Raw genomic sequence first — 135960 nt, 5'->3', positions numbered from 1 at the left:
TCCAATTGCAGGTATTCAGGATCTCCAGAGATAATTGCAGCTATTGTAGACTGACTGTTTTCCAATGACTTCTGTGTTAAGAGCATGTAGAATAATGAAGAGCAGTACACACACTTCTTACTAATAAGTTTGTTTGCTGTAAGAACCATATCAGATCATGCTGTTAATAACAATTTGAATTTATTATGTCTAGTGTTTGCAAGGGAGGGTATTGGAGTAGTGATTCTTAATGTATGGAAGAAAAAATATTTATCATCCCTTGATTTCATATGCATTTTAAAATCTGTTCCCATTTTCTCACCTGCTGGGTGACAAACTATGATTTTTATACCTAGCCAATCCCACCCAAATACCCAAGTGTGTTAATCAGTGCTAACTAGACGGGGCTTTGTGGAAAAGCTAATGTGGAGTTTATTCAGTTTTCCAAATGGGAAAACTGAGTGGCACTGGTGTTGTGACATGCCTTAATGAAGTTTATGAAATAGATTGATGCCCCTGATTATGTTGTCAAGTTGAACTTACCAGATTTCTACATACGGAAGCTTAAGATATTTTGCAATAATCCCTCTCACCTTGTGACTGTCCCCAAAGAGCAGGCACCTGTTTGTTTATGTAGGCAGTGACTGTTAGCTTTTTGGGGCGTTTTCAGATAGTTTTCCTGTAGCTGTTGTATGTTGTTGGAAGTTCATTGGGTAACTTTGTATCACAAAATGACCAACATCATAGCTTGATTGATGAGAAATGCTTCCATCAGGTGACCTGAAGGTGTGCTTAAACACTTGTTGCTGCTGAGATATGCTGAACTGAATATTCCTCCAAAACATGAGATCTATTAAATGTGTAGAGAAGCCATTTTAATTGTTTCTTATCTAGACAATTTTTCTCGTGTATTAACATGTCAGCACTGCAATCACTGTTGTGGCTGCTGTTCATGAAGGCCAGCAGCCTTAATGTGCTAATATTTTGAGGTTTCTTTTACAGTTCAACTACAGCAAAATGTAAGTCAGCATGAAAAACGGGACATTGTTCTGACATCCACAGTGCTACACAGCTCTTTGAAGAGAACAATCTGGTGAATCCTAATTCACCTTCAAATTTAAATAGCCTTAATTGAGGAAAAAGGGATTAAGTAGAGAAGAGAAAATGGGGCACAGAGAAAAGGTCTGAGAGCTGCAAGTCAGCAGATGCTTCCTTTATTCGTAAGCACTGTGTGAATGTGCGCTTCCCTTGTGAGAATGTGTCTGCCTCTCGTTTTGGTGTTCAGGTTAGTGTATCAAACCAGAAAAATTGTAATAGGGGCACTACTCACCGCTGCTAAATTCATTTAGAGTGGATGAGGCTGGCTGGGTTTTGTGGTACAGCTGGAAAAGGGCTTGGTTACTATGTGGTTGTTAGCTCTGAAGTCAGTCAGCGCAGGTCAGACAGCCCCGGCTTCTTGCCCACTGAGAGGTTCTTCACACTCTTCCTTGAGAGTTGCCTCAAGAACTGCAACAGCAAGAACGTTTTGCTTGCAGATATTGCTTTAAAGTAAACAATCCTATTCTGTAACCCAGTTCTGCAGGCTGAGTGTCCTGGTTCTGTCCGCTCTGTCCTAACTGAAACCAGGACACTGAGAATGTCTTTGCAATTGTTCGTTTAGCTCTGGAGTGTCAGGCAAACACTTAGCTTTACTACTTAGTTGTTAGTACTTTATTGTACTCTGTCTATGGATTACAGAGTTGTAGAATGGTTTGGGTTGGAAGGAAGATGACCTTAAAGATCATCTAATTGCAACCTCCGCCCAGACCAGCTTGCCCAAAGCTCCATTCAGCCTGGCCTTGAACACTTCCAGGCATGGACTATCCCCAGCTTCTCTGGGCAGCCTGTTCCAGTGCCTTACCACCCTCTGAGTAAAGAATTTTTTCCTTATATCTAACCTAAACCTACCCTCTTTTAGTTTAAGCCATTCCCCCTTGTCCTATCTTTATACCCCCTGACAAAGAGTTCCTCCCCAGCTCTCCTGTAGCCCCCTTTAGGTACTGGTAGGACATGGTAGGGTTGATATTTGTGCAGTCAGACAAATCTGTTAAATCCCAGTACCTTTTACTGTGTAGGTGTAAAGGAAAAACCCGCTGAAGAAACCACAACAATGCTGCAAAATATTGTCTCCCTATTTGTATAGCATTTGAAAGCCCTTGTTCAAAAAAACAAAACAAAACAAAAACAAAAAACTTCTGCTTTGCAGGGAGATGTGCTGCTGCTGTAGGCAACATAGTATTTTCCGCTAAGGGAAGTGACTGCCTTGATCCCAAGAACTCTAGGCACTGTGCAGAAAGCACATTAATAGCAAGTATCAGATCACTTAATGATGCGAGTTTTGCTCCTGGCTCATTTGGTCTTGTTCAACAGCACAGTTTCTAAGTGAACGTGTCTTCACCATGCAGTTCAGTGGTCCTGAAGAAGCATCGTCCTGCTCTCTCACCCTAAGGCTGATTTGCACAGTTTGTGTAGGGATCTGTTCTGAACTATGAATGTTTTATTCTCTGCTCCCAGGCATTCATTCCTAGCATAGTGTAAAATGCCAGCCACAAATGCTGCTGTAATTTGAAAAACTGGATGCACAATATCTGCTACTCAGTGCAGGTCTGCACCAGCAACAAACTTCAGTCTGCTTCCCAGGCAGGTGTTAATACCCCACGATGGAAGGAGGCACTTCCCTTGCCGATACCTCGAGCAGGTGGAAGAGATCTTGTGTGTAGGTATTCATGTAGATCACGTGTTTCTCTTCTATATTTGAGTCTGGATGGAATAAGCATCCACGTGCAGCAGGTGGAAGATGAAGGAACTTCAGGCTCTGCAGAACGTTGAAGGGAAGATGCAGTTGCTACGTAGCTTTTACCCAGCGAAACTTTACAGCATGTTTGTCCCAGGGTTTGTTTTCATTGGAAGCAGAATTTGCCTGCCATTGTGGCTACAAATCATGAAATAATTTGTTTTGATGAAGCCTGTGTAAGATGTTTGATTTTTCCTTACATTCCACTACTAGCCTGTAACAGTTTTAATGGGAAGTGAGCTCAACATCTCACAGCTGATGGAAGCAGACACAGGTAATACAGAGCTCTTCAGAAAAGCACTTGGTCACCTAAGAAGCTTCTTCCTTTTCAATATGTAGTGCTTCTAAAAATAACAGCCTAGTTCTACGCCACTAGCAGCAGTGGGATTTATTCCCACCAAGCATGAGGGATAGGGGGAAAAGTAATTTGGTTTTCCTGTCCGCTGTTTTAAGTTCCCAGTGCATCTTTATAGCACAGTTCTTTTTTTTCTAGCTCCATAACGACAGCTTAAATCATAGCATGAAGAAAATGTCTGAAATAAATGTTTCCCATTAGCATTCCTTCTGATTCCTCCATGTTTGGAGGTTGCTCATGGGACAAAGAAAAGTCGCAATAGCAAACATTATCTTATGCTACAGTTGGAGAAAAGCCTTTCAGGATCTCGTTCTCAGTGAGACTGAGATCCAGATCCCTCTATTTCTCTCCTGTAGAACATGCTTGGGCAATTTTCCTGAACCTTTTGGTCTACACTTCAGCATGTTTCAAAAAACCATAGAGAGCCAAGCGACTGATGCTCAGAAGAAGAAATGGCTGCCTCTGGTCCATGGAGTCAAGATAGTTGGCACCTACGCCCAAACCGAAATGGGACATGGTTAGTTCCCTTCAGGGATCGCTGGGTAACCTCTTTTCTGTAACTCCAGTTTATAAACTGATAATGCTCCCTGCGTAAATCTGAAAGGGGAAAGGTAAAGTAACTTGGTTAACCACTGATGTCTCCAGCTTGATAGCTGGAGAGCAGTTCTGTCTCTCATCCTAAAACACAGGGTTAATTTTGGTCTTTTGCAGAATGCACCTCTTAGCTGTTCACTGACTTCATATCTGTTTGCCTTTGATTTAAGATGAGGAGGTTGTTATAAGCCCCGGGAGTCCGAATTTCAGTTGAACTAGTTGGAACGTGTCAGTCAACAGTACTGCGGATTTCATTTTTTGCCTGGATTGAGGCATGTGTTGCGGAGTTCTTAGTGCATGATCAGCCTGCGTAAACAAGTCAGGCCTACAGCTTCAGATGCAGTGTAACATGATGAGATTTGCGTTTTGTGCCCTTGAAAGTAAGGTATGCTTTGCCCCAAGCACTGTCCTTCCAGGTGCTACTCTACTGCAGCTGTCTAACTTCATGGAAGGGTCTCGGTTCCAAAGAAGGAAAAACATCTTACTCCTACTATCAAGGCAAACTACCTTCAGTTATTCATATGGAAGAATGTTTAATGGATAAGAACACAGAATTTTAGCCCAGAACCTGGAATTACAGTTCTTAAATACCAGTAAGAATTAACAGACCAAAGATGTCAGAACATGTGCTGGCATCTGAACCTGGAAAGCAGGATGTGTACAAGCCTGGACAACTGCTCAAGTTGGATGGTAATAGTCAAATTGGATGCCTGCTTGGTAGGTTACATTACTTGTGCTAGCTGAAATCTTCGTAGAATGTGCAACGGAGGAATTCCCATCGTCTGTTCTGCTTCAGAGAGATGGAGTTAGCGAACTGAACTCAACATGGGAAGCGGAGTCAAACGGCTGACAAAAATGCTTGCTAACCATGTTTGCTTTTTCACACCGCCTTCTTTAAATCAGGCACACGTCCGCACCAAAGTGATTTGGTTTACTTGCTGTTTCACATTAGATCATTGCACTTCCTTGCCTGGTGATGGTTGGGTTTGCTTGCAGCTCTTCTGTTTGGTGGTAAAATGTCTACTTTGACACTTAATAGAATTAATGCGATGATAACATAAAAAAGTGAATATACCTGCTGTGCTGAATAATGAAAGTACGATGGTTTGGCATTCTTGCTGTGAATGCCGGACACCTGTTCCATAAGTAAAGCTTCTGTAATAATTGTCACTGAGCTCTGCTTAATTTAAGCCTGATGTTTAGAAACTGGTGATGGGGGAAAGAGCCCTCTGAACTGAATCCCAGCCTGGATGGGTAGTTGGTCAAATTTTAACCTAGGGAGTACCTTCTGGTAGTCTGTAGTGGTTTTAACCTATTTCATAGTGAATGATTAAAAAAGAAAACAGAAGAAGGCATAAAACACTGGGCTGAAAGGGAAACACAAAGGAGAAATAAAAATACTATGTTGTTTCTACTTGGCTTGTAGCTATGGCTAGTAATTAAGGACTTCTTCTCAGTTTTTGTCTATCAGCTATGTGTATCTCACCAGCACTGAACTCACTTAAAATCTGGTATTCCTGATTAAAATAACCATTAGTCTTCAGTTGAGCCTGGTCACTGTTCAGTCAAAAAGCTTATAAAACATTGGTGCTGGGATTATTAGCTGGCTGATATTTTCAGGTGCCTACAAATAAACTGAAGAACGACACTTGTTAGAGGGCCACTTAGATCAATGTATGCCTAGAGGTAACATGAGTACATTGGTCCCACTCTGTGTGCCAGCTGAATTTGAGCTGAGCTCCAACAAATATTCTCTCAGTAATTCTTCCCACTTATTTAAATAATCCTATTAAAAACAAGCTACATTATTTGTTCACTTGGCATATTCGTGCTTTAGTCTTTGTGCAGAAGTATTATCAACAATCTATAGCCCAACTGTTATAATAGGGGATGCAAACTACTAAGCAGTGTTGTCAGCCTTGTGCAGTAGGGACTAATGCTGTTTGGGTTTTCCCTTATTTTTGGAAGTCAGTAAATAATACTTGCAAAAATAATCTCTATATATTTTGAGAAACTCCTTGAGTAAATGGGATAGTCTTGAGGCTGGAGAACACTGCAGGAGAACGGTTTGTTCATTTTTGTCTCCTCCAAGCTACAGCAGTGCTCTAAGAACTCAAAGCAATTAATAATTAAAAACATAATGAAGCATTTAGCCTTTCATAGCCGTATTCTTAGTAGACCACCTAGCAGTGGTGTTTGATAGAACATGGAGGAAGGTTAGTTCTAGTGAAACGTTCAGTTGGAGAGATCTTGTACTGATGATTGCCACATTGGAAAATGTTGGCTTTCTTGCCATGTTATGTTCACAACTTTGACACATGCAGAGCACTTTCCTTTTAAGAGAGCCTTTAAAAATAGCAGGAGTTGAAGGGAGGTGATGGCAGGAATTTTAGGAGGGGTATGTGGTATATACATCTAATCTTAACAACAATAACAAAAATAGTGGAGACGATTATTTTTTAAAGAATATTCCAGTGAAAATCTAGCTCATCCAGCTGGATGAACTGGGACTTCTGCCACATTTTGCTCCCGAACCATGAAAAAAGTGTGGACTTTGTTCGTACAGCCAAAGGCTCGCTACATCCAACCAGACCACATCTTCAACAAACTGCCATTCTGCCTCAGCCCCTCTTTTAACGCAGTGAGCTCTGGTTTACAAACCATAGTGAGGATATTGTCTTTGTTTTTCGGTGTGGATTAATCATTTTATCCATCATCAATTATTTATCAACAAAAATAGGTGAATATTGCAAATGCATTTTATATAGGATTAGGAGTAAATTAATTGCAGCATGCTTATTTCAGAGTAAGCATGTTTTTTGTTATTCAGATCTGAGGAAAGGAGAGTGCTCTGGCTTTCTAAAATACACCTGCTGAATTCTGATTTACACATGAATCTTTTTTTTTCTCTTTTTGTCTCTTCCTGAATCTCCACCATGAATCCTCTTGCTTGCTTCCCTCCCATAACATTGCCTTCACACTCCCATCCCATGGCACCTCTTCACAGCTTTGTTCATCGAGGACGGCCTGAACCTCTGGATCTTCATCTGGGCATGTTCCTCCCCACCCTTCTCACCCAGGCAACCCCAGAGCAGCAGGATCGCTTCTTCATGCCTGCCTGGAACCTGGAGATCATTGGCACCTATGCCCAGACTGAAATGGGCCATGGTACAGTACATTCACTAAATGCTATTTCTAAGAATGGTTTTGTGTGCAAAGGATTCCCCTGCCTGGGAAAAAGGGTGTGCGTTTATCCCGTGGTCTGTAAGTATGTGTTTATGGCTTTAGGGACAAGTGGACTGCTTCTGAAACTCCTAAGAGATTACAACACCACATGCTTTCTGACCTTTTTTCCCTGATGGTGGAAGAGTTTGTATTTTTGTGCAGACATGTACTGAGTGCTCCTCTCGTGCCATTCAAATTACTATAGATGATTTGTTAAAACACCACCTGCATATGGCTATGGTGTTGTCAATTTGATGACATCAGTTCATTTCTACACCTACCATTCTTTCCAGTGTGATTTCTGCTTTACTGTAACACTCACTGTGAAGACAAAAGGACAGAGCTTTAAGATACTGAAAGAGATGCCAAAAAAAGTAAGAACTGCTTGTCACCTTGGGACTGGCCTTGGATCAGAGAACATGTGGATGACTTGGTCTCAGTGTTCATGTTTTGTGGGAAGCGTTTTTCCTGGTTCCTTAGCTCACTCCCATGTGTTCTTATTAATTGGACCATGAAATCATTTTTTAGAGTATCTGTATTAAGTAGACTTTGATCTCTGTTGCTGTTCTTTGCTTTCAAGCTTTGAAATGGATTGTGATAACTCCAGCAGTATTGTGATTCAACACTTAATCCAAGTTTCAAAGGGAGGATATTATGCCTCGGGAAACTCTATTTTGATACCTGAGAGTTGCAGATAAGAAATATTTTCTAAAAATGAGCAGGATTCACCTTTGTGCTGAAGTGAAATACAGAGACTGTATGAAGCATAAAATAACTGCAAGTCTGTGGAGAATCTCTTGCATCTAGTGAGGTCTGAAGACCCTTTGCCAGCAGAGTAAGAGTTAAGCTGCCCATGGAAATCTACCGCTAAGCTCCATGCTTTGGAAACGTGGATGCATCGAGGTGATGTCTTTTCATGTTGAAATTCCCACGTAGAGTTGTTGGCTCCATCTTCTCTGTCCATTTAGACTATCATGAGTGTTTGCAGCTTGACTAGTTTAAACACGTAGGCATAGTGATTTTTCACTAATGCAAAGACACTGCCATTGCTGAGACAGGTTTGCATGAATCGCAGAGTGAAGGTTTCCAGAGTTCAAGGCAGAAGACAGACTGCCATATGCACGCCACTACTTACTGTTTTGGAGCAATGAATGATCTCGTTTGGGAGAATTTGCTCCATCAAGTGAGGAGATCCTAGGCCTGATGAAGGAATAAAGATATTACGAGTACTATTCATTCCATCTTTTGGCTGCAAAGTGCATGATTCTGTTTGCACTTAATCAGCAGTTTTAGCGAAAGCCAGGTGAGCATGGTTTTGTGGATCTCTTTATTGACAAAAGGCTTGTAATAGGAAAAAAATTGTCAGATCGGAGGTGCTTGGAAAGTAGTATTGGACCAATGAAACAGTAATGAGTTTGCAGATAATTGGCTTTAGGTTCCAGAATAAGGCCCGAGTCTCACTCATTCTTTATGAAGGATTAAATATCTACTAATTGTAGCCTAAAAGCAAAATTAGAATTTGTGCATTACTACTGGAGTTCAACTTTCCATTGTCCAATTCAGTCATTGTCTGTATTTTGTGACTGACTTTCTGCCAACACGGTGTGTTTGCTTGTTTTCAGGAACTCATCTCCGGGGTTTAGAAACTACAGCTACTTATGACCCTGCTACCCAGGAATTCATCCTCAACAGCCCCACTGTGACCTCCATTAAGTGGTGGCCAGGTGGACGTAAGTGTATCTATATAAATCTGGAAGATGCATATGAAAAACTCAAGGAGGTGCTGTCACGTGTCTTATATCTACAGAATGATGATTGAGGCTTGGTCCAGAGAGTCAGAGTTGCCTTTTGCACAAGTAGGAGACCTGTCAGAGCCTACCTAAACTTCTGATTATCTGTGTGCTCTGAATTATTTCCCTGAATCATTCACACTGTGTGGATTTGATGTAATTCATTATGTTCTATAAAAATCTTTATTGAAGCATCTGAGGCAGTCTGTAGACAGGACTCCCTTTGGCTTTCCTGTCGGGTTTGCCAGGGACTTGGTGTTGTACAACCAAGAGAATAATAACGTCCAGTTTCCATTGATTTAGGCAGCCTTGTTTGTCTAGCTGTAAAATTTGGATATTAATCAGTGTTGCAAATCTGTTTCTGTAACTTGGTGGGGTTAATGTATTTTGGATCCTGCTTCAAGGAAGGGCGTGTGTGTTAATAATATGTGTGCTGCTTATTTTTTTCTGACTACCACTCCTGCAGTTGGAAAGACCTCGAACCATGCCATTGTGCTGGCTCAGCTCTACACTCAGGGCCAGTGCAAAGGACTGCATGCCTTCATCGTTCCCATACGGCAGCTGGGCACCCATGAACCTCTGCCAGGTAAAAATTTGTTCTGGGGGCTTAGCGTTCATGGAAAACTTCAGATCTGTTTCTCTTCAGCTATATACAGCTGCATGTGTCTTGTTAATTAACATAGCGTATTTCACTAGCTGATTTGAGTGAGTAGATTGTAGGTCACAGGACTTAAAACTTCATGAGTCTTACTTACAAGTGAACTACTACTAAATAAGCTTTCACATCATGTTTTCAATGTGAAGATTAGTTGGGAATTTGATTCTGTCCAGCTAGGCATTCTGTGAGGCAGCACGTGCTTCTTCTGAAAGGGAAAAATACCTTCCATCATCCCCTAGCTAGAAGGGAGGTGAGCAATCCTTAGAGAAAACTCCCTCAGTCAGCATACAGTAGGATTTCATGTAAACTACGAAGGCCCCATGTTTTGGTGCTCTTCATTCCAATAAAGAATCTAAGCTCCTAGTTTGCTGTTACTCCTAGCAGTGATAGGACTTTCTAGAAAACTAAAGAATGGCTTTCTTGGAGAAGGCTTAAACCTCTTGTGCAGTGTTCCTTTTTCTTAATGCAAATGGCTTTGTGTGTGGCAGGTATTACAGTGGGTGACATCGGGCCAAAGTTTGGGTATGATGAAATGGATAATGGCTACCTGAAAATGGACAACTTCAGAATTCCTCGGGAAAACATGCTGATGAAATATGCCCAGGTAAAGCAATGAGTTTCAGCATATGCCTTTAAAAATGGTCACTTTAAATGTTCTCGTGTGGTTGAATAGTGCCGTAAACCCTGCATATTAATTACTCATCTGCATTCCCTGCTCGTGTGTGATAGCATTGCTACAGGGGAAGCTACAGCTGTCCGTTATCCCCAGTTGCTCTGTGAAATTTGCAGTCTGTCCTATTAATTGTATGGGAAGGGAGGACCTGTAATGACCGTTCAGGGGCTGATTCAGAAGGCTTCACCTCTAGCTGCTGCCCAAGGGCTGTAAATAAAGAACAAAAGTCACCCACCCAGCTGGCGAGGTCTCTATACTATTCTGGTCTTTTTTGGAGAAGTTTCTCATCCAAATACCATCAAGATTGTAGCTTGCTTTTAAGTACTACATGATGAATGTAGAGCTTGAGATGTGGATATGTAAAAAGGGAAGATACTATAAAAATCAACAGGCTGTTGTGTTTGTTTTTTTTGCAGGTTGAACCAGATGGCACCTATGTGAAACCAGTGAGTGACAAGCTAACCTATGGGACCATGGTGTTCATCCGATCCCTCATTGTAGGGGATTCTGCTCGCTCTCTGTCCCGGGCTTGTACCATTGCCATCCGCTACAGCGCAGTGAGACACCAGTCTGAGCTAAAGCCAGGGTAAGTGCACCAAAAGGAAAGAGCAGCTGAAGTGCTGAGGGGAAGTTCCTAACAGCTGGAGAGAAGAAGGACTGTGATTGATGTTACTTGCTTTGGCACTTGATAGAGTTTTATAAGAGTTTAACGTTGGAAATTAAGTTGTCTTTCATTATTGACTGCCAAACTGCCCTCCCCCTGCCAGAGACTGTCGTATGCTCTTGGATATTCTGGTTTGATATGAATGCATCTTTTACTGTCCAAGTGGAGAAGCTACTTAGAGTTGAATAGGACTTCAGTATGCCTGTGGCTGGCAAACTGCTACTAACTCTCAGGTGTTTTGCTCTAGGGAACCAGAACCCCAGATCTTGGATTATCAGACCCAACAGTACAAACTCTTTCCTCTCCTGGCAACAGCCTATGCTTTTCATTTCGTGGGAGCCTACATAAAAGACACCTATCGGCGTATCAGTGGAGACATCAATGCAGGGGATCTGAGTGAACTGCCAGAGGTACTATATCTTCTGGAAACCAGAGGGGTCTTCTGATTTTATGCAAAAATTGCTTTTAACATGAGAGCAAAGTCACAAGCCTTTTTGTGGTTTTCACTCTTGAGATGTCTTGTACTTTAGATCCAGTGCTCCCAAGTCCAGTATGTGCTTGTGACTCTTACTTTGTTTGCACTCTTCATTTAGCAGTGCTTCACAAAGAAATACGGAGTGATGCAAAGAAAGCAAGCTAATGTGTATATTTAAAAAAAAAAAAAAGGTATTTTCAGGAATGATGGCACGTCATTTGGGAGTGAAGTTGAGACTGGTCTTATGCCTGTGCTGTACCTTCTTGATTATTGTTCTTGATCTTGAGGTGAATAGAGGAGAACTGATGTGTTGATCAAAGGTGTCAGTACTATTTTGAGGAGATTAGAATTGTAAAGTGTTAGTTTTCAACTAGGGATTCTGTTTAAGAACCTAGTGTGACAAAAAGCAATTGAAAACAGTTGTCCACGTTATGTGTAGAAACAGAAAAGATGAGGTACTTAGATTAAGTCCTTACATGTACATAGGCTTTCACATAAGTAGTTTGGCTCAGGAAAGAGACCTTACAAGAAAAACAAGACCTAGTGGTAAGTGGGAGGGTGGTGTTGACTTTTTTTCTGGGAGTTGCAGTACTTGGTAGGTACATGTGCAAACTTAGAATGGAATATAAAGATGCTAACTTGCTCTGCTTTTGTCCATCAGCTCCATGCACTGACAGCAGGACTGAAGGCTTTCACTTCCTGGACTGCCAATGCTGGTATTGAGGAGTGTCGAATGGCCTGTGGTGGGCATGGCTATTCTCGTTGCAGTGGCATTCCTGACATCTACGTCACATTCACCCCATCCTGCACCTACGAGGGAGAAAACACAGTCATGATGCTGCAGACAGCTAGGTATGTTAGCTTCTGTCCATCAACTTCCTGGCCTTGGCATTATGGTCTTTGCACCTGAAGTGAAGAGCAAAAGAAGTATCCTCTGTTACCATGGAGCTCTGTTTTTGACAACAGCATACGCCTGCAACTGGTCTTTGACAGACTGCCTGACCCTAAGTAAAAGGACTTCTCTCCATTCAAACTAAGGAGTAAGAATTGCTATTTGTTGTTCTTATTTTCAGATTCCTTATCAAAAGCTACAACCAAGTTATTGCTGGTCAGCGGGTTTCTGGCATGGTGTCCTACCTTAATGATCTCTCCAGGCAACGCATTCAGCCACAGCACGTGGCTGCGAGGACCGTGAGTGTGCGCATTAATGATCCAACCAGCTTGGTAGAGGCCTACAAAGCACGGGCTGCCCGGTGAGTTCGTGCTTGTTAGGCTGAGCCAGACACTAATAAAATCGGGTGTGTTGGGAGGTGGTAGTGTTGTAGTGCCTGGTTAACGTGAGATTCTCAAGGTGTGGTTGGCAAAGCTTTGCTCTGCATGGCGCTTGCAAGAAGTAATGCACTTTACTAGCTTGGAATGGTGTCAAATGCTCTGAGGTTGCAAGAGGCTACATACAGGCAAACAATCCTGATTCTAAAGCCTATTGTGGGGAAGGTGTAAGAGTATAACAGATAACCTACGTGAGAGTAGGCATTCAGGCACCCCAGCAGTGTTGTCAAATGTCTTTTTATCCCCATGTAGTTGTGTTCTAGATGCAGCAGTGATGACAGGGGTTTTAGGGTCACAGCTGCTTGCTCCAGGCAATGGATTCAGGTGCCGCACACCGCCTCTGAGTTCTGATGTGTTAGACTTCAATTTATACAAATTTGGTGTATGTAGTCTTGATAATGTGTTATTGTATAACCCATTTTTCTTTTTCTGAGATAGGCTCGTAGAAGCTGCAGCAAAGAACTTGCAAGCTGAACTGAACCACAGAAAGAGCAAGGAGGATGCCTGGAACAGAACTTCTGTTGACCTCGTGCGAGCATCTGAGGTCAGTGACGTACCTGATAAAGAGGGGTGCTATAGGAGCTTGTAATCCCTTTGTGAGTCTGATTCATCTTCCTTTTGTATCTTGTAGGTACACTGCCACTACGTAATAGTGAAGCTTTTCACAGCAAAGCTGTCTGAGATCAGCAATGCAGCAGTCCGTGCTGTCATGACTGAATTATGTCTCCTGTACGCGCTGTATGGGATCAGTAAGAACGCAGGGGATTTCATGCAGGTTGGTGTATTTCTCCAACTCTATAAACCTCCTGAGCCAGAGTTCTCATTATGAGATGTTTTAAATGCAAAGCTGCATGACTGTCTAGGCCTAAGGTTTTGACTATCACTTGTGTAAGTCCAAGAGCAGTGTGATTATGGTGGAAGGCTCTTGTTATGTTTCCCTTGGGATCCACCAGAAGTAGAGTTGGGTGATAAATGATAATGTGGCATCTGTTTGGATTAATGTGTTCCAGTGGTTAATGGTGACCAGTATGTTAAAAAACAAGGAGATAATAAAGGAGATACAAGTGTAGGTTAGACATGCCTTGAGAGCTATATGCATTTGCAGATTAGTGCCCAAAAGGGGAAATCGTACTCCAGATAATAACCCATCCTTCAGTGAATGGGTTTAAATTGCCAGGCATTACCCTTTTTATTTTTTCAGATTGAGAATGTATTTGCAGCAATGTTTGTTTTTTTTTTTTTGTGTTCAGGCAGACATGATATGTTTTATCTTCTCATTTTCCTCTTTGCTGCCTACCAAAAACTTCTCAGAAACCAGGAAGAACTTAATACGAGTGTGCACATTCTTCAAGAATACTTGTTGCAGAGGCTAAAATAGATGCTCTTAAAAAAAAATTGTCTCCTGTTGAAATAGCTGGGCAATATTGTGACTATGCCATGCTAGGCATCTTCTCCTGCTTGTACCCTATGGCAGATTGACAGTTTGGTTACTTAGCACTTTGGGGCAGGGGGTCTTACAGACTACTGGATTTTTGGGTGAGGAAAGGCTGACCTATGTTAGACCATAGTGGAAGGGAAGGTTCTTGTGACTTACACACTCTTCTGATAATCTTTTTTTTTTTTTTTCCCAAGGCGGGTATTTTGACAGATGCCCAAATTACTCAAGTGAACCAGCGTGTGAAGGAGCTCTTGGCTATAATTCGTCCCAACGCGGTAGCACTGGTAGACTCCTTTGACTTTCACGACACTCATCTTGGATCTGTGCTTGGCCGGTATGATGGCAATGTCTACGAGAACATGTTTGAGTGGGCAAAGAAATCTCCCCTGAACAAAACAGAGGTAAAGAAGCCTTATTTCTTCCTCTTAGGTCATCTGTGTGCAGAGAAATAACTCAATTTAGGGTTGTTAATTTTGATCCAGTCAGTGATCTTAGCAGGTAATCGATAAAGGGGGAGGAGGGAGTTGAAGCCACTGGTGGTAGTGGAACAAAACTAGCAACCTGCTTCTGCTCCTCTGCTTTCAGCCTACTTTCTGTTATAGCTACTTTCCCACACATGCCTTACACACAATCTTGCAGGATACTTTTCACTTCCTCAGTTGGGGGAGGAAATTGTAGTCTACCTAGAGAAACAACTGGATAATCTCATTGAAGTTAAAAGCAACTATCACTTTATCTTAATTCTGTTTAATGATGGTAGCTGTGAAAGCCTACCTGTTTTCTATCAAATCTTCGACTGCCCTCAGGCAGTATTAATGACTGTAGAAGGAAACTGCTCCCAAGTAGTTCTTTGAAAGTGTCAGGTGCTGCATATCTGCCCTGAGGCTGTAGCTAAGCTAATAAAAGAAACTGAGCTGTGAAGTGTCTATGTTCCACCAGCCAAAACAAAATTCTAAATCCTGTCATGGTGGCCTTTTTTGCCTTTATTTGATCCAGACAGTCTGTACTCCTAGCACAGGCTGCCAGAGGTTGTGCAATTATAGTTAAATCCCACCAGAGCTTTCTTAATTTTTTGTGCTTCTGAAGTCAGTTGGTCTTAAGAGCTTCATTACCGTCTGCTTAGGAGATGTCTGCCAGCTTTCTTTTAATTAAAATGCTAAAAAAATTGTCCATGTGGTAATAAAACACCTTATGTTCTTTCATTTCATGCAAGAAAGGTAGTGGAGAAGCACTTGCTTGGTCTCATTCTCACCCTTTGTCATACAGACACTCAAATACAGGACTTAGTTGGCTGTTCTTGAGGCCTCTCATTCAGATTTTTTGCAAGATGTAGAGAACTAAAAGTGTTTCAAAATGCTGGCCTGATCTTGCTGTAACCATTGTCTTGCCCTCTTTGCAGGTTCACGAGTCTTTCCACAAACATCTGAAGCCGATGCAAGCCAAGCTGTGAAGCCTGCTGGTTTTTAAAATGCACAATTTTCCTGCCCTGAAAACTGGATGTTTGTGTCCTTTCTTCAGGCACCTGAATCAAATCTTTCAAATCCTGGTAGCTGTAGGACAGTGAATAATTGTAGCCTTTATTTCCACTTTTATAAATTGAGAAGGTGTTTGGGGAGAGTGTGTAAGGATTGATGCCTGGTTTTAAAGTGCAATTATAATGGTAAAATTAACCTTTTAAAATCTGGGAAAGCTTTATGGATTCATACAGGAATTGCTTTTGTGAAGCTGCTAACTAGAGAGAAGTTCCTGTCAACTGGAAAGGTAGCAGGATTTTACTACTAAGTAGTTAACAGCCCTCAGGCAATAGCTTCAAATGAGCAGTTACGTTTTCCCCCTTCCCCAAAAGCATCGATGTTTTGATATGTATGTTTTTAAGGTTAGCACCAACTCTCTCCTTGTTTAACAAATGTCTATGCTATCTAAAGCCTCCTGCATAGTTCTCTGTGCAGAAAGTCTGCATGTGGCATTACTTTCCTGATGCAGCTGGGAAGTAAATACCCATCCTTGTCTGGAGCTCTACTTCAGTCTTCTTTCCAGAAGACATCTTCATGTTTTCCAGTACATCCTTTCACTGCCCTGCAGAAACTCCCTTTATCTGTGTGCCATCTCTAACACTGTCACCTTACTCTTTGTTAATAGGAAGTAAAAGGAGAAAATAGTGATGCTGCTCTGAGAGCAAAATCAGTAGTAGTAACCAGCTGGGGGCTGATAATAGACATCCTGCCCTTCTTTTAACTGTTGATATTTTCATAGCACTATCTCAAAGCACTTTACAAATGTTAATTATGGTGGTTTGATGTGAAAGTCCACGTGTAGTGGTGGAAACTGCAAATTTGACATGGAAGGATGAAGCCAGTATTCGAGGGCAGAAATCAGTTGGCCGAGGTCCTTGGATCTTCAGATTGTTCCGGGATGTTCTGGTTTTTAAAGGCATTTTTCAAGAAAGCAACAATCCTAAGTGAAGTGTCCAGATTTTTTTCCCCACCAATGCATTTCCAAGGAGCTTTCTCTGATTTGCTTAATTTTTTTATATTGACTTGCGACTTGCACAGTACTGTTTGGATTAACAGATGATTTTGTTATTAACAGAACCTCCTGATGTCTGTCCAATGAAATCAGTGCAACTACAACTAAACACAATTACTGCTGTCTTTCAACACCAATAACTTTGTCCAGTGACAATAAAACCTTTCTTCAAGAGATAAGAGTAACTCTGAGATTAAAATGGTAAAAAGCTTCAGTATAAGCCTTTAGTTCTGAGGCAGCATCTGAGAAGCTGCTTCTTACAGCTTTGGTATCTGTTGGAGTCTCTAATTTTGGATCACTTATCATGGAGGAGTGTTTCCTGGTACTAACAATCATTAGACAGGATCTTTAGCTTCATACACAATAGCTCGACAGAAAGAAATGCTTAAATTTAAATGGTTAAAGAAAAAGAAAAAAGCAAACATGCCCTTTTCGGTGTCGAGTCAGGTTGAATGAAACCACTGTTGGTTAGGTTACCAAGGCAAATTGCTTTGATTTCCATCTGTTCAACAGAGCAGACTGCTGACCTGTGGAGGGATGATGAAGGAGGAGCAGGGAAAGGTTAAAGATATGTTAATGAGAACAGTACTAGCTAACAGTATGTACAAATATAATAAATTACAAAAAATGTGTTTTCAGACAAAACATCTTTGTTCTTTTTGCTCTTCTGTGTCGTCTTCCGTGAATCTCATTTAAAGTAACAAAGTAGAATGAAGTACTGAAAAGATGAGTTTTACAAAGAAATAATGTCTTGAACTTGCTGCTCTTAACTAGTTGCACAAAGAAAGGTAAGGCTTCATTTTTCCTGCCAAGTTTAGAATTTCTGCAAGAATTTACCTTAACTCTTGAATTTTCTCTTGGCTCTAGTCTGACCTTTCTGGTTTTGGAGAGTTCTAAGGCAGCTAGCAGCCTAGCAGCTATTCCTGCCTCTGGTGCTGCTCACGCTACAGAAAAAAATCTGGCAGAGATCAAAGCTGCATGACATTGGCTCGTGACTTGGATGTGACTGCTTATAGGCCAGAAAAAGCTAATCCCTGCCACTAACAAAAATTTGTGGTTGGCAGCAGAAACTTGAATTCATAAAAGCCCTTCCATTAAAATTTTTCCCCCTTACGTGTTTTGTGGGTGTTCTTTTTGGGTGGATAGTGACATAACCAGCAAATGCTGTATTTGCTATTGGTGAATATATCGTATCATTTTTGAGCTCACTGCTTTTTGGTGTTACTACCTGAAGATCACAGCCTGTTATGACTTACTGTCTGCTCGCCAAGAGAGAGCAGTTCAACTCTGTCAACAGGCCCTGCATCCTGGTTAGGACTTCTCCACCTTTTAACAAAATGTAGTGGCACCATGTCCAAAATTGAGACTTCTGCTCATGCTGAAGTGATTTCAGTGTCAGATGGTAACACTTGTAAGCTGTATGGTTCTTCTTGAAGAGTATTGAAACAAGCTGAGTATGGTTTTCAGTCTGATGTACTAGGTGTACTAAAAATACTGCCTTGGGTGAAGTCTGTAGAAGGAGCCCGTTTGCAGATGGACTGGCACCACATGTGAAAAACACAGGTAGATGGGTCTGTGGGGTGTAAGATCTCAAAGGCATTTCCCCAGGGTGTTTCTGGAAGCACAAACTTGAGCACAAATGTGTAACTTGAGCACAACTGAAGGAGGCTGGAGCAGCCTCAGGAGCAGGGCTGACTTTACTGGCCCTACCTTTGGTAAGAAATGAACTTTTAAAAAGAAAACAAACTTCTAATGCTACACATTAGTTGATTTTAGCAGTGCCAGCACACCTTGCTGCGCTGACTGCTGGGGTTAGAGCTGCTTAATGGATGCTCACTGCTGCTCCGTGGTCACTGCTTGTAGTTCAGCTAGCAAACTGTCTTAGGCTGCTAGGAGCAGCTCTAACGGAATAGAGCACTGCTAAAAAGGGGGATATTCACAGCTTCTCGTTGAATTCTGTGAATCCAGCCTGTATTTTCCTTCTGCTAAGCCTGAAGGCAGTGGCTGCCACTCTTAGGTGGTGTGAGGTCTGTGCTCTTGAAACAACCTCAAACAGCGCTGCCTGAGGCGATTCTCCAGCAACCCAGCCCCCTCCATCGGCCAGCTTCTAACTGGGGGGGGGTTGAACCGCTTCCTGAGCGCCTGGAAGGGGGACTGCAGGTAGGAGACTGTCCCTTTTCAGCAGCCAAGCGCTGGCAGGACCGCAGCGGGGCTGCAGATTTGCACCCTCCCTGCCCCATCGCGCTGCCTCCCGCCCCTCCAAGCGGGGGGGGGGGGTCCTCAACCGCCCTGCCCCGGATACTGGGGGCTACTGGGAGCTGCCGGGAGCTGCTGGGAGCTGTAGTTCGCTGCCTGAGCCCGGCGGAGACTTCGCTTCCCAGCGCCCCGTGAGGGGAAGGCCTGGACCGGGGCCTGCGGCCTCCCCCGGCCTGAGGCGGGCGGCGCGGGGCGGGCCCGGGGCTGGGGACGCTGAGGGGCGGGCGGGCAGCGGCTGCCCCGGCCCCGGGGGGCACGGAGGTGGCTGAGGGGGGTCCCCGTGTGAGACCTGCCGGCTCCCCTTGTCCCGCTCACGCTGTTTTTTCCGTTTTTTAATTGAACTCGCATTAAGCCTTGTTTTGCGTGGCTTCGAGAGGTCCGAGCAGCACAGGGGGTGTCTGGCAGGCTGTAGAGGGGACCCAGGCAGGAGAGGGAGGTCTGTTTAACTGAGACACAGCCAGCTGTGAACGCAAACCAAGAAATCTGCCTCTTGCTACAGATAGGAGGTTGGTGTGGAGGTGAGCAGTGGTGTTAGACCCCCTGCGAGGTGCAGCTTGGACGTATAACCAGACCTGTCACAGCAAGGGAAAGCAGAATTTCTGCCATGGTGAGTGTGGTACGGTACAACACAGGCCTGGGAAATCCGTATTCGATGCTCTGGCATCGCTGTGTGGAGGCAGAAGTGGTCCCAGGGACTAGAGGCTTCTGCCCAGCTTGTGTGCTCGCTGGGCTCTCTCAGAAGTTATAAATATCTGCAGTTCCCCAGCATTTCGTGTGCTGTTTCCCAAACAGCATGGGCAGGAGGAGGGCTTCGTTACTGCTTAAGGGGTTCTCTGGAGAACCTGCCAATGGCTTTAGTGTGTTTTGGGGAAAATCCAGGTCAGATCTGCTTCATTTTGTAACAAGGGAATTTGTCTTTCTCCATAGGCTACAAAATCCAAGAAAAGTTTAAGAGGTATGTACGCATTTGTGTTCTCCTTTCACTGTCTGTAGGTGCTTTGATCTGCTAGGAATACGTGGAACAGAGCAGATGGGGGACACTAGGATCAGGCAGCAGTCGTGGCTACTGAAATAACTTATGATCCATGCCTGAAGGCTACTGCTCAGGGTATTATACTCTTCCTGAACCAACGATGCTCACCTGCCTCTCAGATTGAGTGGATTGGTTTATTGTGATCATAAATTCCCTCTCTTGGAAACTTTCCCAGGTCCAGAGAACATAAGCATTTACTTTAGTTCTTCCCACAGCTGTTCCCCAAGGCCTTGTTTAGAGGCCTCCTGCAGCCTTGAATACTGTGATGCTTTTGAGTTGCCCAGAGGCTCACAGATTAAGTGCTGCTTGTGGCCAGTGACTAGCTGAATGGAAAGCAGCTGGTATGCTTGATATAGAAAAAATAGCATTTTGGGCTAACTGAAGCTAAATCATACATGTATAAAATATTGGACCGAGTCATGGTCCTGGCAGTTCCCTCTAGGCTGGCAAGGAGGGCCTGATGATGCTTGAAATCAAGCCTTTATTCTGGGGGATTTCAGAAGAGCAAGCCTACTGAAATAGGGAGCTTTTCTACACCTGCTTGGTGAGCCCACCTGCCTCAGCTCCTGTAATTTGTCTCATTCTAGGCTCCATCGATGACGTGTTGGGTGACCTCCTGGGATACGATGGTAAAGTGCATCTTCTCTGCAGGTGGAAGGGTGGCATCCTCATCCTGTTCCTTCCTGGGAACAGGAGGTGGTGGTGCAGGAGCCACTGCTCTCCAAGGGAGCTCCAGTTGTGAGGGGGGATGAAGCAGGGAGCAGAGCTGAGTGCAGCTTCCCAGAGGCCATTGAACAGGGTTGGACATCGGCTTGGGGAGCGCAGAGTGAAGCATATCCATTTCAAAGCCTCTTGTCCCATTAGGAAACAGCAATTTCCCCTTTGGAGTGCCTGTGTCTGTCACCCTAATCTCTCCCTGTCTTATTTCCAGACGAAGTCCCTGTTAAATCTGCTAAATCTTCCCAGCCAGCCATTGTCAGCAGTGGGAGAGCCCGGGGCACCAGCTTGCAGGCCAGCAAGAAGTGAGTACCTTCCAAACACAGCCTCTCCCATTTGCAGAGCTCTCTGCACTCCCCACGTCCTTCTGACCTGCCCTGTCCTTGTCTCCTCTGCCTCACTCCCTGCCCCAGTAGCAATTACATGAGAAGGAGTTATCTGTGATGGCTTTGAGAGCTGGGAACGCAGAGCCTGAAGCTTTCCAGCAAGAGCTGAGTACCCCCAGGCCTGTAAATATCTATTACAGCAGTTTTTTGCTTAAACATAGCAGTCCCAGCACTACTACTTCATTCCTAGTGCTGTTTTTAGCCTTTTTCCCCAGCTCACATGTGCTGCTAACCCCTAGGCTTGTGTCACAGGTCCTTTCTGGAGGATGATTTCTTCAGCAAACTCCCTGCAGAGGATGTGGAAGCTGCAGAGGTGAGCCCCAGATTTTGAGAGACTGGGTATCCTGAGAGCTGGAGGTGAGCTGGGCTGAATTTGGCCCTAGCATTGCTCCGTCCAAGTCAGCAGTGGGATATCAGGGAGGAACCTTGAAGTTTGGCTGAAGAGGTGACCCCTCTGCAGGGTGGGGAAGATGGGGCAGGGGAGTGGGTGGATGATGAGCTTACAGATACCCTGGATGAGGTGAACCCTAACCCAAAGCAACGTTCCTGACATTTCTCCCAGGGACAGCAGGATGTGAGCAAAGGACTCAAGGCACAGGGGGTTTCCAGTAAGGAATGCACCAGGAGGAATTAAGCATGTTTTCTCATAAAATGAGGAGAACCAGGGTTCTGAGTGCTGGAGCACTTTACCCAGGTCTCTGGTAGATGCAGATGATGGGGGTCCTGAACACCAGGCTGTTTCTTCTGGGGTGAGGAGTTTCTGAAGCCTGTCTGTCTGATCTCTCCCCTCTGTGGCATGCAGGGATCCAGTGTCTCCGATGCAGACCCACAAGCTGTGCTGCAAACCCTGAAGGTAAGTGCACAAGTACCCATCAAAGTACCCATCATCTCAGCCCCACGTGTCACAGCCTCCAGCACCAGCTGTCCTGCTCATTTCCCTGAGGCACGGTCCTTGTGATGGCCTGGCAATCACTCACCCGGCTGCCATTCTCACCCTGTTGCTTTCCAGGACATGGATGACATGGAAGCTGATCTCCTGGGAATATCAAAACCCAGTTCTGGGCCAGGGAAGGCAGCCACAAAAGGCCCTGGGAAATGTGACTCCTCGGAAGGAGCAGTAAAAACTTCAGGGAAGGTGCCAGCTCCTGAGAAAGGTATAAAGGGAAGCTCTGCTCTTCTTTTCACACCCTGATTGCAAATAAATAAGGGGTATTTAGATGCTAGATAGTGAATAAAAAGTTTATTTGTTCCCCAAATTCCTTTCTTCTGGTTCCTTTTGGGGCTGTCACAGACAGAGCATTACTCTGTCTGTGTGTTGTCCCTTGGGAGATCCCTGTCCCAGCCTCTTGTCGTGCTGTGATAACATCACTACACCAGCAGTGACGACAGCCATGCTGCAGCTGCCTGCCAAAGGCTCCCTGTGGAGTGGCTCCCTGGTGTCTTGCAAAGTGTTTCTGGTGGGATCTGCTTGATCAGCCTGGAAGGAGAGCCAGAGGGGTTGCATTTAAGATACACCGGTCCTCAAACTGTCCTCTTTCCAAGGCACTTTTCTTCTTTTCTGCAAGGAGACTCCTCTAGAGATGTTCCCGCCCCACAGGGTCACAGGGCCACTGTCTGTCACAACATGTGCTTTTAGGGGGCTGCTGCAAGAAGTGACCTTCAGCTGGGATAGGGCAGGGGCACCTGTATCTGCACTGCCCTGAGTGAGCTGTGGTCTCTCTTTCTAGGAGAGGCTGCACCTGTGACGGAAAAGAAGCCACTCTCATCCCCACCTGCTTCCCGACCGTATAAGAAATTTAACTTTGAAGGTAGGATCTCGCTTCACTTCACCTCACAGGTGCCTGGCGACAACTGAGAACCCTGTCCTTGCCTTTTGCCCATAGCTGGCCTCTGCTGTAAAGTGGAGGCTTGGCTGATTAATGAGATACAGAGCCCTTCACTCCTATGATTCTGCTGCAGATCTAATTCTGCAAAAGTGACTAGAGGAAAAAAAAAAAATACAGTGCTAGTCTCTGCTGCTGGAGTTCCCATCTGTACGGTGGGAACGAGAGCACTTTTAGGCCTTCTCCAGGACTGGAAAGTGATTCCTGAGGGCATCTCTTTGCAATTGTGTTTTCCTGTGTGCTTTGCTGTTTAGTGACTGTCTGTTACACTCAGACACCCTTGTATCAGAGAGGGATTCCATCCAGCTTCCAAAAGATGAGGCTGGAGAAGAGGTTTCCTGGTACAGATGAGATCTGATTGTCCAAGTCAGATCTTGGTTAAAACACAGTTAAAATCACTAAGCCCAGTGGGCTTTAGGTGAAGCTGATGGGAGGGCTTTCTTCTCCTTTTTTTCTTTGCCTCAACAGTGTCCGAGTGTTCAAGCACCCGCAGCTTGGGTTATTTTCTTCTAGGAGAAAGAAAACATGGAAAAAATGAACAGAAATAGAGTCACTGAATGTTTAAAATTCAGGGATACTCTTATCATATCCCTGCAGAATCTGCAGTTGTGGCTTTGGGCAAAACTGGTCTCTTGTCCCATGTGCTCCTGGTGGGGTTAGTGCATGGCTTGATGCAGAATTGTTCTTCTAAGTAGCAATGAGTTTGTTATTTTTTGTTTGTTTCCTTTTGCTGTTATTACTCTCCTTTCCTGACCCTACGGGGTAATTCCCAGATTTAGACGATCCTTTAGCTGGGCTGTTATCTGATGAGGAGCAGGATGCTCCCAAGAAACCAGCTCCAAGAGGCTGTGAAAGTGTCCCTGAGAAAAAAACAGAACCGAGCAAAGACAAAGGTAAGTAGGCATGCTCAACACATCCTTTTTGTATCCAAATCAGCAACCTGGACTGGTTTGTGTGAGGTCCAAACTGATAAAATTGAAGGCCACCTAGTCCCATCTGGTGTTAACCAGCATGGTCAGTTATAGAGCAGCTTTGTGGTGGGGTTAGTTGTAGTACAGCTCACCGAGGGCTTGATATTTCCAGTGTGCCATAGGTTACAGCACTGGCCTTTCCTTTCTGGGAACAGAGGTTCAGATCTTACACACGGCCTCATTCAACCTGTGTCGTGCCTTGCCAACTGAGAACAAGTTTACTGGGTCAGAGTTGAGGTGGCTGTGAGCACTGCCACCCAAGCCAAAGCCTGTTCAGGGCACCTCTGGGTTGGATCCAGGCGTACGGTGGCTGTGTTTAGTTGTCATCCCTCTTGTTCCTGCAGTAGGGATGTTAATGGATCTGATAGTCCCCTAGAATCCCTCTGCACCCCAATAAATCTGCTCTCATTTCCTGTATTTTCCATGTTTTTGTTTTTTTAAACCCTGATCAAACTTTCTTCTGTCTGTGATCCCACCCCCAGAGCCACCCCCACCCCAGACACCCCTTCACACGGCAGCCCCGGTGCGGAGGAGGGAGGAGCTCACGTTTGAAGATGATGGTGATGACCTGATGGATGCGCTGGGATTTGGTAACAGCCCAAAAGGAGACCAGAAGCAGGGAAAGAAGGCAGAAGAGTAAGGAGACATTCGTGGGCAATGAAAATACAGTGGGAGTAAAGCTGGGGACAGCTTGGATGTGAGATGGTGCCTCCACGCTCAGTGGCAGCTGCTGAAAGGCGGGTGGGGAATGCTGCAGCACTTCAAAGCTTCTGCCCTTGGGTCCCAGAACGGAGCAGGAGCAGCCTCATTTCAGACAAGAGTCAGGACGCCCTGGCAAGGTTGTGTATTCTGGAATGGCCCTGCCTCTTGAAGAAACCCATCTGCTGCTCTGTCCTTAACAGGGAGGAGGTGCGTCCAGCCCGCTCCAAGCTGGATGAGTTACTGGGAAGAGGCTCCGTCGCCAAAATCCTGGAGCGGCCGGGCACGGGAGAGAGCAAGGAGTTCAAACTGGATAAGAAGTACCAAAAGCAGGCAGGTGAGCACAGCCAGGGATGCTGGGATGGTCCAAAGAGGTGATGGTGTTGGCTCGGGATAGCAAGATGGATTTCTAATGCCCTTGCAGGGCAAGCACCCTTTTTGCAGTGGTGAGTAGGGTTACTAATGAGCTTTCTGTCAGCCCCACGGGGAAGGTGGCTAATGTAAAATGTTAATGTGGCCTGGAGGCAGACTGAGAGCGTTTGCACAGTTGCTGCAGCTCAGGTGATGATTGGTAATCTACTGAGTAACTCAGTCACGTTTGGGTGTGGGCTGATTCCTAATAAAGATCCTTTTCCCAGCCGCAGTGGGAAGCGTGCTGCTCGCAGGTTTCTGGGGAGGATGTTTCCAGCGGTGTTTTCCCAGAGGCAGCGATCCCAGTGGGAATTGCAGGGGAGGAGGAGGAGGTGGGCTGGTGTCTTTGCAGCTGGCTGCTCCTCTGGGCACTGACTCAAGCCTGCTTGTCTGAACAGAGAAGGAAGAGGGCTGGGACGAGGAGGAATTTCTCTTTGGAGCCTACCAGCCCACGGTGGCCTCCACGCCCGAGGGCCGGCCGTCAAGGAGGCAGTCTGTGAGGTATTGTGCTCCAGGTGCTTCTGTAGCTCCAACTCCCAGCCATGTGGGCAGGGTCCCCTTGCAGGCAGGCATGCAGCTCCATCTCCTTACGGCAGGTTTTCAGCTGAGAACCTCAGTGAACCGAAACCGGACTCACGCTCCAAAGCTCCTGCAGCCAGCCCCGTGCGGGCCAGCAGGGCTGGGGGTGACTGGCTGGGCCTGAAGGATGAGGATTTTATGGATTCGGAGCCACCATCTCCAGCTAAGGCCAGTCCTGTGCTGAGCTCCCGCCAGCTCCCGGCCACGGAGGGAGAAGCCCCTAAACCCACCTGTGGGGAAGAGGAGAACTGGCTGAGTGCTGCTTTGTCTCGCAAGAAAGCCCAAGTGCAGGCAAAGGCCCAGGAGAGAAGTGCTGCACCCCTGGAGACCCCAAGCAAAAAAACAGACCCCCACCCTCCCTCCAGGTAAGGGCATGATCAGCGTCTCCTGTTTGTTCCATGCGTTGCTGCTCCAGCAGGACCTCAGAAAGCCTTGGCTTGGATTTAAGGAATTAATTTTAAGCACTTTCTCATCTCAGGTTGGGGTAATAACGCAAGGTCCCAGTGATCCAGGCCGCAGCCTATCCCATCTCTGGGCCCTTCTTTTTCCAGATGCAGCCAAGATTTCACGTGCTGCCCTGGGTTCTTTGGAGCTGCCCTGGATCAGCGCATCCCCAGGGCCCACCCTGTGCTCCTTGTTCCTCCCTTCACTCCTCTTAGTTCCAGGCAAACCACCTCCTCCAGTTGGGGTTTTGCATGGATTTAGACTTGTGCCATTCAAGTGGGACACCGAGGCACTGTGCAGACAAACAGATGTGTTCTGGGCAGGGATGTGCTGCCCAGGGGAAGCGGTTGGATGTGGTGAGGAGGAATACAGATGATAGAGATTTCGGGGCATCTTTGCTCTACCTGCCACCAAAAGGCTGAATCCTGCCACAGCTGGGTGGGGCGGAGGCCTTCACCTGTGAAGCACTGGGGAAAAGGATCTTGGTTTTCATAATCTGCTCGGTTCTGCCACATATGATGCTTTTTGCTTGCAGCCAGCCAACCACCACCGCAGGAGCACCCCCACCAACGCAGGCAGCTGCCCTGCAGGACAAGGCAGCGAGCACAGACAGCTCTGGGTGAGGCTTCCTTCGCATTTCGGGCATCCTGAGAGAGGTGGCCTGCAGAAAGCAGCCAAGGGAGATGGGGGAAAGGGGAGAGGCGGTGGCCAGCAGTGGTCAGTTTGGTCTGAGTCCCCTGTAACAGGGAGGGAAGGCAGCTCTGAAGGACCTTTGGCTGGTTATTTGCTCACAGTGGAACAGCCAAGCTTTAAACTTCAAAAAATAACACCCGTGCACTTTTTCCCCGAGCTGTGACACTGCTGTGCATCATTCCCACGTGTCTGTGTCCATGCAGGCACCCGGTCCCGTGGCTCAGCACTGCAACACAAGCTTCAGCTCACCCGTCAGAGCCTGCAAAGGGAGATTCCACAGGAGATGCCAGCGCCAACGGTGTGTTTCACGTGGTGGCTCAGTTTGGGCAGCAGCCGGATCCAATTTGGGCTGGCTCTGTCCCCAGGGTCAGCTGCTGGAGCAGAGCAGGACCCTTCTCTGCCTGAGAGACTTGGACCCTCATCCTTCTGGAAGGGGATGGATTCCATTGCCGTGTCCAAAAGATGATTTTTTTATCCTTTCAGGCCCTGCAGCAGCATCCCCAGCACCGCAGGAGGTGCTGGGCCCTGCCCCACTTCCTCAGGTGGGTCTGGTGAGACCATACCTAGAGGTGCAGCACCCAAACTCTGCCCCCAGCAAGGAAGAGCCTCGTGTGCTCGTGTCTGGGTGGGGGCTGCTACATTTACCTGGGGAGAGGAGACCCAGAACACCAACGGGTTTGGGCTGGAGAAGGGTAGAAGAGGAATCATTGGGGATGGATTCACCCCAGAGCCAGGCTTTACCTCCCTGACAGCATCCGTGTGTCTCTGCAGGTTCCCACCCCCAGGGCACCCCTTCAGGCTGCCCCACAGCTGCAGGTGAGGCCAGGTTCTTTCCCTCGGGAACTGATGGCCACACTGCAAAGCTCCTGATCCTAAGGGTCGGTTCTCTCTCTGTCTCCACAGGCTGAGTTCCCAGCCCAAGGCCCCCTGCACGAGAGGAGGCCAGGAGCTCCAGCAGCGCAGGTCTATCAGGATGTGACGGGCTGTCAGGCAACACTGCTCAGCGCCCAGGCCCGTGTGGTGGAGCTGGAGAGCCAGGTGAGCCCCATTGCCTCACCTGGGGGGCACAAATCAAAAAAAATAGTGGTCCTTGGGGGAGCACAAATAACCCCGTGGGAGGAGAGGAGCCGGATCTGCTCCAAATGGCATCGGGATGGCAGGGGAGAGGGGAGAAACCTCCCAGTCCGGGGATGCCTTCAGCTGCCAGGTGGTGCTTTGGGAACTCTGTACCCAGGGCAGCACCAGGACCTTCTCCCCTGGGTGCCCCCCAGGTCCGGATGCTGGAGCTGGAGCGGACGCAGCACAAAATGTTGCTGGAGAGTCTCAAGCAGCGGCACCAGGAGGACCTGGATCTCCTTGAGAGAGCACACAGGTACCGGGCTCTCGCCCACAGCTGTCCCCCGTGTTGTGACCTTGTCTATAGCTCTGTCCTCTTTCCTTGCTGTGGGAGGGCTGGGCTGCTTCCCAAATCTGTCCCGAGGTGGGCAAGCACAGAGCCACATCAGTTTTGGCCAGGTGGGGACCCGCAGGTGAGCCAAGGTGAGGGTCTGCACTCACCAGCCCTGTCCTGTGGGTGACAGGAGGGACCAGTCCCACTGCCAGCATGTCCCCAGCCAGCGCACCTCACTGGCTGGGAGTGGGAGAGTTCAGGGCTCAGACCAGAGCAAGCAAAGTGCCCCGTGCCTCAGTTTCCCTGCACGCAGTGACACCAATCCGCTCACTAAATCCCCACGTGCGCTTCGGGTGGAGAGCACCAGGTAACGCCACGAGAGCAGCATTTCTTCCTCACCCTGACCCCCGTCTGGGTGTCCGGGCAGGAGCCAGATGAAGGTGGTGGAGGAGACTTACGGGCAGCGAGAGGAGAGGCTGCGGCGGGAGAAGGAGCAGCTGGCAGCTCAGCTGCTGTCGCAGAGCCAGGACGCAGAGCGGGCCCGGGCAGAGCTGGTGGCACAGCACCAGCAGCGTGTGGCCACGCTGGAGCAGCAGAGTGCACGGGAGCTGGAGCGGCTGCGAGAGCTGCAGAGGTGAGCGTGGCGCGCACACGGTGCTAGTCCAGTCTTCCTCTGTCTGGGGAATGGTTTGGGGACACAGTGAAAGGGAAAATCTGGCTCCAGAAGCGCTGGGTTGGGGGCAGCTTGGTGGCCTTGGGAATGGGATTTGCTTCATGGATGGGCAGAGGGAGATCTGGCAGTAGGTATCATTTCAGAGTGAAAAGCAGTGTATTTTGAAAGGAGAATCTAGCATTTTGTCTTCCCCAAACCCGTTTTATTCAGGTCCCTAAGTCACTGTTGTCTACACAGTTTATGAGAGAACAGTTTTCAGCAAAGTAACCCGCGACCCCCAGATGTAGCCCATCCCAGCTGTGCCCACCACAGGGAGCAGCAGTTTGCAGCAGCCCCTCACGGGCTCCTTCCTCCGTGCCCTGCAGGTCGTCTGTCCAGGAGATGCGCAAAGACCACGAAGAGCAGCTCCAGCGGCTGAAGCGGCTGAAAGACCAGGAGATCGACGCGGTGACCAGCGCCACTTCGCACACCAGGTACCGATCCCCGCTGTCACAGCCCCCCGCCGAGCCCTGGCCGCTCAGTTCCCTGCCCTACAGCCACAAAAGCCCTTCTCCACCGGGGTGCCATGAAGCGTGTCCCACAGGCGCTCCTCTCCGCAGGTCTCTGAACGGTGTCATTGAGCAGATGGAGAAGTTCTCCAGCGACCTGCATAACCTCTCGCACAAGGTGGAGGCCACGCACCACACCACCTCCCAGGAGCTGGCCATGGGGGCGCGGCAGCGGGACGAGCAGCTCAGGGGTAGGGCTGCCCTTCTCCTGGGCTGAAACGGCTGCGGGGTCCCCCCAGAAAATGGGGAGTGTTGTCCTGACTCAGCCAGAGGGTGGGAGCCCCGGCTGGCAAAGCTCTGCCTGCCTTGGCCGTTGGACACCTCAGCTCACAGCGCTGCTGCTGCCTGTCCTGCTGCCTGTCCGCAGTGCTCCAGGACAGGCTGTCGCAGCAGCAGAGGGACATGGAGGAGGAGCGGAGCCGACTCCAGGAGGTGATCGCCAAAATGGAGGCCAGGCTGAGCGAGCAGACTCGGCTGCTGGAGCAGGTGAGCGCGTGTCGTGCCCTCTGGGTACGGGGAGGATGGAGGATGCCTCTCCCGTTGGAGACCCTTGGTTTTGGAGCCTGTGAGTGGCACCTGTCTCTCCCCTGTGCCTGGACCAGGAGCGGTGGAGGGCGACAGCAGAGCAATCCAAGGTGGAATCGCTGCAGCACTCGCTGGAGGAGCAGCGGCGAGTGATGACCCAGCAGCTCTCCATGGAGCGAGCGGAGCTGGAGAGGGCGAAGGTGAGATGGGGCAGGCATCTCCGGGTGTTTTTCACATCTCACGAGTCTGCCTGGGGCTGCACCGTGGTGTGGTGGATGAAAGAGACGGGTGCTTGGCTGAAGCACCCCTCCACCTCCTCCATCCCACTCTCGGTCTCGCAGTGAATCTCAGTCAGAACAACGGCCTGGCATGTGGATACGAGGGGCCAGAGCTCTGTGCAGGGTTCACACCGAGCACCCTGGATTGGACCAGCCTGTAGATATTACATGGAATTTATCTGCAGGGATGGGTTAAAGGAGAAAATCCTGTGGCTGGGGGACTTAGTGCTGTCTCTCTGCCTCTTCTGATGCTCTCCAGAGCGCTTTGCTGGAGGAGCAGAAGTCGGTGATGCAGAAGTGCTCAGAGGAGCGCCGGAAGCTGGCAGTGGAGTGGGCCGAATTCCACACCCAGCAGCAGCTGAGCAAGGAGCGGATGGAGCGCGATATAGACCGAGCCCTGCAGATGGACTCCCAGAGAGAGGGCACCATCATGAGCCTGGCCAAGGTACGGCCCCAGAGCCCCTTCCCGTGGCACCCAGCGCTGCCTGGCAGGCAGCTGGGCTCCCCCACGGGGTCACGGGGAAAGGTTCAGAGCTTGCTTCTCGTGTTTAGGATGGAGGGGATGGAGGCATCCCACTGGGTCTGGTGGTGAGAATCGGGCTCTTCCAGGGGCAGCTCTTGCCAGCTGGTTGTAGGTGTCAATGCAGATTGACATTGGTCCCATCTGCCTCTCCCCTTTGCCTGGGAGGACTTTGGGGCAGCCAGACCAGGCTCCTCTGCTGTAAGATCCAAGTCGGGTGAGAGGAGGCAGCTGTGATGGGTTAAGCCAAGCCTCACCGTGCCATGGGGATGCGTCCAGAGCCAGTTCTGCTCCCTCCTGGGGCTGTTCAGAGGGGATGCGCAGGGTGTGCCAGAGCTGTGTTTCTAATGGCTACCACTGCGGTGGTAAATAACCATGGAGCTGGATAATTCTCCTGCTGACAAACTGACATGCCTTGAGCGTGTTTTAGGGTGTGCGACATGGTGAGGGGCTCCTTCCTTTCCAGGGAAGGAGTGTGTGTGTGTGTACACAATCCCAGCTCCTTGGTCCCCATGGGTGGATGGATGAGGGCACTGTTTGGCGTTGCTCTGCACCCCAGGCCTGGTGCACACAAGTTGTTTAACAGGGGCAGATCTCTCCTGTCATTCAGAAAGACAGGGAAAAAGTGTCCAGGACAGGTCTGGTAACACATCGGTTGCCCCCACGCCCATCCCAGGAGCAGGCAGAGCTGAAGATACGGGGCCGTGAGCTGAAGGCCAGGGAGGAGCAGCTGGCGAGGGACAGGGAGCTGCTGGACGAGGCCTGGCACGAGCTGAGGCTGGAGAAGGAGAAGGTGAAAGGGGCTGCGCTGCGCATCCGGCAGCGGGAGGAGGAGATCAAAAGCATGAACAAGGTCAGTGGAGCCCCTGAGCTGCATTGCACAGCTGCACACGGGCTGGCAGCAAAGCTGGGGCATCACACCCCTCCTGAGGCCGTGCATCCTACTCCTGTCCTGGGAGGGGAATGAGGGGATGCCCAAAGCAAGGAGCCCTGTCCCCATCCTCTGTTCTTTGCAGCTCTCATCCCAGAAGTACGAGGAAGGGGAGCAAGCCCTGCGGGAGGCGTGCAGGCTGGAATCCGAGCACCAGACCCGGCTGCAGCTCATGCAGCAGCACCTGGAGCAGCTGAAGCAGCAGGAACAGCAGCTGCAGCAGGTAACTCCTCATCACCTTCCCTTTTCGGACTGGGGCTGCCATCCCCAGGGCCTGAACCTTGCCACCGACCTCTCTCCTTTTCTCCTGGGGCTGGGGCAGGAGCGGCTGAGCATGGCTCACCAGAGGAGGCAGCTCGAGCAGCTGCGCGAGGAGCTGCCCAGCAACCCCACGCTGCTGCTGCCCACAGACCAGGACCTCGGTGCCCCCACCAAGGGCCTCTCCGGCGTGCTGAGTAAGGCTGACGGGAGGGGCAGCTGCGCTTTTATTTCACATCTCGGGAGTCTTGGGGTGCTCCTGGGGGCTGTTTAGCTCCCCTTCATTTGAACATCAGATCAGGTTTGGTGTTGCCCCCCCGTATCCTCTGAAGGAGCTCAGTTGAGCTCTGTGAGCCAGGGCAATGCCAAGAGGGAGCAGAAGGGGTCGGGAAGGGAGAGGCGGGTGGGCTAAAGCCCATTTGTGCTCAGAGATTGAGGACGACTCCACTACGGGGACATTCAGGCAGCAAAAAAGGGATGCTTCATTGCCTCCATTTGTCTTTCTCTAATGGCAATGGGGCTGCACCCTCGGGCTCTCATTGCAGGCTTTCCACCTCCTGCTCAGACATTCCCCGGGCACAGGAGTGCAGGCACAGTCGGCCCCGCGGAGCTCTACGCCAAACTGCTGCTGCTGAAGCACAGGGCCCAGCAGGTGAGCGGGCTGGAAGGGGCTTCAAGCCAGCTGGCAGGGAGCAGGGCTGGGTGACGCCACAGGACGAGTGGCTCTAAAATCATCGCTGGGCTGGGCTGGGAGGGCTCATAGAAGCCGTGGGCACCCAGAGGAGCGATCCCAGAAGTGGATCCTTGCTTCTTGTTTCGCGTTCCTCCATAGCACCCCTGGCTCGGCGGTGTTTCTCCCTTCACCCCATCCCTGCCGGCTCTCCCACACTGTGGTTTTGTGATGTCCTCCCCTCCTGCCAGCCCCCTGCCAGCTCCTGAGCCTTGCCCCTCTCTCCTCAGGACCGTGATTTCCTGGAGGACGAGCAGTTCTTCCTGCAGACCCTGACGAAAGCACCCTACAACACGTCGCCTCTGTCAGCCTGAGGAGCTGGCTGCATCCCCTCAGCACGCTGCTGAGGGCAGAAAGGGGGGGGCGAGAGAACAAACAATAAATAACACCCGTTTGGGGACATAACGCTGAATTTAATAACAAATTGTTTATGAGCAGAGCCTGAAGCCCTTTCCCACAGCGGGGCAGAGGTCTCCAGCCCTCAGGGTTTTTACTTTTTTGGCTAACGTGAGCTGGGGGAGGGCGGGGGCGATCTGTGGGGCTGGAATCCGGGGGGTGAGGGGGACCCCCAAGGCTGAGGGGAGGTGAAATATTTGGGGTTAGGCACTGCGCGGGGCAGCCCCGTTGCCATGGCAACAGAGGGGGCCTTCGGCGCAGGGTCCCGCGCGGCGCAGCCGTGGTTGCCATGGCAACGGGGCCCTTCCGCTGAGGGCGGCGCGCATCATGGCGGCGCCCTTGCTGAGCGCGGCCCTGCGGGGAGCCCGGGCCTTCGGCACCGCCGGTGAGATGGGGACGGGGACGGGGCTGGGGGCGGCCTCGAGGCCCGGGGTCCCTGGGGGGGACCGTGGGGAGGCCCGGGGGAAGCAGGTCCGGGAGGCGGGGGGGGCAGCGTGCGGCCTGCTCCGAGCCCGGGGCCTCCCTGTGGCCCCTCGGGCCTCCTGCAGCCCTTCCCCTGCAGCCCTTCTCCTGCAGCCCTTCCCCTGAAGCTCTCCCCTTTTCCAGCTGCTCTCTGCAGGCGGGCGGCCCCGCTGGGCCCGATGCCGAACGAGGAGATCGATGTCGGCAAATTGGAGGCGCTGGAGAAATACCGCAGCTTCACCCGGTACTTCAGGCAGGCCGAGAAGGAGGGCAGGAAGGCCCGGTGGTGGAAGACGTACCGGCAGTACGCCAGCCCCGAGCCAGGTACTCGCGGGAAGGGCTCTGTGGCTGAAGGTTGGGGGCGCTGCCTGTTGTTGGGGCCGTGGGTTGGCCCCAAACCCTGGTCTGTAATGATGTGATGAAATGGTTTGGTACGAGGCTGGCCCTTTTGCAGAGCGTGGATATTTTCAGGGAGACAGATAACCGTTTTCTAGAAGGAGAGAGGCTGGACAGAACCTGCCAAAACAGGCAGGATAGATAAGGGATTTCCAGAAACCTCTACAGTATCCAAGAAATAAGACCAGGAAACAGCCCTTTAAACCATATGCAGCAAGTAATGTAGTTGGATTGGTCTGCTGAGGACCCCAGACTTGCTCACCAGGTGGCAAACTCCCGGATCTGGGCATGCAAGGAGCTGGGCAGGGAAGTGTGGAGGTGCAGAGGGAAGACAGAGAGGTGGCAGAATCAAGTGACTGATGGCTGCAGTTTTGTGTCTCTTTCTTCCACTTTCTAAGCATATTGTAGAGCACTTTTTGGGGCGGGTGTTCGGATTTTATACATAAATGTTTTTTTCACCCCTCTTTAAAGAGCCGAAGACTGACATCAGCCTGCCGCGTGGGAAGCTGTTGAAAGTGAAGGAACGTCAGGAAAGAAAAAAGATCCTGAAGCAGAACCACCAAAACGCCGAGATGGAAAGAGCAGCACGGCTCCGGACTGGTCTGTGCCCTGCTGCTCCCCGCCCCAGCTGCTCCCTCTCCCAGCAGCTCCTGCAGTTTTCTCTCTCCCCACAGCACTCATCCCCCTCGACGAGGTCAGAGCAGAGTGGGAGAAGACCAGCGGCCCGTTCCACAAGCAGCGCCTGGCAGAGTATTATGGGATATTCCGTGACTTGTTCCAGAAGGGCACCTTCACCCCCTGGGTTAGCCTGAGAGTGGAGTACAGCCAGGAGGACGAGCACCTCGTGCCGGTGTACTACGGGAACATGGTGACTCCAACAGAGGTGTGTGAGCAACCCTGGCCCCGTGGGGAGCCTGTTTCTTTCTGCCAGGTGCTGCTGGTTGGCATTGTCCATTCTGGGGGGTTCTTTTATGAGGGTATTTCTTCTGGGGTGAAGGAAATAAGGTTTTTGGGTGGGATAAGGACAGAAGTGTGCGATGAGATCAGTCTATCGGCAGGCTGACAGCTCTTAACACTCCTGGGGCTGTCCGGATGGAGCTGGGTTACTCTGACATGACCGTGCCCATGACAAATTCACATTCTCTGGGTTAGAAATCTTGACTTGATTTTAATGGAACCTGCTGTTCAAATGATTTCCATTGTCTTTACGTTTAGGCTTCCAATCCCCCTGAAGTGTCATACGAGGCAGAAAAAGGCTCCCTCTGGACTTTGTTGCTCACAAATCCAGGTGAGTGCAAGGCTCTTAGAAACGTGTTTAAATTGGGTGGTAGCACTCTGCTTTTGCTTAGCTCCTGTTTCTTTTGGCTGTGCAGTCAGAGACGACGTGACAGCTGCTAAGCAGGGGCTGTCCCCTAAGCTCCAGGTGCAGAAAACCACTTCAAAGACTGGAAAGGAATTAGAATTTCCTTACTTTGGGGGACTACACTCTCAAAGAAACCACATGAGTTCTGTTTTCTGAGTATTTCTGTGCCCTTCTGTCAAATGTGAGACAAGAAATAGATGTTGGCAGAACATTGCCTGCACAGGAGGGTTTGTAGCCTCCCCACATCTAGCAGTTGAGAGATGGGACAGTGATGCAACAGGACTTTTGTCATGGTATGGAGCAGGCAGTTCCCTGACTCCACTCATTTGTTTACCCCCAAACTCTCCTCTTCCTTGGCAGCCTGGCGAGGGAGGTAGGTTAGCTGGCACGGGGAAACCAGGGCACAGTGAAGTGAAGCAACCAACCCAACGTCACCCGAGGTGTCCTTTTTGTGAGGATCCGGGCGTTCTCACTTTGGGGTTGATGCAGACGTGGAGTTGTCACTGAGGTGTCTGTGTGTGTGTGTTTGCAGATGGGCATCTGAGAGAGACTGACGCGGAGTACCTCCACTGGCTGGTGTGAGTACAGACAGCAGAGCCGCTTCTTGCAGTTTGGGATTGTTTCTGTGGTCCTCGACTTTCCCTGATGCTCCTGCCGTTAGCTTCTGTAACCCTCTGTTCTGGGTCCTGCTGAAAATGCAGTAGTTGCAGATGTTGCTGCTGCTCGGCATTGAGATCACTGGGTGTGATTTTTTCTTCAGTGGAATCAGCCCCTACTGTCTGTTCGCTTGTCAAACACCAGTGTGGAGCTGAGGGTGACCTGTAACCCTGGATGAAACTGCGGGTCGTAAAGGAGGGGAATGACTGGGTATTTAATGAAATAAATGTGTTTGTGTCCAGGACAAACATCCCAGGCAACGACATCAAGGCGGGCAAGGAGATCTGCCACTACTTGCCCCCCTTTCCTGCCATGGGAACTGGCTACCATCGCTTTGTCTTCCTCCTCTTCAAGCAAGAACGCCCCATAGATTTCAGCGAGGACGTTCGGCCGACGCCGTGGTAATTCAGGCTTCCACTGGGCAGTTTCTCTCTTCCTTTGGCCGAGCTGTTATCGCTTGTTATGACCTCGTGCTTAGTGCTGCTGTAGCAGAGCAATTCCTCCCAGTCTGTGGGGTTGTTCCGAGCTGCTTTGATTTTGTGTGTCACCTGAAGCCCCAATCTCAGCCCTGCAAGCACCACGGGGTCCTGTTGCTTTAAACCAGGCTGTTAAGAAAGCAACTCGCCCTGCCTAGGGCAGAGGTTTATGCAGAGCTGGAGAAGCTCAGAAATTTTCCTTTAGTGATTGCCTTTTGTACATTTATTGTATAGACTCTGGGATGATGTGGGGAAGTTGCTGCCTAGCAGGGTGCCGCAGGAAGCAAGCTTCACCTCACCTCTCGTGCTCGTGTCTCGTTCCAGCCACAGCCTCAAGATGCGAACCTTCAGCACGTTCGACTTCTACAGAAAGCACGAGGACAGCATGACCCCAGCGGGGCTGGCGTTCTTCCAGTGCCAGTGGGACAGCTCCGTGACCTGGGTCTTCCACCAGCTTCTCAGTAAGAAATGCAGCGTGGGGGAGTGCTGCACGGGGCTGCTCAGGGGCCGGGCTGTGCCCCGTACATCACGCACGCCATCGGTGAATGAGCTCTCGCTGTAAGCTCTTGCTTGGTTCTGGCTGTCAGAGCTCCCTTACCTGGTTCTTACTGAGCCATCTTCCTCCACACTAACAGCAGGCTGAGGGAACAGCCTCTACGAGGCCGTTTGGAACGAGCATTTTAAAATAACAGCAAGAAGAGCCTTCACTGGGGCTTGCTTGAGCAGCCCTGGTCTCAGATCTTGTTGGGGGAAGGCCTGGGGTTTGAAGCTGAGGCATTTTGTGTGTTCCCTTTGCAGATATGAGAGAGCCCGTGTTCGAGTTTGTGCGGCCGCCCGTTTACCATCCTCCACAGGTCAAGTTCCCGCGCCACCAGCCTCTGAGGTACCTGGACAGGTACCGGGACACCACGGAGCCCACCTACGGCATTTACTAGCCGCCTCCTGGCCCCGGTGCCCGCTGCAACGCAGGCCCAGCAGGTGGGGCTGCTGCCTTCCCTGCCTTCACACCCTTCTGTGGACCGGAGAAGTCTGCACCTCTAGAGGGAGACAACAAAATCCCGCTCCCTTGGCTGTTCCACTTTGCTGGCAGCGCTGGGAAGCGTGCAGCTGAGGGCAACAGGCAGTCGGTGCTGGCAGCCACATGGGAAAAAGGCTATTTAAGAGCACGATGAAAATAAATCCAGGCTGCAGCCTTGCTACTGGTTCTGTAGCAGAGCTGATGAGGAGCAGAGGCAGAGCAGAGTCCCCCAGAACTGCCCTGCCTGGCTTCTCTGGAAGGATCACGGTTCTCCTTTTGCCTGTTTATGAAAAACCAGGCTAGGCCAACCTGCACCTCCTTCCCTTATTGGTGCTGGGCTTCAGGACTGTGCCAGCTTTTATTTCAGCAGTCCTGTGAAAGAGATGAGTCTGATTAAACACGCGCGGAGCGACGGTGGTGGCGCTGTCCTGTCTTTTTTGGGAAGAGCTCAGTGTGTCAGCCAGCTGCTGGGGAGCTCGGCGGGGCGCAGCAGGGAGGCGCAGCCCTTCCCTTCCCCTGGCCCGGATCTCCTTCCCCTCTCGGGTGCTGTGGGGAGGGAGGAGCGCAACACGCAGGTGGTAAACGTACACGGGAGACATTTGGGAAGATAATCTCTCCTAACAGCTACTCAGGCGGGGGGACCTCAGTCTCCTTCCCCTCAAACAGCCAGCCCACACCAGCTGTGGATAAATGATTAAAGGCAGAGCTGGCAGGGCTGGGGCAGACGTGGTGGCCTGGCACCCTGCCCGTGCTGTACCCCAGCTGCAGACACTGCTTTCTGCTCTGCTTGCTTTTTTCTTTCTTTTTTCCTCTGCTTTCTTTATGCTTTTTTTTTCTGCTTTTCTAGGAGTTGGACCCAATGATGCTTATGGGTCCCTTCCAACTTGGGATATTCTGTTATTCTATGACTGTAGAATAACGCCCTTAGTACAACCCCATTCTCATGTTTTAAATAACCCCACCCAAAAATCAGCGTGTTCCTGCCATTGCAGCTGCCTGTTCCCAGCTCCCAGTAAGTTTATCTGACGTCCCCCTCTTCCTAAACCCCCCCCCAGCAAGCCAAAGAGCTTGTGCAGCAGCGCCCACCTCCTGCCATTGCTCAGGACTGGGTCCTGAAGGGTTTTGGGGTCCGGTTTAAGCGGGGGTGGATGAGCTGGTGGGGTGCAACTGGAAAGCTGGTCTCACGCAGTCCCAGGCAGAAAAAGGTCACGTTGTGCTCCTCTCTCAGTTTTTAACACTTGTCCAGAACTTGATGCAGCCAAAATCAATGTTTTGGAAGCTGCTGCTTGCCTTGGCTGAAGGGGTGCTGTGGGGTGCAGCAAATTGTGACAGACCCCGAGGCCCTGCAGCCTGGGGAGGTGACTCTGAGCTTCCCCCCCGCTACGGAAGGGGCTCTGCCCTGCTGCCGGCAACATCCCTGGCTGCAGCAGGTGAATGCAAAGCCAGGACGTATGCAGAGGTTGCAAAACCTGCAGGTTAAGGCCGACCTGCCCGTGTTTTGCAGGCTGGGAGTGTGCACACAGTGATAAGACACCTGCAAGGGTGAGTAGATAAGGCTGGGACTGGAAGGCTGTAAAAGCTCCTGGCGTTTACTTGTGAAACAGCTGGAAGACACAAAGTGGAAGCATGTGGTGCATGGCAGCGCAGCCGCCTCCAGGCAGCAGACCCCAGCAGCTGTCCGAGCAGGGGCTGATTGCCTGGATGAAATCTCTGTTGTGTTTTGGGGTGCAGACCTGCCAGCCCGCACCCAGGTGGCAAAAGGAGCAGGCCAGGAGTGTCCGGCCCTAAGGAGGGTCGCAGGCGGTGCTGCAGGCGGTGGCACAAGCCGACAGGAGCTGGATGAGATGGAAAGCTGCGAGGCTGGGCTGTGGCGCTGGCTGGCTGCTGGGCTGTGGCACAGCCCTCGTCACCGCAGAGGGAGGGGACAAGGGGCTGCAGCAGCCATGAGGCTGCCGGCGGGGCTGTGCCGAGGTCTCACTGTCAGCCACGACTCCTGCGTTGCTCGGGGACCGGGCTCTGGCAGAGCTGAGGATGCCAGGAAGCTCCTTCCAAAAAAAAAAAGAGTGAAATTAAATACAGAGGAATGTGTATCCATGGGAACACGCTTGCTTCAGATGCTGTTAGCCTCTCTCATGTGTCTCCCCACGCTGTCACCGTGGCACTTTCTCCTCCTGCAGCGCCCTGCTGCTCCCAGGGGGGCACAGGGCAGAGCCCGCGTGGCCGAGGGGCGAGCGGCCACCCACTGGGTGTCCCTTTAAGGGTGCACCTGGCTCGGAGCCCTGACCCGCCTCTGAGCTCGGCGTCACCCAGCTCTTCCTCCTTCCCCAGCGGGGTTTCTGTTTCTCCAGCTTCTTTCCCTCGCTGCCCCGATCCCAGGCACGAGATGGCTTTGTCCATCTCGCCCAAGCTGGAGGAGAAGCTGGTGTGCTCCATCTGCCTGGAGCTCTTCAAGGTGCCCATCACCTTGCCCTGCGGCCACAACTTCTGCAAGCGCTGCATCAGCGACCACCAGAGCAAACAGGAGCAGGCGGCCGCCGGGGCCAAGCAGAGCTACTCGTGCCCCGAGTGCCGCCAGAGCTGCGCGCCGCAGCTGGAGCTGAAGAAGAACGTCACCCTGAGCAAAGTGCTGGAGCTGGTGCAGGGGAGCAAGACGGGGGTGAAGCGGTGCGAGGTGACCCCCGGCGGGCTGTGCCCGCGGCACGGGAAATCGCTGGAGCTGTACTGCGAGGACGAGCAGCGGTGCATCTGCTGCGTCTGCATCATGCAGCAGTGCCAGCGGCACCGGTGGGCGCTCTTCGAGGAGGTGCACTCCAGGAAGCAGGTGGGAAATTGGGGTGGTGGGAGGCGAGCGGGGTGCGTGGTGCAGCACCCCCTGCTGCTGACCCCAAAGCCAGGGCTGTGATGTATCAAAGTGCACTGAGCTGTGCCCGGTCTCTGCTGAACTGCCACGGGCCCTGGAGATGCCACCGGCACCCAGCGGCTCCCCCAGATGCCGGGGGCTGTTGGAGCAGCAGAGAGCTGGGTGAATCCAGCAGCATGGGTTAAATAAATATCATTGCAATATTTGTGATCCCCCTCCCCGATCTAGAGGAAACAGCCCTAAAGACACAAAACAAAGCAAAGCCACTTTGTGCCCCTGGACGCAGCCTCTCCCCTTCCCTCGTCCTGCCCCCTGAGCCTTGTCCTGGAGGCTCCGGGGGGCAAAGCGAGCAGCAACGCACTCTGCCACGGGGTGTTGGTGCTCCCCTCCGCAGGCCCTCCTGGAAAAGTCTGTGAAAGAAGCCCAGGAGGAGTCGGAGAAGATCGAGCGGGCGCTGCAGGAGCTGGAGGAGCGAACGCAGAGCATCAAGGTGACGCCGTGACCACCTCGGCGTTGGAGCCACAGGTGGGAGTGCGCTGGGTCTCACCGGTCTTCCTTGCCAGGACTCCTCTGAGGAGCTCAGATCGGTGATCCTGAGCAAATTCACCCACCTGGAGAAAAGCCTGCAGGCTTTCCAGTGCCAGATGGTGGCCAAAGTCGAGCAAGAACTGTCAGCAGCGCTGAGGCGCGTGGAGGAGGATTCCAACACCCTAAAGGGGCACCTGGACACCCTGAGGCAGCACCAGGAGCAGGCACGGGACCTGCTGGTCTCCACCACAGACCACAGGACCTTCCTCGAGGTACCGTCCCGCTCCTTGCCCCGTAACGCTGGCCGTAGACGTTCTGGGGGCACTCAGCGGGGAGACGCGCGGTGTCTGCGGGCAGGTTTGGGAGCTGCTGCTCCTCCCCAGGCTGGTGCTCGGGTGTCTGTGTGTCCGTCCGCAGGAATTCCCCCTGCTCCCGGCCTGGGAGAGCCTGGCGGTGCCGCCCCCGGTGCAGTTCGACGCGGCCGGCGTGGTGGAGCCCCTCAGCGAGATCCTTGCCGGCATCTCCCGGCTCCTGCTGGAGGATTTGCCCGGCGCCATGGCCCCCAAATCCCCCGACCCCATTGTCCCAGGTAAGCTCTCTGCTTGCGGGGCCATCCCACAGGGCTCCACGTCACCCGGGGCAGTGTCACCGTGCTGCTTTCCAGCAGATGGGCATCAAGGGGACAGGAGGGGCTGGGGGGCTCCCCTGTGTGTCCCCTCCTTGCTGGCAGCACACGTGCCGCCTCTCAGGCCTGGACACGATGGATTTCCTCCCCCTCCTCGCATCCAAGGGACGAGTTTTTGGGTGGTGTCACTCAGTGTGCCTGTCCCTGTCCCCCACAGGCCCGGTGCAGCCCAAGGGGACAGAGATGAAGGCGGTGACCCCTCTCCCCAAGTGCCAGATCCGAGCTGAGTTTCTGAAGGGTGAGGAGCACGGGGGGGGATGTTGTGGGGCTGGGAAGGGGCTCGTTAGGGGGACAGCAGCACCAGGACGGACTTTCCCATAAAAATGGGGGCTGCCAGTGCCTGGCATTGGGTCAGTCACTGTAGATCATGCCCTAGATCCCAAGGCCCCCATGCCCAGCTGCATCCTTCCCTTCCCCTCCCTGGGCTGATGCCACTCTGATTCCTTAGGGACCTGTTCCTAAATGCTCCTTCTCCCATCTCCTTGATGGAAAAAAAGGAGGGATGGGGTATTTAGGGCTCTTTGCTCAGGTCACACTCTTCCCAGGAAGGCAATCGGTGCGCACGGGACCTATAAGGATTCCTTCCATCAAGTCCCACAGACTGTTCTCAGCGTTATTAATAGCCAAAAGCAAACAAACAGAAAAACTTAGTTATGAGCAGCAGACCTAAGCCCAGAACAGGCAGCTGGGCCAGGTTGCTGTGGGGTGCTGGGGCTGCCACGTGCCAGGAGGAGTTACCTGATGAGAGTAACTCCCTGCAGTTCCATGTTTGCTCATCATCCACCTGGTTCCCTACCTCCACCCACACGATATTTTACTCTTCAAATCGAGCACCTCTCCTCCAAAATTACCCCTGAGCCGCTGCACGCTCGCTAGGTGCTGCTGGCTTTGTGTTTTCCCCCCGGGGGCTGTGCAAAGCGCAGCGTCCTTGTGCCCCCCCAACTATTTCTGGGCTCTGGTTCGGCTCCTCATAGCTGGGGAGCGGGCAGGTATCGCCCCCACCTCCCTCCTCTTCTCCTCCGAGCCAGCTGCGCGTTGTTCCCCTCTATTTTTGGGGCAGCCCTACATAGCTTAAACCGCTCCAGCTGGCGCGAGCCTGGAGCCATTAAGGTGGGACCGAGCATTCCGGCCCCACGGGCCCCGTTTCTCTCCCCAGACCACCGCAACCTCACCTTCGATCCCGACACGGCCAACAAGTACCTGGAGCTGTCCAAGGGCCAGCGGCGAGCCAGGCACGGCACCGGCACCGCGGGCGGGTGGCAGGAGCGGAGCAGCCCCTTCGAGCCCTGGCAGGTGCTGTGCGAGCAGGGCTACGGGCAGGGCTGCCACTACTGGGAGGTGACCATCTCCAGCCACTCCGTCATCCTGGGGGCCACGTACCGCGGCCTCTCCCGGCGGCAGCCCCCGGGCCACAAGTTCAGCATCGGGCTGGACGGGGGCTCGTGGGGGCTGCAGGTGCGGGAGGACGGCTACCTGGCCTGGCACAAGGGCCGGGAGGAGAAAATCCAGGAGAGGCTTTATACCCAGCTGGGGGTCCGCCTGGATTACGGCCGGGGGCTGCTTTCGTTCTACGGGCTCGGGGAGGAGACGCGGCTCATCCACTGCTTCCACGCCGTCTTCACCGAGCCGCTCTACCCCGTCTTCTGGCTCTGCGAGGGCCGTGCCGTCACGCTGGGCCGCAGGGATCAACCCCAAGCACCATCTTTGGGGCAGGATGGGGTGCAGTGACTTTAATGAGAGGCCGGGCATCCCCATCAGCCCTGATTTGCATATGCAAATAGCACAACGGTGACACGTCACAGGGAGAAGATGTGCTGGTAAGGGTGATGCCCTTGCAGCGGAATCAAGGCCCCACTTGCTGTGCGGGGGTGCAAGGCCGTGATTCTCTTCCTCTCATCCTGGAAAAAAAAAAAAAAACAAGCCTGGAGGAGATTTGGGGTGGGCCCCAGGTGCTGCAGGCAGGCTGGAGCAGGTCCCCAGCCCTCCTATGTCCCTTGGCAGAGCCACTTTTGGGGGCACCACACTGCAGCTGCTCTTTGTAAGATGCCGCTTTCCCAATAAAGGGCTGGTTTTCTACCGGTTTGACCTCGATGCTGGTGGGAGATGTGAGACCAAGAGGCCGGGGCAGGGCTGAGCTGGGCGTCCCTGCTCCCACATCCTGACGGGGCCAGCAGCAGGAAGCAGCCCCTTGGAGGCGGCAGCAGCAGCAGCAGGTGCTTTATTTATGGCAGCGCTGTGATAAGGAAGCCTGCCCTCCTGCAGCTCTGCCCCAAGGCTGATCCAGCGTAAAAGAAAACCCCAAGCTTTGAAGCTTTCCCAAGGGTGAGAGCGCAGCTCCGGTGTTTCCCCAGGGCTGCTGGTGAGGAGTGACTGGGTGAAACTGGGCACCGGGTTCAGAGGCACTGGGGCTGTGCGTGGCGAGGAGCCAGCTCGCCGTGGTTCCTGCGGGGAGAAGGGGCCTGGAGGAGGAATCGCTGCCTTCGGGGGCAGACGGGGCTCGGCTCTCTGCGCTCCCTCCTTCCCCCTGCACCTCCCGGCCCTGTCCTTGGGTGAGCTGGTGTGGACCTGGGAGCTTATCCAAGATGAAAAACAGCCTCTGCGGGGGTCACCCTGTGTCTAGTGGGCAGCTCCGCAGACTGAAAGCACTTTGCTGCCTCCCTGTCCCATCCCTATCCCCATCCCAAACCCATCCCCGTCCCATTCCCACCCCTATTCCCTTCCCTATCCCTGTCCAAACCCCATTCCCATCCCACCCCATCCCCACCACCTCCCTCCCAGCTCCTCAGTGTCCCAGAGGACCAGGCCCCCGGCTGCCCTTCCCCATCCCCGGACACGGACTCGGGGACGCGACCTCTGCCCGAGGGGGGCTCCCGGTGCCCCCCTCCCGGCCCCGGGGTGCGCAGCAGCGCCCGGAGGAGCCGAGAGCGGCGGGGGCCGGGGCTCCCCGACGGCGGGCAGGAGGCGGAGCGGGCGGGCGGAGCTCGGTTCCCTCCCTCCCTCCCGCCCCACAGCCGCCGTTGGGGCCGCGGGGGCGAGCAGGGATGGAGGCCACCGCCGGGAGCAGCCGGGCGGTCCCCTCCGCCGCCACCTCGGCGGCGTTGAGGCTAGCGCTGGCCGTGCCGGGTTTGCCCGACGGTCCTTTCGGTTGCCCCATCTGCTTGGATATCCTGAAGGATCCGGTGACGGTGCCGTGCGGGCACAATTTCTGCCAGGGTTGCTTGGGGAAGCTCCGGGGGAGGACGGGCCCCCCCGACGGCGGGGCGGCGGCGGGCGGGGCGGCGGCTGCTCGCTGCCCGCTGTGCCAGGAGCCCTTCCCGGCGGCTCTGCGGCTCCGCAAGAACCGAGCCCTGTGCGAGGTCCTCCCGCTGCTGGGGGCTGCCGGCCCCGCGTCCCCCCCCGTCGAGGCGAGCCCAAACCCGAGCCCACCCGGTGCCGGCTCCCCCCCTCACACCGCCCCCAGCCCGCCGATGGCGCCGGGAGCCGAGGAGGAGCAGCCGGAGAGGGGAGAGGAGAAAGAGGAGAAGAAAGAGGAAGAGGAGGACGAGGAGGAAGGGGAGGAGGGGGTTTTGTGCGACGTGTGCCCCGAGGGGGCTCGGGCGGCGGCGGCTCGCTCGTGCCTGGTGTGCCTGGCGTCCTTCTGCGGGGCTCACCTGGAGCCCCACCGCCGGTCCCCGGCTTTCCGAGCCCACCGCCTGGTCGCTCCCCTCCGGAGGCTGGAGGAAGGGCTGTGCCCCCGCCACCTGCAGCCCTTCGACGGCTTCTGCCGAGCCGAGCAAACCTGCGTGTGCCCCCGCTGCCGCGCCCACGAGCACCGAGCCCACGACGTGGTGCCCCTCGAGCGGGAGCGGGAGCTCAAGGAGGTGCGTGGGGGGATGCGGGGGGATGTGGGGGGGCCTGGGGGGATGTAACGGGGCGAGGGTGGGCGCTGGGTGCACGGCGAGGGGTGGGTGGTGGTGCTGTGGGTGCGGCGGGGATGGAATCGCGGCGGGGTGCCATGCATGGGGTGGGCCTTGAACCCTGTTCCCACCTCGTCCCGGTGTGGGGTGCGTGCCGGCGGGGTGCCCCGTGGGATGTGGGGTGGGCTGACCGATCCCGTTGTCCCTTTGGGTTTGGGGATGGGGGACGCTGGCACGTGGGATCTCCCCAGCCCCGCCGCCCCGATGGGGTGCCCGCCCTCTCCGTCTCGTTCCCACAGCTCCGTCAAGGAGGTTTTTCCCCGCGCGCTGGCTCCCTGCCCGGCCTCAGCTCCCGCTCCATGAGCCCTTTGTGCTGCGCCTTTTGGCAGCGGGGTTTTTTTTCCGTCACTCCCATTCCCAGATGCGGCTGAGTCACCTCCCAGATTCGCACCCACAAACACCCCCGGGGCTCCCAGCATGAGGCCTGGGCACAGGGCGATGGAGCTGGCGGCGTGGTGGCATCAGGGACCTCAGGGACCTCGGGGGGTTTGCTCATCCCAGGTGTGAACTTGGGATGGAGACACTCAGTGGCAGCCCCGAGCCAGCTCCTGCTCCTTCGTGGGCTCTTGGGGCTGCGGGGAAACCCTTCTGATTAGTCATAGGGGCCTTAAAATAGAAAGCACGCATGATCCCAGCTCCTCGGAGCTGCTGGACCAAGACGGGCGCTGCTCAGCGTCACCTCTGCCACCGCTGTCTGCGGGGTGGGAATGGGGGACAGGGAGAGCGTCTGCCCTGGCTCTCCAGGCGTGAACGCTGCAGGGGCCAAGCTCTGGGGGAGAACAGACCCAGCAAAGGGTGCGATGCTCTGCTGGCACCCAAGGGACCTGTCCCCGTGATGGGTAACGGGCTGGTGCTAACAATAGCCCGCCAGGAAATGCCGTGTTCGGACGGTGCTTCCTTTGCAGCAAAACAGCACCCTGTGCTCCCGAGCTGTTTTGCTTTCCTTTTATAAGAAATTTCCAGGGGCCAGGGTGCTCCATGGCTGCCTCTTGGTTTCTGCACCCGTCCCAAGTGGCTTTTTCCAGCCTTGGCCGTGCAGCTTATTGGTGCTCACTGCAATCACTGCCTGGGAACGAGCGCAATTTTGCTTTCGAATCCCTGGTTTGTTGTTTCAAGCTGAGAGGGCAGCAGGGAGCATGGAGGTGGGCACTGCGTTTTGCAGCCCAGTTGACAGTTTTGCTAGAAGTAATCAAGTGAGAAGAGAGACTTGCAGGTTGGATGGGTTTAGAAGGTTCCAGAAGGAGGAAATGGGGAAAATAACTCATGATCTCCTTGCACCCTTCACCTGATGCCCAAAAGCGAAGTCATGTGGGCTGCGGATTGGCAGGGTTTATTGCTGGGCTCTGAGCAGGGCACAGAGCTCAGCGCTCACCCTTTGTGCCCGCAGGCCCAGCAAGCCAAATTCCTCAGCAATGTGGAGAACGAGCTGGAGGAGCTGGCCGTCACCATCACGCAGACCAAGAAGATGGTGGAGCTCATTAAGGTGACCACGATGGCCCCGCTCCGTTAGCAGGGGGCCGGGGGGCTCCCCTCCCGCTCCCTGTGACACCAACCCCTCTCTCCCCGTGCTCAGGGTGTCGCCATGAAGGAGAAGGAGCGGGTGGAGAAGCTCTTTGCAGAAGCCTCTGAGGTCCTGGCGACCTTCCAGAAGGAGGTGGCCGGCTTCATCGAGGACGGGGAGCGCTCCATGCTGGGGGAGGTCGAGCTCGACCTCCGCTGGAAGGAGGAGAGGCGAGCCAAGCTGGCCCAGTGCAAGCAAAACCTGCAGAACGTCCCCAGCAAGGACACCGTCTACTTCCTCCAGGTGCCTGGGTGGGGATGGTGGTGAGGGGAAGGAGCTGAAGATGCTGTCTGTTGGTTTTGGTTTCGTTTCATGTGGAGCTGGGTGCTGGCAGCCCCGAGATGGGAGGCTGCAGGGTCTCCTCCCTGTTTGCAGCATCCTGCCGCTGCAGGAGCGGGCTGCCAAAGCTTTTTCCTCCACCACCTCCCTCCTTCTCCAGGCCTCAGGAGAAGCTGATGTGTTGGCCAGGCTCAGTACCCAGGTGTGGGGTCGCAGAGGCAGAGGTTGGGGTGCCCCACTGCCCCATCCTGCACCCACCCTGGCCAGGAGAGACCTTTTGGGGAGGAGACGGGCACAGTTGGAGCCCAGCTTTGAAAGGGAGCGAAGAGAAGGCTCCAGGAACACGTGGCCAGGCTCTCCTCCCTTCTGCAAGCCTGATTTCGGGCCAAGTCCTGCGAGCTGCCAGTTCCCAAATCCTCTGGGGCAGGGTGGGGTTGCGGAACAAGAGGCAACTTCGGCGCGTTTGAAACCTCCTGAAATTCTGTCTTTTTGGCTCAGGAGTTTCAAGCCTTAAAAATAGCCATGGAAGACAACCTCTCCCCGGCTCCGAGCTTCCAGAACGAGCTCAACTTCACCAAGTGCACCCAGGCCGTGTGCGCCGTGAAGGACATGCTGTCGGCGGTCTGCAAAAAGCAGTGGAAAGGCTTGCAGGGGAAAGGCGTCGACGGGCTGAATTTGCAGGAGACGGAGGAAGGTTTGTGCCCGCCCGGCCCCTCTGCCCATGGGTGCTGTGCAGGGCACCCAAACGTGTGCCTTCCCCGCGTGGCCGGGAGATGCCTGCGGGCTCGGGGGCTCCTGGAAGCGCTGGCCCCTCTCTCAGGCCTGGTTGCACAATCGCTGCCTGTGCTAACGCCTCCTCCTTGAGGTTTTATGAATTTTTCCACGGAGACCAGAGACTTGAGAGGCAACAAACAGCCTGGGAGTTAGGCAGGGCCCTGCGGGAGGGGGCAAGTGGCCAAAGAGGCCTCCCGTGAAAGGGGACCGTTTCTTCTGGGACAGGAGATCCCCTCATCGGGCGGGCTGTGGTCTCCCAGGGCTGCCAGGGGTGGGAAACCACGGTGGCTGGAGGTTTGGGACTCTCCCTGGCTGTGCTCCCGTTCGGGCTGAGCTCCCTCCTGTCCCTCGTTTTCCTGTGGGAATCGCAGCCGGTTCCTTGCCCCCCTGCCTGTCCCCCTGGGGTGGCAAAAGTGGCCTCTGTCCTTTCCTGCGTCTGATCCCGCAGGGAGAGTTGGAGACACGGCCACAGCTCGGGGTGACGCTTCAGTAACACCCTTGGCGGTGGCAGCAGCACTTTTACTGGTGGCAAACCCCTTCCATCCCTTTTATTTCTTCGCAGCAGTGACCGAGTCACGGTTTCCAGACAAGCCGAACAATCCCGCCTGCCTGGAGAGCCGGGATTACTTCCTGAAATGTAAGCGGCGGCCTTTTGCTTTGACACTTGTTGCCATGGCCCATCTCCCCTCGCTCCTCTCCCCGCCAGCTCCATCCCGCTCACCGGGCAGGCGCTGGCCCTGCTGCCATGCACCAGAGGAAATATTGCTCAGTTAACGGGGAAGTCTCCTCGCTTTCCTGACAACGGCCCTAATCCGTTTAGGTGATTTTTTTTCCCCTGGCGGTTCTGCCAGAGCAGCTGCCAGGGGGGCTGTAGGCGTGTAATTTCGGCTGCCTTCCAGCCCTGGGTGAATTGGATCCTCGGTTAAATTAGATCGGGGTTTTGTGCCTCTGCCTCGTTGGCCACAGGGCAGCGGTGGGCACGGAGGGGCGATTTGGGGCTGTGCAAGGAGTTGTGGTGAGGCAGGGAAGGTTTGGTGGAAGGAGCACGTGGGAGAGGCGTGTGAATTGAGGAAGCTGGGGGCAAAGGGGCCGCAGCCCAGGGCTGCTCTGCTGGGGCGTTGGGTGAGCGGGTCACAGCGGGGCGAGGAAGAGGAAGGTCTGGAAGAGGGCAGGAAATCAGAGAGCCTTGCTGGGGGCAGGTGAGGAAGGGAGGCAAAGCTCTCCTGTGCTCTCCGTGGTTGCCCGAAGCCTGCTGTCATGTGGGATGTTCCAATCACCAGTCTGTCAGGTGGATTCTTGGATGTCTGATAACATGGTTGGGCTCGTTTTGCAGCCTGTCTGCTCTCTCCTCTGCCCAGTAAGCTGTATTCACCCTGGGCATGGGAATGCCACAGTTTTGAGCCCCTTATCCTCACCAGCTGAAATCAGCCATGGGATTTAAAACCAAGAGGACAGGGTGATGGCTTAAGGGTGCTGCAGAAAATGAGCTGCTTGGGGTCGGAAAGGAGCAGGGGAATTGCTGAACGCTGGAGCAGAGGATCAGAGCAGGGAGGGCTGGGGGGATTTTCTCCCTCGTCATCCTTGTGTCTTCTTCCTGCCCTGCACAGTTGCCTTCATCATTGACCTGGACAGCGACACGGCCGACAAATTCATCCAGCTCTTTGGCACCAAAGGAGCCAAGAGGGTGCTTAGCGCCATCCCTTACCCAGAGAGCCCAATCCGCTTCATCAACTGCGAGCAAGTGCTGGGTGTGAACCTCATGAACCGGGGCAACTACTACTGGGAGGTGGAGATCATCGACGGCTGGGTGAGCATCGGTGTCGTCACCGAGGACTTCAACACCCGCGAAGCCTACAACCGCTGCCGCCTGGGGCGCAACGAGAAGTCCTGCTGCCTGCAGTGGAACGGACAGAACTACGTGGCCTGGTTTTGTGGCTTTGAGTCTGTCATCCAGCAGCCATTTTTCCACACGATCGGGGTCTTCCTGGAGTATTCGGAGAAGGCTCTGACCTTCTACGGAGTCAAGGACTCCAAGATGACGTGCCTGCGGCAGCTCAAGTACACCCCTTTGGGGAAGACTCAGGTAAACCCCTTCCAGAACAAGATCAACTACTACTTCTCCTCTCTGTTCTCGTTAAAGCTGAAGCCGGCCTTCTTCCTGGAGAGCGTTGATGCCCACCTGCAGATTGGGCCACTGAAGAAGGATTGCGTTTCGGTGCTCAAGCGCCGGTAACTTCCCCGAGGGACGGGAAAGCCCAGGAGGGTCTCTCCTGCAGCAGGCCACCGGCATCGCTTCCCTCTGTGTCCAGGGTTGTGGTGGTCCTCTCTCGCCACAGCACCTTGCTCAGAAGTGCCACTACATCGCAGAATCGAGCCACCTCAGTTGGGAAACACCTTCAAGATCTCCAAGTGGAACCGTCAGCCTGAGTTCCATCACCAGGCCGTGTCGGGGTGCCGGGCTGCCCGCTCCCTCTCCTCCCTACTTGCTCACGCCACCCAGCGATTCGTGTGGATCCCTGCTTTGTGCCTTGTGTGTCTCCGCCACTTTTCCTAGCGTGGGCTCAGCACTGCCTGCACGCTGCTTCCTGAAGTGCCTTTGCAGCAGCAAGCCCGGCGTGGATGGGGCGAAGCCCAAAGCCTCTCCCCGCGGGGCTCGACACCCATCAGTGCCACAAATGGGAAGCACAGATCTCTGCCTTCCCCCGGCTTTGGGATGCTGTGGAAAAGCCGCGGTCCCGCATGTGCTGGAGCGCCCGGGCTGTTCCCCACCACGGCCAAACATCCCGGCTGGGAAAGGAGAGGAATGCCAGCACAGGTCCTGCCTTGAGAAACAAAAGGAGCAGCCCAGATCAGTTTTGAGGATGTGTTTTCAGTAAATGCATTCTTGGGGAACTGCTTTCAGAAGCCTTACAGTCAAATTTCCCCTCCCTTTTTTGAGGACCCTGCTATTTTAGGGGAGTTTAACACTGTTGAACTCCCAATTCTTCAAGTACCCTGGGCACACTTGAGCTGTAAATGTACCCCGTAGCTTAGAGAGCTTTTCAAGTCACAAAGAGGTGCTGTGAGTATTCCCAGGGGCAAACAGTGTGTCTTAGGGAGAGCTGTGAGAGAGTGCATCAATAAAAGGTAAAGTTAGTTATTAAGTGGCGCTTTAAACTCTGGGAATAAGTAACAATTAACAAAAACTACTCTCAAGACAGTGTCCCTTCTGGGAAAGGTGGAAACTTCAGGCTGAGAGGCAAAATGCCCATTCGTGTGTCCTAAAGGAGCTTTTCCAGCTCTGCCCTGAAGACGTTACAGAGGCGGCACAGTGCGGCTCCTGTCTCAGCCCGCCCTGCCTTCCTCCAAGTTTATTTTTTCTGGGATTAGTTGGCTACCTACCTCCTGAAGCTTGCTTTACAGAATCGTAATGCTGTGTAATATATACCTACAGAGAAAATATACTGGGCCAGATTCTTTGCTGGCGTGAATGAGTCAGTGATGACACACCAATAGTCAACAGGGATGGAAAATGTCCCACTTAGCTAAATATACAATAAATACATATATATGTATTCCCCAAAGGATAAGCTGGAAATGATAGTGGTATATTCAAAGGGAGACAGGGAAAAAAAGTGAACACGGGGGGAAAAAAAAGGCAGCCACAAAGCCAAGAGGTTTAAAAGTTCTAGCCACGTTTACCTAACCAGTGAGGCTTGAAGAGCTCCTTTACCCATGCTGCCAGCTCCCGCTGGCATGGGCAGAGGTCCCGGCAAACAGCCACTGCTGTCAGCTCTCAGATTTCTGGGCTGAGGGCTCTGAATGCAGCCTCCCCATCCCCAGGGCAGGGCTGGAGCACTGGTGCGCAGAGGGGACCGCTGGGATGTGCCCGAAACTGCTCCTTCTCCGCTCCTCCTGAAATGCTGCAGGCGGTGGGAAGTGGGGTGTAGGGCTTCCCGTGAATGAAGGGAATTTCCCCGATTTCCCCTTCTCAGGATGAAATTGTCACAGCCAGCGGGAATGGGGCCCCCATGGGAATTCACTCCTCATGTCCTGAGCTCCTACCTCGAAAACGCTTTGTTGTGCTCGTGCCAGTTTCCCTCCTGCAAAACAGCCTTTGCACGAGGTGTCAGCGGTGACACAGCGCAGGCATCGGTGCTGTTTTGTTAGAAGCGGAGAGCATTTCATGTCAGAAATGCCTTGCCAGATAAGAAGGCTGGAGACGTGCGGTAACCTGTGCTTGGTGATGTGCTAGGAGGAAGAGGAAGGTAACCTTGATCTGTGCTGCACGCCTGCGGGAAGAGATCTCGCATATGGGCTGATGTCTTGGCTCAGGCTGGGCCCCAAATGTCATTTATTCAGGCAGAACTCCCACCATTTGCAGCGAGGAGTTTTGCCAGAGTAAATACAGTGGATCTGGGCCTTTGCCCCATTTCGTTTGGCCGTGGGCGGATTGATGGCTCCCTGGGGGAACGGCGCGCTTCAGCCACGATCCCTCCCTTCCCTGTGTTGCCCAACGCAAAGACGTGAGCCTCTGCTCCTTGAAGGTTTGAGATGGCTTGCAGGGATCCAACACTTTTCCCTTTCCATCCCTGCAGCCACAGGAGGACGCATCCGGAGCCTAGGCTCTGCTTCTGCTGGTGCCACTGCTGTCTGCGGCGGGGGCGAGTCGCTTAATTCTTGTCTGCCTCCATAGCTGGGGTGCTGACGTGCAGCTTTCCAGAGGGTTTGGAGAGCTCCTGTAGATGCAGTGTGTTTGGAAAGTGTTATCAAACCCTCTCCTTCCTGCTGCTGTTTTTTATCCTAGTTGGAAGTGCTATAAATCCTGATGGTTTAGGGCATAAAGCAAATTCTGACCGATTTAAGATGGGGGCTATCCCTCCAGGGTGTTGGACCAGAGTTTGCTTTGTGTTGCCAATAATTTGGGGTGTAAACTGGAATGATTAGGAAATGTGCACTATACCAGCCTTGGATTTCTGATTTTTTTTCGCTGTAAATGAAAGGATAAACACAGCATGTGGTGAGTTTAGATAGATAGCACTTTGCAATTTAAACAGCCTTTCCATGCTCCCTTGAGTTATTTTTGCTGTCACAGAGTGTTCCTCTTTTTAATTAGGATTTTTAAATATACAGTTACTGTAGTGTCTTTTACAGTGTGTGAAGAAACTGTAACAGAATAATATAATGTTGGTGGAGACTATGATTTGCCATTAAATGTTACACAAACATAGCTCTGGGTTGTCTCTCCTTTAAATACCAAACCACTGAAGTTGTCCTATTATCCCCTGTTTATATTTTCCGTGTCCTGTACATCTGGCATCAAATCGCAGCGATTTTATTTTCCAAGAGTGTCTGAGGGGTTTGTGCCAAATACACATTTTTATTGCTGGAGTACAAAAGGAGCGGAAGAATCCTGGAATCCAACAGCAATATTGTCAGTTCTGGGCAGTTCAAAACAATGGATGTCTCAATTCCCTCCTTGCTTCTTTTATACCCCTGTCCTCGACTTAGAAATAACAATGTTGAAAGAAACAGGTTAGGCGTTTTTTTCCTTAGTGTTTTCATCTGGGTATAAATTTCCAAGGTTTTCCATGTAACAAGGAGGTTCAGAGTTTCCCATGCATGCCAGCACTTTTTTTTTAAAATGAAGGCTGAGTTTCTTAATAGCAAATGTCAGCTGGAGCTATGAGAAGAACATCACTGAGCAAGTATTAGTTCATGAGAGGTGGCAGTGCTTCAGCTGGGAGCTGTGGTGGAAGCTGCGTGAATGTCTGCTACTGACTTTAATAGGAGAGGAATTGAGGCTGTTTGTTATAACCATTTCTTAAAAGGGAAACTTACAACTTATTGAAAAAGCGGATATGAAAAGCACAGACTTGTGCTTTTCTTGCCAGGAACTGTGCAGATTGTGTCACTGCATTTATTCTAATCTGACTTCCATTGTGTGGTGTTTCTCATTTTTCCCCTACCCCAGTTGATTCCCAGGCACTCAGAAAGAGCTGGAGGGGGCTGGGCTGTAAGCACTGCAGGGAAAAGCTCAAATCCATGTAAAAAGATAAAATTTTGGATAGTATATGTTCTTAATGTATATTTGTGCATTATAATATGAGGAGCCCTTTTAATGAAATTATGCAATCATATTTTTTATTATTATTGTTATTATTTTTTAAGAGCTAACTCCTGCTCAGCTGGAGCAGCAGATAATACCCAGCCTAAAGCTATGCTAACACCACGGATATTTTCCTGTACCCAGATTTCTGCCAGGCAGACAGGGTGCTGTCTTGTAGGGTGACTGTTCAGTCCTTCCAGAGTACCCTGTGCAAATATAAGGGGGTAATTTTAGGAACCCAAAGCATGGTTTGGATCCAATATTGGACAAAAGTCTGTTTGCAGGTGTATGAAATCAAGCGTGAATTAAAAGAATGATGGAAACCAAGCAAGCCTATTTGCTATTAAAGGGACTAAGCCTCACTTTAGGAATAGTACCACTAGATTTGTGCGATTTTTATTCTGAACACCTGAATTCTGCCCTGACCAACCAGTGAAAGTCCAATTTTGTCTCTGTTTCTTTTACTTATGGGCTTTTCCCTGGGAGAGGCTTCCAAAGACCATTAAAATCGCTTGTGGTTGCATGGTTTTTGTACAAAAAAAAAAAAAAAAGAACTTGCGTGCAAAACTGGATAGCCTGCTAGGAAAAGCATTTCAGCCACTAGTGGGCTGGCCCGGAAACGTCTTCCAAAAAAAAAAGACGTGCAAACCACAAGAAAATACAAGCGGATTTGAAAGCTGTCAGGGTGCTGGGCAAACTCCCCTTGCTTTCTCTGTGAGCGGTGTGGCATGGACTAAAATAGGAAGCTGGGAAAACTGCTGCCAAATGAGACAGGCTCCAAATAACTTAAATAATTTTATTATATATGGTCAGAGGGCCGTGTAATCAGATGATTAATGGGTTTGTAAACATGTTTAGGAGGTCTCCTGAAAAGGAGACCAGCTCTTTGGATTATCCCTACTGTTATGTCTAGAAAACAGAAAATTTAATACAATCTCAGCAGCTGGCTGTGGCTCAGTAAATTAACGCTGGCTGTTAATTGCAGAGGGCTGCCCAGCTCCTCGGGGATGGTGAGGCTGTGACGGGTGGGCCCCAGGGGGTTTTGTGGGGGAGGATGGAGGTGGTGAGTGAAGCTGCGGAATGCGATTCTGGGCAGAAGAGGGGTGGGAGCACCCCTCACAGCGCTCAGTAACCGGGCCGGGAGCCACGACCCCCAAGTCAGATTTTTTATTTTTTTATTTATTTATTGGAGGGGTGGGGGGTGAAACATGGCGCCGGGGGGGCGGGAGACTACAACTCCCATCACGCCCCGCGCGCGGCGGAGACCCACCCCACCGACATCGCCGCGCATGCGCAAAGCGAGCCGGAGGCTGCGAAGCGGCGGCGGCGTTCGGCTGCGGCCATGGCGCTGAACAGGAACCACTCGGAGGGCGGCGGCGTCATCATCAACAACAGCGAGAGGTGAGGGGGCCCCCTCACGGCCCCGGGGGGCGGCCATGGCCCCCTTCCTCCCCCCTCCCCTCGGGGGGTCCGGTGGGGACGGGACGGGACGGGAGGGGAGGGGGCGAGAGGGGCGGGGCCAGAGGGGTCACGTGGTGCCGGGGGGGGGCTCGCGCACCCCCCGCCATTTTGTGTATGGGGCGGGGGGGGGGTTAACCCTTTCGGTGCCGGGCTGGTGCGTGGAGGGGGGGGGCTGGATAAAAGGGGGGGGGCAGCCCCGGTGGTGGCGCCCCCCCGGTATCTGAAGGCCAGGGAGGGGACGCGGCTCCTCCCAACCCCCTTCTTGTGCCTGAGGTGCCCAGGCCGTGGCTTTGGACCTTCCTCAGCCTCGTTGCATAACCCAGGCTGAGCAGCGCCTGCCTCAGCGGCCCCTGCTCTGGGGTGGTGGTGGGGTGCCAGGACGTAATAAGTAATAAATAAATAAATGTGGTGGGGCGCCAGAACATAATAAATAAATAAATCAATAAATATATAAATAAATAAATGTGCTTACCTTGAGGTCTGGGTCAGTTTGACTGGCTGGGTGCGCTGCCTGGCTGTGCCCGTGTGCTGAGGAAGGAGCCCAGGGCTGGGAGCAAGCAGCCAGCGCTGCTGAAGTTGCTGCAGCCAACAATAACGACAAAAAGTGCCAGCAGAACGATTTGTGTCTGCTCAGCACTGACCTGAAGTCACACCCAGCTGTGGCAGGTCCCTAAGCTGTGTGCATTTTGCACTTCTGCCTCAACTGTAACACCGTGTCTCTTCTCCTGTCTTGTTCACAGTGTTTTGATGACCTATGACCACGTAGAAATCACCTTCAGTGATATCGAACCCATGCCAGATGCCTTCAAAGGGACCAAGAAAGGGAGTGTTTTCTTGACTCCCTACAGAGTAAGTAGTAAAAGGCTTTATCTTGCATGAGGAGATAAATGTTCTTCATGGTTCTGTATTTAAATGCTCTCCACGCATGAAAGTCAGGATAATCTACTACTCCTTGAAGTATGGCTCATCCTCTCCCTCTGGGGAGCATTATGAATACATTGCGTGTCCTGTCTATTCGTCAAAAGATAATAAATCTGATTACTTCTTGTACAAGCAGCTGTTTAGTCCATTAGGCAGCTTCAGAATTGGAAATTAGCAGTGGTCTGGAAATGCTGAATGCAACAGTTCAGCTACTAAATCATAGCTGTGCGGAGCAGCAAGTTCTCTAGAAATTGGGAGGAGTATTATCTTAGCAAGTGTAATCTTTCTGGATGGCTTTATTGCCTTGAGGCTTCAGTTTACCCTTGTGACTGTTCCGTGTAGCTTAGGGCTTGCAGAAATGACAAGGATCTTTAAGTGTGGGAAGCAGCTTCAGTCCATCGAGAAGTCTCTTCAGATAATAAATTGGGGCTGCGTTTCCTGTTTGCTTTAAACACCCTTTGTAATGTTACTTTCTTTTTTTAGGTTATCTTTGTATCGAAGGGAAAGGATGCTATGCAGTCTTTTGGGATGGCCTTTTATTTGTTGAAAGATTGTGAAATTAAGCAACCCGTCTTTGGAGCAAATTATATCAAGGGTACAGTGAAAGCAGAGGCGGGAGGTATGTATGGTACTGATACGCAGTTAAACTAAGATACAGGATGTATAATTTTTAGTGAAATAACTATGTAGTGTAACCCAAACTTGTATACTGACCACATGGGTTCTTACAGTACTGCTAAAATGCGTTTTTCTCTTTGAAACCAGCAGCTAAAAATATTCCCCTTGTCTGCTGTCTGCACAGTGACAATGAACAGATCTGTTCTGGAACTGATCTCATTCTTGCCCTCTGTACAAAATCCTGAGTTCAGTCAACCAAGTGATCTCACTGAGTAAACATCAGAGCAGAGAGCAGGCTGCGATGGCAAAACAGAGGATGTCATTTAGCTTTGGTCACTTGGGCTTATTTCTTAGTTCTGTGTCCAGATCCCATGGCAAACAGGCCTGATCCTTTCTGGATCTATGTGGGTTTTGAGGTGCCGATCTCCAGAGCACTGCTCTCCGTCGTTTCCTGTGAAATTCAAGGAAAAGCGTGTTACTGCTGTAGTGCATCTTGGAAGTAAAATGCCACGTGCTTGGAAAAGAATCAACTATCTTGACGTAAGGGAATCTTCAAGTGGCAGTTTCAAACTTTCATATTATGTTCAATTGGAAGATTCTGGTAGACTTTTTCTCAGTTTTTTTTTTAATCACTCTCTTGTACTTCTGCTTTTTACCAAGGTGTAGATCAGTAAACTCTTTTTCATCCCCAGCCTGATTTATTCTATTAGCTGTGTCACTGCAATCACAGCGCAGTGCTTAGGAGACTTCAGTCTATTACCCTGAAATCAGCATTACAGCTTCTGTACGGGAGCACAACGGGACCGTCCAGCGTGAGAGAAAGGCTGAGCAGTAAGGACAAACACTGTAAACTGTGTGAAAGGCAAACTGCTTCAGCTAAAATCTCTGCGAGTTTTCCCCAGAGGCTGTCTCCTTTAATGAGGATGTTGCTTTAACAGCCACGAGAGTCTGGTTTAGCTCAAAAGGTTCTTTAATCTACACGTCCCTGTTTCAGCACTGACACAGCTACTGCTTTGAGGCATTGTTGGGACCGTGGGCTGTGCATGTTTTTCTTTTTTAGCCTGTAATATGAGATGTTGGTAATTTATTTTTTTAATTATCCTGACTTGATATATTTCCTATGGACTTAATGGATTTACATGGTCCATGTTTTTCATTAAGCTCTTTGCTTCACTGGGCACTCGAACTCCCAAACTAATTTATAGCTGACAGTTAGGTGTAGTTGCAAAAGCCTTCTAGCAAACAGGATTAACAAAATCCCTGTCTTCTGCACTAATCTTATACAAAGCTAGAGTAAATCCAGCACTTCTGATAGCTTGGTCTGTTGGCAGCCAGTATGATAACAGGCACAACTTCAGAAAGCTATTGAACGTCTTCCCCCATTGATGCTTTTTTTCAGGTGTCTCTTGACCTGAAAATATCATCCCGTGTGAAATTTTCTGGTAATAGGGTAATTCTGTTGCTTTATCTGCAGTTTCCTCTTGGATATTTGGGATAAGCTCTTTAAAGAATTACGTACAGGACATCTGTAGATAAAGCACAGAAGCTAAATAGCACCAAAATGGCTTCTCCTTAATTGTGAATTCTGTCTTTCCTCCCTGCAGGTGGCTGGGAAGGATCTGCCACGTTCAAGATGACTTTTTCAGCTGGGGGCGCTATCGAGTTTGGACAGCGTATGCTGCAAGTGGCATCCCAAGGTACGGGAGCCTGGTGGTGTCTGCCACTTAGTTTTGTGGTTTTGGGAGGCCTTGCCTTAATCTTACAGCAGTGGCAGTTTTAATTCGGAACAGGTTGGATTCCAGTCCGTGTGTCAGGCTGTATCTTCAACTTACTTGCTTTGAAAAAAGCTTTTTTTTTTTCACGTGCAACTAGCAGTGTTTTTATAGGATTGGAGCTTATTTTATTTATTTATTTATTTTTCAGATGAGGACTCTTAGTTTGTTGTAGTTCTTGGTCTGTACGTTATGCAGGTTTGATGTTCTGTTGGGGTGAATTTATCTTTACTTCTTTAGCCTCCAGAGGTGAAGTGCCCAATGGAGCTTATGGCTATTCCTATATGCCCAACGGATCCTATGCTTTTGCACCACCTGCAGCTAATGGGGGCTATCCATACCCACCACCTCCTCCTGGTAAGTCTGAGGGTTGAGAATGGGGATTATTCTAGTTAGCAAAAGTTTGAATAAGTAAAAAAGGGTAAGAAATACTAATTTGACATTATCTCTGACATTGGATCTGATGCCTTGTGCAACTTCTTTCTCAGTGTATTTGCCTGTGGCTGGTTTTGGCTGTGTGCTGTGACCCACCCAAAGGAGTTAAGCCTTTTGCTGTGTTATCTCCTTTTCTGACAGAGTTTTATCCTCCCCCTCCTGTTGGGGGTGCAGATATGGGTTACATGCAGCTTCCCCCTCCGCCGTACCCGGGGCCCATGGAACCCCCCACCAGCGGTCCTGATCTGCCTTCCACTCCTGCAGGTAAGAGTTGTGAGGTGAATGAGCTCACAGCTGCTTTATAACGTCCCTAGCACTGGTGTTGGGGAGAAGTGGGCAGACATTCTCTGGCACTGCTTCTTGACAACAGCTGTGCAAAAATGTATAAGGAGTCATTGTGTAAAAGGCTGAGGCTGTTGAGCATCAATGTTACTGCTCAGAAAAGTCATGTAGCTTTGTTACCCTCATTGGGCTTTCATGTCTTACCTCTCGGGGAACTCAGAGTCAACTTAGAAGCTCTACTTAAGTTATAATTGTTCAGGAGAGAGGGGGGGGGCTTAGGGAGCTCCACTAATCTTCAGCCTTGTATATCCAGCTCAGTGTGGAGGCCAGCCTGGTTCTCACCAATGCCATCAGCAGATAGTTTGCAATTGGCTTTATTTTCGTTGTGACAAGAAAAAGCAAACAAACAAACAAAAAAAAACCCCACCCAACACTTGTGATTCTGTTGTGGTAATCTTGCTCTGTTAGGTGAATAAAAAGAAATTGATGTTGCAATTGATGTTGATGTTTCTTGCCTGTGTTAGTTAGCAAATATGCCTTTGCTGATACCTGCTCCCTGTTCTCCCATTTCCCTCTAACCTGCTTGCTTTTGCTTAAACAATTTGGAACTGAGGAACAGATCATGGAAAGGAGCTGGGGAAAAGTCAGTCTTGTTTTTATTCATTTTGGATTTATCAAAATGATTTGGAACATGATTTTGAACAGTCTGCATGTGGGAAAAAATGAGAAATTAGCTTTTGTGGCTGGACAGAACCATAGATTTCTCATAGATAAGGACACTTATCTGAGTAAGCTTAACTGGTCTCTGGTTTGAATAAATAACCCATCATCATTGAACTATTATTTGGAAGATGGCACGGATCCAGATGGGCATACAGGACTTTTATATTCCGCAGAAATAAAGGATCTGGATTGTCTTCATAAATTACCTCCTACTAAGTAAATCCTCTGAGTTGCTATAAACTTGTGCTGATTTTTGTTTTGTATTTCCACTCCCGAGAAGGATGGTTGGTTGACTGCCTTTTTAAGGGTTATGGTCTGTATTCAGGCAAAACAGCTGTTAGTGTTTATATGTGGGCTAACAAGCAACTTCCAGGTGACATTTCCAAACTAAGTCTTGGTCTGTTTCGCCTCTCTTTTGACAGTCCTGTGGCAACTGAATCTGCTATTTGGAAGAGTTAATGCTTGGTTGTTGTGTTTATGTTGCAGCTATTTTGGAAATTGAGGGTTTCTAAGATAGTGCTTAGTAACAGTTAATGGCCAAGACTGTGGAGTTTTGATTATAAAATTTCTTTGAATGTCACCAAATCTGTAACTTCTATTTCCGTGACAGCTGAAGCGAAAGCTGCTGAAGCTGCTGCCAGTGCTTACTACAACCCAGTCAACCCACATAACGTCTATATGCCCACGGTAAGTTCCTCTCATTTTTTTTTATCAGCTTGAGTGTTTGCTGTCTGCAAAACTAGTCCACGTTTCCATCAAGGAAACTGGTCTATGCTAAAATCAAGTTTTGGGAAGGGTTTTCTGCTCATGAGAGAGTCACAATCATGTACAAGTAGCAAAGGTTCCAAAGTACCATGTTGTGTTAGCAGTTCTTTTTCTCAGTGACACAACAAAGTTTGTCTGAATCGATTGCTTTGTTTTGTTTCCCTTAGCTATGAATTGATGTTCTTTTATTGTCTTTACTTCAGGACCAGCCACCCCCTCCTCCGTACTTCCCACCAGAGGATAAGAAAAACCAATAAGCTACCACAGAACTTCTCCGCGACTCATCGCTTTCTTACTTCCCATTTTGGCTGAATCTTGGGGCATGGTCCATAACACTGAGGAGTAGAGCCTTACCTCAAGGCACATGGCTTTCCTGGACTTTAGTGGTAGATATGTGCAGAGCAAGGGGAGAGAATTCAACAGCCTTGGTACCTCGTAGAGCTCTGAGGGTTTGCCGTCCTACCACAGTATTCCCTTCTCCCTGTGCACGCCATCACTAGAACTGGAGGTTGTCTTTGTGATAGTTTCCTTTGTCTGTTTTTTTTCATCCTTAAATTGTACCTCTTTAGAGTAAGCACCTGCTCCAGACTCATAATTAATAAGCTCATAACGTAGGAACAAGGTTGTTGAGGGGTCTTGACTTTACCAAGACTATCTCTGGACACAGGGATGTCTCTGGGTATCCCTCTCAACCCAGAGAGTCACGTCCAACTTTTCCCTCCCCTACCAAGCAAAGGGCTTCAAAAGGAACCTTTGGAATCTCAGAGGAAATAGATATCTATTAAATTTAGCAGATATCTATTAAACTTATTTTCAAATAAGTTGTTCCTAACCATCATGACAAATAATCCGATAACCCTCCAAGTTTTCCTGCTGTGCACTATGGTGATGCTGACAAGTTTCCTTTTTTTTTCTTTTAGGAAAACATACTGCCTGTGGCTGATTAGTAGCATCTAACTAGTTACAGATCATATGGGAACACTAATTTTCTGTTGTCTCTTTTTTCCAGTTAGATATGTGGGCTTGAGATCACTAAGTCCTGGGTATTGTCTTTATAGTCATTAATGCACTTTTTTTTTTTTTTCCTCTGCTGTAACACAAGTTACACCTTTTGGCCAGTGAAGCATCTTAATCCTGTGGTTTAACTGGTGAATTAATAGGTAATAGGGAGAAAATAGTTGCTTCTGCCCTGGAAGCACTTGAGAGAATATGCAAAAAGGTGGAATAAGTTGTTGGGTATAACTGAGCAGTTGAATGTTGTTTAATGCTGTTAGTGTTCCTGGATCAGCTGTGAATTCACTTCTCAGTAACTGGAATGTCAGCTCCCTGGACTGAGGGTTCAAGCATTTTCCTTCCGTGACGTTGATTCTTTGATCTCATTAGCAATGACTGTAGTGCTCAGAACCTCTGCAGGACTGGGCAGTAACCAGGTTGTGAAACTGTGTTGTACAAAGCTTTGCACAAATCAGATTTTACTGACTTCTGACAGCGTCTGTGAGAGAGAGAAGATCCGTCCCAGCAAGTGTGAAGAAAGATCATGTGCTAGGGAAGTGCTGAGACTTACTGCATGCAGCCTGCTTGGAGAGAAAAACGGTCCACCTCTTGTTTTCTTTTCATTTGAGTCTAGGTGATTAATGGAATTGCTACTCTCTGTGCACTGACTTTTCTAGAATTGCTACTGCAGTGATGTAAAGAAATGGTTATTTTAAAAAATATATATTTATTTTGAAGATGTTTGATTAATATATTAATGTGAAATGACTTTTGAATGCAGATTTGTTTTGCTGAGACTGTGAAGTAAAGAGAAATCAGCTCAAAAATTAGTGTGTGTCTCAATTTGTGTGTCTCAGTGGGCAAAGTTGGCAGTGACTTAGTAGCTTTGGATGGGGGCAGAGGGAATTTAAACAGCAAAATTGCTTGGCACAGGGGGATTTTCTTCTTGCATTGGCTTGTCATTGGTGGCATTAGTCACTTGACTTCTCTTGAATTGGGCTTACTTTGTGAAATGATAATCAGGTGTTAAATCTTTACAAATGCCCATTTCCTGGATCCTGTTGTAAATTGGTGACGCAGCTGCTCAACATTTTACCAAGATTGTTGTTTTTTCCAGACTAGTTGTCCTGGTAATCCTTTGCAATCTATTGCTGAAAGTAGTTGTTGAGGAGCAAAGAGTTAGGAGACAGCAAAAAATTAGTGCCTCTAAAATCTGTCTCTAATTACCAGACAACAATCCCTGATTTTATCTTTTTTTTTTTTCTTTTTTTTTCTTTTTTTTTTTCTTCTTCTTTTTTTTTTTTTTTTTTTTAATAGTGTTCTGAGATGTCTGGACAGCTGTCTTCAGCTAGGTCTGAACTCTCTAAGGTGGTGTGGTTCTACCCAGTAGCTCTTCCTGGAAAACCAGGAGCCAAACTTTGCGTGGCTTTGTTCTTTTTCTGAGCTGTAAGGAGCCACCTCAAAGTTCTGGCCCAGCTGGTGTGGACATCTTCCAAATTCTGCTCTTCTACATCATATTTGTCCTCCCACATAACTGTTTTACTGAGTTTTAACTGTTTTAGGCTGGCCCATCTACTTGGGATTGTTTTCCGTAGCAAGAGGTGGGCGGAGAAGGAAAGCACTAAGACAGATATTAAGACAGATGTTACAGCCCAGGGAGAATGCAATAAATCCTGTTTTGGGAATTAAATTACTTCAATTCTAGATTTCTTGAATGATTATCAGTCCTACTGTAAGACACTGCAGGAAGCTGCTGCTGTAGTTCTGTCAAACCACTCTGTACTCTAGGACTCCTACTCTGTTTCAAAACATCTGTGTCCCACTTACTCTCTGCTCCCAGACAGATATTCCTAGAAAACCGTTTGTACAAAGCTTCCAGGTCTCTAGCCCAGTACCACTTACAGTACAGCTCTCATGCAAGCAATCAGCACAAACACGAGTTGCTTTATTTGTTTAATTATTTTTAGTTTCCTTCCACAACCAAGTCTGCTTGAGAGAAGAAACATTTAGCTACTTGTTTGGATGAGAACTTGGCTCCATGGCTCCAACAGAGTCTTTTCCATCAGGGCAGGCAAGTGGTAAGATCTGCAGGGAGACCACGATGTTTGCTGCCTTAAAAAATAAATAAATGGGTGGGTGGGTCAGGCTAGAAGAAATAAAGTATTTGTCTCGTTAATGTGACATTAGTGAGCTAAGTCAGTGGCTTGTCAGTGAATGCTAGACCTCAGCATAGTCTGTGGGGAGGAGAGAAGGAGCAAGTCAAAAATGAGATTGATCGTGGTTTTCTTGGTACATTTGGAGCAAGATGGTGAGGATTGAAGCAAGTTTTGGTGATGCTGAAGCTGTGGGGGCCAAAAGGCCAGGCTAGTCACGCAGTACAGCTCGTGCTGGTGTTAAGTTGAGCAACGCTGCACGATTTAGGAGGGCGCAGGTTTTGGACAGCTAGATGCTGGTGAGAATCTGTGCCTTGCTCATAAAAACCTGAAAACCCAGATTTGTCTTGGGTAATCAGCACTTGCTGGTAGCTCCCTGATGGGAAGAGTGAGCAGTGCTCGGCTTTGTAAAGGGCTTAGAGGGGGTTCAAGGATCACTTGGTCCCGCTGCCCATGTACAGGGCCAGATTTTAAGTACTAAAGTAGAAAAGTTGTACTGAAAGTTGTCTTCTGCTCTGGAAGTGGAGATGGGAGTAGGGCAGGAGGAAGTGTACATGAGGATGTCTCCAGATCTAATCTGTGCTTGAGTGATTCATCAGTTATGTGGCAGAAACACTGGCCTATGAAAGCTAAATCCAAGCCATTAAATCCTAACGTTTGGCTGGTACTATGCCCTTGAACAGACAGGCAGGGCAGAGGGAACAGTTAGTGTTAGTAAATCTTTTGGCATAGGCAGTACGTATACAATTGTCTTCTGGATGTGATGTTGGCTTCTTTGAGAAGTCGCTCACGTGCCCTTTGGGCCTGCTTCCCCTCCCCGAGTATGGGGCTATTTCCCTCCTTCGCTGTGGTGTGGTGAAACTGGGTATTTCTAAAGTGCCTGGAGATCTTGTGCAAAGCTCTGTTACTGCAGGAACTGCAGGTGCTGGTTGCAGATGTCCTGCTGCAGGATCTGAAAGCCTTGCTGAAACCCCTGGGGGCTGGTGAAGGGCTTTGCCCTGGACGGATGGGGCTTGCACCTGCTTGCTCAGGAAGGCCTCCAGCCAAAGGAGAGAGCAGGCCCTCCTCAGCTGGTTATCATTATTTTTCATGATTTCCCTTCTAGCTGGGGAAACGGACAGCAGCTAGGCCAGCTTTGCCCGTGCCTGCCACGTGTCCCTTTGGGGACTGCCGCGATTGCCCACCATTTCCCATCAGCAGACGGTCAAACTGCAGTTCAGCCGTGCGAGGATGTCCTGATTTATGATTTTGCAGCGCCGTCCGCCTCCGTGAGCACAGCTGAAGGAGGCGTGGGGTGAACTTGGGACCGAGCTGGTCCTGGAGCAGCCGCTGCCAGGAGCGCAGCCAGCCCTTGCTGGTGAGCTGCTGGGGGGGCTCCTGTGGTACCCCTGCGGGCACCCCCGGGGCAGCAGCTGGCAATGGCTCGTGTCAGCTGTAAATAACACCCAGCTGGGCACAGAAGTCAGGTTCTGCTAACACAAGCCACAATAAAAGAGGTGCTTTCAAGCCTTACGAGCAAACCTGAGTGACAAATGTGGGGTTTTGCGGGTTGGCTTGAAATGCCAGGACAAAGCGAGGCGGGGACCTTCATTTTAGGCAAGGGTTTTTCTCCGCAGTCACACTTGCCTTTATTACTCACCCGTCTGCTCCCCGGGGTGAGTCAGCTCAGAGAGCTGCCTGCCATCATGGGACCCAACTGGAAACCGGTATTTCAGCACCCTCCTTGCTCAAGGGCCGCCGGGGAGAGGCCACAGGGGGCCGGGAAGGAGCCACAAAACTGTGAGAGCCTGGACTGCTGCATACACGTGGACTGGGAAAACCTCTGCTGCATCCTCCTGGCTGCTGTTGGGTGACGGATTTCTGACACAGGTGGGTACCGGAGCAAAAGGTACGGGTTCGGACCACGCTTCTTGGAGCTGGGCTGGGAGCTCAGCAAATCCTGTCCATCGACATTTTTCCTTGCCCTTGCTGGAGCCTCGTCTCTCCTGCCTGGCTCTGTACTTTGCTCTGCAAGGGCTGGGTCCTGCCTGGGAAGCGGTCGCTCTCCCCGTGGCACGCAGCAGCTGCCATAAAGCTGGGTGTTTTGGCTCGTCTGCTCGGGATCTGCAGGCAAGGGGGTCAGCCCTGCGATCCCTGCCTTTTGTCCCACATTTTGTCTGTGGGGGCTCAGGGCAGCTTTGTCAGAGGAGCTTTAGCATGCGTTGGAGGGCTCTGAGCAGTGAGGCTGGTCGCTGATGCTGCATGCATGCTCCAGGCCAGGCATGAATGCGCTCAATGCGCTCTGTGCTGGCGTGCCTGGACCCTGGTGTCAGCCCCAAATTCTCACAAGCATCCCCCCGAGGCTCGAGTATGCATCGCTCCTGCTGCTCTGAGCCCAGTGCTGTGAGCTGGCAGGCTGAGTGGCCTTGAAATCTCTGTCCCCCATTTGCTGGCCCTGCAGAGAGCAGCCGCTGCCCTGGGCTCGCTGCCACGGTGCGGAGAGGAGAAATCCAGGGGCTGAAACTGATCTGAGCGCGCTGGCAGAGCCAAGGTGCGGGGCTGCAGCACTCCCTGCTCCCTCTGCAGCAGGCAGAAGACGGTGTCATAGCTGTGTTTGCTCCGGAGGGGCTGGGGATGGTGACATCTGGTCAGTGCCCAGCAGCACAGAGCCCCCCTGGGCTGGGGGCCAGCTGCTTTGTGGAACCGGAGTCATCCTCACCTGCACCTGTGGTGCAGCAGGCACCTCATGCTCCAAACCCTCCTGTCCTGCTCCAAACCCTCCTGTCCTGCTCCAGGGAAATGCAGATTTCGCAGCTGCACTGCCCCAAGGGGGTGGTTGGAAGTCCCCAAGGCACTTCCCAGAAGGTTTGCCTTTTTTTTTTTTTTTTTTTTTTTTTTTTTTTTTTTTTCCAGGGGTTTGCCTTGACATCCCTCTGAAATGGGATTCCCCCCAACCATCCACCACTGTTTTTTCCTAGGGCAGCACTCCAGCTCCTCAGGAGAACCTTTGGGAAGAAAGGATGTGGGTTTAGGGGCAGAAATAACTGAAAGGCCCCACACTAGGCAAGCAGGGGGACTGGCTGACATCCATCAGGGTATGAATGAAACCACTGGTCCCAGGGCAGGCAGCGTTGGGGGGCTTGGGGTAGAAAGTCCTGGGGGAGGAGCAGGAGCCTCCCTGGTGTCATTTTGAAAGTGCCTTCCGCCACTGTGCCCTGCTCTCCTCCGCCTCGGGCTTCTGCTGTACGGCTTGCCAAACTGTAGCAGGCACAGCCTGGTTTTGCACAGTCATTGGAGCCGGTGTTTAAAAGGAGAAGTGAGGGAGGGACATGTTGAAATCAATTTTTTTGACCATTTGCCCATTTCCAGCCGAGAGCTTGAGATAAGGGTGAGGACAGGCGGCGTCTCCGGGATTATCAAGCCAAGAGGTAGGAAGATAAACTGCTATTGATGCCTGTGGAGGGTCTCCTTTTATAGCTGGTTTTCATTTAGAGGAAAGATAAACTTTAAAAAGTGCAAGGCTGCTTGCTCTATAGTGGCCTATTTTCTCTGGATACCCCAGAGCAGCAGCTACAACCCTATGCATGAACGAACCGTGGACTTGATTTATACCGGGGCAGCCTGCAGCCCCATAGGAATATAGCCCTAAAAAGTGTTTTCCTTTAGGATGAGTTGCTTTTAAAGGGAATGGAGAGGTTTGCTCTGTTTTGTGCTGATACATGGTGTGTGGGAGGGAGGGCTGTTCTGGGGAACCCAGACCTGGTCCCTTTGGAAAACCACGTCCTTTGGCAGCACGGGGGGCAATGTGGGGAGTTTTGCAAGGTCCTGCTAATTTGGGGCATGGAGTTAATTGGGATTGTCTGTAGTGAGTAGAAACCTGTGCTACTTCTGGGAGCTGCTTTTTAGGGCTTTTCTGTGGTGTTTCCAGGATGAGGAATAGTTTGAGGTGCAAATACAGTGAGCCGTGAACTCTGGTGTTTTCTGGAGCAGGTGCTTGCTGGTGAAACCTGGGGGAAAAAAAGGGCATTTGTTGTTATTGAAACACGATCCCCAAAGAGCTCTCCTTTCGCATTGCACAAAGAGGCCCCAAACCCCGTGCAATCCCTGTCCTGTGCCTGTGGGACCTGTTTTATCCCGGGCATTTCTGGTGACAATTTTTTAACCGAACCTGCCACACTGAAGCTGGATTTTGCTCTCTAAAATCTGCAAAACCACAACACAGGCTTCTGGCTGAGGACTGGCTGTCTGATGCTCAGCACCGTTTGCAGTCAACTGTATTTCTTCACCCTTAGAAGGGGAAGGCAGGTGGATGGGAGGCTCAACTAAACTTTCACCAGTTGTTCTCTGGGTGCTGGGGGAGGCACCGGGTGTTTCTTTGCCCCTTGTTGCTTTCTGCTGGCAAGGAGCAGCAGAAGGTGTGAGCAGCTCGGGGGGAGCCGGCGCGCCGTGTCTGCCTCCTGCCTTTATCTCTGTGGTTGCTCTCTGCTATGCCAGATTTTGCTTTTGCAATCAAAGCCGAGAGCAATCGTTTTGAAGAGGCACGGTGCACTTCACGTCTCCGCTTTCCTCTGACGACACCGGGCAGTGGAGCAAGGTGCTGATGGCCCAGGTCGAGGCACAGCACATGCGCCTGGCGGGGCAGAGCTCAGCACCTTGTCCCCACCACCAGCAGGGCAGGAGACGCCTTTCAACTGCTTGCCTAAGGTGAAGCAAACACTAAGCCGAAATTCCTGCAGGCTGGAAAGGTCCGAGATGAGGATGGGGGGGCTGGGAGAGCCCCGAGCACCCCTGCATTAGGGTGAGGTGGAGGCAAAGTGGTGCTGAGCCCAGCCCTGTGCCCCAGCGCTGCACAGGAGCCCTCCTGAAATGGGGGAGCAGCAGCTTCTCTCGAGGCTCAGGGGTCGAGGCCATTTGGTGGGGATGGGCTGCAGCTGCTCAGGGTCTCGCTGTCTCTGCCTAGAGCTTTGCATCCCTCTGCCCGTGGGAATTTGCAGGAGGGACAGAGCGAGCACTGGGCAAGTGCCGTGCAGCCCTGACGTCTGCTCCGTGACAGCTACGCCGAGCAGACACCTGAGCATCCCATCAACTGGCTTCTTCCATCTCCTTTCTCCATCTCCCTATCCCCCAGCTTCAAGGACCTCCTTTTGCCATCACATCCTGCAGGTTTGGGGGGCGAAGGGCAGTTGGGGTCCCTCCTAAAGCAGCTACGGGGGCGCAGTGTGCCTGTATTAAGGGAACAGCTGATTGCCATCGGGGGGCTGCCTGCCTCCCCCCTCCCGCAGCCCCAGGTTGACTCAGCGTGCCGGGGACACCCCCACACCGCCGGCGTCATCACCTCACACCACTATTACGGGGACAAACGTCTCGGCACAGTTTCCACCGTTGTGGTTTCCTGCTTGGACCCAACCGAAATCCCTGCCAGGGGACGCGGCACCTCCATCCCCAGCATTGCCACCCGCTGCCCCAGCCCGGGCTGGCCTGAAGCACCTCGTGTAAGGCCCCCAGGAGGATCTGGGGGCCAGAAATTGGAGGTGGTGGGAAGCTGCCTTCCCCCCTCCCCGTGCTGCTGCGCTGCCAGCCCCTGTCCCACCGATAGGCATCTCTGGGGAGGGCGCTGCTGGTGGGTGCTGATAGGAACCCGTCAGCATGCCTCGCAATCAGATAAAGTGTTTACAGGAACAGAAGCTGACAGTAAAACACCAGTTTCCTGCTGCTCGTTTTTCCCCCGGTGACCAGCCAGGGGAGGGGAGGAAGGCTGCGTGTCCCCTCCCGGCAGGGACAGCCCCGCAGCCGTCCCCGGGCGTGCAGTAACTGCATCAGTTCTCAGCACGGGTTTCCTCGAGGCCTTTTGGGTGCCACAGGGGGGTTCTTGCAGACCCCCTCCAGCCCCCAGATGACTTCTGCTTTCTCTAGGGTCCCCCATCCGTCCTTAAGGGGCGCGAGGGCACGCTGGGTCCCAAATACCCACACTGCAACCCAGATCCTCCACGCACGTCACCACCCTCTCCGCCACCACCACCTTCTGCCTTCAGGATTACTTTTTCCCCCCCAAAAAAAGTAAACTTTATCTCATTAACAACTACCGGCTTTGGACGTGACACCCCTCTCCCACCCCACCTGCACCCCAAGCACCCCACGGGGCTGGGGGGCGCCTGCGTGGCCCCACTCCCCTCGCAGGAGGCCCGCGCGCCGTTTCCGTTCGCTCAAATGGCCGCGGGGAGATAAGGGCTGTGGTTTCCTCCGAGCATGTGAGCGAGGGGAAGGGAGGCCCCGCTGCACAGCCTGCCTTGCCCCCGCTGAGCTTCGCCCCGGGATGGAGGCTGCTGGCGAGGCCCCCGCGGGGACCCTCCCCGGGGAGGAGGAGAGCCCCGAGGTAGGTGCCCGCTTCGCCTCCCCAGGGGCTGGGGGCTGCACCTGGGGCTCGGTGGCCCCAGAAGTGCTGGGATTGGGGGTCGGGGGGCCTGCAGGACCTCAGGGTGCAGGGTTGGGGCCGGGGGTGGACACGGGGAAGGTGCTCGGGGTGTGGGGGGGGAATTGGGGTGAGTGTGCGGCCAGGCTTGGGCTGGTGCTGACGTTGATGCTGATGCCAAGCAAGAAATGGGGGTGGGAGCTCGGGGGGGCACATCCTGCCGCAAACCTGCACGGGCACCCGAGCCCTGTGCTGGTGCAGAAGGGTCCTTCAGCAGTCTCCCAGCTCCCTCCCATCTGCAGAGCCCCCAAAAGCCCTGCTTTTCACCCAAACACCCCAAGAGACTTCCTCCACGGCAGCCGGGCAGGCTGCATCCCCGCAGATGTCCCCAGGAAATGGGACTGGGGCTCTGCCAAAGCCAAAGGAGCCTCCGGGGGGGGGTGCCTGGTGCTGCTGGGTGCCTGCAACACGATGCTGAGGAGCTGTGCTGGGGGTTGAATGCCCCCGAGGGACTCGTCCTCCCTCCATCCCTGCAGAAAAGCTGCCCCACGGCGTCGCTGCCACCGCGCACAGGCTGGGGGTGCTGGCAGCTGTGTCCGGGCCTGGATTTAAGCAACGCGTCTGGATTTCAGCTGGGGTCTTGGCACGGGGATTAGCAGCCGCGAACACGTTGCAGGGGCTTGGCTTTATCTCACAGAGTCCTGTGCTCGTGTGGGCGAGCACAAAGGAGCCACCGGGGCAGCCTGCCCTGATTTCAGTGGGGAGCTGCAAAGCCCCAACCCCACAAAGCAGCAGTAAGCCCTTTGCCCCCCTCCCATGCTGCCCTGATGCTGGTGGCAAGGCTCCAACCTTGACCAGGGGGTGTTTGGAGACCACAACCCCCAGGACAGGGCTGAAGCAGCTCCAGGGTTAAACCTGCTGCGGGTGGAGGAGCTGAACCCAGCCCAGATGGCTGGGGGATTACGGCAGCCCCAGATTTGCCATAAGCAAATGGTGACGTTCCAGTGGCTGTATTTTTTTTTCCTTTCTATTAGGAGGATCCCAAGGTCATTTCAGGACCTGGGCTGACCTGGGGGTGGGGTTCATCCCTTCCTACCAGCCCCCATCATCCCAACCCTGATGAGCCGGGTCTGTGCTTGGCACAGAAAGGACCAAGCGCATTTCAAAGATGTCCAAAAAACAAGGCTAGGATGAATTATTTTTTGGGGTGGTGGTGTGGTGCTGTCATCCCATTGTGCTCCCAAGGGTCCCAGACACCCGGAGCTGCCACGGCTGGCACATGACACCCACTGCAGTCACCCAGCCCGTGGTGGCACAGTCACCGTGGCTAGACAAGGATGGGCGCAGGGAACAAATTGCTCAGCTGTGGCTGTGGCCAAATCCAGCCCAAACACAGGCCTGGCCCAGGGAGGACCCGGCACACATGGGCACAGGCTGGGAGCTCTGGGTGTGGGGGCACTGGGAGCAGAGGCGGTTTAATTCCCCTGCCAGACCTTGCAGAGCCCTGCTTGGTGCGGGCTGGCTGGGGTGTGATGCCTGGCGCAGGGGGCAGCAGGGTCAGGACGTGCCCCATTGCCTGGCTTGGTTTTCATTCCCTTGTCTTTTGTAAAACAAATACCACTGCTGGTCATCTGGCGAGTGGGACACGGGGTCTTCACGCCAGCAGAGAGCAGTTCAGCATCACGTTTCTTTTCCTGCCTGACAGCCCCCTGCCTTCTGCTGGCTCCTTGCCCACGGCTGCCCTGGGCAGCTCAGCTGCCATTTCTTGCCACCCCTCAACCTGTAGGGCTTGGGGAAACCCCAGTGCCCCCATTGATGGGCGATGGGGATCTGGTTTCGGGCTTCATGCTGCACCTTGGCCATGGGGCTAAATGGCACCTTGGGGACAAGCCCACCCCGTCCCCAGTTCCCTGCAGTTTCCTCCTAAACCCTCTCCGTGTCTCCAGCCCTGACGGGAAACCTCTCTGATTCTCTCCTTTCTCCAGATGGACCTGTCCCACCGCTTCTCCAAGCAGGAGGTACGAGTGTGGCCCTGGCGTGGGCTCCCTTGGGGACATCGGAGGGGGCCACCGAGGTGCAGGGGGGGATGCAGAGCCTCCCCAAGGACATCGCCTTTGGGTGCCGGAGCGAGCGCACCCAGCTGCTGGCACCCCATGGATGTGCTGGGGAGGAGGGCGAGCGGGGTGCTGGGTTGGGGTGGGGGGGACACATGGGGTGCCCGGGGTGGTGGCGAGGGGTCAGTGCTGTCCCCACAGCTGGCCCTACTGTACGAGGAGGTGCTCTACACCATCCGGCACCGCATGGGCAAGCCCGAGCCCCACCACGTGGCGGACGCCCAGGAGCTCTACGCCTACGTGCAGAAGGTGGGTGCAGCCCGCTGGGACCCCCAGTCCCATCCTGTCCCCCCCGTGCTGTGCAGTCGCCCCTAAAGGACACCCCTAAAGGCACGGCAGCGGCATCCAGCCATGGGGCTGGGAGCAGGGCTTTGTCTTGGGCTTGGGGCGCTCAGCCCGAGGCTCTCCCAAATTTCAGCCGTTCCCCAGCCCTCCCGCTGCTCCTCACCTCCTGGCTGCCGGGGCACAGCGGGAAGTCCCTGGCTGCTGTCCAGCCCCCAGGAACAGGGCCACATCCGTCAGCGGCCCTAATATTTATAACAGGCTTTCGGCATGGACGCGGAGGAGCACAGGGCCAACATGCAGCGGGTCAAGGAGCTGGAGGTAGGGAGAAGGATGGGATCCCGGCTCGGGGTCGGTGCCTGGTCCCCCTATTCGGGTTTGGGGTGCTCTGTGGGCATTTCTTGTGACAAGGGGAAGGTGGTGGCAGGGTCCTGCTCGAGCCCTGAACTTCCTCACGGGGTTGGGTCCCCAGGACCCTCCTTCACCCCCTGGTGCGCACCCAGGCCGGAGCAGATCTTTGTGGCTGCTTTTCCCCTAGGTTGAGCAATCTTTGCTTTCTTTCAGAGCCCAATTTTTTGCCTGAAAGCAACCGTGAAGGAAGCCAAGGGGATTTTGGGGAAAGACGTCAGCGGTAAGTGGAGCTGGGAGGGGGTGGCTTAGCCCAAAAGGGGGCGGCTGCTGCTCGCACGGGGCTTGCACTGCCGGGCCCTTGCAGGCTTCAGCGACCCGTACTGCCTGCTGGGCATCGAGGCCAAGAGCCAGGAGCCGGCCCACCCCGACAGCAAGAAGCGGCTGAAGGCAGTGGTCAAGGACCTCATCCCCGAAGACCAGATCCATCGCACACAAGTCATAAGCCAGACGCTCAACCCGGTGTGGGACGAGACGTTTATCCTGTAATCTGCCACCCCTCCATCCCATCGCTTCACGGGGGCTGCGGGGTGGCGGCTGGTTAACCTGCCTTGGGGGGGGGATTTGGGGGCTCTGTGGGGTGATGCCTGTGGGGTCTTGCTGTGCTTCTGGTCTGACCCGGCCAGCAGGTGCAGGGAGTTTGGTGGGGTTGGCCAAAATCAGTCTCTTAGGGCACTGATTTCCCAGGCTGCATGGTGTGTGAGTGTGTGTGTGTGGAGTTCTCCATCATCTCCATCTCCATCTCCACCTCCATCTCCATCTCATCTCCCTCGTGGCCGTTGTCCTGCCCCCTTGCTGCTGGTCCCGTGGTGCTGCTGGCGTGACGCCTTCTGCTTGTGCCTTGCAGGGAGTTCGAGGACATGGAAACGGCCAGCTTCCACCTGGACATGTGGTGAGCCCAGCCAGGCAGAGTCCTGCTCCTGGCACTGGAGGCTGGGAGGGTCACTGGGTTGGTCCTGGGATCTGCACCCTTTGCAAAGCCCCAAAAACTGCTGGGGCCCCGTTTCTGCCTTGTTTTCAGCTGCAAGCAGTCACTGACAGTGCTGCACAGGGCAGGGAGCCCAGGCTGGCTTTGCACAGCCCAGACTCATTGCCCAAGGCAAAAAGCAGCTGAGGACCGAGCCTTGATTTAATTTATGGCAACAAGCCACGTGCTTGTGGATCTGGGGCATCTGGGGCAGACAGCTGCTTTTTGGGGGTGTCCTCAGCCCCCAACACCCTCACCCCCACCTCCACCGTCACTGCGGTGCCCTGAAACGCGCTGCACTCGTTTGATTTCCCCCCTTTGCCCTCACCGTGGGCTTTGCCACCCCCAGGGACTCGGACGTGGTGGAGTCGGTGCGGCACAAGCTGGGCGAGCTGACGGACCTCCACGGCCTCAAGCGGTGGGTGCTGCCCCCCCGGCACTGCCGTGTGGGGCTGTCAGTGGCTCCTCTGCCTCCTGGGTTCAACAACTGCCCCTGGGGGAAGGGAGAGAGGGAAGGAGGGAGGGAGGGAGGGCAGCAGCTCCCTGCTGGCCCCACGTTGCCCCGCTTTGCCCACACCACGGCTGGTGCCGGCCGTGGGAACCTCTTCATGCTCCTTGTACCTGCTTTTCAGGATCTTTAAGGATGCTCGGAAAGACAAAGGGCAGGACGATTTCCTGGGGAACGTGGTCCTGCGCCTGAAGGTGAGAGACGTGACCTGGATGCGGGTGAAGCCTGGGGGGGGGCCGGGCAGGACCCCAGCCCCGTGGCAGCGTGGGCTGAGCCGGGCTCCCAGAACTACAGGGCGATGCCACATCCCCCAGCTTGGTGCTGGGCACCCTGGCCAGTCCCACATGCTTACCCAGTGGTTATATGGCTTTTTAAAAGTCAGCTGCTATAGATGTGCACTGCAGCACCTTCCTGCCCCGTTACTGCCGTGGGAACACTCCCTCACCCCTTGCCTCTGTGCACGCAGGACCTGCACTGCTGGGACGACCAGTGGTACCAGCTGGAGCCGCGGACAGAAACGTATCCCAACCGGGGCCAGTGTCACCTGCAGTTCCTGCTGACCCACAAGAGGGTAGGAGGCAGGGAGCAGGGGGTCCCCTTCCATCTCCTGGCAGGACGGGGCATCCCCAGCTGCCCGTCCCCTGGGCTCCATCTCCGTGCCCCAGGACCAGGGGTGCTGGCAGGCTTTGGAAACCCATCGCAGCCCTCCCCTGGGCTCTGTGCGTACCTGCACCCCTGGGCTGGGTTCTCTGCCTCCATGCATTTTGGGTTCTTGCTTTCCCCCATCCGACCACCTCCCTGCACGTTTGGGCAGCTGCAGGTTGCTGCCCACCCGGCTGGCATGCGTTGTCCTTTTCCAGAGGGCCACCACGAGCAGCAGGACGCAGCCCAGCTACACCGTCCATCGGCACCTCCTGCAGCAGCTGGTGTCCTACGAGATCCTGCAGCACCAGGTGCCGTGGAGAAGCAGCAGGGACGGGGTGGGGGCTTCCTTTGGTGCCCGTCACGTTGCCACAGGCTCTGCTCCGTGCCTGGTGCCTGTGGCCCCGTGAACACACGTGGCCCTGGTGCCCGTCCCCGTCCCCACTCAGCCCAGCCCGCTGCAGGGCACCTCACCCCCTGTGCTCCCAGCAGGCCGGCAGCATTGCCTGGGACGGGGAGCTGAGCCGGCACGCCAGCACCGTGCTGTACCTGCACGCCACGCAGAAGGACCTCTCTGACTTCCACCAGGTCATGGCGTGAGTACCCCCTCCTCGAGCTGGGAGAAGCCCTCGGCTTCCCCATTCTGGCCGTAGCCTTGGGGAGCCCCGCACCATTCCCTCGGGGCTCAGCCGGGCCTCTCCCTCCTCCCCAGGCAGTGGCTGGCGTACAGCAAGCTCTACCAGAGCCTGGAGTTCAACAGCAACTGCCTGCTCCACCAGATCACCAGCATCGAGTACCAGTGGGTGCAGGAGCGCCTGAGGCCAGAGCAGGTGGGACACCGAGGAGATGTGCCCTGAGCACCCACCCCGAGCCTCCTCTTGCAGCTCCCAGCCACGATTCCCTCCTCGTGCTGCAGCAAGGGCAGGGGCTTGTAGGGTGCAGGGGTGCCCTGAGACCTCAGGGATGGGCTGCAAGGCTTTCCTGGTGGGCAGCCAGCCACAGGGACCAGGACAAATTAGGGAAGCCCTTCCCTTGGGGGATTTGTTCCCCAGCTCTGCGGAGGAGCCCTCACCCTTTTGCACTGATCTCGCCCTCCTCCATCGCTGTGATCACATCAGTCCCAACACCAGCAAAAAATGGGATCTGACCCAGTTCCCACTGGCTTCTCCCAGCCTTCTTTTCCAGGGCATCCCAGCACCCTGCTGAGACTCTTAATTATTCATGCGTAGCGATGTGGTTTAATTGCAAATAAGTTAAGCTCGTGTGGTTAAGCTCAGCTCAGCCCCTCCAGGAAGAAATTCCTGGGCACACGAGAAGGTTTCTCCACCCCTGAAGAAGATCAAGAGCCACAGAACCCCTGCCAAATGGCACCGTGGTGCCACCACCAAGGACAACAGCGCGTCCCCTTCCTTCTCCCCAGAAAGCAGAGCTGGCCGAGTCCTTCCAGTCCTTGCTGACCTACGGGGTGTCCCTCATCCGGAGGTACCGCATCATCTTCCCCCTCTCTGTCGCGAGGTCCACGGAGAGGCTGCAGTCCCTGCTGCGGTGAGTGCAGCGCCGGTGTGGGCGGCGCGCGGGGTCGTAGTGCTTGGCCACCAGCATGGACAAGGCTGGAAGCTGGAGGAGAAGCCCGTGAGAGCCCTTTTTGCCCCCATTCCCTCCCCGCCCCGCCTTTCCAGGCTGCTGGACACCTAACTGCTGTGACACTTCTCCTGTCTGGCCCCTCGCCCAGGGCTCCCCGTGGGGGATGTTGTTGGGAGGAGAAGGTCTGTTTGGGTAGGGTCTCCTGGGGGAGAGGCGCTGGTTCAGAGGGGCCGGTGCTGGGTCTCACCGATGCTTCTTGCTTCGCAGGGTCCTGGTCCAGATGTGCAAGATGAAAGCTTTCCGGGAGCTGTGCACGCTCAGCCCTGACCTCCCCAAAATGGTTTCCGAGGCGCTCAAGGTAGCGGCACCCAGGGGGGGTTCTTGCCCTCCTAACCCCAGATGGGTGGCACCCTGCAGCACCCCTTCCCGTCTCCAACCCCTGCCCAATGCCCACACCTCTCCTACAAAGCCACCCGGACTGTCCTGGGGGGAAAACCACCCACATTTCTTCTGCTCGGTGGCCCAAGCCTCTGGTTCCCACCACAAGGAGCTGGGTCCTGCCCAGGGGAATGGGATGGTGGAGGGGATGGCAGAGCTGGCTCCATCCTTGGCTTCTCACACCAGGGCTCCTCTCTTGCAGTCAGGCACGACGGAGTGGTTTCACATGAAGAAGCAGCACCTCAAGCCCATGGTGAAGGCGAGTCCCCATCTCGGCCTCTCTGCCAAGGAATGAAGCAATTTCCTGGGCAGGGGTGTGAGGGAGGCTGAGGGGTGGGATGATGAGACCTGAGAGGAGGCTTTTGCAGTTTTTTGAGCTGTCAAGGTATTTGGGTCTCCAGCAGGTGCTTGTTTCACGGTGTTTTAAGCTGGAGACCCAAATGCTGCCAGCTTAAAGCCCCATGACCCATGTTACCTGCAGGCTTAAGGCCTTGGTGGGATGGGCAGGAGCAGGAGGTGGTCCCCTGCCCGGCCACGCAAGCACAGGGGGACAAAGGATGACAACTTGTTGGTGCTCCTGATGTGGTTGTAATGCTAGCCTGCTACTCCACAAGAGCAAATCATAGAAATAAATCGGTTCTGGATGTTGTCTCAATATCGCTGAGCATCCAAAACAAGCTGTTCCCTCTTTCGCAGAGCATGGAGGAGAACGGCAAAGCCTTGGCCAAACTGCTCCTGGAGGTGATAGCAGATCTCCAGCAGTGCCAGAAAACCTGGAATAAGTTCTTCATCAGGTAGGCCTTGAAGCTTGGCATCCACCTTCCCCGGGACCAAGAGCAACAAGGCACGCTGATGCTTTGTTCCTTGGTCTTCGGGCTCCACAGCACCTACGAAAGGAGAAACCCAGAGGCCCCATCTCTGCCTCGTGGAACTCTCCTCTCCTAGGGCACGGGCTGGGAGCCTTTGCTGGGCTGGGTTTGCCGGGCTGCGGCTGGCAGGCTCCTGACTCCCTGTTTCTCTCTCGCAGCACCCTGAAGCTGAATCTCTTCTCCATCGCCTACGTGGAGCTGGAGAGCCTGGTGAGCGAGCCTGGGCTGCCCTGCACTCCTGGGACTGAGGGCTGAACCAGGCTGAGATTTTGAGCCACCCTCACCCCATGCCTCCAGAAAGCCCGTACCAGAGCCAGCCCTCCTGGCTGCCCCCCAAAAACACCTCTGCCCCACAGCCGTCCCTTCTTCCCTTTATCCCTGCCAGGTTGCAGAGCATGTCCAGGAGCAGCTGCACGAGGTGGACAGCAGCATGTCCAAGCCCACGGCCGAGAGCCTCTTCCAGCTCTACCTGAACCTGCAGGAGCTCTATCGGATGAAGGACTTCCTCCCAGAGAGGTACCGAACCCAAAAGGGGAGATGCTGGGGGGTGGGGAGGATGGAGCAGTAAATCCAGAAGACTGCCAAACCCTTCCCTCTCACCTCCACCGCTAATTCCGCCCTGGCAGACCAGGCTGTTGGTGGCTGGTGTCGATGTGAGCATCACCAGGAGGGTTTCAGGCCCATTTCTGGGTGGGATTGATGGGGACCTCACCTCCAAGCAGAGGTTTTTCCTTAGCATGTGCCTCCCTGGGGCAGTTTTTTTGCGTGTGACGTGGTAGCCCTGTGCCATCACAGTGCACTGGGAGAAGCTGGTGTCTTCATCCACAGGGACGGGCCTTTGGCCCTGAGCGATTTCCACCAGTGGTTCAAGGAAGCCGTGCCCCAGTGGCTGCAGAAAGCCTACACCATCGCGCTGGAGAGGGCGCAGAGAGCCGTGCAGATGGACCAGGTAACCCGGGGGGGAGAACAACTCCCTGCAGCCCCCGGGGACTCACCAAATCCCTCACACAATCCCACCGAGGTCTTTTCCCCTCCTCTTACTTACCCCTCCTCGGTCCTCACCCCTCAGATGGGGTATAGGAAGGAGCTGATGAGGAGCCAGAAAGCCCTAAAACATAGGAGCAGCTTTCCTGTCTGGGACGGCTCCTTCCCATACAAGCTAAGTTGTGTTTGCTGTCTCTGCCCCGCCAGTTGACGCCCTTTGGGGAGCACAACAAGCACAGCACCTCCACCGTCGACCTGTCCACCTGCTATGCCCAGATCGTGAAGACCTGGCAGCAGCTCAATTGGCCGGACCCCGAGGAAGCCTTCATGATCATGGTGAAGCTCGTGGAGGTTCGTACACCCGGGCCTGGATGGCAGAAGCTGACCCGACAGGCACCAGCAGCAGTTTTCTCTTCCGCTCTTGGAGCTGGGTGCTGATGGATAGGGCCAGTGTCCCATGCCAGCGTGGTGAGGGACCCCAGCCCTGTGGTGCTCTCCCATTTTGGTCTCGTTTGCTCCTTCTCCACCCTGCAGGACATGTGCAAAATCGCCCTGATGTACTGCCGGCTCATCAAGGCCAGGGCTGAGGCTCTGTCGCTGAGCGAGCAGAACGAGGGTGAAGCGGCCAACAGGGTTGGTATCGGGGCAGGACCCACAGCTCGGGAGGGGGTGGCAGCCTGGGGCTGGGTTTTTATGGGGATCTGCTGGCCCCCATAGCTGTAATCTTGGAAAATTGGGAGGGAAATGGTGTGGGCAGGGGAAACGGGATGGGATGGGATGGGATGGGGTGGGATGGGATGGGATGGGATGGGATGGGACAGAGGGGATAGGATAGACGGGATGGGATGGGATGGGATGGGATGGGATGGGATGGGATGGGATGGGATGGAGGGGATGGGGTAGGGTGGAATAAGGTGAGAATGGGGATGAGGGTGAGTGAGGGTGGGGTTGGGCAGTGGGGTGCCCTGAAGCAGACCCTCCTCCCCAGCTCTGCATCGTGGTGAACAACATCAAGCAGCTGCGGCTGCTCATCCTGAAGCTGCCATCGCAGCTGGACTGGGCCCAGCTGGAGCGGCGCACGGGGGCCGTCATCGACCCGCAGCAGATCCAGCACACCCTGCACCACCAGCTCGACAGCACCGTGTCCTGCCTGGACCACGAGGTCCAGGACGTGGTGCAAGCCCTGGCCACCAAGGTGACTGCCTGACCCCAGCAGGGAGGTTCAACCCAAGGGGATGGCAATAAGGTGTTAAGGGGAGAAGGGGGAGGTGAAACATCCAGAACAGGGAGGCTCGTGGAGGGATGTTGGTGTGGGATGGGGGAGCAGGATGTGTGCTGGAAGCTGCTGTGGGGCTTCTTGGGGAAAAAAGCCCCAAATGTCCACGAGACCCAGAAAAGGGGATGCTGGTGCAAAGCCCCAGTGCCTCCATGTTTTTCTCCCTGGCAGCTGGAAGCGGGCATCGCCAGACACATCCAGGAGCTCTCAGCCTCCAACGACACCCGGGAGCCTGAGGATGTAAGCTTCTGGCCCGGCCCCTCCTGCTGTGGGATGGAGCCCTCCAGACCCCCCCCCTCTCCCAGCCGTACCCTGCTGGATGCGCCCCCCGCACCCTCCCCAATGCCCCTCTCCTCTCGCTGCAGTCCATCATCCCCCTCATGAAGTTCCTGGAGTCGGAGCTGCAGTATCTCAACGAGCATCTGGTCCAGGAGAACTTCAAAAGGTGACCGGGGCCGTGCCAGGGTGGAGGCCAGCAGCATTCCCCTGGCAGGAACATCCCCCACGGGGCTCGGGGTCACCCCACCTTGGGGCTGGGGGCTTTGCCTAGTGGGGTGAGCCAGTTCCCTGCATCAGCTCTGGATATACCCCAGGTCCCCCTGCTCACAGCCCCTCTCCCTCGCCCTCGCAGCCTCCTTGCTCTCCTCTGGCATCACACCTTGGCCGTGCTGACTGCAGCTGCGGGGCCGCAGACGTCCTCGACCCAGCGCTACAAGAAGCTGCAATGTGCCCTGAAGGTACTGGGGACACGGGGGGTACCGGAGTCCCCTGGGTGTGTGCCTGGGGGCCAGCTAACAGCGTCCTCCTCCCCAGAGCCTGGAGCTGTGCTTCCACGCCGAGGGCTGCGGGCTGCCCCTGGAGACCCTGCACAGCGCAGCCTTCGTGGTATGGGTGCTGGGGAGTGGGGGGGAGTGGGATTTTCTGAGGGTGTGAGAGCCGGGGGGGGGGGCAGCATCCCCAGGCTGCAGACGTGTCCTGGTGCCTGACCGCCCCCTTTCATCCTCCCCGCAGTCTCTGGAGAGCCACCTGGCCCTCTGCTCCAGCACCAGCCGCAAGCTGATCCAGAAATACTTCAGCAACAGGATCCAGGAGCAGGTGGGAGTCAGGATGCGGCGCCCAGCCCCTTCCCGAGCCCCCCTCCTTGCTGATGGACAGCACCAGAGCAGCGTTTCCCCACCATGGGCTCCCCCAATCCTGGGGCTTTGGGAGTGGGTTTGCCCCGGCGCTGGGGTTTAGTGCATCCCCGAGGATGTCCCTCGACCCCCCAGTACCCCATAACGCGTGCTCGGCTCCTGATATGATGCTGCACCTTGCAGCTGGATGCCAGCTCGGAGAAGTACGGGGCCGTGACCATCAAGGCTCTGTACCGGCCCTCGGAGCAGAAACTGCGCGTGGAGGTGCTCAACGCCGTCAACCTCATCCCGCTGGACTCCAACGGTGAGCGTGTGGGCTGGGGCGACCCTCTGCCCCGTCTGTGGGCCCTGATATGACCCAGGGCTCCATCTTGGTTTGCTTTTGCACCCCATGAGGTGGATTGAGGAGGAAGGGGGTTATTCTGTGGGTCTGGGGGTGCTGGAAGCAGAAGCCAGCAGCCAGGGCTGGCAGCGTTTTGCCTCTATGTAAAGCACACCTCACACACACAAAAAAACTGCTTGGGGGGATACGGGACAGTCCCTTGGGTTGGCTGTCATTTGGGGAAGTCTCCAGGAGAGGTCACCCCTATTTTGAGCCTCCCAATGGCTCCTTCATGCATGGCCCAGTAGGGGATGCTCCAGCTGCCTCCCAGGACCATGGGCTGGGCTGGCTGCTCTGGATGATGCCCTGAACCCCCCCCCAGCTACCCCAGCAGGAGGGGGCTGATGTCTGCACCCCACCAGGCTCCAGTGACCCCTTCGTCCAGCTCACCCTGGAGCCCCGGCACGAGTTCCCCGAGGTGGTGGCCCGGACCACCCAGTGCAAGAGGAACGAGCTGCACCCGCTCTTCGACGAAGCCTTCGACTTGTATGTAGGGTTTGGTGCCCACCAGCCCCCACATCCCCATCCCAGCAGCCCTGCCCCATGGAACTGGGTCCTGTGGTGGGATTTCACCTCCTGCCCCCCTCGGGAGAGCCTGGGGGGGCTCCCACAGGGAGGGTGAGCGCAGTGGGGAGGGTCGGCTTCCCACCGAGCATCACCCCGCAGAATCCCATTCAGTGTCTTAAAAGGGAATTTTGGGTCCAAGGGGATGGGGTGAGACGGCCCCACGTGTCCCACCACCTCCCCCCAGCTTGATCCCCCCTGAGAAATGCCGTCAGGAGGGGGCCTGCCTGCTGCTGACCGTCTTCGACTACGACACGTTGGGGGCCAACGACCTGGAGGGAGAAGCTTTCTTCTCACTCCGCCACGTGCCCGGGCTGGATGCCGACGAGGACCAGGCAGACATGGGATGGGTGCCCCAGACCCGTCTCTCGCTCACCCACCCCAAACCCAGCGGTATGGGGCACCACAGCCCGCCCCGGCCCTGCTGAGTCCCCGCAGGCCTCTCCCCTCATGTCTGTCCCCTCCTGTGCCGCAGGGGACGAGATCCTCCGGCTGCTGGAGTCCAGGAAGGGGGACAAGGAGGCCCAGGCCTTCGTCAAGCTCCGCAAGCAACGAGCCAAGCAGTCCAAGGAGACGGCGTGAGGGAGGCAGAGGTCCCAAAATGAGGGGGTCCAGAAGGAGACCTCAGGAGTTTTGACAGTGCCGGAGCCACCTGCGGGGGCTGTGGGGACCGCAGTGGGGTCCCTGAGCCGCCACCAGCTCCCAGCACCCGGCTCACCCCAAGCAGTGCCCCCCATGGGGCTCAGGAGGGTGGGCACACAGTGGTTTTTTTTTTTGGGGGGGGGTCTCCTTTGCAGATTAGCAACACTACACGGGGCTGTGGAAGTGTGTGGCTGTCCCTGCCGTCCCCCTCAGCTTGTCACCACCGGCCGTGTCCCCAGCCCTCTGCAAAACCACGTCAGGGCAGTGGGGTTTGTTTGGGGTGGGGCGACCCATGGCCAGACCTGCCCTTTTTTTTTATTATTCTTTTTTTTTTTTTTTCTCATGGATAAGCCTTTTAAATTAAAAGCAACAAAACCGGTGTGTTGGCTGAGTGTTTGGGGTGCTGGGAGGGGGGGACACAACCACAGGCAGCGAGACAAGGCCGTATGGAGGGGGCAATAACAGCAGCGCTGCCCTGGCCGGCCCCGAGGGAGGCTTCCTCTTTGCCGTGCTGGCAGGGAACCAGGCAAAGCACTGGGTTACGGGGCCGTTACACAGCTCGGGGTTTACACCCAGGTGTAAATCCGCCTGCTCGCAAGGCTCTTGCCACCCAGCAGTGCTCACAGCTCGGCTCTGGGTGGCGGCCCAAGGCCTGACCAGACGCACGTAAAGCCCAGGTCTGGCTTCCTTGTGGCAAAACGCTTTTAGGGTGGCAGTGCGTGGTGGGTGGATGAGGAAATGAGGCCCCCCCAGCAGATGTGTGTGTCCTTGGGGGCTGCACAGGCTGAGCTGGGCCAGGCAGGGGCACGGGTTGCAGCAGCAGCACAGCACCGCCTGCTCCATGGCTGCCACAGCCCTGTGCAGCCAGCCAGGCTTTTTATTTTATTTTATTTTATTTTATTTTATTTTATTTTATTTTATTTTATTTTATTTATTTTATTTTATTTTATTTTATTAATTTTTACTTCATATGTTTTAAAAAATATGTGTGGTTCTTTTGCGTGGGTTTATATTTTACCTCCAACCATACCAACCTCACGGTGCTTCCTGGAGCTGAAGGAACCTGGGCAGCAAGAAAGGGCACCAGAGCCCCAGGAGCCAAACTAAGCAGCAATTTGGGCTGCCAAAACACTAAAAACATTGTCCTTGCCAGGCACCTGCACCCTTCTGGCTCCAGCACACGAGAGGCAGAGGTGGCAGCTCCATGTGGGGTGCCCAGGTGTAGCAGCTACAATTCCCAGCTGGTTGCTATTTTATTTTTTTTTTTAAGCTTGTTTTAGCTGCAATTATACTAATTATAAACCTGGAGCTCCCACCATGTGGTCTCTGCATGCAGCCCCTGCCCAGCAAGGGGGTGGCCGAGCTCCAGCCCCGAGGGTCCCCAGGGAGCATCACCCTCGGCTGCTGCCTCCACGGGCTGCACAGGCGATTGAGGTCAAGCTCGATGGGAGTGGAAAAAAAACCTCCCTTGGTATGGACGTGACATGGCAAGGTTTAGCCAAGCCTGCAGCAGCAGGGATTAAGATGCTGCTCGCTCACGAGGAAGCCATTTGGTTGCTTTATTCTCGTCTCGGTCCCCACTTTGGGCTTTTGCAGCTCTGCAGAGAAGTGAGAGGTGGGAGAAGAGCAGCGAGGCTGGGCGGGAGCAGGATGCAGAGGAGAGGGGTGCCTGCTTGTGCAGGAGGTGCTGTTCCCCGCTCCCATTTCTGCTCGGGGACAGAGGAAAACCCACGCCTGTGTTTTGCAGCCCATTTGGTGGTGGCACCTGCTAGCAGCCAGCCTCATGCACTAAAGCAAGGACTGAGCTACGTGAGGCTGCAGCTTTGAGCGTGGTTTACCTTGTTTTGTACCTATTTAAATTTTTTTTTTTTTACAGACATGTTGTGCTGGGCTTGACCCGGGCTGACCTGTTGCTGTAACAGCGATGTGCCCAGTGAGTGGGTGGCAGGGGCTACCCTGTGGTTCCAGCATTTTTTGCTAATACCCAAAGTGATTTTAGCTTAATTTTTGCAAGAAATGGTGTCATGTACAGAGAAGGACCAGCAAACCTTAGGCAGTCTGAGTGTAACTCACCCCGTGGAGTGCCGAGAGACAAGCCTAACGCATCGAAACGTACGGGCTGAGGCACACAAAGCCAGCTCCCAGCAAATCCAAGGCTGAGGAGGAAGAAAACCCCATTGCTGCCATCCTCTTCCTCCTCCTGGCACAGACAGCTCACTGCCACACGAGAGGGAAGGGGGCAGGCACTCACATCTCCCGATTTTCCTGCACTACTAATAGATTTTAATATACACTGGATGATTTGGGTTACTGCTGTGACTGAACCAACAGGAAGCGGTCAGTACATCTTTAAATAAAAGCTCATTTTTGGAAGCTTGTGGAAGGCACGTTCGTTTGGTTGCCAATACACAAAATTCCACTTGCAGCAGTCGCCCAGGCGCGCAGAGCTCACCTCTGCCTGGCCTGGCTCCCGCAGGAAGCATTCAGAGCCAATTTCTTGCCCAGGCCATGAATTTGGATGACAAAATGCTCGTGGATGTGTGGATCCGCCATTCCCCGAGGAGTCTCTGCCCCACTTAACCAAGTGCACCTTTACCACAAAGTGCACCACGCCCCCAAAAAAGGGGCTTGAGCCAGAAGGGAGCAGGGCAAGAAATTGTTCTCGGTAGCGTACAAGGGAGCAGGACAAACTGGCCACGGAGATATCTTGTATTTGTTGTTCTGAGGGCTCCCCAGCTTTCTCCACTCCTTCCCCAGCCCCAAAGATGGGGACGGGCTGCACACACACGCGGGCACGCATGCGCGCACACACACCCACACACAGCTTTATTGGTTTGTTTTTTTTTTCTTTTTCTTAGCAAAAAAATAAAAATTTATTGTCCTCTAAAAAAAAAAAAAAATCCATCCTGCCCTTGGAAACTGTGACACAGATTGAGTTCTTTTCAGCCCCACATGCAAATTCATTCTGCCAAGAAAAGAGTCTAAACCAGGTTTCCGACAGCCAAAACACATATTTACAGAGTACGAGAGAACGACAGCTGAAATCACAGTTCTATACATGGAATCAACAACACGTTTTACACACCACCGATCACCATTCTGCCAACTTCTACACGGACTTGGGGCGCTTCTGCCCAGTGCCCTTCCTCCCGGGGAAAGCGAGGAAGAGACTGGGCAAGAATTGCCACGAGAAATACTGCAGTGTGTATTATTATTTTTTTTTTTTAAACTCATACTGTACTTATTTTGTTTTAACATTGGAAGCTACGGAGTGGGGAAGCCCCAGAAATCTCTCCGACGCAGTCACTAGTTTGCAGGAATACTTCACCTTTAAAATACTAGGTTTTACATCAGTAACATCTACATTGCTGTTGGCCATCACTCCAGGGATTATTATAAATCTGGAGGAAAACACTGGTAATATTTTTCCTTCTTAGATGGGGGGGAAAGGGGAGAGAGAGGATTCGGAGGCTGGTGGAACAGCAATGAATTACTGAGTCCATTCAGCATTAAAGGCTTCCTCACACGGTAAGGAATTCTCTTCATTGTCTCAGCTGCACAAGCCTTGCAAGTGGCTCAGGTTCAGCTTCAGAGATGTATGGAAAGGATAAAACCCTTCGGTATGGGAACAGCTGCAGTGGCTGCCTTCTGGGGAAGGCGAATTAAGGGAAAGGAGCTCCAGCTCTGAGACCTGCCCCAGGCCCACCAGTGCCAGCGGCACCGGGCTACGGCATCGAAGGCTGGGTGGGACCTGAAAGCGGTCCTGGTAGCCCAAAGTGATGCTCACCAACGTTCTTCAGCTCTTGGCTATCCTCTACAGCTAGCTCCTTGCTTTTGGTAGCCATCTACCCAGGATTTTGTTGTCTCAAGCCATCTGCTTCTATATTGTTTCTCTATAATAAAGTAAAAGCGTATTGACCTTTAGGATACTGCAGTTTCACAAGCCAGTTAAAGACTCCCTTTCCCCAGCTCTCAGCCGAGAAGTGTCCGACCTGCACAGTTAGTCACCGACGTCAATTGTGAGGCTCCCAAAAACGCGGGGAGAAAAACATCATTGCCCAGCGAGGAGCCTGTGACAGGGCAGGATGCGGCCGCGCTCAGGGCTGCTCGGGGGCAGCCAGCTGGGGGGGGGGCTCAGCGAGAAGCCTCGGGGACCACTTGGGGACCACCACTTCGCTTCGAGGCGTGACAGCCAAAAAAAATACAAAGTCACCTTGGTTCTGATGTATTACTGCGTGTCCTGTAACTGGGAGTTCCTGCTTCAGAAAGAAGCTCGACAGTACGTTACACGGGCTGTACATATTAGCACCAGGTTTATTTTTTTACAAGTCTCTTTTTTACACCGCGCAGAAGCTGACCACAGACTCTTGAAGCCTTGAAGGCAGTGCTGCGATTGTGGTTAATCCTGCCTGCCTGGGGCCGGCGGTAACAACTGCTGGAGTGGGTGAGAAGCACTGCCTTCCCCCCCCCCTGCTCTCACCTCGCTCAGGTATGAAATGTTGGCCCCCCAAAATAGTCACAAAATACACAACGATGAAGTTCTCTTTCCCAGCTGCTGCCTAAGAAAGTAATTCACATTTCAGATACTTCTTGATTTGGAAAGCAGCAAACAAATTGATAGAAACCTAAATTGAAGAGGTGTTTCTTGAAGCACCAGAGGAAAGAGAAACAGCCTACGGGCTTGTGCTAAGAGTGCTGAGACAGGCTGGGGCGGTGGCGAGGGAAGGGGACGCGAGGTCCTGGGGCTAGTGCTAACTCCTTGTCACTGCTCTGCCACGAGCACAGCGTGGCAACAGAAAGTTAAAATTTAAGGGCCACAACTAGGGAAATTTTGAATTCTTTGGTCCTTCAGGATAAGTTTTAAAACAGAGTAACTGTTTTACTGAAAAGGAAAAAAAAATAAAAATGCTTTCTCTGGTCTGGAATGGTTCTCGTAGCCCTCTGGGTCCCCCCAGAAATGAGGGGCAAGTGTCTCGTCCCCCTGGACCCTACAGACGTGCATCACGCTGTGACTGGCAGTCACACTGCGACAGAGCTGCAAACAGAGGACAAGCTTCATCTGAAGAGAGGGGAGAATGCGAAGAGCCCTTGGGACTCAGCTCAAGTCACACAGGTGGTGCTAGTTCTGGAACGAGGGCTGTCCGAAGACAGCATCACCCTGAAGAGGCCCCCAGGAGGCAGGAGAGCAGAGAAACCACCACGCTAACAAAAAGTAAGCGTTACAAACCAAGAGCCAAAACAGGCTGGTGAGCTCTGGCTCTTATAAATATTAAAGACCTGATTCAAGAGTTTATTTCCTATGATTTAAGTTAGTTACAAAAACTTTAGTTTTGTTTTTTTTGTTTTTTTTCTTTTATCTTCATTGGGCTTTTTCTTTCTCCCACAACTTTTATCCCTCCCTCCCCCCGCTTTTTTTTCCCCTAAAAAAAGAAATGTTCACATATTTTAATAAAAGGTCTTTCCTTAAGATCAGACCAAGGCAGATGTGCTGCCCCATGGCACAGACATTCAAAGGCTATAACCAAACAACATAGCCACAATATTCACCCAACAGTGTCTCTCCATTAAAAAAAAATTAAAAAACTGATGCTAGTTACAATAAAATACACATGGAAAAAAAAAGCATTTTTACCAAAAAAAAAAAAAAAAAAAGAACGAGTTAATGGGAAAACATAAAAAAAAGAACTACACAGAGCTGCACTTAAGAGATCATCTGGGAATGCATATTAACCCCTTCCATATGAAGGAAAGGTGGAATTATGGAAGCAAACCTAATTATGTCTTTGCATTAAAATATGAAGCTTTCTGAGAGGCTCCAGTAACAATTCAGTTGTTCCTACAACAACAGTGGGCTGCTGGAGGTTCCAGTGCTTTTCCAGGTCAGGGAGGGGTAGCACAGGACGCATCCCTGTGCGAAATAAAAATATTTAATCAACTGAGTGGCCTTCTAGTTGAGATCCCAGCAGGTTACTGCAATCCACCCGATGTAAAAATTTAATGTACATGCTGGTAAAGAAAGTCACAGGAAGCTCAGCTGATGGACAGGTCTAAGCTGGTGGCGTTTCTTTTCCCTAGAAAGGAGCTGCACTGGACAGTGTGTTGTGTATTGGACTGGTCTGTGGGATTTCTTTCTTTGCTTTTCTAAAATGATCCAAGAGAATAAATTCACTGTGGACAGATACAAAGAGAATCCTAGGAAGGAGAAAGTCCCTGAGCTCCTCTGCAGATGGTGTATGGGGCCAAAGGGCTGAAAATGAACTCAGCAGGGCTGAGATGCCAGTGAGAGCTGTGCAAGGGTGGTGGAAAGTCATGTGCTCAGGAAAGGAGTCTGAAATAGGAGGAAGGAGAGGACTGGAAAACCCTGCAACAACACCTTGCTTGCACTGAGGAAAAGGGAGTGCATTCCTCTGATGGGAGATGCTTCTTTCTGCTCCCACACGATGAGTTTATCACCCCTGCCAGCACACAGCACTGGAGGTGGGCACCCAGCCGCATGCAGCAGGCTACCACATTACTACTAAGTCACCAGTACACAGACAGACTGGTTGATGAGTTATTCTAAGGAAATATCTGAAATTGAAGTCTTTTTCCTTTCTATCTCCTTGCTCTGTAAGATAATAACTAACACAGGAACCACCGCCACAGGGCACTGTTAGACTAACTAGCTTCAGAGTTTCTAAACAGCGACATTTCCTTACGTACATAAGAATGGTGGCTGCATTTATAAGCTTAAGTGGTGATATGTGTCCTGTTTTGTGCCACAGTGATGAGCTGCTGAGGGCAGGAAGAAGCATCTCCACCTAGGAACAGAAGGTGAGGAATTTGCACTCTCCTCCAGCTCCACTTTCAAGCAGGAATAGATCTATCAGCGGTTTGTTCCATGCTGGGCTTTCTCCGTCACCACTGGCAGACGTGATTCCTGGCTTGATAGCTTCTGAACTTAGAAGCCCGCAATTCATCCTCGAGATGCTGAAACAGGCAACACCCGCTCTGTTCAAAAAAAGCGTCCTTAAACTATCTGGAATTGTTTCATGCGTTTCAGCAGTGGCTATGAAAGAGGTCTCTGTGGCTAAAAGGAAAATCAATCTGGTTTGAAACGCTAAAAATCCTCTAGACAGCTCCCACACAAAGGGGTGCCTGGAGAGAACTAACTTGTGCATCCATACTCCTTTCATGAAGGGCTTTAGCTGGCACAAGGGCAATACTTCTAAGGCTGCTGAAACCTGCAGCATTAGCTGTATCAGCAATGATTACTGGTCACTGAATTTGGGGGCCTGGCTTGCTCTAGGTACAATATATTTTTCCCCTTTTTTTTTTTTTCTTTTCATATAAATATACAAAGAGTGTAAAAAATTTTTAAAAAGCGAACTTTGCTGTTTTAAATGACAGACAAAGTTTCTGCACATTCAGAGATCGGCAATGTGAGGCCCACCAGGCAGGGACCCAGCGGAGCTTCCATCAGGGAGGACGGCTTTAACCAAGCTGGGTCAGTGAAAGAGCAGGAAGACCGAAGACATGAAAAAAGTCATTTCAATCCACCTCGATCCTCCCCATGATCTCAACTCTTCCTCTGGAAAGCACGTGGAAGCCCCTCTTGCCCACTCTAAATCCTTCTGGAAATAGTCAAAAATTTGTTATCACCTAAATAGAAAAGAGGAGAAACACAGACTCTTTGCAAATGGCCCTTTGATCTGTATTAAAAACAGCTCTCAAAGTTCCTCAAGAGTTAGAATTAGTGGGGCACGGGTGAGGGGCAGTTTAGATACGGGTTGTAAAATATTAAAAAGTGCTCTGCAACTAATTTTTGTTTTATGTGGGTATGTGCGTGTGTGTGCATATATATACATACACAAACATGCACATACACACACATATATACATATATATATCTACACATACATATATATATGTACACATACATATATATGTACGTATGTATAAAGTTAAAAAGTTCTATACGATATGATTAGAACAAGCGTCCTTGGAAGGTCACGACTGGAGAGAATGGGGCCTGTTGGGATGGCAGATGGGACACTCGCCCTCCTCGGCGCACGTTTCACACAGCACTGCGTGTTGGCACGGTAACACCACCCGGTTCTCTTCCTGACACTTAAGGCATTTCACTGACTGCATCTGAAATACTGCCTGCAAGAGATGGGGACAGGGCAAAACGTAAGCATCAAAACGAGAAAACAGAAGGGCTCCAGCCCCGTGCTACACAGTTTGGGGACCAGCAAGGAGGCAGCAGAGGACAGACTTGCAGCTGTCCATCCATTTTTCTTCTGAAGCAAAAGCAAAGCAGCACAGCATGGTGTCCTTTAGGACCTTTAGGATCACAGCAGCTTTGATCGACTGAAACTCTGTACTTTAGGTACAGAGAAGAGGCAGATGTTTTCCTTTAAGGTGGCTAGAACTCACTTTGGCTACCTCCACATAGAATTGCTTTGTTAGGCTGCTGATTTCTGACTCTATTAACGAAAAGAAAAAGAGCTGCTATCTGTAGGAGCGGAGGCAGCAAGGCCCTGCTCTGCAAATCCCTGGCACTCACCTTATCGACTTTCTCCAAGTTTGCCCGCAACTGTTTCTGGAGGGTGTAAAGTGAAGAGAGCGAGAGAGCTTCCAGGTCAGAGAAGGAGCGCAGAAACTGAGGGTCCTGGCCCGTGTGGATCCTCTCCAGCTCCTCCTGCAGTTTCTTCACTTGCAGCTCCAAGGCTTCCCTCTGCTCCCGAGCCAGTTCACATTCCATGTTAGCTGTGTTGGCGCGATCATTTGCTTCCTCTGCCTCCTTTTTCCAAGCATCACAAGCCTACGAATTCCAACAAAGAGAGTAACAGCAGTTTGAAAACTCTGTCAGCGTCCAGGAGAGAATCCTAGGCAAAAATACTCATTTTTTCTACATGCTCCTCACCAGGAGTGTATTCTGTCTAATCTGCCCTGTTCCCAAATTCCCAAACATCCTTGGAGCTCCACTTCAAAGTGCTGCTCATTCTGGGTACCCCATCCAGTTGGGCTGCAGGCTACAGATTTGGTTTAGGCAGCTAAGGGGATGAAATTTGCATAACATTAAATTGTCACGGATCTAAGTCAATCGCCAGTCTAAGAGACTGTCAAGCACTTCAGTGCATCTGTTATGACACCTGGCCTTGCACTTGCAGCATCTGAACGCATAAAACAAATCGCTTCAGTCTCTCCAAAGGGGGGAGAAAGAATAAGAACACTTAAGACAATCTGCTGGTAAAACCTGCAGCTTTCCTCATCACCTCAGCCTCTGGTAAGCTCCTGTTTAAAGGCTGACACCCTCCTACTCCCTTACCCTCCTTAATCTCGCTTCTCAGGAGTTGCCCAAGTACCTGCTTGGCTTGTTTCCAAGACTCTTCCCACTGCTTTATTGTGCCGTTGGCTTCATCCAGTTCTTGTCGTAGTCGTGCCAGCTCCGCAGCACCTGGACCTGACAGAAATGCAGGTGAGGTACTGGGCGAAAAACTCCCCGAAGCAAAGTGTTCCCATATGCTGCTGTTCATCCCATTTAAACCTGTTTCACAGGGAAATAGAGAGGGTTATGTCACAGGTGCTGGCAATTCCCCCATTTCCTCCCTACCCCTGTGAAGTCCAGGATTCAAAAATGCGTATATAGGAATGAGAAGATTTATTTCATCCCCAGGACCCAGAGAGGGACTTTATAGGGGAAGTTTGACACCAGTAGGCCTCTTTTATAATATACAGAAAATCCAAGGAACAGCTGAAGCAATTTTTGAACCAGGTGGTTTTTAGAAGCATTGACTTTACAGTCAAGTTGACTACCAGCTTGAATCCCCCTTCTCATAGAGAATTGACTATACCCTAAGAAAATGTGTGTAGGGCCTTTACTTCTCTTTTTGTCTCCTCAGCTTGGAGCTTTTCTGAGTCTCACTTCCCAGACGGCCAGACTAAAACGCTCCAATGTCACTACTGTCTGTGTATGCAAGGATCAGAACTGGAAAGCCCTGTTTCTAAAGGAAGAAGTGGAAGCAGCAGTATGCACATCAGCTTAATCCCTTGCAGAGTTGTAGCATGCAATCAGTGACTGGCACCGTGGAAAGATCAACTAGCCACTTCCTTATTTTAGCATGTTCAAATCATTCCTCTCTTCAGGAAGAACTTCAAGGCTTGGGAGACAAAGCAACAGAAAATCAGCTGTAAACAAAGCTGGCTCTTTAGGCTGACGCCAGCCTCAGAGTCTTGGCTGCCTCTAAGGTTTGTACTCTTTTAATGACAAAAAATATGTTCACTCGAAATAAGAATCCACAGTTTGTACTCAAGGGAGAACTGGTAGGAAAAGCTCATCTCCAGACGGAGCTGAGCGCTACGGCCTCATACGCACAGACACCCCCCAGCCTGACGTAGGAGTTGTTTTTATTTACTGGTGCTTACCACTGGGTGAGGACACTCCTAAATCTCGTTGCAACTGATAACTGTGATCTTCCAGAAGCCAAACTGACTGTGTTTGCAAGCAAGCCCTAGGGCCAACAGCCTCTCACTGAAAACTAACACAACTTACGTCCCATTTAGTGCCAGCCAAGACACAAACAGCCTCGAGGGAGCAGCTGAAAACCAGTAACTTGTCTTGACTATGGGCTTAGCTGCATAAACAAGTCATTTAGCAGAGCAGCAAGGGCTCTTCACTGGCTCAAGCCACTTACCATTGATCCATTTCAGCTGCTCAGAAGTGCACTCATTTGAGAGCAAGAAGTTTTAGTGCAGCCCCAACTCACATTTTGCTTTTAAAACTCTGGCTGACTTAAAAGGGAGGCTAGCACTACGCAGGATGCTGGCAAGCCACAAATTCTGCCATAATGCTGCCCAAACTAATCTCATTGTTTCTTTTTACTCCCTCTTTCCACCTGCTGCTCTCACTACACACCTAAAATATGAAGTCCCTGTAGTCACGAATGCCTTCTCTGCACACACAGCATCTAGCACAGTGGGAACCAGCCCAGGACTACGTATTTTCAACTAAACAGCAATACCTACAAGCAATAACTACACATCAACTTGCATGCATTCAGTGAGTCACATGGAACAGATTCCAGAGCTCCAACTGCCAGGTTATAATTTTAAAAACCTTATCAAAACCTTGGCAAAAATGTTTTTGTTGCATTCCAAGAAAATATCTTATTTTTCTTGAAAACAAAATATTTGAATGCATTTGAAAAAATCCTGCATTTCTTTGGTTTTATATTTGTCCTGACTATGCCTATTTTACACAAATAAACTGCTTAATAACTCATTTTTTCCTGAAATTAAAAGCAGACCTTATTAGCAAGTTTCCCTTCTCTTACTGAAACTGGAACGAACAGCCAGCCTCAACACTAATTAATAGCAGAGATGCCCTCTGATGTGTCTTTTCTTATTACTGTGATTGTAAAAGCTGTTAAAGCAAAATAGCAATCACAAGGCCTGGAAGCGTGGCTTTGGCCTGTGCAAACAAGGGATGCAGTTACACAGAGAAGTGCATGCAACAGTAGATTACAACATAATAAAATGGTTAAGTGTTTTTAAGATGGATATTAGAGATTCAAGTGTATATAAAATCGAAGCATTGACTTCTACATCAATAGAAGGAGCTATTATTTAAAAACAGAAATCAGCAGAGCAAGTGTCACTGTAGCCTTAAGTATAAACATTTCTCAAGGTAATCCAACATCTGCATAATTAAATGGATTTGTTCCCTCAGTTCCCAGTTCTGCCCAATACAGCTGAAGCTCCAAAGTAACCTCTGTTCCCTTCCCTTCACATTCTCTCATACAGGAAACGGATCCTCGAGAGAGGGGAAAGAAAAAGGAGCAAAGGGGACATAGCTGGACAAGTACAATGAACTAAGCTGGCTTTATAGCTCCCAAAAGCCAACCTATCCTAGGAGCAGTCCCAACAGCAAACTGCAATCCCCACCTCAAACAAAACTGAGGAACCAACTCTGAGTTTTATATAAAAGTAAAGTCTCAGTACAGCAGTAGGGGTTTGAAAGGACAAAGCTCTTTTTCCCAAACGGTATCATCAGAGCAACGCCCTTTTTCTCAGTCCGGAAACATGAGGAACAGAGGGAATTGCTCCTTTGCTCTCGAGTTATTAGGTGATTTTTGGAAAAGCAGCTTTAGTACTGTTGCTCTTCTCACGGGAAGAAGAGCCATAAATGGCAGCAGTGAAATAACACATTAAAATCAAAGCTAACTTAAAAGGAAATACTTACATGGCACAGACAAGCATGTACATGGGACACACACACTGTGCATTTACCTAATGATCCATGAGAAGCTGATGTCCCCAGGAATGTGTTTTCTGATTGGCTTAAGTGTCCCTGGGGCTGATGGAGGAAATGCGATGAGAGGCTGACCGGTGGAGAAGGAGAGGCAGAGTGAAAGGAGGCAGAGCTTCCAAGGGAGCCGGGGATATTTACAGGAGCAGAACTCTGCAGCAAACTCCCACCTGGACAAAGAACACACAGAGAATGGCTATGTATGACTGTGAAGTATGGGCCAGGGCACAGCGCAGGAGTTCAGAGCAGAAGGCGTTAGCTTCCCTCTCTCCTAAGCCCCTGAGGATCCCCTCCACTTCTCACCGTGTTGGATTCCCCCTCTAAGCCTTAAGGAGGAGCACTGAAGCTGCTGTCCCACGAGCCACGTAGGTTAAGACCCTCCAGAGTTCAACGGACTACTTCCTTTCATTGGCCAAAGCAACGAAAGGTTTTCTGAGCAAGCTTCAGTCCCTGTCAGTCTAGAGAAGATGAATTTGGTATCTGGTGAAATACTTCGTAACGGAAAATTCACTTTTATAGCACGTTCCTCTACCTTTAACGCTTCTAAACAACCTGTAATAAGAAGACTATCACACTGGGCCAGGTCACGACCTGAACTACTGAAAATCGGTGACTAGCTTTAGACCTATGTGAGTGCTTGGATCTACCAGTAATTAAAAATAATCAAACGAACGAAAACCTAACCTCCAAAGATACCACACTTCCCTTACACAAGAGGTCAGTCTGCCTGCCACGCACAGACCGAGGAAGATCCCAGCCCTGCTCCTCACTCTCTTCTGATCTTCCTTCTTAGAAGACCACCAGAAAACACCGAGAACCGACGGAAAAAGAGGGAAAAGTGTGGAGGATCTCCAAGCCCTGCAGATGGGTAGTGGCAGAAGCAGGGCTACCAGCAGACATGCACAATAAGCTCTCTGACCGGACTCTTATTTTTGGCAGGGCAGTGGAAGTGATATTCTTTAGGGTTCCTTCCACACCTCTATACAGCTCCAGGCAGAGCAGCTCCCTTGGAAACCTTCAGACAATGAAAGTTAGCTCCAAATCAAAACCTGTCTTACAGAACAAGGGTAACCAGAAACTACAGGCACTTCTAAAAAGCTAGGAGACGTTTCATTTTCCTCTGGACACTCCCTAGATACAGGTAGAAGAGGCCTCAGCCTACCTCCAAGCCTTAAAGATGAGACAGACACTACAGGAATCAAACCAGCAGGCCATGATGACTGACAGATGGATAGCATTACCAGGTCACTGAGTTTCCTGTTACTACTACGGAGAGTTTTCTGCTCGAGATGCAAATCGTTACACTTTGGCTTGGTTTTAAAGGTATCAAATACCTTCTAGAGTCTACTTACATACTTGGAAATAAATAAATAAATAAAATCAAGTCCCATTCAGTCTCAAGAAACATCCCCAGGACACCTGGGCCCAATGGCAAGAACTCAGCCCTGCTAGTCAATAAGGGCAAGCTTTCCCTTGAAAGATGCTCAGCGGTTGCCAGAGTTTGTTATAACGGCTGTTTTAACCAACGGTATTTTAGGACTGGTTTTAGAGCTTGGTTGGGCTGGCTCCACTGAGGTGACTGGGCAACACTGCTTGGCAGAAGATAAAGAAAGCTCTGTTGCTTTCATGTACCTATCATGATGCCACTCGTGTGGGGCACTGTGCTGCTGTCAAATGTCTTCTCCAGGGCAGCCACTCCGAATTCATTCAGGTCCAGGTCATCCAAGGCAGACTCTGCCAGACACAGAGGTACCAATTATGTTATAAAGGACCAACAACTTCAAGAGATAGGATGGCCCAAAGAGCCTACATGCAGAGGAGCCTTCGTTCTCTGTTTGCCAGTCTGCACTGCCCTACTCTCCATCCTGTGCAATGCTGCTGTAAAACAGTTTGGCAGAAGTGTCATGGGCAGCTTTTCAGTTCAGGTTCTTTTACCTGATCTGATTTCTTTGTCTCAAAGCATTCCCAAACGTTATATTAAAAAAAAAAAAAAAAAAAAAAAAAGTCTGATGAAATAACAGCAGTTCCCATAAGTCTTCCCCAAATAGCTCTTCCAAGTCTGTCCATAACACGCAGTAACGCTGGCTTATGACATGTCTGGGTCTGGCTTGTGCTTTGTCCCTACTTCGTTGAAGAGCCACTTGGAAAAGGAATACCAGCAGAAGGGAACACTTCAAAAACATCTCTGAGGTTCAACGATAAGACAAAATAAAGAAAGCTTATGAATGCCTGCAAACGTTATATCTACTTGAACATGCCTCGTCACTAACCTTGATCAATAATAGTTCCATCCCACACATGCCCACTCATTTCTATTACTGTTTTTAACAAACGAATGAGATCACCTCAGAAATGTTAGATCAAAAAACAGGTGACCAAAAAAGGTGTATCTATCTAAAAGGAGTGATTCCCCGCTACGAACTCTCTCGTTCTCTTTTATCTTACAGCCTCTGTCCCACAACCTGTGAAGGGCAAGTCCTTGCCAGCTACCTGGTGGCGGCCCTTCCTATAAAATTGTCGTTTAGAATATGGGGTCGTAGCTGTGGGAAAACGTCTTGATGATTTCCTGCCTGCTCCAAACTTTTTTTTTTTTTGTCACTTTGACAAACCTAAAACTAAAGCCCTTTACACCACCTGACGTTCTGGATAAACGGCACAGAGGCCTTTGGCCTGCTGTTGGTCCTCTAGGTGAATTTCACCTCTAATAACCTGCAGAAAACATCAGATGCGTCCTAGTCGCAGAAAAAGCCTACAGGCTCAGGAGTCTGCCCACACTGACACAGATGAAAAATTGGAGTTCACTGGAACACCCACGCTAATCCCAGTTCTCGTACCTGGTGATTCACGTCTGAGGAAGCCCTACTAATGTAAGTGAAAATGGCAAAGTTACCTATGACGGACTCAACGGTGTCACTGGTTGGGTAGAAAGGAAGGGCATTGGCATTCATGCCTGGTATGCTGCTGGTGCCAGCAGGGCTTGGTGGTGTTGCAGCCAGACTGGAGGTGATACTGGAGGAGATGCTGGATGTCAGCGGGCTCCCCACTGGGAGAATACCCAGTATGTCCTGAAACAAGAGTTTTGAAAAAGGAAAGAGGTACAAAATAAGATGTCTGTGTAGAAAAATCCCTTCAACAACATGCAGGAACGAGCCAATGATCAGCAACAAACCTGCTCCTGGCTGCTTCCAACCTGACAGATGGTTGGTGCTACTACTGGGCTGGGGGTGGGGGAGAGATTAACAGCTTTTCTTTAATTTCTGCTTTTTTTTTTTTTTTTTTTTTTTCCCTCCAGTATTACAAACAGCCTTCAGGCTGCCCTGAATTAACTCTTGTAACCCACAGGTTGCATGCAATCATAGGCACGGGTCACATAATCACTCATTCAGACTTAGTTCAGCACATGACTTAGAACCTGATATTAAATTCTCTTTGCTGAATCCTTGAACTGAGATGACTCCAAAGAACCACTCCAGCTCTATTTTCTGTAATTTGGAGACATTCTCTGACACTGCTGTGTCCAGGCCCATGAATTTGTCCTGAACTGACACAGGCCGAGCCATTCTCAAATAACCCCTCCAGCAAATAACCCCATCTTCATAAAATAATCCCTCGAGCTGAGCATCCCTCATGGTGTCTGGGCTATAATTTGCTCCCTGCAGAGTGGTCTGCATCTACAGAGATCTCGTGTCCTCATTTGTGGTAGCGTGAGCACTAAGCTAGGTTCAGAGCCTTGCCAGTAGTGCCATACCTGTTTGGGTTGTAACAAAGGTTGCTCCTGGCTCCTGTGTTCCAGTGAATGGGACTTCATTTTTGCTTGCTACAGTAAATAAACAAACAAACAAAAAGATAAGCAGGGGGATTAGCAGCAAAATTAAAAATGGCTGAGCACTGGCTTTGGAGAGGCCATGGGAAACAGTCCCCTCCTCTCTTACAGCCTTACATACTAGAATTCACAGCAGGAGAGCACAGCAAACTGAGAACACCCCAACTAATCTGCTTTTGATATATCAAGACATCACCCTCAGGGTTATGCACAGACTTGTCACTATTACATAGGCCTTCAGCGTTGCTACAGTCTCTGCTGGCACAAAGGACATCTTAAGAAACTAGACCAAACATGACTTATTTTGCCTTGCTATAAATAACTCATCAGCCCTACTAGTATCTAAAATAAATAAATAAATAAAAATAGAGCAGTGAGATATACACTATAATTTTAAATTATGTAACTGTTTTGCAGCTTTGGGAAAATAAAATATGCAGATGCTCGCTTCCCTCAAACTTTTCAAGCTCCCAGCTAGGTTTGCACGGTTTGTAGAAGAACGGAACAGATGTAGTATTACAGAGAACATCATTTTATGGGGAAGGATCTGGATAATCTCTTCAAATTCCTTTAATTTGTCATGAACAAAAATAAAGAGATAACTGGCCAATTTTAAAAGCAAAACCATCTAAAACTATTTTTAAAAAATCCCTCCCCCATCCCTTAAAACAGAGGCCTCAGAGCTATAAAACACGACTGAGGTCAATGCTGGCTGGAACTGCAAAATTGCATGAATGCCAACATATATTTAGATTTCCACTATCCAGCCTGAAAAAATCAGTGTAAGGACCTCGCAGCACCATGTCCTTAACTGATTTCAGCCCTCTTGACATAGACGTAGTCGATTCTGAGCTACAACAACCAGAGCAGGGAAGGAAGTGGTCTCATGAGCCCGTCCGTGTATAACGATCTGGTCTGCAGCCTGTGCTCTGCTCCTCCCATGCTGCTACGTGTGCAATAGCAAGGCACAGGGGGGATCAACTCGCACCCTTTGTGCACGGAAAGGGGGCTAAACAACTGCTTGGAGTCAGGTCTGCTTGTTTACCAACCTCCTCCAGCCCTCTCCATCTGAATCAGAGCCGTGGTCCGGGCATAAAGTCTGCTCACTCGTTTTTATCACGAGCGCAGGCAGCCACCATCTCTGCAGGGGCGTTTCAAGCACGATGCACAACAGCAGGGCACGAGACGCCACGCTGACCTGAGTGATACGCCGTGACTTTCTGGTTTAGACAGCCTCATGGAAAAGATAAATGATTGCTGGGAAGGTATGACATAACCAGACAGGCGAAAGAGAAGCAGAAGAATTCGTCCCTTGTTTTACAGGATTAAATCATTTTCTCTACTTGACTGTACGCCTATGGCGGGGGGAGTAGTCAAAGCCTGGCAAACAGGCAGCTGAGATACGGCTGCAGAGATCCTTCTGCAGCAGGTACCGTTCTCTCATGCTTCTCTGAACAACCTACAGCGTGTTTACATACAGCAAAACTGCTCCCGAACCGCTCCCAGGCTTGTCTTCCTTTGTGCGCCCTGGATGCGCTACATTCGTGCATCTGTGTGTGTCTGATAACACGCCTGCTAGATTATCCAGCACATCCCTACCCTGCTTGACACTCAGCTGAACACAAGATGTGCTATCGACAGACGTCAGCAGCTGAAGTGAAGGCACAGATGCAGCTGTACCCCCCTCACTGGAGGCTTCCTGCCAGTGTGGCTGGCTCTGGTGCTGCTAAGTCTTACTGGAAGCTTTTTTATTTCCCTCCTTTAAATAAAAGAAAAAGTGAGCACATTTCTGAGTTTGTCCCAATTCTCACCGCCTTGCATTCATCAAGCAACATGAGTGTAAAAATGGAGGAAACCAATTGTGACCACTAAGCCAGTCTCCTTTAGCTCTGACTAACATAAAAAAGGGCCGTACATCAACACAGGAATTCAAAGGGCACACTGAAATTCTCCAGCTCACGTTGTTGCAGTCAGGAAAGAAAAACAGAGGGCATAAATTATGAATGAAACTGAATGTTGTATGACCAGTACGGAACAAGCCTGCTGGACGCTGTGTCAGGACACAGAAACACCTCCTGGTCGTGGCACACAACTCCTCCCAGCGCAGCCAGCATTTTCCAGCTTGCTAAATCTTTCGGGACTTCGGAAAAATATTTTTAGCCCTAAGTGCTGGCTCAGCCTTACCACAAGCGATGTGGAATCTATTAACACATTTTTCATTCTAATAAGATAGAAGTTATTTGTACTAAGACGACCAAGGAAAAAATTACAACCCGACTGCAGGGCTGAGCCAGAGTGTCTCTTACATTTCCAAATATGAGTGAACAAAGTTAAGTGCCTAATTACTGGCCTAATTTACAGCATACACGAGGATCTCCGGTGCCCACTGCAGCCAAAGGGAATTACAGAAGATAAAGTAATTATAGATTGAAACAAAATTAAATCGGGACACTTATGAGACACCTAATTTTGTCTTTAGAAGCCCAGCATAAGGCAACTGTGATTATTTCTGTCTCTGTGTTAACAGGCATTTATTCCAGTCATTTAACACAGTTTTTTACTTAATTAAAGCCACATGAATAAGAAGCTACCTGAATACAGTATCTTTGTAGCACAGCCTGGACCTCAGACATAAATGCTCATCGTCTGGCCCTCTTTTTAAAGGCTCCATTCAAGCTCCATCCTCTTTCTCCTTGGCTTAGGCTTGCTGCCCATTTTCTCCAAAGCTGGGCCTCCCTGGCACCCTGCCTCTGCTGGCAGGAAACAGGGGTTCTCTCGGTCCTTCAGCTTTGGGTTCACTCCTCCTTTGCAGCAGAGGCAACAGAACGAGCACATGTTTCTCCTTTTGTTTCTGCACAACTGCTACAAGCTGTTGTGCCCACAAGTAGTGCCAGGATCACAGCATGCTCTGCACTTTACCCCCAAAGATGCGTTGCATCAATTTGCCATTTCCTAAGCCACATGGCACGTTAAGCCAAACAATGGAAGCATTTACAAGAAAGCCTACATGTATATAGCTTAATCTGTAAGTGTCACTAAATCATTTTAATTCAACTAAGCAGTCCTCGAGACTGGTCCTACTGCAAAGATTGATCATATTTTCCCAAAGTTGGAAAAATAAATACAAGAAAACCCACAGTCTGCTTCTAAATTCAACTACTTTCTGCAGGATCTTGTTTGGACAGGATATTTCCACTGTTTTCTCACAGCAGTGCAATACTAACACAGCAATAAGCTTATTAAGACTAGCTTCTCAATATTACAGACAAGAGTTTAAGTGAAGCCAGGCTGAGAAAAGTATCTCTTCTTATCTCTGTTTTCGAGAAACATAGACTTTTTTTTTTTTTAAGTTAGCTTGTAGGAAACATTTCTGCAGGCAGCTCTTCATAAAAGTAGCTAACCCCTCCTCTGGGTTGGACACGGCTGACTTGGACTGGATGGTGCAGAGAAAATAGTTAACTGTAACATCAAGAAAGGAAATTCACAGAAAGAAGTTGTCTGTGGAAAAGCTAACATGGCAGAAGACATGGAAGAGATTGGGGCTTAGGGAGCTGTTTGTACAAGGCGTGACATCAAGAAGGAGACAACTAAGGAAGCAGCTAGGCAAGACTGGGAAATCCAAAAGGGATAAGAGGGAATGTCATTAGAGATGTGGGTTGGATAAGAGATCTTCAAATGAGAACAAGGAATTTAAATTTATGACAGAAGCCAAGGAAAAGAGAGCATCAAGGATCAGAAGAATACAGCCATAGAAGCAAGAGACAACTAACATGGCATTTTTGACACATCAGGGAAATGAATGCTGAAAACAGAAGATAAAACAAGTTATGGAGATGAAGGTTAGAGTTCGGAGTGAGAACAGAGAAGGAAGTATGAGTTGCCGTAAGACAATATAGCAAAAAAGAAACTAACTCTTGGCAAGGGCTTAAATATGAAAACAGAAGGAGCAAGAAGTGATATGTGGGAAGATTGCCAGGGTCAAGACAGGACAGAAGTCGTCACGGATTATGGAAACAAGCTGCAGCTTAACTTCTACAAACCGAGTGCGTGATGACAGCTAACCAGACAGGAACAGATGTAAGATGGAAGAGACTGGAACAGACACTGAAAGCAACAGCACAGGTCTGAGAACTGCTACTGAGAATAGTGCTTTCTCCTTTTGTTCCTTGAAAATTAAAAGTACATTCAATCTAAACCAGGCAATTTCTCAATCTTCTTCATCCCCCCAACTCTTCCAGCCAGCGTTTCCTACTAACCTGGCATTTGAAACTCTTCAAATACTCGGCCCCCACCTGATCTTCTCGCTCAAACCCCGGTGCTTTCTTGTAGCTGCCGGCTGCCGTTACTGAATCTGGAGGAAAACCAATGCTCTCCAAGCTGTGTGGCTTTCCAATTGCGCCAGGAGGAGACCCACATATATTAGATGGGCTTCCGAGACTGCTGTTCCTACAAAGAATCTAATAGAAGGAACAAGAGTCAGAAAAGTACAGCAGCACCAAGTCGAAGAAGAAAAGCATTGCAGGGAACAGCTCAATCACTTCTTTGTGGGCATCAATTTTACTGACAGTCAACACAAGCATACAGGCTTCCAGTAAACAGGAGCTAAAAAACAGGGAAAAGCTCCCATAGATACTGGATATACACAGTCCCACAGTTATGGTTTTATTGCCAACACTTTGTACTGGAGTGCAATCTTATAAAAGCCAACCTACAGCTCTAAAAACATTTACTCTGAGGCCTTAGATGTGGCAGTTTCCAAACCGGACCAAAACCCTCCTCACTTTCCTTAGACAGTTGTGTGATATGGATCCTATCTGAGCTCTGAGGAGTAGTGTGAAACCTGGAAAGGTATTATGGCAGTCAGAATAACCAAGAATATTTAAGCTATATGTAATGCTGCATTTTTTGTTTTTCAGTTGGAAATCTGGAAGTTTTAATGCAGACACTAGTCAAGTATCAACAGCTGCATTAAAAAAGGGATTTCCAAATTCTGTTCTTTGGACTGTAATCAGGGATCACAACCACATGCAACAAGTCTAGTTTTGCACTGGAGATGAAGCCACAGACAGCAGCAAAGGAGATTAAGAGGAGTTTTAGAGAAAGAGCCTATGTGGATGAGTGCAGACATCCCATTTCTCTGGGATTATTATCAGTTATTTGCCTGCACTGGCAAGCATGGCTGTGTTTCAAACAACATTTAGACAATTACTGATACCACAGATTCAAACGTGGCACAGTTTGGGTTTGCATTAGGAAGAGGGAACATCCTACAATGTTTTGATTTAGTTTTTATACAGACATTCTGCTGTCCGTGCTTCCCTACAGTCGCAAAGTTACTACTCACTGTGGTGGAGGTGGGGCTAGTTGGCAGAGTTCCTGCTTTACTCCACACCTACAGTACAAATACAAAACAGAACACGCCACGTGAGGCTGGCTGCTAGAGGGACCTTTTTCTTTGATTAATTCATCATGTAAAATGATCACCAGCAAAGCCATATTTGTTTGCAAGCTACATGCAGATGCCCTGTGGAGTGATGAAGTCACAGAAAGACATGTGTTGCCTCGTGGCTTGCATCCAAAGATTAGTAAAGAGACTGTTTAAAAGAATAAAAAGCTTGAGATAGAAAAAGACCTAAATGGGCTATTAAGTGGAAGAGATCGTTAATTTTGTTGCAGTAGAGCATTTGGGTGATATACTTGTAGGATAAAGGGCTTCTGTTTTTTACTTCTTTCTACAGTGTTATTTACCAAGAGAAAATACTATGTTCAGTCTTTCCAAGATCTCTTTGGAATTCTAGTTGCAATCAAATTCAGCAGAACTATGAACTGTTGGTTGGCTTTGGCACTAGGAAAAATCAAACTACCAGTTTCTCTTTTCAAATAGGATAAAACAGAGGTCCTAAATGAGTTCACTTCTTCCTGACCAGTTTGAAGCCAGTTAAACTCACGCTATTTTACTTTCTCAAAACCTTGACCAACCCTTTGAAAAGGTTATACACTTTATCAACAGTAGTGCAAACAGGAAAGACTTCAAGAACTAAAAAAAATGAAGTGGTCTAGCATTCTATACGCTTATCATCTTTCTGTGTGTTTCCATTCAGCATTTGAAGATCTTCATTCTTGTGTGTACAACCAGAAGTACTACCAATACTCTGGGGCCTGATTTAAACATACTGCAGTGTTCAGCTATATCCAGAAGGAAGAGAGGGAGGGAAACAAGGATATCCTATAATGAAACACACAACATGCGCAGGCTAAGCCTCTGCGTTTACGTATGTAAACAAACTCGATTGTAGTTATGTACTTTAGATTGTGTTGGCTCACAGCCTTTAAGGAGTACTTGGGAAACTGAGCCTGATACGCACCTCCAGACATGAAGGCACTGGACTTCATGTACAGGGTTATTGCACTTTCCTGAAAGTACATCAACAAGCTTTGTGCAGAAAGGAAGGCTTAGAAATTTTATAGGTGAAATGACGATGCTAAAACCACCGAACTGTATGTGCCAAACAAAGAGATCCCTCTACAAAGCATGGAGCTGGTATCTAAAAGAAGAATGTCATATCCTTTATGTCTCTGGATACTTTAAGATTTCTCTTCTTAGAGAAGGAAGAAGAGCAACTCAGAGAAATCCAGATTTAGAAAGCACATACAAGGCCTCCTCACAGGGCTACATACATTGCTAAGGTCCGGAGCATGTGGGCTGGAAGGGCTGACTGGAACAGAATCACCAGCTGCTGATGGCATATACATCACAGGGCCTGTCTGGGTAGGGCTAGACACAGCCGAGGATTGCTGTAAATCTTCATTGAGAGGAGGCTCTGGAAGAAATACAAGCACATCGAGCATTACTCAAAGCTGTACAATTGCAATGGGCCACAAGATGTTTATGAACAAGAATAGTTAGATATGATTGAGAGAAGAAATATTCCACAAACACCTACTTATAAGCAGCACAAAAGCAAGGAGCAACCTTATCTGGCAAATAGCTACTTTTTAATCTAATATTCCTTATGTTATTACTGTCACCACTTGTACACTGTGCTGCTCATTAGTCTGTTAACACTGCTCCAAAATTATCTTCCTCGCATGAATTGTGTGTTATTCATTCAGCTGTCTTGAACTAAGCAGGGCTTCCTTCTTTGCTAGGCACAAAGTTGATGGGTGCGTTATAATTAGCCGAGGGAGATAAGTTCCCATCTGCTCTCAGTAGAAACCATTACCAAAAGAAAGTAACATACATAGAAAGGCGTACAGCTGTCAACCACACAAAAAGAAAGTGTCATTGACTTGGACGGTGGAGTAGAGATGCTGCAGACTTGTAGTCTTTCCATGTAATACAGCTCAGCATCTTTACAAGATCTACACGACAGGCACCATACTTGCAATACCTTTAACATACTGATTTCTACACGTTTCTTGTTAATAATCAGCAAAACTCATGCTAAGAGCATGTACAACAAATGTACTCATGTTATTTCAAGTTAATTAGGTCCTCAGTGCTCACCTTAATAAAAAAAAAAAAAAGGACTTAAATATATACATATCTATCTATCTATATATACACAATTCCATTAGATTGCACAAGAAATAACCAGGACTGAGTGACCTAGCTAGCCACAGAATGTTATTCTGTTTTTTTCATAGTATCCAGTACAGTTACATTGTTATGAATACGGAGTCTCCTAAACAGAAATACTGTGTTATAGACCAGGGACTTTGCAAAACGCTGTTTGTCTATCAAGATTTCATTCTCTCTTGAGCTTGCAGCATCAAACTGTGCAGTTGCATTATTGTGTTTTGGGCCACTATAGCCCAGAGCTTTGCTGTAATTACTGCTTGTCTACCAGGCTTCCTATAAAGGAGCTCTGTAAACTGTAGGGAATGTACTCTCACCATTCTTTGACAAAGGCAGCAATTACTAATTCCACCATTCACAAAGGATAATCAAATAACAAAGAGATGTGCTCAAGGCCATGAAGCAAGGCAGTATCAGAGCCAATCTACTGACTTATATGTAACCTGCTCTAATTACTGCAAATTCAACAATGAGACTGGAGTGCAAAAGTATGAGCCATAGGACTTGGGAGGTAACCATTACCTATGAATGGATTAAAATAATGCTCTATAAATCAAGGAGCTAGTAAGAAAAGCAGATTTGACGAACAGTGGACCAAAAGCCGCATATTTTTCTTCACCAACCTGAAGGTTTAAACTTTATGCAAAATATAAATAGTAAAATGTTATTTAATTTGTAGAACAGATCAATATGTTATCTATAACATGCAATTTTATCATCAGCTTTTAAAAATTAAACCAGTTTGCAACTTAGCTATGAACTGTTCATCTACGTACAGAAGACAAGCAGCTCTCACTCTGTTCGTTCTCCTAACTCGACATATGGAGAACTGAGCAAGTGAAAGACAGAGGGAAAAATGCTTCGAGGGACAGTGCAATAGGACTACCTACTGCCTTCAGCTCTGTTAACACCTCTCACTAGCACAGTTTTACAGAAATTATCGAAGTTAATACTTTGTTTCTGAAACTCTTTCACAGAAGCTCTTTGTGGCCCTATATTTTAAGCTATTTTAAGCTATCTGTTCTGGCCAGACGCTCTCCATAGCTTCAATTTCAAACATCCATGAAAGATGAGAGGAGCAGCCCACGTACGTTCTACATGTGCAAAGGCACAGAAGGGTCCTCGGGGACAGCTGCCAGACTGCTGCATATCATTGCACTTGGTGGATTTGTAGATCTAAGGATGGGAAAAAAAATAACCAGACATGAACAGGAAAAACAGTGACTGGCAGCCCAGGTACAAAAGTACTATAAAGAGACTCAATGATAAGATAGAAACACAGATAAAAGGCAAAAAGGCCAGCAGGTTTCAGGGTGACCCACTACAGCTACAGAAACCCCAGAATATGCCCATTACAGTTAAGCTCACGCAAAGAACACCCTCATCACAGTCAGCTCCCAAAGGTTACCAGTCTGCCATCAACTCCCTCAGTCTCACTGGGAGCTCCATGGATGATAAAAGTGCTAAAGGGTAGGAAACAGTTGGTAGGTAACAGCCCAGAAAGCTACAGCCATGTTTGCAAGGAAAATGACAAACTGTTGACAACGGTTGTAGGAAATTGATTATTTCCCTTCCACCCCAGTTCGACAGGCGGTGACAATGGCTGCTTTGCTGATACAGGCCCAGCAAAGATTTTCAGCACTGTAACATGAAGCAGGCTAGGACAAAGTCTTAATTACACTTTCTGCAAGGACACAGGAATGCTCTGCACATGTTCAATCTAAGAGTTTGGCAGCTTGTAGCACCAATTTGTGGGTATTTATACCCTCTGTATCCCAGGACCACGCCACAAGCAGCACACAGACTCTCCCAGCTGGCACATGAACATATCACATAAACCAGGAATTCATTTGCTTTTCTAGTCAGCTACTGAAGTGTCAGAGCAGGTTACTGTACCTCTGGATGGAACTGCTGCTCTGTGCGAGTGTGGCAGTATTGGCACGAGTCTCCATTTTCACACTTGGTAGGATCTCCCCACTCATCTCCATGTTTCACACTGGGACACGGTGAAGATCTGTGGAAATAAGGGAGCAGCAGACTGCAGCAGATGCACAAATGTGTTTTGAGCTTTGCTTCTTCAGTTGGGAACCAGGCGCAGCTGCCCCCCCCTTCCCAGCTGTACAATCCCTTTGGCTGACTGCTGCTTCCTCAGCCCCCACAGTGCTGCTATTGCTTCTTCCTCCCCCTCTCCCAGTTTTCCAATGGAAGCAGCATGGCTTAGCTCTCTGTCTGAAACCTAATCCAACCTGAACCAACGTAACTCAGCAATATTAGCAGCTGATGTGATTAGTGTCAGAGATGCAAGGTCTGGTTTCTCTTTTGGAACTGTACATTCATAGAAAGCTAACAAGTTAATTGGCTAATCCTACAACACATAATACCCTTGCAGTGGTATGTTTCCAGGGTTGTAGTGTGGCCATGTGGGACAGAGGCAGAGTCAGGTCACTGGGGAAAAGGCAAGCCCATTTTCTTTCTCCCAGCTGGGAACACTTCCGTTTCCCAAGTTTGAATGTTTGCTGTGACCTCCTTCCTCTGCTCTTTATGCTCTTATCCATTCCCCAAAACAACAGCAGAGGGAAGCAGACAGCAGCAGCAGCAGATGCCTGCACAGAAGAGGCAGCCACATCAGCTGGGGGTGGGGAAGCAACACAGAAGCAAGAAGGGATCAGGAGCAGAGAAGCTTTCACCTTTTCTCTTCCCCAAAGTACCCAGACAGGGGCAGAAAGCACGTGGCCGCTGCCTGAAGACTGACTTAGTGTTCCTGTTTCTCCTGAAGGGGTTGGGATTAATATTCCTTGGATTTTTTTGTTTTTTTTTTTTTTAAATACAGAACTTCAGTATCGATTCAAAAATTTCTGTGAATGCTGGGGGCAGGGAAGGGAAGTGAGAACATCCACTGTATTTTCTCTCCTGGCTTTCTGGTCTGCTCTTATGTTTTTCAAAAGGGAACTAAGGAAAAACCCCACTGAGATCACAACAAAAGCTCTGTTGTGTTAGAGGAAATGAGGGCCTATAACTTGGATAAAACTCGTTCAGGGAGACGCAGCATGCCGAAAAATCCAGGGACAGCTGAGCGAGGAGAACACCCTGGTGCCTCAATAGCAGTCTTTAGCAGTCGGTTAGGAATGCATGTCCAGCTACAGTACAGGTCACACTGTGCCTCACGATCCCCATCACCGGGCACATACAACAAGCAGCCTGGTGATTCTGAATCCCTTACCCATGAAAACACTGCTGTGAGAGTTTTTTCTAGATGGGGATTTTTTTTTTCTTGCACTGCTTTTTAAAGCGAGAGTTTATTTGAGAAGGGGAAGACAGACGCAGATCCTGTTCACCATAAAACCAGTTGTAACACTATTTAGCAACAGTTATTTATTAGAGACGCTGGTTCCTCTATAAAGCAAAGCTCCCTGTTTATTTGTTACCCCATCTCCTCGATGGAAATAACAGTCCATCATATCTGTCAGTAAAGGCCTTAGAGGCACACTAAAAAACTATCTAGCAGAGAAAATCTTAAATCCTTCCTCCTTACAGGCTTCTAATACACCTCACCACTCAACTCAGCTGGGAAACAGAAGATCCAGGCGCAGGATTACCTGTATTTGTGTTTTCTTGGGCTTCTTCTTCTGTCTTTGCTATTGTGGTAGTAGGGACAGGCATAACCCTGGCGACAGAGGCGGGGGGGTTTCTTACATTGCTCTGTCTTGTAATTTCCCAACACATACGTTGTATCTGCAAGAGACACAACCAGTTAGTTACCATGATCTCTATTTATTACACAAAGGTTTTTAACAGGAGCATGCACTCCACAAGCACCAGACCTTCCCAGTCCTGCAGAGCTTAATTGACACTCACCTTGCCACCTTGGTTCCTCGCTGAGTATTTTTTCTATCATAGCATGGCTAGCAGCAACTGCAGACTGACCCTCTATGCCACCTTCTGATGTAGTCTGACCATTCTGCAAAGCCTCCATGGCCTGAAGCTCCCTTGGTGGACAAAATCAAGTGAACAACAGACAGATTGAGCAGGTGGAGACAGATAAACGCTGATAAAAACTGTGACATACCATGCAACCATTCTTAAGTGGGTGCATTTCATTCATACTTTTTTTTGTCAGAACATCCTTAGTCAAACAGTAACTGCAATACTTGCTCTTCATCCTCTAACAATTCCGGATGCACTATTTTGACGCCCCCACCAGTTCCCACATCACAACTAGCTTAAAGTGTGCTCCCTCCCTGCCCCGTTTTAAGTATCCTCCCTGGAGATTTGGTAGATCTACCTTATTAGGAATGGATACATCATCATCACTCCAACACCAAGCATTTCACTCTGAAGCAGTATGGTCCCAGAAATGACCCTTTTCATACAGAACCCCAAGCCCTACTAACCTGATGTCATACACCGGAGAGCGCAGGTCATGGGGCCCGTGAGCAAAAGCACAGTGGACTCCATTCTTTGTGCAGTTTCCCTTGGAGTCTGTCTCATGGATGCAGATTCCAGTTTTGTAGTAGCGCAAGTGATACCTCCTCTCTGTGTCTCCAGTAGTTCTGTGCAAGAAGGGGCATCTGAGGTACAGAAGAAGGGGAAGAACCGCCACAGTTTAGTCACACAGACTCAACACTATCAGGAGACACATTGCCAATATAGGATGCTGTTGGCAACGCTTTTGCTAACTCTCCTTCTTCTCTTGTGCCTTCCAACATTACAAAGAACCCTTAAACCTGTCACTGCACAGTATTTAGTAGTTTCCCTCCAAAACAGACAACTGAATTATTAAGCCAGCAGCAGCTTATTATTCTACCCTACTGACTGCCAGGGATCTGGAAAAGAGCAAGGACACTGTCGAGGCATTCTGATATACTAGCCATGATTGAAGGGACATCACATGGCACAAACCATTTCCCCATCTAGACTTCGTGCTGTTACTGTTTCCTGCTGGTAACAGCCTTTCCTCCTACAGGGCTGCGACAGTCTATCTATAGCCAGATGCATCCTTTATGCAGAGCACAGGACCAGAAAGGAGAATTACGACTCTAACATTTTAATTGATGTTTTGTTTCCTCTCTTAGGCAGAAAAAGAATAATCTACACCAGGAAATATAAAAAGAACGTGATAGAATCGGTGAAGTTTATGCGTTGCAGTGTTTAGCTAAAAATACAAATCAGCAGGATTTTGAGATAGCAGCAGTTTTCATTTGTTGAATTTGAGCCAGATATGAGACAGTGATCTAAAAGCCAAAGGCCCCAAATATCTTATTTTTCCAATCCCTTCCAGTTCTCTTACAAGAAGGAAGAAAAGTATTGAAACAGAGGCCTCAGGCTAGGGATTTAGTCCATTCTGCTGCAGCCACAAGATCTTTACTTAATTGGGCAAAAAAATATTGTTTTCCCAATAAAATAGCATTTTTCTATGTGTGTTTATACTGGCACAAAGAAAGGGAACTGAAATTCCATCTTTCTATAGCATCTCTATATAAAACACTCTCTATATTTGACCATGGTTTGGCTACACTATTTATTCTTCCATATCTGTCACGTGGGTGAAGTCATATTGCTGTGTTAACCCATTAACTGCAGGAACCTGCCACATACACAGCAGAAACACTTGCATCTCTCACTTAAACTTACCACAGTCACAAGGAGGGAAAACCCAACAAAACAAACTCTTCCTCCTGTTGCCTTATTCCAGATACCTGACCTATCCCTACTGGCTTCTTAAAAGATCACGAAGACAAAACAAACTGGCAAGAAATTAGTATGATTCAAAAAGCTGGGTATGGATAATTCAGGGACAGATTGAGGACAAAATTCCTACTCTTTCAGCAATCTGTTAAAAACTGAGCTATAAAACTACTGAGCAAAAGCTATAATTTGACAATTAGGGACTTAGAGGAAGAATCTCTTTAAGTCCATTTGTCAGCTAGCTCTTTTTCACACCAGCTTTGCTAAAAATACATGAAAGCTGAATTCCCATCAACTTTGGTATCATCTCTGCAGCAGGCCTGGAGTACAGGGATTGCTACTACAGTTTTTACATCTGTTCTCATGTTACATATGCTACACAACTGCTTTGCTGCTGACTTGCCTCATCTCTACAAGACCTGGCTGGAATCATCACTGGACCCATCCCAAAAGCCTAATGCCTGAAAAGCAGGGTGCAGTCTTTACTCACTCATCTCCTTCTGGGCAGATTCCTGTGGTCTCGTCATACTTGGTACAGTAAATGTCAGGGCTGTAGTTAAATGTACCATCCCGGCGGCGGATAGATCTGCGACGACGCTGGTTGACAAAGTGCCAGTGGAAGCAAGTGTAGGGCCGGTGCTGAGTGCACTTGTGCTGCACGAAGAGAGGGCACTGCTCCGTGCGGAACTCCTTCAGGTAACTGCAGACAGAAGCCCAAAAAGCAGAATTTTAGGACTGGGATGGTGGTTGGAGATAACCGATTTCCCCACAGAGCCTGTGCCAAACCAGAACATCTGTCCCAGAGGTGCAGGCTGTCCTTCCCACACCATGCCTGGATTTTCCTCTCAGCACTACAGGCTGGGAGCTGCTTGGTTGTCCGTAAGGGGCAGGTATCAGTTACCAGGTTGGTTAACACAAACTGGAAAGCTAAAAGTAGCTGAAACTGCTTTGTGTCTTCCGGTATCATTGCAAAGAGGCTTTTCACAATCTTAGAAAACAGTTTGTGAGAAAAGACAACTCTGAAGTACCTTTCCAACCGTTTCTATCTCTAAATCTGAGATATGGGCAAAAAGGGTTTTCCCTCAGAGGTCAGTTTTAAAAAAAATAAATCAATAAAATAGACTTCTTTCAAGTTACTGAGAGAAAAAGATTTAAAGAAAACAACAACAACAACTTTTCCACCCCTTTTCCTCCTAGTTTCTCTCTGTTTCTCCTTCAGGCACATGTCAGCTGCAAATATAAAATCAATCCATTTCTCTCCTGCAATCTTGTGAATTCGGGACTCACTCTTGAAAAGCAGCATAACCATCCTCAACTCCTGGATGCTTACATGCTTTACTTTCATGTGTAATTCTCTGAAAGTACGTGCCTTCTTTTATCCCGAGAACTAAAGAAGTCACAAGCTTTTATTTGTGACACTAATGACAGTCTCTAAACCCAGATTGTAGAGGATTACAAAATGGTTTAGATCAACACGATGATCTGACTGACTGTGATCTGTGTGGAGGTGCTTACCAACCCCATGCTGCCCGAAACCCCCCAGGGACCCCCCCCAGGTATTTTGAGAGAACACACCAACAGCTCAAGGAACTCGGACCCAAACCCCATGGGGTGAGGCTCCAAGAACACCACAGAAGGCCCCCAGCAGACCAGGGGTAACTGCCTCCCACAACAGCTCACACTCTGGTCTCTTATGTTTAGAGGTTTAAAGCAGGGAGGAACAAAATCTGACCGTCAGATAAATGCTGGCATTCTGCTGGAAGCAGCAGGGTGGTCTAACAGCAGATGCGGACTCATTTTGAGCTGTGTGTGTACATCAAGGCAAAACAATGGAGTACAGGAATTTATGAGGTATTCATTCCCATACCACACAATCTATCACACTTCTAAATAAATGGAAATGTGCCTGATGCCTAAAGATGTATTTACAGATATTGCACTGAACTCAGTCAGAGAGCAACAGCTGTAAATGAAGTATCCTTTCCTCCTCACCCCAGGCTGACAAGAAAGCCTCAGGAAAACAGATGTATCCAACAAAAGTGATTTTATTTGTTCGCTCTGAGGAGAGACTAGCAGTGGTGAGAGCTTTCCTACATGGGATTTTGCCAGTGTGAAAGGATAAAAGCTCCTCCTCTTTAGCCTCCAGAGATGTGGGATGTGCCTTCGCCCTGGATCTGTGAAGGCCGCGTGCCCTTCGCACCCTGAGCCCACCCATCCCCAATATCCGCACTGGGGCCTACTGCTTAATGCCAGAAAATGTGGAGGCAGCATGCAGAAACAGGTCCGTTTGGAGCAGACGAGGGCTAACAACATCACTTTGTTCCTTTTGGCTTTTAAAAAGCCGGCTCCCTTCAAATGGAGGTCCCCACTCCAAGCACAGCAGTTCATCTGAAAAGGGAATGTTGTGAGAGAATTAATCCATGCTTGGACAGCTTTCCAAGCCATTGGACCAAGTACAGGTGTAGAAGGAATTCTCCAGATTATTTTATCTTATCAGTGCGCTAATAAGACTTAGGAGAGAAGTGACTGTAACAACACTTAGGTTAGAAAGTGAATTAAGCAAACTTAAGCAGCATGAGCTGACTGCGCTGCGGGATACGGCCTGGTCACCAGCCAGGCCCTTCCACCCAGACGTCTCCACATACACCTGAGAGGGGAGGTTTTATTTTCATGCTGCTGCTGTTTTACATGCAGAGAACAGCAAAACAGGGGCTGCATGCCCCAGCCAGTGTCATACAGCATTCAGAGCCAGCGACGGAAACCAAAAGAGCATTCATCTTCACCAAAGTGAGTGAAGAGTCCAGGCTTAATTTGAGGACCAGCATCATGAACCTCGCCAGTGCTCTGAGACCTTGTCCTGGTTTCAGTTAGAACAGACCTGAGGGGAGATATCAGACCTAAACCACCCAGGCATCAAGCCCAGCACTCCAGTCCAGTCCTCTAGTGAAAGGCATGTATGAAACACGGCATTGGAAGAAAAAAAAAAAAAAAGCCTAAAAATATACGATCAACAAGCTGAAATGGCTTCGCTTTAACTGGAGAGTTTAAAAACGTACACACAGCCGAGGGAGTTCGGTCCCTGGAGTGTCAATTGTTGCTGAAGAGCATTTGAAAATTAATTGCATTTCATGATTGGCTAAACTCCCTGGAGAAACATTTATTATAATGTAAATGAGAGATAATTACATAAGTAAATGGTTCACCTGAGAAGTGTTTAACACCTAACTCGCTTCATCAGAAACTCATGCTTTGATGCTGTCTATTAAATAAATGATCTCTCACTCTTCATTTCAAAGCGAGCCCCGCAAACAGGTATCACCGAGCTCGGCAGCAACACATTAACTGCGCACCATCACCTTTGCCATCAAGCCCAACAGAGGAAAACCAGAGTTGTCACATTAACTCGGTCATTTCAAACCTTTCAATCACTGCTTTGGGTTCTTTTTTTTTTCAGCCCACTGTAACATTTTAACTCACCCTCCTCCACAATAGCCTGAATGGTAAATTGCCTTATAGGCCTCTATTTTCTTGATTTATGAATTGAGTTTTGGCTCCTTTGGGGGAACACGGGCCACTCAACCAGCCACTTTGTATTAAAATATATGAGAGACATCCAAACCACATGTGTTTTGGGAACAGGGAAAGGATATACGGACTGTACGACTGCAATGTGATTGCTCACTAAGCAGAATGCTATTAATATTTCAATAGTCTCTCGGCAAAGGCTCTAAGCAGAACACACTGTCGTGACAGATCCTCCTGGCATGCACGGTCTCCGCAAATACTTTCCCAGTGGACTTGGGAAAAGGAATTTTTGAACGACCCTTCAAACTGAAAACATGCTGATAACTGGTACATATTTCACAGCATGTCAGCCAAATGCCATGCCTTTACAGGAAGAGGAAATCTAGCAATGATAACTCACATTTCTCAACTCTCTGAAGAGCTCAGGAAACTCTACACGAGGGGCAGACAAATTAGTACCCTGCTTCACATAGGAGTTATTTCTATATTTGTTAGAAAAAAAAAAAAAAAAAAGACTTGAAACTGATCAGTTTTGCATTCATCTACTTAACACACATATAACACAAGAGAAAGTGCTTTATTTAATATTTTCAAGCTCAATTTTTTAAGAAGCAGAAAGCACATAGCATGATCTTCTCGTGATACGACATTAAGTCAACAGCAACACCCAGGTTCCTGGAGGAAACCTTATCATTTACAATTCCTACCAAAGACAAATGCAATTTATCTAAACAAATAAGACAATACCGGCCAGAACAATGCCTGTCACCAGGCTGAACTGAACTTGCTGCTGAGCGGGACAGCCGCTACTAGAAACGAAAGCTTCTTTCACTAGGCAGACGATGGGAAAGATGACTTTTCCCAACTAGCTTTGGGAACTCCTGGAGAATAAAAGGAGCTGCAAAGTCCTGGCGCAGGGGGACGACACACCAAGAATTTTACTTTGCTGAAATCCCACTTCCTGCAGGCTGGGAAGTGGGAAGGGGCAGTAATAACTCTCCGCCAGAGTTTATGCTAGCAGGGGAACTGCCAACTGCCTGTAACTGCTAGCAGCAGCTCAGCAAGTGTTTGCATCTGCAGCCAGCAACTGCAGCCAGTTCCCCCTCTGCCCTGGGGGGGATCGAGCTGCAACCTGCTTCGGGAGCTGCAGGCGGAAAGACAGGGTAGGGGGGAGATGCAAAATTGCACTTCCAAATGTCACCACCACCAACAACAAAAAAATCAAACCTAAAAAAGGGGAAGAAAAACACAAGAAGAAACTAACCGAGAAGCTTCATTTGCAAACTCAATAACTGCAGCCTTGTCCTGGTCGCATTCCTCGCCTGCTGCTGCAGAGATCGCTCAGCTTGCTGCAGCTTTGCTGGTTTGGCTGTGCGAGCAGCCGGCGTGCTCAAGCAGCGCGGCGCGCAGTATACCTGCATCCATAACATGTTCCAGGGCCGCAGACTTCCTGCCAAACTTGATAAAAGTCACGCATGCACTGGCATGAGCTCAATCCAGGAAAATGTGCTGGTAATGCACGAAGACAGCTGAGCTCTAAATTCCTCGTTAAAAGCCTTTCCCAAAGCTCCCTGAAATCACTGGAAGACGCGCAGTGACGCCAGAAGAGAAATCTCTGCTTTATAGCAGAGGGATCAGGAGGACTGGGGGGGGAGAGGCATTGTTGACGAAGGTGGAAAAGAAAGGAGAAAAACAACTCCTCCAAATCCCTGTTCTTCCCACAACACAAAGCCGGGCCCTCCTTCCCTTCCAGCACCCCTGCGCTGTCTTTCTGCAAGCCCCAGGACGGGCTCCTCTCCTCACAGCCCTCCTCACTCCTCCCCATCAATTCCCTTTCTGCCAAAATTCCTTTCGGGCCCAAAGAGAGCACCGAGGCTGACAAACGGGATCTAAATCTTCTGCAGCAGTAGGACAGCAGAGAGAAAACCATGAGGTAATTGTCTAATCCGGACTAAGGCACTCTGCCTGTACAAGGAGGACAGCAGGGAGACCTCATGCCAGCGTCATCCAGGTTCTGTGTGCACGTGGTGGGTGCCTACACCCACACAACGACGCTAAAGGACCTCTCGGAGAGGCCCACGTGAGTGACTGGTGCTGGGTTTTGTGGTGTGAGACCGAAACAAACCACGGACACCTTTCCTGGGAACTCCAGCCATGGGGCCCCATCCCCACAGCAGCTCCCGTCACAAGAAGCCACTCGCAGGAGGCAGCACGGGTCGCTCTCAGGTAAATCTAACCAAGAACCCTGCAAATAAAGTGCCTTTTGTTTAAAAAAAAGAAAAAAAAAAAAGGAAAAAAGAAAGAAAAAAGAAAACAAACAAACCTCCATTTCCTGTGAAGATTTCAGAGATAAGGAAGAAAATGCTCTCATGCCACTAACGTTTCTTTTAGTCCTGTCTGCCTGCATCTCTTGACAGACAGGATCATGCAGCAAAAATATAATTTTATCGGCATAAAGTAGCTGGGAATGCCGTGGGCTTGTGCTGGCCTTTTTACATCCGTGACGTCCCGCTGTTTCAGACAGGACAGCACGAGGCTACGCCACAGACCTCTCCGTAAAGTTTCAGGTGGTCCCAGCACACCGCAGCCACGGGCAGAGCTTTCTGAGCCCTGCTGCGTGAACGACAGAGGTCACTGCTCCCAGCTGCTCCCCGGCTTTCCTCTGCTGGAAGCTCCCCTCAGCACCCACCTTTCCAGGCAGCAGGAAGCTCAAAGTTTCCCTCATTCAGCTTAGGAATAAATAAAGAAAATTACCAGCGCTGCTTCAAAGTTTAAATGAGTGGTTCAAGCTAGCGCAGAATTGTCTGAAGCAAACCCAACGTGCTTCCCCAACAGACTCCTGCAAAGTGGGCAGCATTGCAAAACCCAGGAAAAAAAAACAATGCTCCTGTAGATATAGATATGTTTCAAATTCAATACAGCTTATTATTGAAAATATTTTCAAAACCGCTGTTTTCTTTTTAAGCTCAGAGAGCCAACCCAACACAAGGGGAAAAGAGCTGTCCGTATTTAATCAGCTCTCTAAATTCATTTCACCCTCATAAAATTTTATTACAGAAGATGATATCAAACACGCTTTAAGTAAGAAACCCATGACTCAATTATTTTCCTTTACTGAACTGTGGTATTCCAATTGAAATGAGTCAGTGGCGCATGACAGAATCTACTTATTCCAACAGGATACTCAATAAAAATCCTACTAATGTACCTTTTGTCTAACATATCATTACTGACAGGGGGAAAGCCACGATATGCAGCTCTGACATTGCTCCGGAGTTTTTGCTCTTCAGTCAAAGATACTCGAGAACAACTGTAAATAAATAAAGAAACGGGGATTTAAAGAAAAGCATGGCTCCACAATAATTAGCCCGCAATGGATATTGTGAGATTATTGAGATTTGGGTTTCTCTGCGCCGGCAGTTCCCTGTAACACCCTGCCACATCTCCTGGCACACCGGCAGGGCGGCTGGAAGGCTTTGCTTTTAGGGAATTCATCAGCACGCCAAGAAGGTCAGCGAGGCGCCAGCCTCGGGGGCTTTTACTGCTGCCAGCGACCACGGCCTCCGAACACCTTTCAGAAACAGGGTTTGACACTACCTTTCCCAAGACATCTTATAAAATGTTTTCATTTCGATGCAAAGCGAGCTTCCTGACAGGGAACGCTGCCTTCCACTCCCGTGATTTCTTGGGATTTGGGAGGAAAAAAAAAGCATGAAAGAAGCAATCTAGCTTCACAGGAGCTGAAACTTCACAGGGGTGGGCACAGGGAAACCGCACTCCCCACCCCACAGCTGGGGTCTGCCCGCAGCCTGCTCTAAAACCTGCCTAGACCCCTGGCAAGGAAACATTCAGCATCCTTCTAATCAGAGCAGGAGTTCAGACAAGTTTGTTCCAACAAACAGCTGGGGGGAGCTGAGTGTGGTGGTTTGTTTTTTTTTTTGCCGTTGTTTAAAAAAAAAAAAACCTTACTAGCAGATGTCATTTCGTATTGAAATACAGTCTCACGCTAGTCACAGCTGAGTATCAAACAAAATAATAAGCATTTAATAATTGCAAACACATTTAGCAGCAAGCTTGATGGTTTTCATCGTGATTTCAGGGTAAGTTTTCTGAGCAGGCTTTGGCAGGAACCTTTATCAGTCACCACTATTGTGACAGAATCCAATGCTAGGACCGATTTAACAAAAATACCAATTTAATGCTGTTTTTCTCAACAAGCTCCCAGACCTGCCCAAGCCCCTATGCCCCCAACACAAAGGATTTTTGCACATGCCATGCATCGCCTTCCACAAAACACGAGCATCGCTCTTTTTCAGCACACCTCAACAACCGCTCGGCTTTTTCCCTTTCCACGCTGTCAAGTCAGGTGCAGTTTTGTAAGCCTTGAAAAGATTAGAAAGCATTTAAACCTCCGAGGAAAATAGATGGGCCACTTTATAAAAACAAAAGGCTGCCAGCGACCGCGGGGAAGGAAAAAAGGATGAGGAAAAAAGTTTCGGCAAGCTCCCATCTGTCAGGAAGACAGACTTCACATGCCTCGGTGTTTTCTTTATCACCTAAATAAATTGAACCATCAACTGGAAAAAGGTCACACCGCAGACAGCGCCGGGCGATCGTGAAGCTGTTTGATTTCCCCTTCTCCATTAGAGCTTGACAATAATGTCAGCCTAAGGGCGAAGAAAGAAAGTGAAAGTTGGAGAGACTCCTTGCAGATGCACGGGGCTGGCCTGGGTTGGTCGCAGAGGTGTTTTTGTTCGAGGCGCTCCCGTAACCCACGGCGTACCTCTGCGAATAAAAGGACGACGGCTTCACATCCGTAGAGCATGGTGTGCTGAGAGGTTCCCCTCCTTTTCGCTGCAGGACTAGGGAGGCAGCACGCACAAGTTTTCCTTTTCCTCGACATCCGATGGATCTGGCAGGCGAAGCTGAGCTGGAAGCTTCCGCTTAAAGGCTGCAGGGTAGCGTGTGCTGCACAAACTGCAGCACCAGCTGCTATTTTGGGATGTCAAAGCACGCCGGGGCGGGTGACAATGCGAGCAAGTCAGCCGGACTCCACGGGAAGAACAAGGGATTACTTTGCGCTCGATCACTTTCCCGGCACTTTACAGACGGGAGCTTTAATTGATTGCTAAAAATAGCCCCGTCCGTCCCGAAATAGAACAGTGGCAACTCGCAGAAATTTTCATGAGGTTTGTCAATGGGAAGCAAAACATCTGACAAATGGCTGTTTCTCGTGGATACAGAAAAGCTGAGGAAAACAAAAAATAAAAATTGATGCTGCAGCACGGTGCCAAGCCGGGACAGGAAGACAGCCCCGCACCAGCTTCAGGGAAAACGTTGCTCGGTTTCCAGACAGCCAAAAATGGCTTCGTTTGGAGAGAAATCCTGCCATGCAGCTCGAGCAGCTCACCAAGGCCGTGTCTCGGTGAGGAAAGGGAAGCGTGGCTTTGCATGCAGAGTTAAGGCAATAAAATCAAGGCTTGCCCTGTGCACCAGCAGCCAGGACCCCAGGCTTAGGGTTAGGGTTGCGTTACCGACCGTGGGTGTGTGGGGGTGCTCGGCCCCTCTTCCCCGCAGCCCAGCGTGGAGCTGTGCCATTCAAACCAGCCCAGTACAACACCTGGAGGCTTTTTTTTTTTTTCTGTCTGCATGTTTTTTTTTTTAAAGCATCAACCTGTTGCATCATCAGGCCATGAATGGTAATAAGGCAGAGTAATTCCCATAAAACCCGTCTTAAACCCAAGTCTTTGTTTGCACGGAGCTTTCAGCTTTATAATTAAAACAATCCAAGGACAGGCACATACAAACCCTTATCTAGAGGGCATTTTGGAGCTGTTTCCTTAGGAGCTATGAAGCCTTCAGCTCACGCTCACATTTCACCCAGTTTGATCTCCGAACGAGCTGGCCGTGAACACGCATCGCTCGGCGCGGCCTCAGGATTAACCACGCGTTCAGGCCGTCCACACGATGTTTTAGAAACATTTTTCTAAATTGTTTTTCAGAAACAATTTTTCCAAGTCGGAGCAACACATTTTCAGCTTGACAACACCCCAGCTGTGCCTGAAGCAAGCCTCAAACACAGCCCTCATCGCTCTCCAGGTTGGTTTCCACTCCACACCCTATTTCGGGGCCACATTATTCCTTCCCTACAGCACCTGCCTAAGTGCTGAGCTTACGAAACCAGGATCATATTGAAGCGATTATGTTTCAGCAACATGTGGACTGAGCTCAACTGTTTCAGTGAAAATCCTCAAACTTAATGAAGCTGGACAGCTACACGCTGCTGGAGGCCTCCACCTGCTTCCATTCTCACTACAATACATCGACGTGTGCTTAAATACGAGCACGTATTTTACTCCTAATTACCTAACAGAAACATCCATCCGTGGGCTTTTTTCAGTCCCAAACGTGGAGAACACCCAATAAATCTTTGGAAACACCAGGTTCATATGGAGTTGACATGTATCAGGTTTGCTGGACTCGACCGAAATGAACCGAGGCCTGAAGAATACATCCATGTCCTGTGCTATAAAAATTAAAACGCCAGCTTCCCGTGAGGTTTCTGACACAGCATTTCTCTCGGTGCTCCTTCAGGCCCTCCCAAAGCCTACCCAGGGTCAGCAGCTGTAGGAACGCTCGGGGAGGCTGGCAACAGGGCCGGGCTGCTTGAAGCGCTGCGTTACTCGCTCTGCTAGCTCCCTACAACAAAACATCCCACGCACAAGGATCTGTAAAGGCTAATTCAGAACAACATTGCTTCCACACAAGCCGTTACACAGCTCTGGCTTTCAGCGACGGGTTTTTACGAGTGTTTTCCAAGCAGCTAGCCTTCAGCACCCAGCCTCACAGGGGATGCTCCAGATGCTGCAGCCCTCCCTCTCCTGCCTGTGCCCGCAGCCTTCATGATCTAACAAGCAGCTCGAGGATCAGTTGCAGTCCCACGCTCACAACGATTTTAAGGCAGGACATGAACTGTCTGAAGGTCTGCACTAGCACTGAACCACAAGCATAAACCTCAAACTCCTCACGAAACGACGGCTCTGCAGTGCTCTCATCCAGACCGCTCCACGTGCGAGCAGGCAAAGCTGTCTGCGCCCCTCCAGGCTGAGAGCCAGCCACATCTGCAGCAGGCTCTTTGGAAAGGTTTACAGTTGTGAACAGACACTTTCTTTTGTGAGTTCAAAACAAAACACGACGATTACCTAGCAGGCAGAAACCTGCAGCCATAACACATGTGCCAGCACAGAGATAAAAGCCAGCTCTCACGGGCTGATTGTACAGAATCGCTGTTAGCCGTGCCGGTGATTTTCTCTGCGTCCATGGCAGCCCAACGGACAGGACCAGCACACCTCAGAACCAAAACCCTGCACCCAGACAGGTTGACAGGAGCACCGATGCTTCCCACAGCAGCACCACGGCACGAGGGGAAAACAGGCAAGCCCTGGGTTACGCCACCACGGCTCAGTCTGAGATGGGAACAAATCTTGCAAGGCATTCGAAACGCGCAAACCTTTGTTGTTGTTGTTGTTGCTGCTGCAGAGCTGCACGGTTGCCCCGAGGCATCTGCTGGTTTTATTCCTGTTCTGATGGCAATACCCAGGTGCTGCTCAGGGAAGCTCTCAGCTGATTGAAACTAAGAGGAGAACAATCACCTCGGAGCGGGCCGGGCGCGGAGCGGCTGCTGCTTTATGAACGGCGGTGACACGCGGAAGATAAAGATTAATGAGTGAAACAACACTGGCTGCAATTCAGACTTCTGCAGATACTCATCGGGTATAGGCTCAAGAAGCTATTTTCCTTTCAATGACTGCTTATTAATCTGAAAAGAAATTCTAGGCATGTGATGATAAAAAGCAACCCCACCATCATTTCCTACCTGGAATCAGCTGTGCAATTGTTCTTACAAGCCAGCGTGCTCCACAAAAACGTATCTGCACTCCTGACCAACAGATAGCTAGCAATGGCCTCAGATTTCTCTCGTCTGACAACAAACTCAGTCCAAGTTCCCCTTCTGCTGCTGTTCCAACAACCACATTCAATTTAACGTCCCTGACTTTTAATAAGAGATAGGAATCAGGCCAGCAGCCAGCATCTCAGAGAGCTCGCCATTTATTATCAACATTGCGACGGTGCAATTAGCTTCAGCACTGAAAAATGCCCATTTTTCTTTCAAAGGAAGCCCCAAACTTCCCTCGTGGTAACAACAGCCCCCTAAAGCTGAGCCGAGCCCCGCGGCAGCACGAGGCTGTGCCGCTCAGCAGCCTGCAACAAATTTCAGAGGAAATCGTTGGCACTCGTTTCAAGGGAGCATTCATTCCAAGTGATGCTTCAAATGTCAAACCGGTATTAACGGCATCAAGCACTGATCAAAATACACAAGGAATGACAGAGATTGCTGAGAAAATGATCGTAAGCATCTAAATGGGCTGGCAGCACTAGGTGGAGTTGGAGGAAGGCTTCAGCAGCTCCCTGCGAGCTCTCCTAGCGAGGCTGGGTGCTCCTGATTGCCCTGGAACAAAACACAAACTCTGTCTTAATGCAGTAGAGAAGAAAGGCAGCTAGGGCATCTGCCCTGCTGCACAGCCTGCTGGCACCTGGTCCCCGTTACAGAGGACGGCGAGGGAATTGCCAGGCTGTGCACACAGGGCACAGCTTCCTCTGACAGCTCTGCACTTGGTTTGCAAGCCACGTGCTGGATGTTACACCAGGTTTATGAAGTGCATCAGGGCTTTACAGCACAGGAGCCTCTGCGACTGTCTGCCTCTTGCAGTCCACGATTTCACCAGAAAATTTAAGCAGATGTTAAGGAGGGATGTAAGGGATGTTAAAAAAAAAAACTCTTGGAAACAGTGTAGATGTAGGTGATTCCTTTAAGCCAAGGGACGGACCAGGCAACTCCTCAGCACCTCTTTCAGCTCCGCCTTTTGGAATTTTAAAAAAGATTTAGGAAGTTTTCAAAAAGCACGAAGCTAACCGAAGAATTTTACACCTCACATCCCCTCGAAACGAGCACCCCTCTCAGGGTCCTGACAAGCAGACGTTGTGGGACGGCTTCTAGGAGTTGGTCAGATGCTCTGCAAGGAGAGGAGTGCACGTTTCGGGGTCTCGCAGAAAATCAGAAGCCTTATTCTGGTGGGAAGAGCAGGTCTACCAAAAGTAGCACGCTGGATGCTGACAATTTGCCTTAAAATAAAGCCATGCTGGGTAGAAATATTAGGCAATAGGTAAGAGAAAAAATGGATCTGTTGGGAAACTCTGAACTCCGAAGTTTTCTAAAACAATCCTTCAAATTACTTGTTTCCCATGCCACGCCAAATTATCCTGTACACTAACATAAATAACGTGGAAGCGTTAACAAAGGCTTTCATTTCTGTTTGTTTGTTTTAAAATAAAAAATAAAATCTCAGAACCATTTTCCAAGTGGGAATGAATGATTCTGCATGTGATCAGACCTCTCCTCTTTCACGGGATTTCAGACTTGAGGAACACCAAACCTGGCCAGACCAAAACGAACTCGGAAAACGTCCGAACAGCGCGGGAAGCCCTTGGTGCACAAACTATTTACGTGCATCCCACGTAACAGTTATCTGCACGTGCATTCCCTGCCCGCTTCGATAACCCAAAGCACTCACTTCTGAAGCATCAGCGCGGCGAGCAAGGCGCAGCTCCAGCCCTGCCTTAACACACCGGAGAAACGCCTCGCTGCAGCACCACGTGCACGGTCCAGAGCGGTGCAGGCTTTCAAAACCCATCCTCTGCAGTCCCCTAAAATCCAGGCTCCTATCCTCCAGCCTGCTTCAGCGCAGGGATTCAATGGCAAGCACGTACCGTGAGCGTGGCCCTTCCTATAAACGCTCCAGGACTTTGCATTCCCAACTTCCTGTGCTATTCACGCTTCCTAACAGCAGTTTGTGGTGGACGCGTGTGCAGTGAAGCTTGTGCAGACTTCAAACAAACAAACAAACAAACAAATAAATAATAAAATAAAATAATAATAACAACAAAAACGACCAGCTGATACACACCTGATTAAATAAACCAACATTTATAGGTAACAACACAGTGGAGTGCTGGCAGATCTCTGGATTATAAATTATACTTAAAAAAATAATTTTTTAAATAAATAAGGAAGGCACACTTATTCTGTGCTTTCCTAACTACCTACCTCCAAGGGTGTTACATAGTCTGAAATCTAGTAATGCACATGCTCGTTTTGTGTTTTTTTAGTAGGGGGATAGGTTTTGCTCCTGGGTAAGTCCGTACCAGTGTACTGGTGAAGGGTTCTCACCAGGAAAACCAAAGCAGCACGAGGGCAGCAGTTGGTTATTTCAGAGTTCTGCTGGTTGCAAAAGAAAACAATTTCAAAAGCCTCAACACCTTCGCTGGGCTGTGAGGACCAGGCACACCAAAAGCAGAATTTAACAGCGCAAATCCTTTTGTAAGACAAACGCTGAGGGTCCTGGAGGAACAGAAAGAGCAACAACTCTGAAAATGCATTTGCTGCACATCTGGGTTTTGGTTTTTATTTCCACAGACAGTCTGCACGGCTGAGATCAGACCCTGCTCGCCCTGGCAGCGATGAGACACTGTCCGCTGATACGAAGATAAGGATTACTCTGTGCTCCTACAAATGCTTTGAGGTGTGTTTCCGTGTGCCATTGTTTTGAGCAAGAATTTAAAAGTAAGATTTCGAGAGAGATCAGACCGCGCGTGCAAGCTCTTCGCAGGAATCCAAATCCACCTGTGACCTCGCTCCTTTTATTTCTTCTTCACTTCTCATTTCTAGCGCTGTCCCAGCCCGAGTTCCTATTTAAGGCCGAGAAACCACGAGGCAAGGCTCTGCTCAAACACCCGCAGATCCAAAAATGCCTTGGGTACAAAGTCAGCTTGAGCTCTACCTCCAGCATTGCATCAGCCCGATTTCCATCCCCACTCCAAACGCCCTTCACTCAGGTGCACTGCTCCTTTTACCTCTACATGGCTGGCATCGAAACGGTTGCGAGAGAGAGCCTGGGTGAGCGCGACCCAGCAGGCTTTAATATGAGCACAAGGCACACGTCCCCGTGTGGATGCGGCTCCAGCACCGCTTACGGGGCACCGATCCTTCAGGAGTTTCCCCCCATTCCTCCCCTGGTGCAAAAGGGAAGACAAATTTCGGCCTTGTAGGCTGCAAAGCTTATCTGTGTGCAGCAAGAGGGGCAGGACGTGCTCCAGGCATCACGGTCCACATCTCGAGCAAGGGGACAGCCAGCGGGGAAACTCCCAAGTTTATTTAGGGGATGGCTGCGGATATTTGAGATGGGCACGCTCCAGAGAATCGTCTTGAGTAGAGCTGGTCTGGGTTGTGCCCCACAGCTCCGTGCCCCACAGAGATCATAACCTAACTCGGGACATTTTCAACATGTTTATTTTGAATGAATGAATGAATGAATGAATGCACTTTTTAAAGTTATCATTATTAAATGGGTTAATTCATCTCCACCAGAAGACTTGGCTCCCTGCAGTTATCCCAGCGGCTGACTCCAGGTGAGCGCACAGCGAACGAAGGAGCCTTCTGCTTGCGCTTATCTAAAACTCTGCGAGACCAACGAGCAGCCAAGCAGCTGGCCCAGCCTTTACAGCTCACAATTAACGCGGCCAGTCGGCCTAAAAACCGACGAGGACCGCAACAGCCAAGCGAACAGACCGGACCAAAACAAAGCCGCTCACTGTCCGCGATGCTACGTGACTTCGCTTTCAGTTTCTTTGAACTCAGCCTCTGCTCCCGCTCGTAGGTAACACATTAAAGACGAGAGCCCTGGACAGGAATAACCCTGCCAGCCAGAGCTAAGAAACGGTGCACGGCCAACAATCGGTTGAGGTTTGACACACCGTACCCAAAGCAAAGCCGCTTCCCACTGCGAGCCATCAGCTCACCCCGCACCGCGCTCCTGCCCTCGGTCCGAGGGACACGGGGACACCGCACGGCCCCGCTCTGCGAGCTGTGGGGTCGTGGGGCACGGCCGCACGCACACATCCCCGAGCCAGGAACCCGGGGAGAGCCTGACGGCGGCTGCTGAGCGGTGCCTTACTCGCTTGAATCCTGCAGACAGCAGCAGAGCAGATCCCCAGGTGAGGAATACGGCGTTCATAATTAAAGAGGAGTTTGGCACCAAAACGACTGCGTGGCTGGGAGCACTGGCTGCACGCTAGCGAGGACACAATCAAAAGGGGTTTTTAGGCTCCTCTTCTGCCAGCAAACCGTGACAATGGGGTGGCAGAGCATCAATAACTCTATTTTTCCCACATTTTCTTTTGCCGTGCATCTAGAATAAACAGCAAGGCGTCCACACAAGATATAGAGCTGCACTGCAAAGTGCCTAAAAATCTCATACAAATACAAAGATCTTAAAAATCGACACTGACACGGAAATTGGAAAACTTCCTGAGAAATCCAACCCAAACTTTCCAAGAGAGAGATTCCCCGGTACCAGATTGCATGTCCCCAGGGAACAGCACGCAGATAATTAAGCTTCCTCGAGTTTACCACTTGCAACCTTCACGTCGTTTTATGGAAACAAACTGTATTTAAAGAAAAAAAAATGAAAAAAAAAAAAAAAAGGAAGAAAATATTTACATCTCGACAACGTACGACTTGCTCGCGCGGACGACCACCGAGCAAGCTGCCATATGGTATTGGGAGGAGGTTTAGGGGCTGCTGTGACCTCGTGTACGAATCGAAAAGTTTCCAGGCACGGCTCCCGTCCCACCGACAGCACTCCACGCTCCCCGAGCCCACCTTTCACTCGGGGTTATTCGCTCTTCCTGCAACTGTTTTCACTGAACTATTTTTAGCATCCATCTGAAAATAAGTGTTTTTCCCCTCTGGAAACAAAAAAAAAAAAGCTAATCACACCATCATCTTTGTTCCACGCTGTCCTCTTTTCCCCCTTTTCAGCTACTCGGTCCCACTCTTCCTCCTCCTCTGCCTGTTTCCAACAACCTTTCCTGCAGGGTTTCTTTCCTAATCTTTGATGTCCTCGTTTCCACGGCCACGCTTCGCCCCTTTGCCACCTTCATCTTCCTCCACGCGATGTCCTGGCTGTGTCCCTGCGGCCACCACCGCCGGGGCAGGCCCTGTCCCCTCTCTGTCACCACCACCGAGGTGAGGATGGCGAACGCCCCGTTATTCACACATAATGAATAAAACACACCTGGTTTTATTCAGCGTCTCACAGGGAAGCCCACCACCACTTTATAAAAACCAAGCGACAAGAGCAGAGACGCCAAACCTGCCCCTCTCACTACAGGCTCCGTGTTTCCTACACATCACCGACACCCTACAGGGGTAAGGATGGACAGCACGGTGCACCATTCACAACCACGCTCCCAAACTTTATTATTTTAGGGATAAAATCGACATCCACATCTCACACGGCTGAGCTGAGGGGCACAGACCCCGTGTGTCCCTGGGGTGATGGGGTCTCAATAGGGGAAGGCACGGGGCAGGTACGAGCCCTGTGGATGGGTGAGCAACGGGGGGACCCCAAATGGGCTGGGAGATCGATGGGGGGACCCCACACTGGCTTGGGAGAGCAACGGGGGGGACCCCACTGCGGGTGGGTGACTTATAGGGGATCCCAATGGGGATGGGGACCCCGCTCAGCCACTGGTGACTGGTGGGGGGGTCCCAAATCTGGCTGGGTGGCTGAGGGGGGTCCCCTCCCCATCCCAGTGACCGATGGGGGGACCCTGTGGGACCGGGGTCTCACTGGGGGTGGGCACACCCCAGGTGCAAGCCCCATGGCTTGGGGACTGACAGGGGGACCCCAACCGGGGGGGGGACCCCACTGCGTGTGGGTGACCCGGAGGGGGCCCTGCTCCGCCTGGGTGACACAGGGACAGGGCCGGGCCCCCGCTGTGCCACAGGGACTGCCAGGGGGGGCCCCGCTCCGTGCGGGTGAGCCATGCCAACGGGCCCCGCTCCACCCCAGTGCCAACCAGTGCCCCACTGGGGACAGCTGTGGGAAGGGGGGGCCGCAAGAGCCCGCTGACAGGACCCCCCCACAGCCCTCCCCCTCCTCCCCTCCCTCCTCCTCCTCCTCCTCCTCCTCCTCTTCCTCCCCCCCCCCCCCCCGCGGCCGCCCCGGTGCATGCCGGGCGGGGCTGCGGGGAGGGTGGGGGGGGGGGGCGCGAGCCGCTCCCCCCTCCCTCTCCCCCCCCCCCTTTCCCCCCCCCCCTCCCTCCGGCCCGCTCCGGCTGGGGCCGGTTCCAGCCGGTGCCGCGCGCGCGCGCGACGGGGGCGCGTGCCGCCCGCTGACGTCAGGCGCGCGTTGGCGCGCGCGCGCGCGCGGCGGAATCGGCGGCGGCGGCGACAGCGGCGGCGGGGCGGCCCCGTGCGCGCGCGCGCGCGCGCGCTCTCCCTTTACGTACGTGTAGTGCTGCGGCTTCTCGGGCTGCGCCTGCAGCGCGCTGGCGGCGTTCGCGGGCCCGGCCGCGGCGGGGCCGCCCGGCAGCGGGCCCTTGGACATCGCCTCCCGCCGCCGCCGCCGCTCCCGCCGTGGAGACCTTTATTATTCACTCTGCGCGGTCCGCACGGAGGGAGCCCCGCGCAGGCGCCGCCGCCGCCATTGCCGCCCCGGCGGCGCGGGGCAGGCTGGGAGTTGTAGTCCCGCCGCCCGCGCGCTTTCCGCCCGGTCGGGAGGCGGTTTCCGGGCGGCGGGACTACGAGTCCCAGAGGGCCCCGCGCGGGCGGCGGGGGACGCCGCTTCCTGCCGCGCGGGGGGCGCTGGGGGTTGTAGTGCGGGGGGCGGGGGGAGGGCGCCCCCGGGCGGTGGGGGGGGGGCACGGCGGCGGCGGCCTCCCCGCGGGCCTGGGCGCTGCGGGGAGCAGGAGGAGGAGGAGGAGGAGGAAAGGGAGGAAGGCCCAGGCAGCAGCGGGCAGCCTACCTGCGAGCAGCCAGCAGAAACACGGGGGCGGGGGGGCTCCAGGTTCAGCCCAGGCCTCACACGGGACCCCCGGAGCCCGGCGGGACCCAGCGGGACGGGACGGGGCGAGCAGGCGCCTCCCGGGGACTTTGCTCCCACAGCTGCCACCCCGCACGGCTCCGCTCGCTTGGCGAAGGGCAGCGGGAGTTTCTGTGGCAAACACCCCCCCCTTTTTCTTTTTTTTTTTTTTTTTTTTTTTTTTTTAAGCTTTGCCAGCGTTGAGCAACGTTAATGATAAACCTCCGGGGCCGGTTTGCCCGCTGAGGTCGGGCGGCTGTGGCGGGGAGGTGGGGAAGGGCGTTAATCGCCACCCAGGCTCGGCATCCCCCGTGGGCAGGCTCGCAGCGGGGGCACCTAACAGCGAGCTCTCTGCCTTTGCAGGATTATCCGCGTGGGACCCACGCCGTGGCCGTGGAACAGCCCCCCCGCGGCAGGCAAACACACAGAATCACGCAGCTCGTGGTCGAGCGGGACGACTGTTCAAAGTCGGAAGGTGTGGAAGGATGTCACGTAGTGTCTCCATCCACGTACACCCCGTTGGGTCAAAGGTACAGGTGCTGTCGGCGATGAACCCGCAGGAAAAACCTGCTCAGCTAATAACACTGCTGCTTCGTGCGCAGGGATTCGGAAACCACTGACTCGAGTCGCTCTGTGCTGCTGTTTACTTGACGATCTGGTGCGGACGCTGTTTCCTCTTCTGTTTCACAGTCAGGAAAACTCAGCACAGGAAAACTGCCAAGCGACAGAAACGTTTAGGATCCGCCAGCTAAGTGTGCCCAGGGTGCACTTAGTTCTGTCTGCGTGCACATCTTTGTTAACGCGTGGTCGTTTACTCGGCTCTGCTCTCCACGCCTTTCCCTCATCCTCTGTTTAACCCAACACAGCTTTTCTCCAGCCTTAATTCAAAGAGAAGGAAAATCAGAAGTATCTAAAATTAGAAGCGTAAGCAATCATCGCTCCAGAAACATGGGAGAGGAAATACCTGAGCAATGCCTCTCAGCTCCCAGTAACAAACGCCCAGCGCCGGTCCCCTCACATTAGCAATAGCGTGCTATGCTTTTAAAAATACCAAACGTAAAGGCTGTGCAGTTTTCAGAACAGGTTTCTAGATTTCTTTCTCCTAAGCACAAACAACTCAGGCCAAAGGGGAACTCTTTATTTCAGGTCTCAATTTTCCAAACCACGTAAAACGCAAATGACTGTTTACACACACCTCCCGGCTCATCCCCTCGCTATGCTGCTTTTTGTCTCCGACGAGTAATTCACCTCGTTTCTTCACAGAGAAGAAATCAACCCGAAAAGGCGATCGGAGGCCGGGGGGATGCAGCGTGCCCCCGGCATCCCCTGCCCCGCCGCACATCACGGTGCTGTCGCACCGCGTTGGCGTGCGTTTGCTCGTCTCACCAGGGCAGAGAAGCAAACGAGGCACACGCTCCGTACGTGCGGCAGAAGCCCTGCTCTGCCCGTCACACCGGGCGTTGGCCTGAGGGACGCAGGCGTTCGGGGAGGATGCAAAACCTCATGCAAAGTCTGCCCGATGGCAGCCGCTGAGCCGAGCGCGCGGGTACCTTCGGGAGCGGCTGTGGAGCAGGAGGCTGTTTGTGTTCGCTCCAAGCTTGGCGTGCTACGACTGCGGGGCATTTGGGACCTGTTCTTCCTGCCCATGGCACCCTTCCCGTGGGGGCAGGGGCCGGCCTCCACCCCCAGCAGTCGCTCCGGCTGTAATGAAGCAACGAGGCGCAGCGAGCCGCGACTCTGGAGGTAGCGACCTGCCCCAGGAGACACGGCGTTTTGACCTAATTGCTGTTCTCCTCCTCGATGCTACCAACAGGGATGAGGGATTCCAGCTTCCCACTTCCCCCAAAACTTTGCAAGGAGCTTTGGGAGTTCGAAGGCGCCCAACAGGGCGCGTGGGAGCCCGGTGTGGGGAGGGAAGTGGCAGTGCCAAGGGACAGGGCCTCCTCGCACACCCACACCCAGCACACGTCCCGGGGCGACGTCCCTGCTTGGCCCTGAGCATCACTCCGACCCCGCTCACCTCCTGGAGCACCCCACAGCCCCACAACTCCCCCGATTCCCCCCCAAAACCCCGGGACGAGCCCTTGCAGCCCCCCCAAACCCCTCCGTGACCCCAACACCAGCGGGTGACAAGCGCTGGCAGCCCGGCCACGCTGCGTGGCCGCACCAGGAGCACACGCTGCCTCCCGGGGGTGCTCGCACCCCCTCTCTACCACCTCCCCGTGCCCCCCTCCCCAACCCCGGTGGCTGCGGTCCCCCCACGGCCGGGGGGGACACAGCGGGACCCGGGCACCCCCCGCGGCCCGGCCCCGCCGCTCGCAGCTGCCGCTAAAGGCGCTTTCTGGCGGGGCCGGGGGGCGGGCGGGCCGGCAGGCGGCGGGGCCTCGTAGCCCGCCCCGGGGCGAGGTGGCCCGGCGGGGCCGGGGGTAGCCCCGGTGGCCCGGTGGCCCGGCGCCGCTCGCCCCGCTCCTATTGACTTCCCATTGTGGAGCTTTGCAACAAAGGGTAGGATCCAAACCGTGCCCCGTTTCGTCCAATCAGCGCGCAGAGCGCCCGCCCGCCGCCGATTGGCTCCTTGGCGCTCCGCGCCGCCCAATCAGCCGCCGACTTTAACATCCAATCAGCGGCCGGGCGCTCGCCCAATCGGCGGCGAGGAACCGGAGCACGGCCTTTGTGTCTCGTGACGCCACGGCGCCGGCGGAGGTCCCGGCCAATTGGACGGCGCGCTGCTTTCGGGCATTGTGAGGTCACCGCGCCGTGTGCCGCCCCCGCTATAAAAAGCGGGTCCCCGCGGCGGGGAGGGCGCAGTGAGGGGGTGGCAGGCTGCGGAGCGGGTCGCGGTGGGAGCAGCGCAGGCTTCGGTGCGCAGCGAGACCGGCGCCGGTGCGTCCTTCTCTAATCGGTAAGCGGCGGCTACCGGGTGCGTTCCGCGGCGAGCGGTGGTGTCGTGCGGCTTGTTTTTTTTTGTTATTTTATTCAGTTTTTTTATTTTTTTTTTCTCGGAGCTTGGCTGCCGGGCCGGGCCTTGCCTACGTGCCCTGAGTCACGGCCGGGCCCCATCCCCCCTCCCTTCCTTCCCCTCCCTCCGGGGCGGCCCGGGAGGAAGCGGGAGGCGGCGTGACTCAGTCCGCTTCCCCCGGGGAGGGGAGCGGCCGGGCCGCGACGCGGAGAGCGGGGGCGGAGGGGGGGAAACCGTGACTCCTCCTCCTCCTCCCGGGGGAGGCCGCTGGCCGCCTGCCCGCCTCGGCGGCGGGGGAGGGAGGGGGCAGCCCGCCGGCATCTGCCGCCTCGGGGACGCGGGGGGGGAGGGATGCCGCCATGCCGGGCCTGTGGAGGGTCGTGCCGGGACAGCTGGGCCCTGTCTTAGGCGTGCTTGTCTTCGTAGGTAAGTGAAGAAAAATGGCCCGTACAAAGCAGACTGCTCGTAAGTCCACTGGGGGGAAGGCTCCGCGCAAGCAGCTGGCCACCAAGGCGGCCCGGAAAAGCGCCCCCTCTACTGGCGGCGTGAAGAAGCCTCACCGCTACAGGTAAGGCTGCCGGCACGGTACGGCCCGGCCCGCTGCTGCCCCTGCCCCGGCTCACCTGCTCCTCCTTCCTCCACCCAGGCCGGGCACCGTTGCCCTGCGTGAGATCCGTCGCTACCAGAAGTCGACGGAGCTGCTGATCCGCAAGCTGCCCTTCCAGCGGCTGGTCAGGGAAATCGCCCAGGATTTCAAAACAGACTTGAGGTTCCAGAGTGCAGCCATCGGTGCGCTGCAGGTATTGCTGGCGGCCTGCTGGGCCTCGGAGCTCGCGGTGCTGAGCGCGCTTCGCTGAGGGTTTCTAACAACATTTCTTCTTGTGCTCTTGAAACAGGAGGCCAGCGAAGCATATCTGGTGGGTCTGTTTGAAGACACAAACCTGTGCGCCATCCATGCCAAGAGAGTCACCATCATGCCCAAAGACATCCAGTTGGCTCGCAGGATACGGGGAGAGAGGGCTTAAGTGAAGGCTGTTTTTATGGTGTTTTGTAGTAAATTCTGTAAAATACTTTGGTTTTAATTTGTGACTTTTTTGTAAGAAATTGTTTATAATATGTTGCATTTGTACTTAAGTCATTCCATCTTTCACTCAGGATGAATGCTAAAAGTGACTGTTCACATAAACCTCAGTGATGTGAGCCTTGTTGCTCAGGAGTGACAAGTTGCTAATATGCAGAAGGGATGGGTGATCTTTCTTGCTTCTCATGCATGTTTCTGTATGTTAATGACTTGTTGGGTAGCTAAACTTGTAAGGTACTAGAATTGATATAAATGTGTACAGGGTCCTTTTGCAATAAAACTGGTTATGACTTGATCCAAGTGTTTAACAATTGGGGCTGTTAGTCTGACCATACATCACTGTGATCAAATGTGGACTTTTTCAGAGGGTGAAACTACAAGTCTTAACCACAGTGTAACTTACAGTTTCCTAAAAACGTAAACCTGGCAGCTATAGAATACACTATGTGCATTTATAATAGCTATTTTATATATTGTAGTGTCAACATTTTTAAATTAAATGTTTTACATTCACATGTGAGGAGTCTTTGTCATTTGGTTTGTATGGGCTTGAAGCTTATTCCCGGCTCCAGTATGTTAGCAGTAGATGCGTGCAATACTGGACTGTGCTGTGGCAACTTAGGCTTTCAACAGAGCTAGAGAACCTGCCCTGGTCACCCTTGAGTTTTTAGGAGCCTTGCTGTAGTTGGAGCCCTGGCTGAGGGAGCAGAGGGGTAGGTGGACAGGCCTGGGCTAAGCTCCAGCTGCCTTCTCTGGGGGGAATTC

The 135960-nt window shown here is 51.1% G+C and overlaps 9 protein-coding genes across 14 annotated transcripts in view; 8 read left to right on the top strand and 1 right to left on the bottom strand.

Annotated features, from left to right (window-relative positions):
• The window catches only part of ACOX1 (acyl-CoA oxidase 1), a 20662-nt gene extending 3010 nt beyond the window's left edge, over positions 1-17652 (top strand). Inside the window, exons 3-14 of one of the 2 annotated variants that reach the window (XM_032199616.1) lie at positions 6769-6929; positions 8609-8716; positions 9243-9362; positions 9923-10038; positions 10524-10693; positions 11019-11181; positions 11908-12098; positions 12320-12499; positions 13014-13119; positions 13207-13350; positions 14208-14414; positions 15413-17652. In XM_032199616.1, coding sequence (XP_032055507.1) covers positions 6769-6929; positions 8609-8716; positions 9243-9362; positions 9923-10038; positions 10524-10693; positions 11019-11181; positions 11908-12098; positions 12320-12499; positions 13014-13119; positions 13207-13350; positions 14208-14414; positions 15413-15463 — 1717 coding nt within the window. In that variant the 3' untranslated portion in view covers positions 15464-17652. Of the gene's footprint in view, positions 1-3523; positions 3685-6768; positions 6930-8608; positions 8717-9242; positions 9363-9922; positions 10039-10523; positions 10694-11018; positions 11182-11907; positions 12099-12319; positions 12500-13013; positions 13120-13206; positions 13351-14207; positions 14415-15412 lie in introns of both variants that reach the window. The other variant, XM_032199617.1, reaches the window with a different exon arrangement.
• A 1386-nt stretch (positions 17653-19038) lies between these two features.
• On the top strand, positions 19039-32956 carry FBF1 (Fas binding factor 1). The gene is made up of 30 exons (XM_032199818.1): positions 19039-19402; positions 19723-19750; positions 20416-20457; positions 20760-20850; positions 21184-21244; positions 21734-21784; positions 21941-22085; positions 22659-22739; positions 23588-23707; positions 24268-24421; positions 24688-24821; positions 25294-25396; positions 25492-25839; positions 26454-26537; positions 26815-26909; positions 27095-27153; positions 27383-27427; positions 27515-27649; positions 27883-27983; positions 28429-28635; positions 29040-29147; positions 29274-29413; positions 29590-29708; positions 29825-29947; positions 30285-30470; positions 31222-31398; positions 31562-31699; positions 31799-31931; positions 32280-32386; positions 32695-32956. The coding sequence occupies exons 1-30, from the start codon at positions 19400-19402 to the stop codon at positions 32776-32778; spliced, it is 3402 nt and encodes a 1133-aa protein (XP_032055709.1). The 5' UTR covers positions 19039-19399; the 3' UTR covers positions 32779-32956.
• A 221-nt stretch (positions 32957-33177) lies between these two features.
• On the top strand, positions 33178-37649 carry MRPL38 (mitochondrial ribosomal protein L38). Its single transcript, XM_032199962.1, has 9 exons — positions 33178-33245; positions 33467-33646; positions 34190-34318; positions 34393-34601; positions 34934-35006; positions 35614-35659; positions 35981-36139; positions 36539-36675; positions 37013-37649. The coding sequence occupies exons 1-9, from the start codon at positions 33188-33190 to the stop codon at positions 37147-37149; spliced, it is 1128 nt and encodes a 375-aa protein (XP_032055853.1). The 5' UTR covers positions 33178-33187; the 3' UTR covers positions 37150-37649.
• A 1966-nt stretch (positions 37650-39615) lies between these two features.
• Positions 39616-43033, top strand: TRIM65 (tripartite motif containing 65). Its single transcript, XM_032199913.1, has 6 exons — positions 39616-40053; positions 40487-40582; positions 40656-40892; positions 41038-41209; positions 41463-41543; positions 42462-43033. The coding sequence occupies exons 1-6, from the start codon at positions 39616-39618 to the stop codon at positions 43031-43033; spliced, it is 1596 nt and encodes a 531-aa protein (XP_032055804.1).
• Positions 43034-44345: 1312 nt separating this feature from the next.
• TRIM47 (tripartite motif containing 47) lies at positions 44346-53084 on the top strand. Its single transcript, XM_032199847.1, has 6 exons — positions 44346-45165; positions 46649-46744; positions 46835-47065; positions 47600-47795; positions 48438-48512; positions 49483-53084. The coding sequence occupies exons 1-6, from the start codon at positions 44347-44349 to the stop codon at positions 50106-50108; spliced, it is 2043 nt and encodes a 680-aa protein (XP_032055738.1). The 5' UTR covers position 44346; the 3' UTR covers positions 50109-53084.
• Positions 53085-55262: 2178 nt separating this feature from the next.
• On the top strand, positions 55263-62760 carry WBP2 (WW domain binding protein 2). The gene is made up of 8 exons (XM_032199697.1): positions 55263-55364; positions 56165-56273; positions 56829-56964; positions 58568-58660; positions 58976-59092; positions 59312-59434; positions 60786-60862; positions 61144-62760. Exons 1-8 carry the CDS (start codon positions 55306-55308, stop codon positions 61195-61197), a joined length of 768 nt encoding a protein of 255 aa, XP_032055588.1. The 5' UTR covers positions 55263-55305; the 3' UTR covers positions 61198-62760.
• A 4627-nt stretch (positions 62761-67387) lies between these two features.
• Positions 67388-83571, top strand: UNC13D (unc-13 homolog D). Its single transcript, XM_032199664.1, has 32 exons — positions 67388-67493; positions 72460-72492; positions 72730-72837; positions 73132-73191; positions 73435-73501; positions 73586-73763; positions 74126-74170; positions 74595-74663; positions 74878-74947; positions 75220-75324; positions 75614-75706; positions 75888-75991; positions 76108-76225; positions 76816-76940; positions 77247-77337; positions 77620-77676; positions 78114-78211; positions 78445-78496; positions 78672-78802; positions 79115-79235; positions 79478-79621; positions 79805-79903; positions 80259-80465; positions 80718-80786; positions 80912-80991; positions 81178-81283; positions 81360-81431; positions 81558-81641; positions 81863-81983; positions 82424-82547; positions 82813-83018; positions 83101-83571. Exons 2-32 carry the CDS (start codon positions 72460-72462, stop codon positions 83205-83207), a joined length of 3144 nt encoding a protein of 1047 aa, XP_032055555.1. The 5' UTR covers positions 67388-67493; the 3' UTR covers positions 83208-83571.
• A 7591-nt stretch (positions 83572-91162) lies between these two features.
• On the bottom strand, positions 91163-130727 carry UNK (unk zinc finger). Of its 5 annotated transcripts, none has more exons than XM_032199875.1 (17): positions 130584-130727; positions 113137-113346; positions 111353-111529; positions 110817-110947; positions 110558-110693; positions 108858-108975; positions 108053-108137; positions 106061-106203; positions 104727-104774; positions 103639-103839; positions 99308-99376; positions 98450-98624; positions 97192-97293; positions 95541-95729; positions 92618-92799; positions 91816-92073; positions 91163-91412 (listed from the first exon to the last, which is right to left on the bottom strand). In XM_032199875.1, the coding sequence occupies exons 1-17, from the start codon at positions 130679-130681 to the stop codon at positions 91257-91259; spliced, it is 2478 nt and encodes an 825-aa protein (XP_032055766.1). In that variant the 5' UTR covers positions 130682-130727; the 3' UTR covers positions 91163-91256. The 5 variants fall into 5 exon arrangements, with proteins under 5 accessions (XP_032055766.1, XP_032055768.1, XP_032055769.1 ...); XM_032199877.1 differs by having other exon boundaries at positions 92618-92715; XM_032199878.1 differs by lacking the exon at positions 97192-97293 and having other exon boundaries at positions 130584-130726.
• Positions 130728-133968: 3241 nt separating this feature from the next.
• Positions 133969-135715, top strand: LOC116496477 (histone H3.3A). The gene is made up of 4 exons (XM_032199611.1): positions 133969-134057; positions 134541-134682; positions 134761-134914; positions 135011-135715. Exons 2-4 carry the CDS (start codon positions 134555-134557, stop codon positions 135137-135139), a joined length of 411 nt encoding a protein of 136 aa, XP_032055502.1. The 5' UTR covers positions 133969-134057; positions 134541-134554; the 3' UTR covers positions 135140-135715.
• The last annotated feature ends 245 nt before the right edge of the window (positions 135716-135960 follow it).

This window comes from Aythya fuligula, chromosome 18, assembly GCF_009819795.1.
Source record: "Aythya fuligula isolate bAytFul2 chromosome 18, bAytFul2.pri, whole genome shotgun sequence".
Lineage (NCBI taxonomy): Eukaryota > Metazoa > Chordata > Aves > Anseriformes > Anatidae > Aythya > Aythya fuligula.
This window is presented reverse-complemented; position numbering and strand designations above follow the sequence as displayed.

What these genes read in the sequence shown, in the direction of transcription:
- UNC13D (XM_032199664.1), top strand. Translation starts at nt 72,460, where the DNA reads ATGGACCTGTCCCACCGCTTCTCCAAGCAGGAG. An exon ending in GACCTCCACGGCCTCAAGCG is followed by an intron (nt 74,664 to 74,877) that starts GTGGGTGCTGCC and finishes CCTGCTTTTCAG; the next exon opens with GATCTTTAAGGATGCTCGGA. An exon ending in ACGTGGAGCTGGAGAGCCTG is followed by an intron (nt 78,497 to 78,671) that starts GTGAGCGAGCCT and finishes TATCCCTGCCAG; the next exon opens with GTTGCAGAGCATGTCCAGGA.
- MRPL38 (XM_032199962.1), top strand. Translation starts at nt 33,188, where the DNA reads ATGGCGGCGCCCTTGCTGAGCGCGGCCCTGCGGGGAGCCCGGGCCTTC. An exon ending in AGCAGCACGGCTCCGGACTG is followed by an intron (nt 34,319 to 34,392) that starts GTCTGTGCCCTG and finishes CTCTCCCCACAG; the next exon opens with CACTCATCCCCCTCGACGAG. An exon ending in GACGTTCGGCCGACGCCGTG is followed by an intron (nt 36,140 to 36,538) that starts GTAATTCAGGCT and finishes GTCTCGTTCCAG; the next exon opens with CCACAGCCTCAAGATGCGAA.
- WBP2 (XM_032199697.1), top strand. Translation starts at nt 55,306, where the DNA reads ATGGCGCTGAACAGGAACCACTCGGAGGGCGGCGGCGTCATCATCAAC. An exon ending in TTTTCTTGACTCCCTACAGA is followed by an intron (nt 56,274 to 56,828) that starts GTAAGTAGTAAA and finishes TTCTTTTTTTAG; the next exon opens with GTTATCTTTGTATCGAAGGG. An exon ending in ATAACGTCTATATGCCCACG is followed by an intron (nt 60,863 to 61,143) that starts GTAAGTTCCTCT and finishes TCTTTACTTCAG; the next exon opens with GACCAGCCACCCCCTCCTCC.
- TRIM47 (XM_032199847.1), top strand. Translation starts at nt 44,347, where the DNA reads ATGGAGGCCACCGCCGGGAGCAGCCGGGCGGTCCCCTCCGCCGCCACC. An exon ending in ACACCGTCTACTTCCTCCAG is followed by an intron (nt 47,066 to 47,599) that starts GTGCCTGGGTGG and finishes TTTTTGGCTCAG; the next exon opens with GAGTTTCAAGCCTTAAAAAT. An exon ending in TTTGCAGGAGACGGAGGAAG is followed by an intron (nt 47,796 to 48,437) that starts GTTTGTGCCCGC and finishes ATTTCTTCGCAG; the next exon opens with CAGTGACCGAGTCACGGTTT.
- FBF1 (XM_032199818.1), top strand. An exon ending in TGGTGGAGCTGGAGAGCCAG is followed by an intron (nt 27,650 to 27,882) that starts GTGAGCCCCATT and finishes GGTGCCCCCCAG; the next exon opens with GTCCGGATGCTGGAGCTGGA. An exon ending in CCATCATGAGCCTGGCCAAG is followed by an intron (nt 30,471 to 31,221) that starts GTACGGCCCCAG and finishes CGCCCATCCCAG; the next exon opens with GAGCAGGCAGAGCTGAAGAT.
- LOC116496477 (XM_032199611.1), top strand. Translation starts at nt 134,555, where the DNA reads ATGGCCCGTACAAAGCAGACTGCTCGTAAGTCCACTGGGGGGAAGGCT. An exon ending in AAGAAGCCTCACCGCTACAG is followed by an intron (nt 134,683 to 134,760) that starts GTAAGGCTGCCG and finishes TCCTCCACCCAG; the next exon opens with GCCGGGCACCGTTGCCCTGC. An exon ending in CAGCCATCGGTGCGCTGCAG is followed by an intron (nt 134,915 to 135,010) that starts GTATTGCTGGCG and finishes CTCTTGAAACAG; the next exon opens with GAGGCCAGCGAAGCATATCT.
- UNK (XM_032199875.1), bottom strand. Translation starts at nt 130,681, where the DNA reads ATGTCCAAGGGCCCGCTGCCGGGCGGCCCCGCCGCGGCCGGGCCCGCG. An exon ending in GAGAAGCCGCAGCACTACAC is followed by an intron (nt 113,347 to 130,583) that starts GTACGTAAAGGG and finishes TTCTGTCTGCAG; the next exon opens with TTACCTGAAGGAGTTCCGCA. An exon ending in TGAAGAGTTTCAAATGCCAG is followed by an intron (nt 99,377 to 103,638) that starts GTTAGTAGGAAA and finishes TATTTACTGTAG; the next exon opens with CAAGCAAAAATGAAGTCCCA.
- TRIM65 (XM_032199913.1), top strand. Translation starts at nt 39,616, where the DNA reads ATGGCTTTGTCCATCTCGCCCAAGCTGGAGGAGAAGCTGGTGTGCTCC. An exon ending in AGGTGCACTCCAGGAAGCAG is followed by an intron (nt 40,054 to 40,486) that starts GTGGGAAATTGG and finishes TCCCCTCCGCAG; the next exon opens with GCCCTCCTGGAAAAGTCTGT. An exon ending in AGCGAACGCAGAGCATCAAG is followed by an intron (nt 40,583 to 40,655) that starts GTGACGCCGTGA and finishes CTTCCTTGCCAG; the next exon opens with GACTCCTCTGAGGAGCTCAG.